Source organism: Crotalus tigris, unplaced genomic scaffold (assembly GCF_016545835.1).
Source record: "Crotalus tigris isolate CLP2741 ecotype Arizona unplaced genomic scaffold, ASM1654583v1 scf7180000017639.5415321, whole genome shotgun sequence".
Taxonomy (NCBI): domain Eukaryota; kingdom Metazoa; phylum Chordata; class Lepidosauria; order Squamata; family Viperidae; genus Crotalus; species Crotalus tigris.
The window spans coordinates 1,888,204-1,993,447 of NW_024096532.1; the positions used below are offsets into that span (position 1 = coordinate 1,888,204).

General features: G+C 41.1%; 2 protein-coding genes across 6 annotated transcripts; one reads left to right on the forward strand and one right to left on the reverse strand.

Moving 5' to 3' along the window:
- Positions 1–28,367: 28,367 nt before the first annotated feature.
- LOC120304481 (protein lev-9-like) lies at positions 28,368–45,893 on the reverse strand. 3 transcript variants are annotated; one of them, XM_039335104.1, is made up of 10 exons: positions 45,798–45,893; positions 45,453–45,566; positions 44,750–44,777; positions 36,220–36,375; positions 33,764–33,949; positions 33,226–33,337; positions 31,992–32,068; positions 31,188–31,367; positions 30,874–31,071; positions 28,368–30,043 (listed from the first exon to the last, which is right to left on the reverse strand). In XM_039335104.1, the coding sequence occupies exons 4-10, from the start codon at positions 36,323–36,325 to the stop codon at positions 29,979–29,981; spliced, it is 924 nt and encodes a 307-aa protein (XP_039191038.1). In that variant the 5' UTR covers positions 36,326–36,375; positions 44,750–44,777; positions 45,453–45,566; positions 45,798–45,893; the 3' UTR covers positions 28,368–29,978. The 3 variants fall into 3 exon arrangements, with proteins under 3 accessions (XP_039191038.1, XP_039191037.1, XP_039191035.1); XM_039335103.1 differs by lacking the exon at positions 45,453–45,566 and having other exon boundaries at positions 45,798–45,890; XM_039335101.1 differs by lacking the exons at positions 45,453–45,566; positions 45,798–45,893 and having other exon boundaries at positions 44,750–45,389.
- A 306-nt stretch (positions 45,894–46,199) lies between these two features.
- PRKCG (protein kinase C gamma) lies at positions 46,200–92,554 on the forward strand. Of its 3 annotated transcripts, XM_039335098.1 has the most exons (18): positions 46,200–46,386; positions 60,962–60,993; positions 67,756–67,838; positions 68,743–68,854; positions 72,287–72,418; positions 75,117–75,273; positions 76,000–76,134; positions 76,459–76,546; positions 77,779–77,808; positions 79,463–79,600; positions 79,758–79,931; positions 80,415–80,506; positions 81,516–81,578; positions 82,436–82,574; positions 87,915–87,995; positions 89,255–89,362; positions 90,815–90,955; positions 91,835–92,554. In XM_039335098.1, the coding sequence occupies exons 1-18, from the start codon at positions 46,220–46,222 to the stop codon at positions 92,084–92,086; spliced, it is 2,124 nt and encodes a 707-aa protein (XP_039191032.1). In that variant the 5' UTR covers positions 46,200–46,219; the 3' UTR covers positions 92,087–92,554. The 3 variants fall into 3 exon arrangements, with proteins under 3 accessions (XP_039191032.1, XP_039191033.1, XP_039191034.1); XM_039335099.1 differs by lacking the exons at positions 46,200–46,386; positions 60,962–60,993 and adding an exon at positions 61,227–61,284; XM_039335100.1 differs by lacking the exons at positions 46,200–46,386; positions 60,962–60,993 and adding an exon at positions 67,360–67,404.
- The last annotated feature ends 12,690 nt before the right edge of the window (positions 92,555–105,244 follow it).

A 105,244-nucleotide genomic window follows, 5' to 3' on the forward strand; every position in this document is an offset into this window, starting at 1 on the left:
ATTTTAAAAAATGGCCTTCAGGGCTTCAAAACCAGCCATTTTGATGCAGGTTGGAACTGTAATTTGGCTGGCTGATTTTTTTGAGTGGAGTAGCTGGGATGGAAGAGAAGAGTTGAGTCTCACATGGACAAAAAAAAAAAAAAAATATTGGAACACACATCTTTCCTGAACTTTGTGATTTTGGCAGGAGAAAAAGGCAGACAGGATAGTTTCACCCCATGGAAAATTTCCCTCATGTGCTGAGGAGTTTCCGCTCTGGAAAGCTGACTGAACACAGCTGTTGTTCCTGAAATGTATTGGGCACAAGGACAAGAGTGAGCAGAATGTGTCTCTGTCTGTATGTGTAAGACACAAATATGGCTTTCAATATAGCACATCTGGAAGTTTGGAGAAGCAGCCTGAGGAATCTATGACCCACCCTCCTGCCAAGTATCTGAAGAACCCTCAGTCTTTAGCTACCCTGGACAAATCAAAGATCTTCCCCAAACCTTCAATCCTGCTACAAAATGCTTATGAAAATAGCTTCATCTCCAAAGCCTCCGAAGGTCATCTCCTCATCTTCCACCATTGTATGAAGGATTCCAACTTCCTGGGCAGCTGCTTCTATTCTAATAGTTTTCTTGGCAGCTGCACCTCAGTCTGAGCTCATATCTATAAATATTTGTATGTCTGCTAGGAATGCATTTTCCTGACGCCGCTGTGACTCACGGCCAGCCATTACCATGCCCCAGGACAGGGCTGGCATCCTGGTTTCCGTGTGTGTGGAAAGTGGAACTTGATCCTCAGGGTTCCCATTGTGAAATATATTAAGTCAATCTTCTGGGCTGCCCTTGGCTTCCCCGACAGCTATTATTAGATATTATTTTGCCTTCCCACACCCTGTTTATTTTAAATATTGATATGTACTGCCTTTCAATAAACACACACATATTTTTTGAATGATGTTTGCAAGGGAAGGCTAAATTGCCACTATGAGAACAAACAAACAAGGAAAGGAGGAGAAAGGAAATAGGACTATCTGTATATAACAGTCTTTTCAAATTTAACAGAATAATAGAGTTGGAAGGGACCTTGGAGGTCTTCTAGTCCAACCCCCTGCTCAAGCAGGAAACTTTATACCATTTCAGACAAACAGCTGTCCAATCTTTTCTTAAAAACCTCCAATGTTGGAGCAACCACAACTTCTGGAGGCAACTCATTCCATTGATTAATTGTTCTAGCTGTCAGGAAATTTCTCCTTAGTTCTAGGTTGCTTCTCTCCTTGATTAGTTTCCATCCGTTGCTTCTTGTTCTGCCTTCAGATGCTCTGAAGAATAGGTTGATTCCTTCTTCTTTGTGGCAGCCCCTGAAATATTGGGACACTGTTATCATATCACCCCGCTCTAGTCCTTCTTTTCATTAAACTAGGCAAACCCAATTCCTGAAACCGTTCTTCATATGTTTTATCCTCCAGTCCCCTAATCATTGTTGCTCTTCTCTGCACTCTTTCTAGAATCTCAACATCTTTTTTACAACCAAAACTGTTTACAGTATTCCAAGAATATTAGTGTTGGCTTGATGTTCTTCAGCCATGCTGGACTTCAGTATCCATCATCCTCCAGACAGCATATTCCTCCATCTTCACTTAGGCTTATTAGAACTGAAATCCAATCTGTATGGACACTATTAGGCCAAATTAATAAATGCATGTAATTTATTTGACATATTTGTTCCCAGTATTAATATATTACTGGGAATAATACATTTTCTCTAAGCAATTTGCAAATTGATCCATAAAATGCATGATGAGGATGATTATGTGCTATCCTGTTGAGGTTGACAGTGGCCATATAAAAACCACAAACTTGCTAATAATTGGATAAATGAGAGTGAAGTTTGAAGTAATTCACTACCAATCCAATAAGAAGCAAAGTGTAGAGGGGGGGAGTTCTAAAAAGCTGTTGAAATGGCCATGATTTTACTATTTTCTGAGCAGTAATTAACGGGGATTAGCTGGATTTTGTGGGAAGTGCATTTTAGAGAAAGGCATACAATGGAGAGATATTGGTTTCCCAACCTTGGCAACTTGCAGCTGGGTGGACTACAACTCCCAGGATTCCTCAGCCAGAATCGCTGTGCTTCAGAATATTGGTGACTGTTCCATTCTAAGCCCTTCTCATTTTCTCTTTCCCAGTCACATGACCCAGAGGTTGCATAGGCAGTTCCTTTCATCCTTCTCAGTCAGCACATACACACAAGCACTACGCAACACAGGAGGAGAACAAAGATACACAAAAAAAATGCAATCCAGGATTAGGAGGAGGAGGAGGAGGAGGAGGAGGAGGAGGAGGAGGAGGAGGAGGAGGAGGAGGAGGAGGAGAAAGAACAAGAAGAAGAAAGAAAAAGAAGATGATACAAATATCTCCCCAGAATCAGTACTGGTAAAGAATTCAAGAAGCCCTGCTCTGCCATTTTCTATACTTTGTTTGGGGGTTGGCAATAAGAGTTAGAATAATTTTCCAATGTGCTGAAGATAAAAATATAATATAATGTATATATAAGAGAATGTGATAATGTATTAGTAGTCCTTGACTTAGGGACATTTGTTTAAGGATAGTTTGAAGTTACAATGGTGCTGAAAACAGTGGCTTATGACCCCATCCTCAAAGTTATGACTAACATACTACCTTGCCACAAAACACATGATCATGATTTAGGGGCTTGGCAATCTTCCCAGCAGGCTTTCAACAAACAAAATAAATGGAGGAAGCCGGATTCACTTAATGACTGTGTGAATCATTTAATGACCATGTGATTCACTTAATGTAAAATGGTCATTAAATTGGTCTGTTCACATGATGACTCAAGTACACTGCATTGTTTAATGTCTGAAATTGTGGTCCTACTTATGGTGATTTTTTTTCCTTAAAGCTGATTTTTAAAATACATCTTAAAAAACAGACCCTCTTCTCCCCATTAAATTTCCAATTTTGAAATCAAGGAATGGACGTAAACATGATACTAGGGCAGGGGTAGGCAACCTTTTATGACTCGTGGACTTCAACTCCCAGAATTCCTGAGCCAGCCATGAGTCATAAAAGAGTCATAAAAGAACCAAGGTTGCCTGCCCATGAACTAGGTGAACTATATCTGAGGTCCAAAAATCCAGACAGCCACTAGACGGCAGCAAAGAATTACAGATGTCTGTATCTCTATGGCAGTGGTTCTCAACCTGTGGGTTGGGACCCCATTTGGGGTCGAACGACCATTTCATGGGGGCCGCCAAACAAGGCTGTCCGCCATTTTTTCCCCCTTTTCCTTAGCTGTGCTACTCCCTTTTATTCTATTGGCTTTTGAAAGCCAATAGAATTAGACTCTATTCAAGAGAATCTATTCTATTGGCTTTCAAAAGCCAATAGGAATTGTCCAAGCTGTCTCTGCCCTGCTGAGCCCGCCAAAAGTCCCATTCTGCAAACGATGCTGCACCAGTTGAGTAGTCCTCGACTTACGACTGGTTGAGTAGTCTTCGACTTACGACTGGTTGGGAGTCACGGCATTAAAAAGGTTGAGAACCACTGCTCTATGGGATTGTTGGTGGTAATTCAAATATTTGTAACCCCAAAATGGTGCCTTTGCCCACATCATTTCAGCTAGGAAGATCTTGTCTATAAAAAGAGAAATGTGGCCCTTGGCTACAAATAAGATCCCTACCCCTGCTCTGGAACATTAGCAATATAGCAACTGTAACAGCCTTTCCAAATCTAAATGTCTATGGAGATTCTCCAGGTCATACTGTAGTTATCCCAAAGATGCTTTTTCAGGAGGCAAGTGGACTTTCTTGTTTTTCTTTGAAAACATTTTGCTTCTCATCCAAGAAGCTTCTTCAGCTCTGAATGGATGGGCTCTGAATGGATGGTGGGGAATGGAAAGATTTATACTCCTTGCAGACAGCTGGTCATTTGCATTCTTTTACCTAGTTGTTAATGCTACCTGGAGGCTTATCTGTGTCATCGGGGTCACCTGAGTGGTACAAATGGGTGTGGAGCCTTCTTGGATCTACTGAAAGGACTGTGTTGCAGACTGGAGATAGATGATGTCGTATTCCTCCCCCTCTGTTGAGAGAGGGATGTTCAGTTTTGACATAGATGGCCTCTTTGAACCCTCTTTCAAACCAGTACAAACAAATTCCCAAATCTGGTTCCCAAATGTAGTTCTTTCTTAACACATTCCATACTCCTAGTAGGAGGGGCACTGTAGCCCCAACTACGGGGAAGATTAGGATTGGGAAGTAGGATGAGGAGACCATATCTTCTGTCCCAAATTACAGCAAAAATAGCATGAAAATGTAATTTATAGTAGTGCTCTAAACCAACAAAGCAATTATTGAGACTTTTCGGCTCAGCTGCAAACTAGCAAACCAACTTCTGCAAATTAAACTAACAGCTAAATTAAAGCCTTGTGAAACAGATGTTCTTCGCTATTTTTGAAGACAAGCTAGCAACTTGCGAGCATAAAATAAATCTTATTATTGGAAATACGGGGATGAGTTCAGCCATAGTGGCATAACTCCCCAAAAATCAACAAGATGCCTGTGGGTTCAGGAGTGGACAGTAGAAAAAAATAGAATTCTTTATAAAATTCTTTATGGGCCAAGTGTGATTGGACACCCAAGGAATTTGTCTCCAGTGCATAAGCTCTCAGTGTCCATACAAGTAATAGTGATAATCATGATAATAAATAACACGAAATACATTCATCGTAAATCGTAAAATACAACACTTCATCATAAATCATAAGATGCAGCACTTAGTGATAGTCATAGAATACTAGCTAAGCAAACAACATAAATCATACTAGGATACTAAAAAACAATATAAATTATATGAGCAACAAAGTTATAGTCATAAGAAGAATATAGGTAGGAAAGATGAGGAGTATCATAGTAATATAGCCTTACTAAGTAGTTTGACAGTATTGTAGGAATTAATTGTTAAGCAGAGTGATGGCATGGGGAAAAAAACTGTCCTTGTGTCTAGTTGTTCTGGTGTGCAATGCCCTATAGTGTCGTCTTGAGGGAAGAAGTTAAAATAGTTTATGTCCAGGGCTCTGTCGATATTTTCACAGCCCTCTTTCTGGCTCATGCAGTATGCTGCTCCTCAATGAAAGGCAGGCTGGTAGCAGCTGTTTTTTCTGCAGTTCAGCTATTTGCTGAAGTCTGTGTCTGTCTTGTTTGGTTGCAGATGCAAACCAGACAGTTATAAAGGTGCAAATGACATATATATAAAATGTAACTGCGTATTTAAAGAAGAGAGAATCTTGATTAGGGTAATGAACATAGAACATAGAATAACCAGATTGAAAGGGACCCTAGAGGTCTTCTAGTCCAACTCCCTGCCAAAGCAGGAGGTCCATATCTTTCTGGACAAATGGCTGTTCAATCTCTTCTTAAAAATTTCCAGTGATGGAGCAGCACAACTTCTGAAGGCAAGCCATTCCACTGATTGTTCTTTCTGTCAAGAAAGTTCTAGATTGGATCTCTCTTTGATAAACTCCATCCGTTACTTCTTAGCTTGCCCTCAGGTGCTTTGGAGAATAAGTTGACCCCTTCTTCTCTGTGACGGCCCCTCAAGTACTATATTGGAACAGCTACCATATCACCCCTAGTTCTTCTCTTTGTTAGACTAGACATATCTATTTCCCTCAATCACTCACCATGTAGTTTAGCCTCCAGACCCCTTATCATCTTTCTTGCTCTTCTCTACGTTCTTTCCTAGGGTCTCAACATCTTTTTTGTATTGTGGTGACCAGAATTGGATGCAGTTGAGGTGGGCTCAAAAGAACCACCGCAAAACAAGATCCACAGCCTTGCTGTAACCCTGAAATTTGAAACAACAAAATGGACTCCCTCCTGTTCACTCTCTGGCATGAGCAATGGTTGCTGATGATATAGTAGCCATGCACCAGTTTGAATAATCTCCGCTGTACAGTGATGCTTTAGAGATAGCCTACTTTAAGAAAGGATGTGGTGTAAGCTAAAACTTAATATTTATTTAATCTCTGGGGCAACTTCTTTAGAATAAGGATAACAGACTAGATTAAAAAATGGTAAACAAAGATAAAGGATGCTTCAAAGAAGAAGACAACAGTTTTGAAGTTAGCATGCAAATGGGGGTCTTGGATTTAACATCTCCAATAAACATTAAAATGGACCTACCAACACAGCTAAATACCATGGTATATAAAAGGACTGTATGGAAGCATAGAAATGATTTTGCAGATGCCACTCAGACTTGGCACTTGTCTGCAACTTTTTAAAGCAACTGAATCTTTTTTCCAGATGCAGGGTTCCATCAAATTAAAGGAAAAGATGTGACTGCTTTAAACAGTTGAAGACCAGCGCTATGTTTCTGCTTTTGCCTGCTCCAAAGCGACTTTTTAAGAATCCAATTAAAAATATTGCACAGTACCAATGCATATCATGAAATCCAGAGCTATTAATAGAAGCAAAAGTCTGTTTCTAACCATGATTCTGCCAAAATGATGAAATGTGCATTGTGTTGTTGTGACACGAGCCCTGCACTTTTGTAGTAGCATCATACAGCATTGTACACAATAAAAGACCAAGTTTGCATTGTACTGTATATTTTGTCACTTATCTCTCTCCTCCTCCCCCTCCTTGCAACCTCCACTCCCTAGAACAGGCATGTCAAACTGCTGGCCCATGGGCCGGATGTGTCACGCCGAAACCGCGCCCACTCCATTGCCAGCAATGGGGAAAAAGTCATGTGACATCGTGAATTTGACACGTCTACCCTAGAATTGCTTGGTCCAGATTGTAAAATCTAGATGACTACTAGATGGGAGTAAAGAGTTTTTATCACTCTTTGCTGCCATCTAGAGGTCACCAGTTTTTGCAGTCCTATATATTTAGTGATATGTTGTCACTAAATTATATTTGTGCATATGCACAATTGTGTGTACATGAATGGAATAGTAGACAAAACTACTGAACATAGAGAATAATGATATTCATGGCATTTTGTTATTCTGATTTAGTTTTAATTAAATTGCATTGCATTTTATTTGTGTCCTAGGCCTGAAAAAAGATATGCGCATTTTATACTATGAGGGGAGAGGCTGCCAAATTCCCAGTTTGTAAACTTTGCTCATGTTTCACTTATAATTTAAAAAAATTCTAGGGATGCTCTATTTTCCAGACATAGCTGTTGTACTTGGGGAATCGTTGTCAGCATGTTTATATTCCACGGCTTCCTTGTTCAAATATTCTCCATGTGGTTTAGTTTATCCTCTCTCTTCATCATTTACTGGCTTCTTAGAAATTTCAGAAGTCGGCAAAACAGATTACGTCTCTAAAATACATATGTTGATAAATGAACCTTTGTGCCCTGCAAATGTTTCACCTTTAATTTATTTTATTTTAAAATAAGGCATCATGAGGTACACAGCTTTTTATCTCACCAGCAGCAGCTGTTGACTGAAATATATTCTTGTCTGCAAACAAGCTCCCTCCCTAGTTTGATTTTTAAATGAGTGGTTTTTATGCCATCCTGATTTTTAAATTAGAAGAGGAAATGAATATTTCATAAGGCAGGCAGTGAAGAGATTACAGTCAGGGTTTACAACAGGCTGGGTTTAGAGGTAAAACTAACCTCTCTCTTGCTTAAACGTGGTTTATTGAATAAATCAAACTGGTGACTTCACGTCACTCATTAAGTCATAAATCATGTTCCATAAAGCACAACAGCTGGTATTACACAACACACTAAACCACAATCAAACCAGCCACATTACAACTTGGTGCAGTATGTGAAGCAGGTGTATATCATTGTAGTCCTCATTTAGTGACCACAATTGGGCCTGGCAACTCAGTTGTTAAGTGAAGCAGTTGCTAAGTGATATGGTGACTCTGCTTGCAATTTTTCTTTAGCTTTTCTTTGCTTTGTGGACCTGCAAAGATTGTAGATATAAGGATTGGTTGCAAAGTTATTTTTTTCATCAGCATTATAACTGAACATTTTCTGTATGAGACGGTCACTTGCTGAGGTTTACCTGTGTAGGAAATCAGCCCCCAGAGAAGAAAATATTAAAAGGGCAGGAAAATATATTTCCTCAAAGGATCTTAAAGAGGCAGAAAAGCATGCCCAGTTTTTCTTAATAGCCCCAAATTTCCCTTCCCCAAGCAGAAACCAGCTCTATAGAAATGCAGATGTAAACCATCAGGAAGGTTGAAGCTAGAAGCTTAGGAAGACAAAGACACCTAAAATCTACATACCCCACCCAAACTCTAAGACAGGACATAATAGGATTAACCCACAGATGCCAAAGGCACACCCAGACTCAAGTCAGAATACATGACACAGGAAATAGCCTCAAACAGGAACAGGAAACAACTCCAAACAAAAGGCTCCAGAGGGTATAAAAACCCACTCCTTACATGTACTCTCTCTCTTTTTTGCCAGAGCCATCTTTCTGTTTAGCTCTCCTCTTCAATAAATTGCAACCTTCTTTCTAAAGCAGTCACCATATTGTTTATCCCCGGCTTGGACTGAACCATGATGAAGACTTTTCTTCTAACACCTGCATGGCTTATGAAAGGATTTGGCTTTCTATAAACAAAGTCAATGAAGGAAGACAGATTCACTTAACATCTGCAGTGATTTGCTTAACAGCTGTGGCACAGGTCATAAAAACAGACACAGCTCAGTTAACAACCACCTTGCTTAGCAACAGAAATTCTGGTCCCAATTGGGATCATCAGTTGAGGGCTATTTGTATTGACCAAACCCTAAAACAGACTTAAGGCTTGAATAACTGCAGGACTGCCTCTCCTGTTATGAACCTGACAGGTTACTTAGAAGCACATTTGAAACTGTCGCTGTTGCCAGAAGCTTGACTACTAGTATGTGCCCTTCTGTTTGTGGAGTGGTCATACTACAGAAAGGGCCTCTCAAAGAGGTGGCTTTGCTCCCTCCCATTACTCAAAGAAGAATATGGCAAAGTGCATCTTTTCACCAAGTTTTTAAGCTGTAAATCAGGGGTCCCCAACCTCTGGCTGCAGACCGGTACCGGTCCATGGCCTCTAAGCAACCAGGCCATATAGGTGGTGGATGAGCAAATGAAGCTTCATCTATGCATGTGCAGGATCTAGGATGCTCACAAAACCATTCCCCCAAATCCGTGGAAGACAATTTTCTTCCAAAACTGATCCTTGATGCCAGAAAGGTTGGGGACCACTGCTGTAAAGGATTTCAGTGATAGAGAACTTATTCAGATTTAATTTGTATTGATTTTAACCGTTCTAAATCATTGTAAACCACCTTGAGTAATTTTACAAACAGAAAAGCATGGATCAATTTTATAATAAAAAGCTAAATAAATATAAAGGAATGATGTCTCATGAAATATTCATCCTGTACATCGGAATGTACTATATTAGGGAGGATAGTGTAGCCTACTCCTTTGACTGCTGTGCCATTTTTCTATTTGCAGAGTGATTTAAAATACACACACACAGAAGCACTGACAGATGTGATTTTTCCATTTATAGTCTGGAATGATGCATTTCATTCTAGCATCTCATATTGCTTGCAATATATAGGCCCCATTCGTAAAGGACTAGGCCTCCTTTCCCTAAGAATTCAGAAATTAGCCATCCTTGCACGAAGTCTTTTAGAAACCAGGTCTAAACTAAAAAAATAAAATAAACGATAACTTTCTACAGTACTGTTCCTTTTGTTCTATCATCCTTCAGATAGGCTGGGAAAGTGTATAACTTCTCCATCTGCTCAAGGGAGACTCAGATGGATCGATAGTTTTGCCTTTCACGATGAGACTAAGTGTCATGTCTAATAGCTGCGAGAATTACAGTTCACTGAAGCAGAAATGAGAACCTACTTAAAGTAGGCTGAGAACAATTTTTTTCAGCTGAGTATTTTCCATGAAATACTAAAGTCGTTTTAAATACGTCGCCGTCCCTTGTATTTTACAAGATTAGAAGAGAGTGTCAGGCCCTATTCTGAATGTCCTGTATTTATTGTGTCATTTTATCCCTCTTTTCCTCAAAGAAGCCCCAAGGGGAGCGAATATTTTCAGAATATTTTCCCTCCCCTGTTTAAGCTTATCTGTGAGATAAACTGATTGTTGGTGACTGAAATGATAGGTTTGAGGGGGGATTTTTAGCTGGTTTTCCCTCATTCTAATCCAACTTTGAATAAACTGGGAGGGTGAAATGCAGCCAGACTCCATGTTTAAAGGCCATCGTCTACCAAATATAGGTAGTCCCCACAGTTCAGCCCAAAATTTCTGTTGCTGAGTAAGACATTTTGCCCGATTTTATGACCTTTTATGACATGTGTTAAGTGAATCACTGCAGTTGTTAATTTTATAACATAGTTGTTAAATGAATCAGGCTTACCATTGACTTGGCTTGTCAGAAGGTTGCAAAAGGAGATCACATGATCCCAGGACACTGTAATCTTCATAAATACGACTTTATTGCCAAGCATTTGAATTTTGATCACATGACCACAGAGATGTCGCAATGGTTGTAAGTGTGAGGACTGATTCTAAGTCATTTTTTTTCAGTGCCATTGTAACTTTGAACCATCACTAAATGAACTGTTGTAAGTCAAATACTTGTTCTCTGGCTGAGAAAGGCGCTTTTGCTTTTCCCCCCTCTTATTTTGGGCCCCCTTGGAGGCATCTAGCTATGAGGTAACCGTTTGAGGTAACTCAGACAAAAAGCACTAACCATGAGCCCTAAGGCTACCTTTACAAGTGGTCCTCAGCTTACAACCATTCATTTAGCGACTGTTCAAAGTTACAGTGGCACTGAAAAAAGTGACTTACAACTGGTCCTTGCACTTACAACCATCGCTGCATCCCCATGGTTACGGGCTCCATATTCAGGCACCGGGCAGCCAGCATGTATTCTGTGAGGGTTGGAGAATCCTGTGGTGATGCGATTGCCACAATAAGCAAAGTTAACGGGGGAAGCTGGATTCGCTTAATGACTACACTTAACAACTGCACTGATTCCTTTAACAACTGAGGCAAAAAAGATAATAAAATCCAGCACAGCTCACTTAACAACAGCCTTATTTAGTAACAGAATTTCTGGCTGCAATTTTGGTTGTAAGTTGAGGGACAACCTGCATTGTCAGGTCACAGTAACAGAATCTTGCAAATCTGAAAGTATCTCTCCCAGTGTGGGTTTCAAATATGTGAACAACTGGTTCTCTGTGTGGATGCAGCTTCCGGAAGTCCATTCTGGGCCTGGGCAACAAAAAATTAGCTACTGGTTCTGCCGAAGTGGTGTGAACCAGCTGAATCTCACCACGGATCTCTCCCCTTCTTTACTTTGCTGAAAACAAGGGAGGGTCCTTTCTGAGATGCTATCGCCACCCCATCTCTATTCTGGACTCAGACTGCTCTCATCGGTCTAAGCTGCAGCTCTTCCTTCTGTCTCCGAAGATCAAACCCGCATATTATTAGACCTTGGAGGCAATTCTGAGGGCTCTTCATCTTAAACTCATTTGGATAAAAATAACAGATGTAGGAATTGTAGCAAAAGTTGGCTATTCAAGTATTTGTGCTGGTTCTAGCGAAGACCAGCTCTTCAGTCTGAGGGAGAGAGAAATGCAACCACAATTGAGCGCAAAATTTCTTAATTTTGTTAAATGAGTCATTTGTAAAATGAGTTTTGCCCTATTTTATGACCTTTCTTGCTACAGCGGTTAAGTGAATCACACTGCAGTTGTTAAGTTAGTAACACGGTTGTTAAGTGAATCTGGTTTCCCATTGACTTTGCTTGTCAGAAGGTCACAAAAGAGGATCATATGATCCCAGGGCACTGCAATTGTCATAAAGATGAACCAGTTGCCAAGCATCCAAATTTTTATCATGTGATCATGGGGATGTTACAACAGTCATAAATGTGAAAAAGAGTCATACGTCATTTTTTTCAGTACCTTTGTAACTTTGAATGGTCACTAAATTAACTGTTGTAAATCGAGGACAACATGTACTTTTTTCCTTTGATTGCAGAGACTCAAATCTGTTTGGAAGACGTCCATAAAGTGAGATGTTTATACGAGCACAACTGATCGGTATGTTTCCTTTGCATATTTTTTTCTTTCACTTCCCCTCCAAATGTATAGAAATCACCGTTATCCTGAGGTACAGATGTGCACAGCTGTAGGATCTCTACTGTTTCCTATTATGAATGTGCCTGCTCCTTTATTAGAAGTGGGGAATGCCACTTGTGGGAATGAAGAAAAAGAAAGCAAGCTAATTTGAACCACTTAGATTTACTAGATCGCTCAAGGGCTTCCAATCTGAAGCCGCAGCCACCTTAATTTGGCTGGGCTGAATTTCCTGAAAGCACAGAAAACATAATTTGATTTCTTCCTCTGCATTCACGTATTTTACTGGGAAATAAAGCTTTATGCCTAGCAGCATCTCCCCCCTCTTTTTCCTCACAGGGGGCAGGTGGGGGAGAGAACTGCTCCTTCCCAGGCTCCTGTCTTATTCTCTAAATTTATGGAGAGAGAAGGAGGGAGGGGGATGGGGAGGGAGAGAGAGAGAGAAAAATATGCTTCTTGGTTTCTGGAGAAATGGGGTGAGGATTGTCTGGCTATGAGCTAAATGGGAGGTTCCCTCCATTTCTAGGATGAATCACTCAGAAGTAATTTCCAAGAGTGCTGCTAATGGATTGCAGAACAGGAAAAGAAAAGGGGGAAAAACAATTTTAGGGCTGGAATCTTGGCCTGAGCTAAGGCAACCAGCTCAGCAGGATGGCATGTCAGCCCAAGGTTGTAGCTGCATACACCACAAAAAGAAAAAAAACAAAAACAATTTCACCTTGAATGGAGGAATAATCTATTTAATGGAAGAGTATTGCAAAAATGTTTTGGCTGGTTAGACTTTGGACTAACCTTCTGAAGTAGATCACTTATTTAAAAACCTTGTAGTGAGGATTCCTGCCATAAGTCAACTTCAGCAAATTTAAAGTCTGTGGAATTCTGGGAATTGAAGTCTACACACCTTAAAAGTGGCTAAGGTTGAAAAACTCTGCCTCCATTATTAAATATCTTCTAGTGCTTTGTAATTTCAAACACAAGGGTTCGGCATAGAAAATTCTAGTGAACAAAATAAGAAAATGACACAATTTAAACGAGAAATTATAAGGATAAGGTTATTTTGTACTAATAACCTCACTTCTTATATTACACCTCCTTCATTCCAGACTATGAAATGGACTCTCTTGTTAAAAAAAATATGCTAAAAAAATTGTTGCTGGCTACACTAATCCAGAAAGCAGCTAAGAAACCATAATGGCCGGATTCACATATTAGAAAGATTAAGTGAAAAACAAACAAAGCATATTATTACTAAGTGCAGTGTGGCAACCCAATCTCTATTTCATAGATGAATGGAATGTCATGACTCAAGATTTCTCCTCCACCTCTTGAAAATTATCTTTTTTTCAGTCGCTACAAGACAAAAATCCTCTCAAACATGTCTAGCCAAGTCATTCTCAGAACATGGTGCCATATCACCACCTGCTGGCTAAGAGCTTCATAATCCATATTTTGGAATTGTGATATGAGCATGCTTGAATTAACATTTTGCACCTAGTTTGAATTTAACTTGTTTTTAGGGTGGCTTTAAAATCATTCTTGAGTTGACAGCACTTTCAGAACAAATAGAAATTTGAGGGCTTTCTACCAACTGTGCACCCTATCTCAAAAGACTTCATGAACCCCAGAGCTGATAATCGTATGTCAGTGACAATATGCGTGTCTCCCTGTTTCTCAGTATATATACACCCAGAACATATTGATCCATTGATGGACCTAGATTGGATCCTGCAACACTGATCCCCAATCCCCGGCCAGTGACAGAGGTATTCAGAAGAAGCTTCACTTTACCTCAACGTAAATAAAGAGGAATTAGTTCAACAGGGAGAGAGAACTACATTTAAATTTGAATCTTCCTTGTGCCAATGAGCTTTATTACTAAGAAAAAAGTTAAACAAAATGTCACCTGTGTACATTGGAGTGGACTAAGATTTTGAAGGCTGGGTGATAAAATGCAGGCATTGGGAAAATAATAAGTAAGGCTTAGCTAAATGCTAAGATTTGCAAAAATTAAAAATGCTTTAAAAGAGGGGTCTTCAAACTTGGCCTTTTATGACTTGTAGACTTCAACTCCCAGAATTCCTCAGCCAATGTGCCTGGCTGAAGAATTCTGGGAGTTGAAGTCCACAAGTCATAAAAGGGCCAAGTTTGAAGACCCCTGCTTTAAAACATCAGAGAACTGCATGTACTAAATGATCCTCAAATGGCATCCTAGGGGAGGTTTTAGTAACAATATAATAGAGTTGGAAGGGACCTTGGAGGTCTGCTGGTCCAACCTCAAGTTCATGCAGAAGACCCTATGCCATTCCAGACAAATGGCTGTCCAATCTCTTCTTGAAAACTCCAGTGATGGAGCACCCACAGTTTCTGAAGGCAACCCATTAATTGTTCTCACTGACAGGAAATATTTCTTTAGTTCTAGATCAGATTTCTCTTTGATAAGTTTCCATCCATTACTTTTGTCTTTCCCTCAGGTTCTTTGGAGAATAGATTGTCCCACTGTTCTTTGTGGCAGCCCCTAGATACTAGAATGTTGCTTTCATGTCATCCTTGCCTTCATTAGACTAGACATACTGAGATTCTGCAACCATTCATCATATATTTTAGCCTCCAGCCTTCTAATCATCTTTGTTGCTCTTTTCTGCACTTTCTAGATAAGTCTCAACATCTTTTTTATATCACAGTGACCAAAACCTGGATACAGTATTCCAAGTGTGGTTTCATTTGTTCATCATAAAGTGTTACTATCACTTCATGTGATCTTGATACTATTCCACTGTTGTAGGACTGCACTGGCTTTTTGGCAGCTGTAGTACAATGCTGGCTCATATTTAAGCGGTTGTCAGGACTCCTAGATCCCGCTCACAGTTACTGCTGTTGAGCCAAGTACCACCTATTCTACATTTGTGCATAAGTGTAAAACCCAATCCCCTCATTTAAATAATTTATGAAGATGTTGAAGAGTACTGGGCCTAGGACAGAACCTTGGGGTAGCCCACTGCATGCTTCCCTCCATGTAGATGCAGTTTCACTGATAGCTACAAGTTGAGTGCAATTTGTCAGCCAGTTACAAATTCATCTGGTAGTGATGCTGTCTATTCCTCATTTTTCTATCTTATCAAGAAGTGGGCTGTGATCTACTTTGTCAGATGCCTTACTGAAGTCCAAGTATACTACTGTATGTCCACAGCATTTTGCTGGTCCACTAATTTAGTCACTTTGTCAAAGAAACACAGTAAGGTTTGTCTGGTATGATCTGTTTTTGACAAACCTCTGTTGGCTTCTAATAATAATAGCTTTGCTCGTTTCTAGGTGTTCGCGGAACCGTTGCTTGGACAGAAGATGAGAGAAACAGGAATGCCTGCCAAATCTTCAAAGCAGCAGCACTGTTTTTCTGCAGATTCCATTCTAGAAAATCATTTTTGCATTCATCCTTTCTAAAGCTCATGTAGATAATCCTGTAAGTCTCCAAATCAGATAGATTGGGCTGCAGTCTTCAGATATGACGCAGGAACATATACAGAGCTAAAAACCAGCCTTTTCCTTCCCAGATCTGCATTGGAATTAATTTTTGAGACTACATTTCCAATGCATAAAGTAGTTTCAGACTTCTCAACGAATAGTCCTGTAGCTCTACTATTAAGCTAGAAATGAGAAAATCAGATTTTTGTGGGAAGTTCCTGACAGATATGAGTTTCTCACCTGGTCCCCTGGGGATGATTCATAGTTACCACTGTTGGCTACTTCCAAGTGTAACTTAAGGTGACCAACTGTCCTCCTTTAGGGAGGACAGTCCTCCTTTTGTAAGTTCTGTCCTCCCTTGAAAAGTGTCCTCCTACATGTCCTCCTTTTTAATATTTGAAAACTAATTTGCAGGGCTTTTTTCCCCCCTCATAGAACACTCAGAACGGCGTTCCGGTACCTTTTTTTGGATGGGTTTTTTTTTTTTCAACTTTTGCATGAATTGTGCTACTCCTGCTATTAGCTTTTGAAAGCCAGTAGGAATTGCTGCTGAGCGCACCAAAACACCCAGCTAGCAAAGTTTGCACATGCAAGTTGTCTGTATTATTGTTGCAATGAATAAAATGTTTCTTTTATTTATGATATTTTTTCTTCAATTTATTTGTGTCCTCCTTTTTATTGTAAAAAAGTTGGTCACCTTACTTTACACACGCATAGGAGACAGCAGAAAAAATAAAAAAAGCATTTGACTGTTGAAGGCTTGTTCGGAATCAGCAGAATCTGGTCCAATGTAATGAACTTGTGTTTACATAGGATAGGAATTATTTTCTCTCCCTGACTCTGCAAAGACAGAGTCTTTGGCCTCATGGTCTGCAGTCACGAATATCATCAATCATCTCAATGCAAATCTATGAATGTAACCATTGTCCAGGCCAAATCTGGTTGTTTATCCAGAGATCCTTCACCTGAGGTCAGACTGGTCCTTTAGGAAACCTTTCCAAAGAGCTATTGGGAAGTAGTTGACCTACTCTTGGGCAATGGAGTCCCACCCCCTCAATTCCCCATTGATTTCATACTTTGTTCCTTTGCTTTGGGCTTGTAAATCATTAATAAGCCCAAGGACAGAACTGGAAACAGCTGCTGAAAAGGCCTCTGTCAGACGTCCTACCTACACCAATTCACTAAGAGCCAAGAGTAAGACTTTTATCAACAGCTAGAATAGCTGCCTTCTGCCAAATAGGAATTCTGTGAACTGTAATCCAGCACATATGGAGAGTACCAGGCCGTAAAGTATTCTTCCAATTATTGCATTACTTAGAACTAACAAGCATCAGGAGACCTTGCCTTTAAATCCTCCTCCTTATCCTGGCTGATTAACTCTTCCAGCTGTAGATGATAGAGAAGGTCAAAAGTAAAATGTCCCCAAATGGTATAGCAAGACCATTTTACTGGCTTGCAAGATGACAAGGCTAAGCAGTACTGATATAAGGAAAGCAGTACAAGAACATGCTGAGTTCTTTGTGTGATAGGAGATGGTTTCCCATTTTTTCCTAATGATATGTCCACCAAAGCATTGGAATGCTTACATTTTCAGGATGTTTTTCTGCATGGGATTGTGACTTATCAAAACTTGTTCTGGGAAACTGTATTTACTTATTGCATAGCCTGGACATGTTGCATTAGATCAGCTCAGCTAATGACCTTCAGATATGCTTGCTATTCCTCCCCTTCTCTTGTGGAATTCAACTGACTTCCTTAAATCCTTCAGGGCTCTGTGTTCTGCAGATCGTTTCCAGCCGTTGTTCTGTCCTCTATTTATCTAGATTGCATGGAAAAGACTATCTTGGCTTACTATCTCCCCAGATATGTCAAGCTGACTCCCATCATAGTTTTCCATGCTGGCTGGGAATTGTGAGTGCATATCAAGGGCAAGAGATTATAAAAACTAGCACTCTTATTTTTTGTACCAATCATTCTCTTATATGCATTTTTTCTCATGCATGGTTTCTGTGGCGTCATCGTTCCACCAAACATCCTTTTTCATATGTTCAGTTATAATTCCACATGCTTAACAGAATAACAGAGTTGGAAAGGACCTTGGAGGTCTTCTAGTCCAACCCCCTGCTCAGGCAGGAAACTCTATATCAGGGGTTCCCAACCAGGGGTGCGAGATGATATTCCAGGGGGTGCGAAAACTTGATTTTTCAAAATTATAGTTATATGCATAATTCGTTGCCATTATTTTGAACTTTTGTAAGAGGCGTGAGAATATATAAGAAATGTTCTAGCAGTGCGGGGTATAGAAACGGTTGGGAACCACATTTTCAGACAAATGGTTGTCCAATCTCTTCTGGAGCATTCACAACTTCTGGGGCAAGTTGTTCCACTGATTAATTGTTCTAACTATCAGGAAATTTGTCCTTAGTTCTAGGTTGCTTCTCTCTTTGATTAGTTTCCATCCATTCTTGTCCTGCCTTTAGGTGCTCTGGAGAATAGCTTGACTCCCTCTTCTTTGTGGCAGCCCCTGAGATATTGGAACACTGCTATAAGGTCACCCCTTGTCCTTCTCTTCATTAAACTAGACATACCCAATTTCAGCAACTTTTCTTCATATGTTTTAGCCTCCAGTAAGGCATTCTGTGACAATTCTTATCATCCTTTTCCAAGCAATTTCAATGCACTTCCTTATCTCACTTTCCATTCATCTGTTGAGAAATTAAACTATCATCCAGTGCTTTTTCATACAGGAGTCATTCTATTGCTATAATTCTTCTACTTTATCTGTCTTCTTTTTTCTTGCCTTTTCTTGCTGTTTTTTTCCCCTCAGATTTCACTCTTGACAATAATAAACCTTAGTCCCTGTTATGTCCTGAGCCTTGCAAACGGGCTCGGGGCGTTTGCAGGCAGTCCCGGGCAGGTGCAAGCTGCCCGGGACAAGACAGGCTGTCGCCAGCGCCTGTGCGCATGCGTGGGTGCTGGCGCGGGAAAAGTAACACATTGACCCGGGAATTGCCTATATAAGAGGCTGGGAGCTTTTGGGCGTTGCTGAAGCCTTCACCTGTAAGCTGAACACAGAATAAAGAAAACCTGAGAACTACAACTGCTTCTCGCATCTGCTTTTCGCCAAGGACTCAACACTGGCGATGAAGGTGGGATGCCTTACATCGTCTGGAAAGGAAGAGGTGTAAGCTTACCCAAGTGAGTCCTGAGCGGCGAAACGGAGTTGACTCGGCAGCTACCTGCCAATCCAGTGCGCATTCGGGGGTAGGCTGGCTGATAGACCCGTCTCCAGAAGATGGCAAAGGTTGGAAGGCTTTCGGAGTTCGACGTCTCACTTCCAGAGTGATGGGACTCCTACGTAGCCAGGGTGGAAAACTACCTCAAGGCGAACCAAGTGAGGGAAGATAGCTTGAAGGCTGCCACTCTGCTTTGTGTCTGCGGCCAAGACGCCTTCGAAATCGCAGAGAATCTTGCAGCACCTGTTCCATTAGAGTCTGTCAGCTACGCAGATCTAAAGAAGCTATTGAAGGAGCACTTCCAGCCTAAGATGTCCGTCATCGCATGGCGCCACACCTTCGAGCAGAGGGATCAATGATCCGGAGAATCGGCCAAAGAATACATCGCCGCATTAAGAAAGGCCGCCAAGCACTGCGAGTTCAAGGACCTCAAAGAACGACTGAGGGATCGATTCGTGTGCGGGCTAAGGCATCGAGAGCTACAACAGAGGCTTTTCGCCAAAGAGGACTTGTCTTTCCAAGATGCCTTGAGAGAGGTCACCGCAGAAGAAGCAGCAGGCGGCGCCATCAAGAACATGCGGCCGATCGGGAACAGTCCAGATGTTGCATCCGTGCACCAAGAGGACGTCCAAGGGAACTCTGAGGAGGATCCGGACAAGGAAGTCGACCGTCTCCACCCCACGAAGGAAGGGAATCAGAAAGGAAGCTCTGCAGCTCCCCTCAAGTGCATCGGCTGTGGAGGTCGCCACAGGAGAACCGACTGCAAGTTCCGCTCCGCAATCTGCCGGGCATGCGGGAAACAAGGACATATTGCAGCTGTGTGTCTGGGCCGATGAAAGGTACAACCTCAGGAAGAACTGCGCCTGAAAGGTACCAGGGTCCCCAGCCAGAATAGGGTAGGTTTTTGCGCTTCGCGAAGAAGCATCTTCAGGACAGGCACACACAAGCCCATCAAGAAAAAGCTGTCACTCAAGGTGAAGCTACAAGGGGTTCCATTAACTATGGAATTAGACACGGGGTCTGCCTTTTCAATTATATCCTTACATACATTTAGGAAGATTTGTTCCGGCAGTGGAACTCAGGCTAAATTAAGGCCTTCTGACATTGTGTTAACAGACTTTCAAAATTTGAGAGTGTGTGTTAAGGGGGAGGCCACCCTTAACGTACAGTATAAGAATTTTGAAGGTCCACTAGACCTATTAGTAGTAGGGGGTGAACGAACGAGTCTCATAGGACTCGATTGGTTTGAAGCCTTGGGGATACACGTCACGGGGCTCAACAGCTTACAAACACTCGACCTACAGGAAGTCTGCAAAGAATTTGCAGATGTCTTCAGCCCCCAGCTGGGCACATTCAAGGGACCCCCTGTGTCCTTAAAACTAGACCCCACTGTCACTCCCATTAGAATTAAAGCAAGAAGGGTCCCTTTTGCTTTAAAGAGTAAAATTGACACTGAGTTAGACAAACTGATCCAACAGGGAATCCTAGAACCTGTTGATTCCAGCCCTTGGGAGACCCCCATTGTTACGCCTCTAAAGGCAAATGGGGACTACAAATGCACTCTTAATAAGGCATTGCAGCAACATGCCTATCCTGTCCCTGTGGTCAGTCATATTCTGGCCTCCCTCAAGGGGGGGGCGCGTTTTTGCAAAGCTTGACCTAGCTCAAGCGTATCAACAGCTGCCTGTTGATGATGATGCTGCTATAGCTCAGACTATTGTGACCCACAGGGGAGCCTTTAAGGTAAAAAGGCTACAGTTTGGAGTGAATGTCGCTCCTGGGATTTTCCAAAGCGTAATGGAAAACACACTACGGGGCATACCGGGGGTTTGCCCCTACTTTGATGATGTCTTAATTGCAGGAGACTCCACACACATTCTAGCTGAAAGGCTAAGGGCTGTTCTGTTAAGGTTCAGGAAAACAGGCCTCAAGCTCAAAAAAGACAAATGCAAAATTGGGGTGCCTTCTACTGAATTTCTGGGATTCAAAATTGATGCTGCTGGGATTCACCCTGCTGAATCCAAACTAACTGCCATTTTAGAAGCACCTAGGCCAAAGTCTAAGGCCGAACTTCAGGCCTTTCTGGGCCTCCTGAATTTCTACAATTCCTTTCTTCCACATAAAGCTAGTGTAGCTGAGCCTCTTCACAGGCTATTAGACAAACAAGCAGTGTGGCAGTGGTCACAAACACATGAGGCTAGTTTCAATGAGGTCAAGGCCTTACTCACTTCTAACAGTGTACTTGCACACTTCAATGAGTCCCTTCCTGTGTGCATCGCTTGTGATGCTTCCCCTTACGGGGTAGGAGCCGTCCTGAGCCACCTCAGGTCTGATGGAACTCAGGTTCCTGTCGCATATTACTCCAGAACACTGTCTTCTGCTGAGCGCAACTATGCTCAGAGAGACAGGGAGGCTCTGGCTGTTGTTGCTGGAATTAAAAAATTCCATGATTTCTTGTATGGCAGGCATTTCACGGTCTTCACTGACCATAAGCCTCTGCTGGGACTGTTTACCACACGTAAACAAACTCCCCAAATCATTTCCCCTAGAATGCTTAGGTGGTCTATTTTTCTGTCTGCATATGATTTTTCCTTACTCCACAAGCCTGGGAAAGAAATGGGCCATGCTGATGGCCTCAGTAGATTGCCCCTGCCAGTAGTAGAAGCTGACCCTGCGCCAGCTGTCAACATTCTATCCATCCAAGCCTTGCCCGAGTCCCCTCTGAATGCCAGGGATGTTGCCGCTGAAACAGGCACAGATCACATACTTTCACGTGTCCTTTCTTGGGTTTTGTCTGGATGGCCTGAGCACTGCCCTAGTCCTGAGTTTCAGAGTTTCTGGTCCAAAAGGAACGAGTTGTCCACTTCTCAGGGTTGTCTGCTTTGGGGAAACAGAGTTGTCATTCCCACCTCAATGAGGACTAGGATCTTAGAGTCCCTCCACGAGGGTCATCCTGGCATTGTTCGCATGAAGGCCCTTGCGCGCAGCCACTTGTGGTGGCCTGGTTTAGATAAGGACATTGAGGCTAAGGTGCATGCATGCCACCTGTGCCAGCGCTCTCGCCCAGAGATGCCCCAAGCTCCTGTGCATAGATGGGAGGATACACAGTCCCCATGGTCTAGGGTGCACATTGACTACGCTGGGCCCTTTCAGGGCCAGTTCTTCTTGGTCCTCGTTGACAGTCATTCAAAATGGCTTGAGGTTGTACCTGTCTCATCCACCACCACTGCAAAGACTATTCAGATACTGAGGGGGATTTTTGCTGCACACGGGCTCCCAGATGTCATCGTGTCTGACAACGGCCCTCAATTTACTTCCTCCGAATTCCAAGCTTTCTTACAGGCTAACATGATTCGTCATGCCACGTCTGCACCCTTCCACCCGTCCACCAACGGTATGGCTGAACGCATGGTCTGCATCACAAAGGATGCCTTGAAAAGACTCACCTATGGGGACTGGCATCACAGGTTGGCTGACTTTCTCCTTTCTTACCGCACCACACCGTCCACTTCTACAGGGAGAAGCCCAGCTGAACTTCGCTGGGGGCGCAAACTTACTACGAAGATTGACCAGTTGCATCCGGACAGACTGCCTTCATCTACCTCACATCCTAGGGCACCTAGACAACTACTTGTGGGTGCCCCGGTTTGGACTCGCAATTACGGGCCTGGTTATACATGGGTCCCCGCTTCTATTTCCAGGGTCACAGGTCCTCTATCCTACGAGGTAGCCCTGGACAACGGTCGTGTCCTGCGTCGGCACATCGACCAACTCCGCCCTAGGCGGGATCTTCCAGATGAGACTCCTGGGTCTTTTCCGGGGGGGGACCCTTTAGAGCAAAGGAAGGGGCACGAGCTGCTGCCCACCTCCAATGATGGAGCCACCAACGGCCCATTCCAAGATTCCGCAAGTGCCCCAAACAGGAATTCTAAGAGCCTATCCAACTACCAGGCATTCACGCCTACTCCAGCCAGGGAGTCACCCCGGGGGTACAATCACTATTCACCTGCACAGCACAGTACTCCAGTCAGGGAGGATACCCGGGAGCATCCCAATAAATCATACCCCGCAAGAGAGCTGGCACATAATCCCCAGAGTTGGCCTGACCTTACCCCAAGTCCTACAGGGGGTCAAACATACAGGGAGGTGGTCGAGGAACCAAGTCCCGACCGCAACACCTCTAGCCCAAATCAGGGAGTAACTGAGTTTTGGGAAGGTACAGAAACCCACACGAGCCCGGACACAGAACGGGGTTTAGGGAATGGACAGCCTCCTGACAGGTCTTGGACGGACCTAGGAGGTTCTACAGAGACGCCCAGCAGTGGCTATCACTTCAAGGGGCCCGAGGGCCTACAGCTAGGCAGGTCAACCAGGTCACAAAGTGACAGAAGCCCTGGCCTGACGAGCCCGGTGGGCGAGCAAGCAGGCCAGGCATTGGGGCACAGTCCTTGGAAGGCACCAAGGCAAAATAAGGAGAACAGGCTCACGTCTCCCTTCAGTCAGGGAACACCTGTTAGAAACCCAGAGCTGAGAAGGTCACAGAGAGCAAGGAAATCTCCTAAGTACTTGGAGGATTACATAACATTGCTGGCTAAACAAAAGCCAGTAAACAGTAGGAGCACTGGGGAGTAAACACTGCATCAAGAAATAATTGTATGTTGGTAGTAGTTTTAGCCCGGGGGAAAGGGGTGTTATGTCCCGAGCCTTGCAAATGGGCTCGGGGCATTTGCAGGCAGTCCCAGGCAGGTGCAAGCTGCCCGGGACCAGACAGGCTGTCGCCAGCGCCTGTGCGCATGCACGGGTGCTGGCGCGGGAAAAGTAACACATTGACCCGGGAATTGCCTATATAAGAGGCTGGGAGCTTTTGGGCGTTGCTGAAGCCTTCACCTGTAAGCTGAACACAGAATAAAGAAAACCTGAGAACTACAACTGCTTCTCGTGTCTGCTTTTCTCCAAGGACTCAACAGTCCCTTACTAAGAATTTCTGATCCTTGCACTCTTCCCTTAGTTTTTCATCATAATCAAATTGATCCTGTTTTTAGCATCATATGGGTAGTCCTTGATTTATGAACTAGAATGGAATGGAATAGAATAGAATAGAATAGAATAGAATAGAATAGAATAGAATAGAATAGAATAGAATAGAAGCTGGAAGGGACCTTGGAGGTCTTCTAGTCCAGCTCCCTGCTCAAGCAGGACAACCTATACCATCTCAGACAGGTGAATGTCTAGCCTCTTCTTAAAAATCTCCAGTGATGGAGCGCCCACAATTTCAGGGGGTAGGATCCATGTATGGTTTTATAACCTTTTTTGCCACAGTTGTTAAGTGAATCACTGCAGTTAAGTGAATTGTAGGGTCATTAAGCAAATGCAGCTCCCCCACTGACTTTGTTTGTCAGATTGGGAAGATCTCAAAGGCTAACCAAATGACTCTGGGAGGCTGCAACTGTCACAAACACATATTGATTGCCAAGCACTTGAATTCTATTCAGGTGGCTGTGGGGATACTGCAGTGGTCATAACAACGAGGACCAATCTTGTCACTTTTTCAGTGCCTTTGTAAATCTGAATGGTTGCTAAACGAATGGCTTTTAATTTGGCTACTTATTCCTTTGCTCTCTATGCCAAAACCTTTTTGTACCTTGGTTTTCAGGTAAGGATGAGGTGGCAGGAGGTGTGTTTGGAAAACCTCTGTAAAATCTTTCTTAACACAATGCCTGTCCATAAATCCTGATCTGCAGCTTTGTCTCCCCAGCTGCTCTACTGTAACGCATTTCCATCTGTTGGTGATTAGGGTCACACTCCAACTCATCCAAGCAGCAATCTGGATGGAAAAGATTGTGGAAAAGAACAGTTCTGGGCAGCAGGCTGCAGTTTATGAAACTTTCCAATCACACTTCCCACCTCCAGTATACAGGTAGTCCTTGACTTATAGCCATTCGTTTAGTGACCATTCAAGGTTACAATGGCACTGAAAAGAGTGACTTATGACCATTTTTCACACTTACAACCATTGCAGCACCTCACAGTCACATCATCAAAATTCGGACGCTCGGCAAGTGACTCATATTTATGATGGCTGCAGTGTCCTGGGATCATGTGATCACTTCCTGCAATCTTCTGATAAGCAAAGTCAATGGGGAAGCCAGATTCACTTAAGGGTTGCTAACTTAACAACTGCAGTGATTCACTTAACAACTATAGCAGGAAAGGTTGTAAAATAGGACAAAACTCACTTAACAACTGTCTCGCTCAGCAACATAAATTTTGGGCTCAATTGTGGCCATAAGTCAAGGACTACTTGTATGCAATTTGCAGAGAAGATGCACGCACTCCTCCTGGATGGAACCTTCTCAATCATGAGGAGTAATCGTAAAGATTAAGATCGCCAAGGTCCCTTCCAATTCTTTTATTCTGTCCTTCTATGAATTCTGGGGAAGTGCAAACTCTCCAGGAGAAAAGTTGTGAGCTTTCTCCCATGTGATAAAGTCTCAACTCTGCTGTGTGAAAACCCAACCAGGAAATCGTAGAGGAATGAAGTGAGAAAGATCCAAACACCGACTGTTCAACTTTCTAGAAATTCATTCTAACCATTATTTATCAGGAACTGGAGAGAAATAAAACCAGAGTTTTCTCAGACAAAGAGGAATATTTAAGCCTATAACAGGGGCAGGCAATCTTGGCTCTTTTATGACTCATGGACTTCAACTCCCAGAATTCTGGGAGTTGAAGTCCACGAGTCATAAAAGAGCCAAGGTTGCCTACCCCTGGCCTATAACATCCCAATTATAGTGAAAAGGATATTCACCCTAATCAAACTCAAGGGAAAAAGTAGTGGATTGTAGGGACTGGGAGACTCAAATGGTGCTGAGAGTCCACCAATGTCGCTTTCAGAATGGGGAATTGCTAGCCACAGAGAGCCATTTTTTGACTGAATCCCAGTGGAAAGCCATAATTTATATTCTGGCCAACTGCAATGAGTAAGCAAGAAGAAAAAAAGGAACTCGTTCTATCAATTACAACACTCACTTCTATTTTTCCTATATTCAAACCTACATGCTATCCATGCAAATTGTGTCAATAAAGTGTTGTTTTTTTTAAAAAAAAAAAAACATATAAAAGCTTGCATGTATGAACTTTCTTTGCTGGGGATAGCTGTCATGTTTTACTTCAAACGTTAGAGGCATCTCCCCGTTTTTTAAAAAATAAAGTAGCAATTAGCAAAACCATTTGTTCAGCCATTGTTTGAAGTTACAATGGCATGGAAAAACATGACTTATGACCTGCCCTCAAATTTATAACTAGTGCAGCATCCCCAGAGTTACGAGATCAAAATTCTGGAACATGGCATGTTTATAATGATTGTACCCTTCCAGGGTCATGTGATCACCATTTGTGACTTTCCCACAAGCTGGCTTCCGATAAGCCAAGTCAATGGGAAATTGGATTTGCTTAATGACCATATGATTCACTTAAGAACTGCAGTGATTTGCTTAAAAGTGGTGGCAAAAATATCAAATCGGACAGGAGTTATTTAACAAGTACCGTAAATGCCGGCGTACAAGGCGACCCGGCGTATAAGACGACCCCCGTCTTTATAGCCGGGCCGCATTCCTAGAACGTCGTCTTATACGCCGGAAACTACCAGTATTTCCGGCGTATAAGACGACTCGGCGTATAAGACGACCCCCGTCTTTGGCGCCGATTTCAGCGCTCGCGGAAGTCGTCTTATACGCCGGCATTTACGGTACCTTGCTTAACAACTGAAATTCTGGTCTTAATTGTGGATGTAAGTCGAGGACTATCTGTATCCAGTACTCAGCTGCTTGATGCACCGTTCAATTTGCTGAGTTTCTATGGAATAATATTGATATGTTATTATGCTCTAAGAGGAAAACTTTAGCAGTAGTAAAATAGACGCTTTGCAGGCAGAAGGGCCAAAGTTCAAATCCTTAGCGAGACTCAGAAATTCAGTATGATTCTATATTAAAAATAATTTGGATTTCATTCTGCAATTTAATAACCAACCATCTCCTATCCATGATTCTGGGCAGCCAACAGTTAAAAACAAATAAAAACAGAGGAAAAAACAACCAAACATATAAACAGCATTATACAGAATGTTCTCATGGCACGGTCTTTGCTTAGCCCAGCAATGTGTTCTGGAGCACTCTGCCTTTCCAAGTTTGCAATATTAGCTTTTTGATAAGTAATGAGATTCCCTGAAAAGCAGGTTGGCAGCCAATCCAATTGATACTGCTGACAGAGGGATGTCTGGTGAACTCCTGGCAAAATATGTTTGGATAGGAAGGGTGAAGACCAGCCTGTGTTTTCCAGGGTAACCTGAACTCCTCCCCTAGGAAGCTCATTAAGCTAACCCAGGGTCTCCAAACTTGGCAACTTTGAGACTTGTGGATTTCAACTCCCAGAATTCCTCATCAAGCCATGGTAGTGATGATGCTCTAAGATGGCCTGCATAGGAGAGTCTTTCATTCATCAGAATGAAATAAGCTTGGGGGCATACGGGGAAATTATCAGTGCATTTGATGCAGCTGCCTCCTATATTATTATAGTATATTGCTGTCAGCCAGAGGTTCAGACTGGATTTGGCATTTTTATCCACCTATCAAGTCCTATCCAAAAACCTGGGATAGGCAGATGTGGATGTTTGATAGTGTTAGAGGAATAATAATAATGATGATAATGACAATAATAGAGTTGGAAGAGACCTTGGAGGTCTTCTGTCTAACCCCATGCTCAGGCAGAAAGCCCTATACCATTTCAGACAAAAACTTCTTAAAAACTTCCAGTGTTGGAGCACCTACAACTTCTGGAGGCAGGTTGTTCCACTGATTAATTGTTCTGTCAGGAAATTTTCCCTTAATTCTAGATTGCTTCTCTCTTTGATTAGTTTCCATCCATTGCTTCTTGTTCTGCCTTCAGGCGCTTTGGAGAATAGCTTGACCCCCTCTTCTTTGTGGCAGCCCCTGAGATATTGGAACACTACTATCATGTCCCCCCTCGTCCTTCTCTTCATTAAAACTAGACATACCCAATTTCAGCAACGTTCCTTATATGTTTTAGCCTCCAGTCCCCTGATCATCTTTGTTTTTCTTCTCTGTACTCTTTCTAGAGTCTCAAGTCTCTTTTTTACATCATTGCAGGATGTAAGGTGTTCCAAGAAAATCTCCCCTTTGCAATTGTCTGGTGGAGAATTTGTCAATGCTGATGGTGCGGTTCTCCCATTTTTCAGAAAAAAAATTACAAGTGGCCCAGGAGAGACATTTCAGCACGCCAACATAACAAGTTATGTTAGCAGGTAGAATCTTTTTCTGGTAGGTCACCTTATGTTAAGGGACACCAGCTCCCCTCAAATAAATTGGCAACCCCTCCATTTTAGGAAATCTAGTACTATAATCTAGTTCACTCAGTTAGCTGGGGAATAAAACGGGAAGAAAGACATAGTCTGTACTGTTTGTCTGTGTATGGGATGTAAATTTACCTCATAAATATACACAACAATGTAGAGTATGTGCACTGTAAATTTAATAAATCAATGAAGCCGCTTTACCTCAGAGGCCCATTCTAGTTTTGGGCCACAAGATCACATTTTTATATAATAAATTCAGTTTATTATATACAAATAGTTCTACAGAAGTATACAGGAAAAATAGTTTCATATAGTTCTTATCCTAGGATCATTTTTTCAGTTGCTTTCTTTTCACCATCCTGTTCTTCAATCTGGACCTCAGGGCCCTGATCATGCTTAGCTAGGGGATAAATGGGAATAATACCAGCCTGGTATTTATACCTTTGATGATGCTACCTAGTCAAGAAATGAAACGTCTACAAGAAAACAACCCAGCTCAGAAAAACATCAAAGACTTGACAGTTCATTTCTGAGCTACAAATAGTCTCTTCTATTAATACCAACTTGCCATAACTTTTCCAATCCTTCAGTGGGATATGTAAGTACCGTATACAGTCATACAGGCCTTGGGAATTAAAGACAAATATTTTACCAGCATGGTATGGAAATTGGCTCCAGCTTGTTTGCTATAGGATCCCTAATCTGGGGTCATGCTTTTTGTTTTGTTCGCTCTTACGCATTTCTCCAAGTTCATTTGGGTTTACTGAACTCAGTGTTCTATAATGAATTCAATTGCAATCAGACTGTTCCTTTTTTTATTTGCTTGCTGCAGTCCCTTGTGCCCAAGAGGAGTATTTTCTAAGCCTAAAGGGTGCTATGGTAGCGCAGTTCCAAAAAGTAGGAACTGCTAGCCAGGGACTTCATAGTTCAAATTTATCTAGCCTCCACTATAGCTCTTAGCAAACAGCTCTTTGCATTGTTTTCCAAGGCAGTTTCTCTCGATCTACTATGGTTTATTTTATTTTATTTATATTTCACCTTTATTATTATTTTTAATAAGCAACTCAAGCTGGAGAACTCATCTAATACTCCTTCTTCCTCCTATTTTCCCCACAACCCCCCCTGTGATGTGAGTTGGGCTGAGAGAAAGAGTGACTGGCCCAAATAATCCAGCCGGCTTTCATGCCTAAGGCGGGACTAGAACTCATAGTCTCCGGGTGATTGGCCCAAAGTCATCCAGCCGGCTTTCATGCCTAAGGCGGGACTAGAACTCACAGTCTCCGAATTTCTATCCTAGTGCCAACTAACCACTAGACCAAAGTGGAAAAAGGAATTTATTCCTCTAGGATTACAATGATATGTGCTTTTACTTGTTGTAGGTTTTAAACAAAACTTCCTTCATATTTAAAATGCTCTCTATTTAGAGGATAGTTTGGATAAGTTTAACCATATGACTTGTGGAAGAAATATTTTTTAAAAGAAGTACAGGAGAAATTGAGTTGTGGTTTGGGATGGCCTGAAAGTATTTTGATGCTTACTTAGTGAGCAACAGTTAAAAATAAATAAAACATACACCTAGCTATTGATTGTCAAGAATGCCAGCTGTAGCATTTACATACACAGGCCTGCCTTCTCTTTTCCCTTTGGTTGACATCTTTTCTTAGTATTGATCTTATTTCCATTTTTCCCCTTGGATTTCTAGGATGTCTGTCAGCTTGAACAAGGAGAAGGAGACAGATCTCATTGCTGAAGGAGTGACTGGTCAGATGTTCAACAAGCACGTATTTCGGATACAACTCTTTTGGGGAAGAGATGGTATTGCAAATAGGTTGGTTCTGGAAGAAGGAGGAGGAGAAATTATAAAAAAAAAGTGGTTGAAAGGCAAGTAGGAACTTTATCTAAGGTAATCCACACATAAACAGAGAGGACCTTTTCCTCAAATATACTCATCATTAGGGAAGGTAGAAGAATGTATGAAATAAAAAGTTAAGTATTTGGTTAACACACTTCTCAATTCAAATTGTTTGAGAGAAACGAACACTTCTAAAGCACAAACCACCAATTAGTTACTGCAATTAATTGTGCAAATGAAGGGTTTTTGTATGCAGACAGTACAAATTTGCCATTGTAAAATTGTGGTTTTTGTGCCTGTTATCTTTGTTGGAATGACAAAAATTGGAAATACTTTAAATTGGTTAATCTAGAACAGTTTCTTAACCCTTGGCAACTTTGTATGACTTCAACTTCCACAATTCCCTAGCCAGCATCCACTGATTATTTTTTAATAAATAAAAATAAATCCAGTCTGAAAAATTGGCTGACTGTGCCACAAATCAAAATAATAACAATAAATAATTAACACTATCAAACCTCCACATCTGCCTATCTCAGATCCTTGGGAAGGACTCAATAGGTGGATAAAAATGCCAAATCCAGTATAAACATCTGGCTGACTATGCAACCAACCATAATAAATAATTAAGGTTCCTTCCAGCCCAATTATTCTATTCTATTCTATTCTATTCTATTCTATTCTATTCTATTCTATTCTATTCTATTCTATTCTATTCTATTCTATTCAACATCCCAGCAAAAAAAGTTAGGAAGCCATAATAATCTTACTATACCGTATTGATTCCCAATACATCTTATTTTTATTTCTCACCATCATAGCAATCAGGCATCTTCAATACGCCATCAAAACAACTGCTTTCAGCTTCAAAACTACAAGTCTTATTCTGACTTCGGCAGAAAAATGTGACTGTTTCACCATGATGAACAAGACCATTTGGGATCTCATAGGCCCAAACTTTACGTCCATGGTAGATTATCCGGCTCCTTTGGGCAATGATGGGACAGCGAGCTAGAACAGGAAAGAAAGAAGTAAAGGGGTCATCTGGAAGGGCAAACAGAAGTCAGAGGTGGAATTTAATGGGAGGTCGATAAAATATTATGGGAGGGAGTGAAAAAGGAAGATACCTCTACAGTAAGGCAGTTGGGACCAGCTTCCATTTTTCAGGCAGATGACTCTGTTAGAACCATCTAGGTAGAAGTCCTTGTGACATAAGTAATAGATTACAGTTCCTACAGGATATTCAGACTGGTGCACAGCCACCAGTGTTGCCTGTGCAACGTTGGTTGGCCGGGAACAGGTAACAGCTGATGAGAAAAAAACAAAGTCTTAAGTAAGTCCGCAAGTTATATGGATGGATTAATTAAAGATCAATGGAAGAGAACTTATATGGAAGTATGGAATGACCTATGAAATGTCTATTTAAATGGAAAGATATGTAGAAGGAGTTATGGCTTAATGGTTAAAAGGGCAATAGCAATAGCACTTATACTACTTTATACTGCCTTACAGCAGTCACTAAACGGTTTATAATATTTCTCCCCACAATCTGGTCCTCATTTTACCAACCTGGGGAGGATGGAAGGCTGAGTCAACTTTAAGCCAGTCAGGATTGAACTCCTGGCTGTAGGCGGTTTGCCTGCAATACTGCATTCTAACCACTGCACCACCATAGCTCTTATAATGAATATATGAATACATGTGAATAAATAGATCTCTCAGTATGAAGATGGATAGAAATTGACAAGTCTTATGTTTTGGTTTACAGGTGGTTGATCCAGGTGTATATGCCTGGTCACCCTTATGTTAAGTTTGTGGTTCAACATATTACTACTATGGCCATGAAATAGAATATTTCTACTTGACCACATTTAAGAAACCTGAAAGAAGTTGTAATTATCTTCCTCTACTGTTGTGTCTTGACAACTTACGATGGCAAGTTGGAGCATTGTCTGACCATTCCTTATTTTCTTGGCATAGGAGTGAATTGGACCCTTGCAGCCAATATCTATATAGCAAGGGGGAAAAAAAAAAGAGAAAGATGGCAATATTAGGGAATAACCATTCATATTTTCAAATACAGGTGATCCTCCACTTACAGCCATTCGTTTAGTGATGATTCAAAGCACTGAAAAAAGTGACTTAGGACCAGTTTTTATACTTACTTAATATTTTAATCTGTATAGTTTTTCATGCTTTAATATTTAAATTATTTTTTACTTGTTTTATAACTGGCGAGCTGCCCAGAGTCACACTGCAGGGGAGATTGGTGGCATAAAATTTAATAAATAAATAATATACATGAATAAAATTATGACCATTGCAGCATCACCAAGGTCAGGTGATCAGAATCCAGGTGCTTGGCAACTGACATGTATCTATGACAGCTGTACTATCCCAGGGTCATGTGATCACCATCTGGGACCTGGCCAATTGACTTCTGATAAGCAAACTCAATGGTGGGAGCCAGATGACCTTAATGACCATAAGATTCACTGAATAACTGCAGTAATTTGCTTAATAACTGGGGCAAAATGTAGGCCATAGTTGTGAGGCCTACTGAGTTGTGAGACTTACTGAGGCAAAACTCATTTAACAACTTTTTCACTTAGTAATGGAAATGTTAGGCTCAACTGTGGTCATAAGGACTACCTGTAGTGCTTTCAGGAAAGGTAGTCAACTAAACAACCACAAAGACAAAGATTTCATATTCTTCAGTGAATTCTACGGTGTGTAGGAATTCTCAAAGGGATGTTAGAAATTGAAATGTAGAAATTGAAACTGAGCAATCATTATTCCTATTTGCTCATAAGATCTGTAGGGTCTTCCTACAAGTTGTAGGAGGACGTGTAAATGGGTTGAGATAGTGAAGAGAAGAGTCCAATTCTATTGTATGCTAATGCAAAAGCTACATATGCTCTGTTGTTCCTAAGTAGGCCAATTAGTTAGACAGTGTTTTTCAACCTCAGCAACTTTTAAGATGAATGGACTTCAACTCCCAGAATTCCTTAGCCAGCATGCTGGCTGGAGGATTCTGGGAATTGAAGTCCAAACATCTTAAAGTTGCTGAGGTTGAGAAACATACTGAGTTAGGAGATGAAGCATATGTGTATTGCTTAGAATTTTAGGATAGCCTTCAGTGAAGAAATGGAGTGCTAGACTCACCCAGGTTTACACCTATAGAGCACTTCCTTTCCTATGGTATAAGGACCATTTTCATGGTATCCATTGTCAATCTCAGGGGGAGGTTTGCAAACATTTGAAATATTAAGAATATCTGGAAAAGAAGAAAACATACTGCAGATCAGGGATGTGTAAAGTCAATTAGGTCAACCATTAATTAGCCTTTTGGTGAAGACATTGATGTAATGGCTGTGCAAATCACCTTGAGGAACAATGAAGAAAAATTGTCAGATAAGATAAATCTGAATTCAAAGCAGAAATTTAATTTGAAAAAACGGGCCAGACCTGACTCTTCCTATTTTTCTTGAGTGTAAAAACAGAAGAAAGACACATTCAGACCTGCAAGAATTTGTTCCTGTTATTTCATAATAAAATTAGTATCAGCATTCATAACTTTGGTTTCCTGATTGGGAAACAGTTGGGGATCAAAGATGGCTTTGGATTGGATAAAGATTTTTAGACAAGACATGACTATGAGATTGGTTGTATTGAGTAATTATTAATAATTAGGAAATAGTACCTTCGCACCGTGCAGTGATACTCCACTTTTTGTCTCCTTGACAACGGCTGATTGACATTTCTTGTCCATCCAGCATTCTATATCCAGATTTGCAGGTCACCGTCATGAAGTCTCCAAACACATGGGATTCCTGGGCCAAGTGTGTCTCAGCATTATCAACTGTCATGGGCCATGGACATCTTAAGGCTTGGATGAACACAGAAAGAACAACATGAGCACAATCAGGAAGGATCTAGGATGGCTGGCTTAGGAATTCTGGGAGTTGAAGTCCATGAGTCATAAAAGAGCCAAGATTGCCTATCCCTGAGGTCACTTAAAGCACCAAGGATGGAAGATTTCTAAGATCTAATGCAGGGATGGGCAAGTATGGCCACTTTATGACCTGTGGATTTAACTCCCAGAATTCTTCAGCTCTAAGGAATTCTGGGAGTTGAAGTCCACAGGTTGTAAAGTGGCCATAGTTGTCCACCCCATCTAATGGATGCTTTGAAAGATAAACATGGGAGATTCCTTGTAAGACAAAACAAAATGTAATGAAAGCAAACACAGAAGGGCCTTTACTCTGGTAGGATGTCCTGCCCTCCTTTCAAAGGGCAAATAATCTGTAACTTACAACTCATTTTTTAACAACTGTTCAAAGTTACAACAGCATTTTAAAAAGTGAGTTGTGGTCACATGAGCAAAATTTGGGCACTTGGCCACCCGCATGTATTTATGACAGTTGCAATGTCCTGGGAGGGGGGTATCATGTGACTGCCATTTGGGACCTTCTGAACCAGCTTCCAACAAGAGTGCTGAAGGAATATAGTTAGTCCTCGACATAATCATTTGTTTAGCGACCATTTGAAGTTACAACAGCACTGAAATAAGTGACTTACGAGCGGCTCAAGGCTAACCCAGCCTTCCATCCTTCCAAGGTTGGTAAAATGAGGACCCAGATTGGGGCAATATGCTGACATTGTAAACCACTCAGAAAGGGCTGTAAGCACTATGGAATGGTATATAAATCTAAGTGCCATTGCTTATAACTAGTCCTCGCACTTATGACCGCTGCAGCATCCTCACGGTTATGTGATCAAAATTCGGGCAATAGGCAACTGAAACTCATTTACAGGGGTTGCAGTGTTCTGGGATCATGTGATTGCCATTTAAGACCTTCCCAGCCTACTTCTGACAGGAAGAGTCCATGAAGAAAGCCAGATTCGCTTAATGGCTGCATGTTTTACTTAACAACTGCAGTGATTTGTTGGCAAAAAAGTCATAAAATTGGGTTCAACTCATTTAACAATGACCTTGCTTAGCAACGGAAATTCTGCTCCAAATTGTAGTCATAACTCGAGGACTAGTTATAATGGGCTGGTTTAGCATAGAATGGGCATTTTACAGCCCGTGGACCACATCCAGCCCTTTGGCTATCCCTGTCCAGCCCACAGCATCAGGGGAGCAGGGCTTAGGGCAGTGGGGCATTAGCAGTGGAGGGCAGGGAATGCTACCACAAGCTGGGCGTTGCCAGGGGCGAGGCAGCAATGGCAGCAGGGTAACAGCAGGGGGTGGGGCAGGGGAGGGGAGAAGACAGGGGAAGAGGAGGTGGCCCTCCAAAACAATCCCAGTTTCTCATGCGGCTTCTTGGGAAAATTAATCGCCAGTTAGAATAAGAATAATAAGAATAATATCACTGGAATTATCTGGGAGATGAATGAAGACCGTAAACCAATATTTCTCAACTTTAGCAACTTTAAGATATTGTGGACTTAATAATAACAATAACAATATAACAACAACAACGATGACGACGATGATGATGGAAAGGACCTTGGAGGTCTAGTCCAACCGCCTGCTCAGGGAGGAAACCCTACACCATTTTGGACAAATGGCTGTCCAGTCTCTTCTTAAAAACTTCTAGTATTGGAGCATTCACCGCTTCTGGAGGTAGGTTGTTCCACTGGTTAATTGTTCTGTCAGGAAGTTTCTCCTTAGTTCTAGGTTGCTTCTCTCCTTGATTAGTTTCCATCTGTTGCTTCTTGTCCTGCCTTCAGGTGCTTTGGAGAATAGCTTGACTCCCTCTTCTTTGTGGCAGCCCCTGAGATACTGGAAGACTACTATCATGTCCCCCCTCGTCCTTCTCTTCATTAACTAGACATACCCAATTCCAGCAACTGTTCCTTATATGTTTTAGCCTCCAGTCCCTTAATCATCTTTGTTGTTCTTCTCTGTACTCTTTCTAGAGTCTCAACATCTTTTTTTACATCGTGGTGACCTAGATGCAGTATTCCAAGTGTGGCCTTACCAAGGCATTGTAAAGTGGTATTAATACTTCAACTCCCAGAATTCATGGCTAGCTGGAGAATTCTAGGAGTTGAAACCAACACGTGTTAAAAGTTGCTAAACTTGAGAAATCCTGCTGCAAACTATTTCAGATTCCTGGGGCCCTAAAAATGATGTCAGTATATATCTACCTGGAGAAATGCAACTCAATCCACATTTACCATCGCACACACACTTTCTGGTTTTTGAACATTGGCGGCGTTCACAGCTCCTCTGACAAACGTGTCCTGTTCGCATTACAAAACTCTTTTTCCGTGAAGGACATTTGGTTTCAGTGATATTCCTTGCTGGAGAAAGTAAAAAGTATAAATGTTTATAAGTAGGTGACCAACTTTTTTACAATGAAAAGGAGGACACAAATACATTGAAGAAAAAAATATCGTAAATAAAAGAAACATTTTATTCATTGCAACAATAATATAGACAACTTGCATGTGCAAATTTTGCCAGCCGGGTGTTCTGGCGCGCTCAGCAGCAATTCCTATTGGCTTTCGAAAGCCAATAGTGGGAGTAGCACAGCTCATGCAAAAGTTGAAAAAAAAAACCCATCAAAAAAAGGTGCCGGAACGCCATTCTGAGCGTTCTATGAGGGAAAAAAAAGCCCTGCAGATTAGTCTTCAAATATCGAAAAGGAGGACATGAAGGAGGACACTTTTTGAGGGAGGACAGAACTTACAAAAGGAGGACTGTCCTCCCTAAAGGAGGACGGTTGGTCACCTTATTATAAGATGCAACTGAAAAAGACTGGGTGTGGGAGTAGGAGAAGCTGAAATCCGAATATATCACACTTGATTTTTTAAAAAATATTTACTTTTTAAAAAAACTGCACAGAAGTTTTATAGCAGCAACAGCAAAATTATGAACAAAACTAGATTTTTAAAAATGGCAATATACACCTGTCTAATGAATAATCTATTTCTAGTTTGGTGCAGTGGTTAAGATGTTGACCTAGTCCTAGACCAGGGGTAGGCAACCTTGGCTTTTTTATGACTCGTGGATTGGCTGGCTCAGGAATTCTGGGAATTGAAGTCCATGAGTCATAAAAGAGCCAAAGTTGCCTACTCCTGTCCTAGACAAAAGGAGACTGGGTGTTCTAGTCCCACTTTAGGCATGAAAGCTGGCTGGTGACTTTGGGCCCATCAATCTCTCTCAATCTAACCCACCTCACAAGGTTGTTGTTGTGAAGAAAATAGGAGGAAGGCATATTGGAATGCTAATTACTTTGAGTTATGTATAAAGTATATATGTGGATGTACATATACATACAAACACACGCATGTGCACACACTCATATCTGTACAGGTAGTCCTCAAGTTAGAACCCTTTGTTTAGCAACCATTTGAAGTTCCAACAGGTCTGAAAAAGTGACTTACAAGTGCTTCTCACACTTACAACTGTTGCAGCATTCCCGTGGTTGCATGATCAAAATTCAGCTTAGCAACTGATAAGATACCAAGCTGATAAGAAACCTCTTAGCAACTGATATCTATTTACAACAGTTGCGGCATCCTAAGATCATGCAATCATCATTTGTGATCTTCCCAGTCAATGGGAGGGGGAGTGGATTCACATAATGACCATGATTCATTTAACAACTGCAGTGATGCACTTAACTGTGGCAAAAAAGTCATAAAATTGGACATGACTTACCTAAGCCATGCTTAAGGGAAATTCCAGTCACAATTGCAGTTATAAGTCAAGGGCTGCCTCTATAAATCTATCTATCTCATAACATTTAAGACTGAAATTACAGTGGAAAAATGGAAGGCCCAGAAGATCTTCTGTGCAGCATAGTAGTCCAAAAGTTGTTCAGATAGAAAAAAAATCTAGATATCTTCCCTTTTCATTGTGAGCTTAAAAAAAAAAGGGAAGAAAGTATCCCATTTGGCATTTTCTAATCTAGATTAGGCATCTGAGAATGATGGGCCTTGTAGTGCAGAGACCAATAGAACAAAAGCTAAATTAGAAAATCTGTCAGGAATTAAGATGTTTGTTAGCGTGACTTTGCCCCCAAATGGGCTTTCTGATGGGAAGCGTGATTTTGCTTTTTCTTTCCATCCTGTGACACATAAGGTAATATCGGTGTTTGGGCTCATTTCCTCTTTGTGTATTTTTTAAATGTCCCTCAGCAGAACCTTTTAAGCTCTGCCTCATTAGCCTGTTGTTGGCTTTGATTCATTCCCCCAGAGCAGATTCCTGCGGATTTTCCAACAAGAAAGATGTCAAGCTGAAACTTAATCTAAACTGAAAACAAAGAAAGCCAAATTCAAACCAAAGTTCGTTTTTTCCCTCACAGTCTAGCAGAAGGCATGAAGGTGTGAACAGAACATGAAGGAACAAAAATTGGATTCCTGCGCGATAAACACTGTTTAAAAGCAAAATGTCATGGATATTGTCTGGAGGGTTGGCTGTATAAACTGAAACAAAAAAATAAACAGCTACAGACTCCTTCCTCACCTGCTGCGTATTTTAATTTTGCTATTGATGATAGGAATTTATTTTAAGATTGTTCACTCATTGAGATGAGTGAATAAATGAATCAATTAAAAAATGATGGGGTGTTAACTCAAGCCCCACCCCAGATTACACCCTTCGATTTACAACCATTTGTTTAGTGACTTTTGTTACAACAGCAACTGAAAAAAGTGACATGACTGTCAGAATTCAGATGCTTGGCAACTGGTTCATATTTATTTATTCATACAGTATTTTTGACGGTTGCAGCGTCCTGGGGTCATGTGATAACCTTTTGCAACCTTCTGACAAGCAAAGTGAATAGGGGAGCCAGATTCACTTAACAACCATGTTACAAACTTAACAACTGCAGTGATTAACTTAACAACTGTAGAAAGAAATGGGGCAAAACTCACTTAGCAACAGAAATTTTGGGCTCAGTTGTGGTCGTTGAGGACTACCTGTAATCATGAATACATCTTTATTTTGAATATTTCTAGACCCTCTTTTCTCAGTAGGTAGGCAATAAATTACATATTCAAAATCTAATACGAAAATGAAGGAAACTTAAAAAAAGAACAGAAATAAACAAATATGCAGATTGAGGGTATATATATTTTTTTAACTCTTTGTGAAGGCTAAAAAGTAGTACAGAGGCCAATAGATGTTTGTAGACTTTCTCCCTCTTCTAATTCAAAAGGAGACTTTGGTCAAATTTTTTCCCTAGTTTTCTTCAGAGAAAAGGAACCGGAAGAGAGATGACAGGAAAAGGCTGTCTGCCCCTAGGTCAAACATATTCTAATTTGGGGAGAAAATTACTTGTCCTGGGCCCCAATTATGGATCTTCCACGAAGAAAGTACAGGTAGTCCTTGACTTACAACCATTCATTTAGTGACTGTTCAAAATTACAATGGCACTGAAAAAAATGGGGTATGACAGGTTCTTGCACTAAATCAGCATCCCCAGGGTCATGTGATCAAAATTCAGGTGCCTTGAAACTGGCATGCATTTATGATGGTTGCACTGTCCCAGGATCACATGATCACCATTTGCGACCTTCCCAGCTGGCTTCTGCCAACTAAAGTCAATGGAGGAAGCCAGATTTCCTTAACAACTACATGATTCATTTACTTACTTAACAGCTGCTTGCTTAACAATGGTAATAATGGACGTAATTATGATCATAAGGGGAAGAACTACTTGAGCAAGGGGTTGGATTAGATGACCTCCAAGGTCCCTTTCAATTATTCTATTCTATTCTATTCTATTCTATTCTATTCTATTCTATTCTATTCATAAAGGAAAAACATATTTCTCCACCTTGCCCCAAGAAGGTCTTAGATATCTCAGAGACATTTCAACTTTGAGGTCTTCCAAGTTGAATAGTAGAGATGTTCAGACACATTGGTACTGAAGATTTTCAAGAAGGTGCTGGGCACATCTTCAGATAGGATGCAATTCACGTCCCCCTTTTTGTTTTTACATAATTCTGATTAGAAAAGTACTTCGAACTAATCAACGTGAGTGAATGACCTATCTTAAGGCAGAAATGCCTAAGGATATTACTGTGGGAGGGGGGAATGGTGTTGTGGAGTTATTTATTAAAATATCAGCAACTAGGAATAACCTAGAGATGATCTATGGGGCTAGGGAATTATTATGAGAGTCTAGTAAACCCCTAAGTAGCCTGATAGCAAGGATGAAATGTGCTGAAGGCTTTTTCTGCTCTGGCAGTTATTAACAGGGATTGAATATAAAGTAGCTGGTAACTGAAAAACAATGGTGGAGGCAAGCAGAAATCAGCAAGAGGGACAAAATAGTGTTACTGGGAAGGAACTGTCCCATTTATTACAACATTTGTAAAGTATAGGAAGTTTTGACTTACGACCATAACTGAGTCCAAAATTTCCATTGCTAAGCAGGACAGTTAAGTGAGTTTTGACCCATTTTATGACCTTTCTTGCCACAGTTGTTAAGGTGTTAAGTTAGTAACACGATTGTTGAGTGAATCTGGCTTTCCCATTGACTCTGCTTCTCAGAAGGTCACAAAAGGGGATCACATGACCCAGGGACATGGCAACTGTCATAAACACACGCCAGTTACCAAGCATCTGAATTTTGATCACGTGACCACAGGGATGCTGCAGTGTCGTTGTAACTTTGAATGGTCACTAAAAGAACGACTGTAAATCGAGGATTACCTGTAGTTTTACCCTTACCTGCCAACTGATGTCTTATGCCTTTTCTTCAAAGCTCAACCGGTCTGAGAAGTGAAACTGGTCCAACATACAGAAGAGTTTTCAAAGCTTTCTGTTTCGGTATTTTAATTTTGGAAATCCTCCTTAATTTGGAGGATAGTCGTATGCGAGGGAAAAAATCAATCCAAAAGCAAATTAGCTTGAGAACTAAGTTTTCTTGCATTTCCAATTAATTTTATTTTAGAATCCCAAGGCCCAGCTGGGCATCTCTCTGTTTTTCTTAGTGTTCCCAAACCGAATATCTAGTTCTCTGTGGTCCTATACAGGTCTTTGTAGTGTTTGGCCACCAGCTTGCTCCAAAATCTTTCGCAATCATTTAATGACATGTATTTTGCAGTGTTGGAGCACTCTTGAAAGATGGTTGATGGATTCACGTATCATATTAAACCATTGTTTAATGAACATTGTGCACCACAACTGGCTAGGTTCATACAATATGCTGCCATAAACCATAGTTTACAAATCAGAATGGTTGGGTGTAACACATTAAAACAAATCACCTTCTGGATTGGCTGGTATGTTTACTCAACCTGCTATTACAGAGATTTAAGTTCCAATCACCGTCCCAGGTTTAAATATCATCCAAGGCAGTGGTGGGATTCAGCCGGTTTGCACCACTTCAGCAAAACCGGTAGCTAATTTTTTTGTTGCCCAGGCCCAGAATGGACTTCCGGAAGCAGCATACACACAGAGAACTGGTTGTTCACATATTTGAATCCCACCACTGACCCAGGGGAAAATATGTGTTGACTTTTGAAAGAGGACTGATAGTTAAATTGGTTTTATTTTTATTTTTCTAGTCTATACTTCCCACTGAACTCTGCAAACTAAGCCATAGTTCATGAGAATTTGTCTCTCTCTGTGTGTGTGCATGTGATGGAAATAAACTTTATCAATGCTTGTTTAAAACCACAGTAGCTCAGATCTGTGTTATTTAACTATCACCCTTGGGTCTGGGTTTGCAATCCCAGATTGCACATATATGAATGTCCCCCTTCTTCATTTGCTTGAGCAAAAGACAGTCAAACCTTTCTCTCCCATGATTGTGAACAGAAGGCACAACTGTTGTTCCTGTGCTTTTAACAGCCTTTTAATATCTAAGAAATTGTCATGGCTATATAAAGCAAAAATCACCTGCCCTTGCGCACAACCTTAATTGTGAAGAAGGTGACAATTCTAATAAGATGCTAATGAGAAGTAACACCCATTTTCAAAAATCCCTGAGATTGCACTTTAAATATATCCTACATGGAAAGGAAGGGTGTGGTGTTAAGAAAGAAAATAGATTTTGTTCATTAAGCATATTTTTTTCTTGCATTTAATTTAGAACAGTGTTTCTCAACCTTGACAATTTTAAGGCATGTGGACTTCAACTCCCAGAATTCTGGGAGTTGAAGTCCACATGCCTTAAAATTGTCAAGGTTGAGAAACACTGATTTAGAAGAATCCAGCTGGAATATACTCAACTTTGAATGATTTTAATAAGCTAAGCTGGGTCAGACCTAATCAAGTCTAGCTGGGAAAATTTCATAACTGTAAATATTAGGACTATACAGGAAAAAGGTCAGTTCCATATTGCTGCCTAAAGTTCTAAATTGACTGTAAAATAACAAGCTCAAACAACAAAAATATGTTTTAATATACAAGAGGAAAGTTGCTTTACTATCCATGGCCACCAGATGGAGAAATATATTCTAAAACTGACAGTTTTATATTAATTTGCAAGAAAAAAAATCCAAGACATTTATGTTCTGTACCTATTTGTTAGTTATTTCTGTCCTTTACCCCCCTTTTTTTTCTCAGAGATTCCATTACTGTGGAATCCAGTGGGCAGTAATGTATTTTGGAGTATTTCTTCATATTTTGCACCTTTATAAAGATTTTAAAGCTTAGTCACTTTGGGAATAAATAAACCAAGCAATGAAACACAATCCAAGTTATTATGTATAATATATTCCAAACAGAGAAAATACAACTACTATTAAACTTTTCTCAGTAATAATATTGATGGAGTGCTATTTTATGCAGTTATGAAACTAGCGAAGCTGAATGCGAGTTCCATTATTTACTTTTTTTAGCCCCACAAATAAACAATAGAACCATATCAATTGCATTACCATATAGCACATTTAAATCTAGACTAAGTAGTTGAAAGGTATTTTCTGTGATGTTGGTGGAAAATGTCATTCACATATAGTATGATTTTATATATATATAAAATCTGAATACACGATTAAGCATGTACTTCCCTAAAATAGACATGCTAGCTTAAATATTTCTGGATCTTTCTCAAATGCATTAAATCTCTGTAGAAAATCAATAATTGTGTAATTATAACATATAATTACACACACATACATGTAAATGTGATTATGGAAAACACCTTGAGTATATCTGTAGACAAATGAATGTGTAGATTTCATACACTGTTAGAAAGCTAAATGAGGCATAAATACCTTCGTTTTAAAAATATTTGCATTTCAGAAATTAACGATTGGATGGACAGAGAGAGAAAACATGTGAAAGTATGCATGTAGAAGTTTATAAGTACAGACTAGCAATATTATTTAGTGCTTAGAATGTGGCATTCAAGATATGAGAAAGTTGAGTAGATAAATGTCACAGCTTAGACCAGTGGTTCTCAATCTTTTTAATGCCGTGACCCCCAACCGGTCGTAAGTCGAGGACTACTCAACTGGTGCAGCACCGTTTGCAGAATGGGACTTTTGGCGGGCTCAGCAGGGCAGAGACAGCCTGGACAATTCCTATTGGCTTTTGAAAGCCAATAGAATTAGACTCTATTCAAGAGAGTCTATTCTATTGGCTTTCAAAAGCCAATAGAATAAAAGGGGGTAGCACAGCTAAGGAAAAGGGAGGGAAAAATGGCGGACTGCATTGTTTGGCGACCCCCATGAAATAGTCGTTCGACCCCAAATGGGGTCCCGACCCACAGGTTGAGAACAACTGGCTTAGACCATTTATCTGGGAAGCCTCAATTTTCTATCTGTAAAATAGCTTGAAAAAGGCTAAGTGTCTTCAGTAGATTTTTCAGAATAAATAATTACATCCCCCGGTAAGATCCTTTTATTCAGGGCAGTTTGCTTTGTGTCTTTGTATCCTAATGCAGGAAAAGTTTTTAAAAAGTATCTCAAGTCTTCAATACAAACATTGCTTTTATTTACCTTATTATATTATTATATATTTATTATTTTATTTATTTCCACCTGAGTGGAAGAAAAGAAACAGATAATTAAACACATGTCCTTAACTTATCTTCTGGCAGAAGGACTCACAATTATTTTTGCTCCTATCTCCTATGCAAATCAATGGAGGACAGTCATATTTTCCATCTGGCTACCTTTTAAACCAGATATGTCCAACCTGCAGCCATAAGCTACATACGGCCCTGGACAGCTAGCAATGCAGCCTCCCAAGATAATAATAACATGCCAAAAAATAAAGGAAGTTTGTTATTTATATACATTAAGCATACTATATATTTTATATGCGGCCCAAGATAATTTCTCTTCACCCAATGAGGCCCAGGCAAGCCAAAAGTTTGGACAACCATGTTTTAAACAACCCAGAAGCTTTTATAGTATCACAGCTGATGCTAGGTGTGCCACTCCATCAATGCACCTTAAAAAATACTTTGGGCTGAATGTGGCTCACTTAGGCTAACAGCTAAGGTAGGATGGGTCAGAGCAGACCCAAGAAGACTAGATGCTGAAAGAATAATCAACCTTACATTCTGCTTTAAGCTATGCTTTGTTCAATTCATGGTCTCTTAAATAAAAAAACCACAGTTGGCTGGCCTCACTAAGCTCACTATGTGGCTGGGTTCATTCGGATACAATAGTGGAAAGCAGCTCCTGTGTTCCTAACCCAGTACTTCGTGTTAAAAATTAGCAATTGTAGACCCCGGAGGAGAGGTATGAAGGAACTCACCTTCTATGTGCTTGGAGCCTTCTGAGATCTGGCAAGAAAGAAGCAGGAGAAGCAGCAGGGAGGCAAACCCAGACATAGTATTATAAGATACAAGAAGTTTCTTGGGAATCCTCAGTGTGGGGGCAGGAGAGGGGGCTGCTTTCAGTGGATGGGACACAGCGATCAGGTCAGTCCCATGTAAGGAAGGGGTGACAGGAAAGGGCTGAAGACCCAAGATTCTTGGGTGCTCTAGGGACTGATCTGAGATTCTCTTCTGAAGGATGAGGAGCAGGACTCAGCCTTACGGGTTGGGACAACTGTATAAAATCCAGCAGGGATTCTCCCGTGGGACTATATATCCATTTCTTCAGCCCTGCGGCCAAAGTTATTCATTAATAAGGCCCTGAGAGCGCCCTGCCAAAGGGCAGGCTGGCTTCCACATTTGTCACCAGGAACTCTGAACTCAAAAACAGGGATCAGGAGATGGGGATGGACCCAGGAGTCCAACTTCTCCATTCATTGGATTCACACCACCACCACCACCACCACCACCTGCCACATCATTCATCCAGGAAGAGGCCCGGGAACTTCCTGACCCTCCTGGTTGATGTTTCTCACAACACCCCATTTCCTTGCTCAAGTCTGTCCTAATTCTGCTTCTTCTGCAACCCCATCCAGGAGATATTCTTTTTTCCCTTCTCAACCACAGTTGCTTTAGACCCACCTATTCACTTGTCTTACAACGTCCCTTGAAGAGATGGGCTTTGTTTTGGGTGGGTGGGTGGCTGGGTAGATAGGTGGGATCTCTTAATAGGAGAAGGCTGGGAACCTGGATTCTCTAAAGAGATATGGTGCAATTAAAAAAGGAATTTAGAAAGGTCTCTCTCTCTCTCTCTCTCTCTCTCTCTCTCTCTCTCTCTCTCTCTCCCTCCCTCCCTCCCTCTGTGTCCTGCTGACTCCTTGGAGAAAGGCACCCGCTATGCTTTCTCTTTAAACTCTAACTCCTCCTTCCCAGCCTCAGCCTCCCCCTCCAAACCTTCCTGAGCAAGAGAGGCAGATCAGTCACAACCTGTTTCTTTCTCGAGCTCCGAGCCTTTCTCTGCTGCTCCATATCTTCCTCCGTTTTCTCCTCTCCCCCTTTCTCTTTTCCTTTCCTTTGCTCCGCTCCCCACTTCCTTGCTCTTCTATCCAATTACTCTCTTCCTCTCCCATCCCTTCCTCGGCATCTCTGGATTTTTCCCCTCCATCCTTTCTGCTATCCCCTTCTTTGCAAACTCTCTCTCCCTCGCCCTCGACCAAGCACCCCTTCATCTTCCGCCCGTCCTCTTTCCCTGCCCTTCATCGACCCACATCTCCCGCTCCCATTTCCCTCCTTTGGGCGGTGGATCTCTCCCTTCCACCCTCCGTCCTCTCCTCCTCCCCTGCCGTCTGTTTCCCCGGCAGCCCTTCGTCTTTTGGGTCAGGGCACCGGGGCTTCCCCCAGGGGGCACCATGGCGCTCCTGAGCTCCCCCACCGAGACCGAGTGCTTAACCAAGCCGCTCTTCTGCCGCAAGGGGGCGCTCCGTCAGAAGGTCATCCACGAGGTGAAGAGCCACAAGTTTACCGCCCGCTTCTTCAAACAGCCCACTTTCTGCAGCCATTGCACAGACTTCATCTGGTGAGAGAAACCTCAGACCCTAACCCCTCCCCCTCCCCATGTGCCTTGACCCCTGTGGACTCTTTTCTACTACCCAGCTCATATGCTACAACCCTGTGATGGTTTGGACGTTATTGCTTTGCCAAAAAGCTGTATTTTTTAAAATTCCCGTCCAGGTGCTGGAAAAGTGCAGAACTGAGCAATAGATGCAGAATTTAGTAGGCTGGCTATACTGTTATTATTTATAGATTTATGTAGTGGCATATATGTGCCTTCCTGTGCAGATCATAAGTTTCTAGTCCTCTTTAAGGAGGTTCAACCTTACTCTAAATCAGAAGAAGATGTGGCTTTTGATTTGAAGAGATGAGATGGCTGTGTGATGTTTTAAAATTTTTGTGACAATCACTTAAAAGCCTGAAGATGCACGATGCAATTTGGTCAGGTCACAGATTTTACTGCTCCTTGCTGGAGAATTTCTAAAATGTCAGCCCAGAAGGATTTTCTTTCTGTCCACGTTGAATTAAACAGTGGTTTCTATGAGTGCTTCCAATTACACAGGTCCTAGCACTCTTAGCCAGAATACGTTGAATGGTGATACCACCTTTCCAGCAACATTTACAAGATTTTCTGTAGGGATAATGGATAATATAGAAAAACATGAGAGATTGACAAGAGGAAAAAACCTCCTTATCTGTGTTGTAAAATTCTATAAGTAAGGCAAGATGTTTACACTTAAGGTACACTTTGCTGATAAGGGAACTTTCTGTGTTAATGTGTTGCCTTTAATGATCTTGTTAAGCCCCACCGAATGGCTTCATGCATGTATGAACTCTTCCTTCCTTCCTTCCTTCCTTCCTTCCTTCCTTCCTTCCTTCCTTCCTTCCTTCCTTCCTTCCTCCCTCCCTCCCTCCCTCCCTCCCTCCCTCCCTCCCTCCTGTCATTCCACTATGTTTTTCTGTAGCTCCATAGATTTTTGAGGTGCAACCTGATAGTTTAAAATCTATAACTCTGCTGCTCTAATTCTACCACTTTGCCTCTTCAGGCTTCTGTTCTTCAAACATAATTCCATATTTCTATTACAGTCCACAATTATTCTTCAAACATAATTCCATATTTCCATTTCTGTTCCAATCCACAATTCTACTTCATTGACTCAATAATCCTATTTAACTGTTCTTTATTCTGATAGTCCTCTAAACCTTGTGATACATTTGGCCCTCTTTCTCTCTTATAATTTGTGGTCCCATGTAATTGTAGTTGATCCCATCCATGATTTCATCTTAAGGACTGAGTTAGGTATGTCCTCGGCTTCAATCAGAGTTCTGCTTTTTGGAAATTTAATTCTGTAACAGACCTGGAAAGTATACCATGCTAGGTTATGATAGACAAGATAATTTGTTTAAGAGGCTTGGCTCTGGATACTAGATATTTCTGATCATTTTTCTGCTCAGAATGCTATCTTCCATTTTATCCCTCCATTTTATCCCACGGTATATATACAGCATATTTCTAGAGCTAATAAGCACATTAAGTAAGGCCATGAGACTGATATGTTTCTAACTTGAGCTACAGATGCATTAACTGCTTTCATGGAGAAGATCATACAGAATCTCAAGAGGCTTTTTGAGAGAGTGTGTGCACCTTATTATTGAAAAAAATCATGCACAATAATACTCCTATATGTATTAAATAGGGAGGTAGAAGATGGGTCCTTCCTTTCTGATGATTTGTATATATTCCATTCCTACATGGCAATTCCAGCATTCAAAGTGGGTGTGACAGATAAAATAAGAAGATTGCAGTATTCAAAGAACAATGTGACCTGATTATACCTCCCTCCACGGGGCATCCCTTGTACAGCATAACTGCACTGGGAAATCAATTCTAGCAAGTAGCATGTCCTTGAATTCTCTCTCGCGCCCCCCCCAACCCCCAGTCTCCAGCAAATAGTGACAACCTTCACATATGTTTTATTTCCTCAGCTGATAATGGATAGAGATCTTGAAATGTAGGAAAAGCCAATAGGTGGGTGCCGTTGTCCATTGTCGGTAAGGTTGGCAGGATAAATCAGAAAGGCTGGATTGGTACCTGCAAGAGAAGGAACACAGGAGTGTGATTCTCACTTAAATGTAAGAAATAGTTATCTAGTTGATAAACCTCCCCATCCTCTCTTCCATCACTTTTCAAAGCAAGGAACATCCTCACTATGATCATCACTTCTCTAGCTCTATCTATTAACTTCAGCAATCCAAAGATCTATTCTTAAATGATATAGCCTGTTTTGTTTGATGCCTCTGAGACCCATCATGATGGTGAGTTCTCTCTCTGAATATGTATTACATATATTTGCTGCCTTGAGTTATTTGTAAAAGTAGTAAAGACAAGATAAAAATTTAAAATAAATTAATTCAAATAGAAAAAAAGCCCAGCAAGGCTTAATATGCTATGTAAACTGAACATGTTCAGTTCAGCAAAGATTGGATTGTGAGGGTTTTTTTGATAGAAAGCTGAAAATGTTTGGCTCTTGCAAACATTGAGACGTTCAGCTAGGCCTGCTGATGACTCCCTCTTATTTCACAGATACCTATAATCATTTTTTTATTTACATGAAAGCAGTATTGGAGGCTAAGAATGTCAGTGGAGAGGGTGTATGTGTGAGGGAGTGAGAGAAGTGTGTATAGTGTGTGTGAGAAAAAGGAGAGAGAGAGAGAGAGAGAGAGAGAGAGAGAGAGAGAGAGAGAGAGAATATAAATATATATAGCTTAACTCTTTTTATTGTAGAAGTTTTTTCCCAGCTAATTTCTCCAGCAACATTTCTCATTTTATGGACGCAAAAAATAGAGACCTTGTCCACTCTATTGGCTGAAGTCATTTTTAGAGCTGAAATGCATTTTTTTTCTCTCCCTTCCCCCATTAAAACTACTATTGTATCCATATTGTTGCTTCATCCAGAACTTATCAGTTCATCGTATGAGTACTTACACATTTTATCTTGCAAAGCCAAAAGCAGCTATGTCCATAGATTGTGTCTGTTTTTGTTTCCCCAACCTAGATCTAAATCTCTCCTTTGGCCTATCAGCTGCCACAATTTACTCAAACTTGCGAACACAGATCCTGTCATAGATCTCTGACATCCTGTCCCGAGTAAACTTCATGCTGCATCTCTTTTCTGTTTCTCTATGCCAGTGTTTCCCAACCGTGGCAACTTGAAGATGTGTGGACTTCAACTCCCAGAATTCCTCAGCCAGCCATGCACACATCTTCAAGTTCCCACAGCTGGAAAACACTGGCACAGAGTTCTGAGGTTCTGTTTTCTGGCCGAATGACATCTGAACAGGGTTCAGTACAGAGTACATTTTATGATGGCTACTTCTGGGATTATTTATGTGACTGGTTCCACAGCTCAGCAAATGACAATGAAGCAGTAATAAAGAGGATTGGCCCAATATGATGAGGAAAAGTTTGGTGGTTCAGGCAAAAGCTTTGAGAGAAAGACAGCTGCACGGCAGGAAGCAGTATTGAGTTAGTGTCAGGCCTTGTTGAACTGGGAAGATCTCAAATGGCCAATCACGTGACTCCCGGACTGTCAACCATCATCAATCCACACTGATTGCCAAATACCTTAATTTTAGTCATAAGATTGTGGGGATTAATTCATGACTCCTTGTAGACAGCATAGAAACAAGTCTTTTTAATGATCAACTCTGCCAACATTTTCATTCTGATTGAAGAGGGACCACTAGGACTTGCTCCTTAAACACCAGTTCTTACCCTCCTATACAGCTATTCCTTAACTTATGATCACAATTGGTACCTAGAACTTCCATTCCTAAGCTAGGCAGTCATTAGGCGAGTCATGCCCAATTTTACGACCTTTTTGCTGGGTTTAGTAAGAAAATCACCGTAGCGAATTATGCATTCATTAAGTGAATCAGGCTTCCACCATTGACTTTGCTTTTTAGAAGCTAACTGGGAAGATCTTAAATGGCCAATCATGTGACTCCGGGACTGTCAACCGTCATCAATCCATGCTGATTGCCAAATACCTTAATTTTAATCATATGATCGTGGGGATGCTGGGAGGATCTTAATTGCAAAGGCTGGTTGTATGTCTCTTTTTTCAGTGCTGTCATAACTTCAGACAGTTGCTAAGATAAGATAAGATAAGATAAGATAAGATAAGATAAGATAACCTTTACTGTCATTTTTTTTTACTATGGGCACAACGGCACACATCAAAAATGAAATTCAGTTGCCTGCTCTCAAAGTGAAACCCATACATGATACACACCTAAACATACTATGTACAACATATGTATAGACCCACACCACTACATATACATAGCAAATAAATATTAAATACTTCCATCTTGAATATATAACGGAAGGAGGAAGCTTGAGTGTTCACATGGTTAATGCTGTGTGGAATGAAACTATGGCTGAATCTGGATGTTCTGCTATGGATAAATGAATGGTTGTAAGTTGAGGTCTACCAGTAACCCAAATTTGGTGCTCAAATGGATCTGTAGTACATATATAAATCCTTTATAGCTTGAAACTCAGGTAAATATAATGAAAAGGGAGGGGATTCTGAAAACCTGAAGCAGAGAAGCAAGCAAGGATGGCTAAGTACTGTAGTCTGCAGTAAAGAAGATACGAAATGTCAGGTTGCAGTCTTCCATACTTTCAGGAAAAGTTGGCGGAATAGATTTGGCGGAAAATAGCACAGCAGTGAACTTTAAAAGAGCGGATTGATAAAGGCATCAGAAAACAAAAACGTTTCAGTTAGCAGCAACTGCACGTAGGAAAAAACCTGGCCAACGTCTTCCAAAAAAGTAGAAGTCTAAGAGGAAATTTACCACTGCTTATACTTATTTAAGGCATGTATACTTTGCTCTTTTGCTGATGAGACGATTAATAGATTAATAGCAGGATAGTTCCTGCCCTTGTCTTGACAAGCCCTGAAAGACATAACAGAAATGGAAAAGGTGGTGGGGAATGAAAAAGGGCCAAAAATCCACTTCTTAATTGCATCAGTTGCTAATAATGACTACTTGTAATATTGTAACTTGTATTATTAGTGTGTTCATCTCACAAACAGCTATAATGGAAACCGGCAAAATTGCTGGTTTCTTTGCTGCTTGGTGACAGAGGGAGACGAATCAGAGCTGAGCGAAAGTGGTTGGCTTCTGAGCAGGGCTGTCGGTCTCTCTGCCTCCCTTTGCGCAGCCTTGCAACATATTCTCACACAGTTAACCATCCTAAAAGATGAAATATGCATGAGGGAATTTGGTTATTGACTTTAAAGTGTATCTGGAAGGGCCTCTATTTTAGAAGTGTACTTTAACACGTAAGCACTGCCTTCAGATTCTGTTAAAATTGTCACGCTTGGCAGCCAAATAAATAGATATCTGTGCATGCTCATCCATCTATTTAAATACGTCTCCCTCCAACTTTTCTTTTTCTTCTTACAAGCTGCTAGAAAAAAATAAATAAACCACAGGCTATTCTTCTAGCTTTAACAGCAGCTTTATTTTCAGATTAAAGCTGGTGAAAAAACATTAAAGGTGGAGAGAAACATTATCACCTTGCTTTAAAGTAAGTTTAGATAATGAAAAACAGGAGCAATGCAAACTACAAACCACATGGGTGCATGAAGGCACGCAGGATGTGCCAGTTTATTTTGGCATCACCTTTTAAAAGCATGCAGACCCAAGCAAAAAATAAGCCTCTAAGTGAGTCAAACATCTGGCTGTTGTACTGATTAGCATGACAAAAAAAGCTGCTCCACCTACTCACACATACAGCCCGAATACTTACCTCTTGCTATTCTAAAAAAGCAAAAGATTTGTACAATCTGAAAAAAAAAGCCAGAGAAAAGAAAAACTTTTCTTCAGCATCTCTTTAGGCTACTGAACAGGTAAATATAAAAGGAAGTTTGAAGGAAGATCTAGTTAAGTTTTAAAATGGTATATCCCTCCCCTCTCAGTAAGTTATAGGCAGCTCCTGAAATCACATCCAGGTAGCAGACTCTTCCTTATGTAAACAAACAAAAACATCTTTTGATTAAATAATTATTCTGTGTCCTTTATCTTTAAAGAACAGAATATACCCTGAATCCCTATGTACAGCTCCGCAGGGGCAGTTTCATCTAAAATGCAGCTGCTAAGGAGAGAATTGGAAATGGGAAATATTCACTCCACTTGAAATGTTATGAATATTTCACATTTACAAAAACCCACATCTTGCAACCACAGGCAGAATAGGAGATAGTATAAAAGCTGTGGATTTTTTTTTAATGGATTGCAATACTGTAGTGCTGCAACTGCAGATTCCTGTTGTTTGCTTTTAAATCAGATTTGCAGTTTGTAAATATACAGAAGCCTTGATTTTTTTAAAAAAGCAATTAATACCAAAATAAATGTATAAATAACACTTCCCTACTCAATAATCTCTTAAGGGAAGCAGTGTACATAGCTATCCCATCATTCTCTTAGTGATTTGCCCATTTATCAATTTCACATCCTGGTTTAACCACATTGTTGAACAAATTGTAGTGGCTTAATTCACTTATGCTTAGACATAAACCATGGATTAGAAACTGCAATAGCGTCTTTTCACATTGTGTTAATCCCAAACCAAATAATTACATTATAGCTCAACTCAGTATGTGAACTAGCCATTCCTTTCCATTGTTTGGCAGACACCGCCATCTGTATGAAACTAGCCTTGGGATAGCTGTTAAGGTGATCTGCCCCATTCTTGGATTTTTTTCCCTGCCAGTCAAATGTCATTTTTCACTCTGTTCTTATTCCTCTAACTCTCATGCCTGAAACCAATAAGTTCAATGTACAATTGCTTAGTTTTGCAATGCTTTAGACCAGTGGTTCTCAACCTTTTTAATGCCGCGACCCCCAACCGGTCGTAAGTCAAGGACTACTCAATCGGTCATAAGTCGAGGACTACTCAACTGGTGCAGCACCATTTGCAGAATGGGACTTTTGGTGGGCTCATCAGGGCAGAGACAGCCTGGACAATTCCTATTGGCTTTTGAAAGCCAACAGAATTAGACTCTATTCAAGAGAGTCTATTCTATTGGCTTTCAAAAGCCAATAGAATAAAAGGGAGTAGCACAGCTAAGGAAAAGGGGAAAAAATGGTGGACTGCGTTGTTTGGCGACCCCCGTGAAATGGTCGTTCGACCCCAAATGGAGTCCCGACCCACAGGTTGAGAACCACTGCTTTAGAAAATTCCCCACTTTGATTTTCTCTGATTATAAAAGTAGTGTATCTGGCATACATGAAGGCTGTGACTGGGTAGAAGAACTTTCATAGCATTAGCCAAAGAGAAAATAGATTTTTGAATGGGAAAACATTGTTAGGAGGGCTGTTTTTAGTGAATAATAAACCAATGGATCATAACCCAGTAATAATGATTTTAAATGTATTACAGCCACCCACCCCAATGGGCAGCTTACAAATACAATACAATAAAATAGTTTAAAACTTGGCAACTTCAAGAGGTATAGACTTCAACTCCAAGAATTCTGGGAGTTGAAGTCCATACATCTGAAAGTTGAAAAAATATTGGAATGTACAACCTTAGAGACATCCCAGACAAAAATAATCAAACACCAACAAACCAACCAAGCCAAGGGCCCTACGAATATTCAACCTTAGGCCTGAGACCAAAGTCAGATCTTGTGCTTTTTGGAAATCTAAGATTGCTGTCTGTATCGGGGCAGGGCATCCTGTCCCCCACATCAGCTGTGACAGAGATTTCCTAGGAAGGAAAGGAGGTTTAATGTAGAACAGCGGTTCTCAACCTGTGGGTCGGGACCCCATTTGGGGTTGAACGACCATTTCACGGGGGTCGCCAAACAACACAGTCCGCCATTTTTTTGCCCTTTTCCTTAGCTGTGCTACTCCCTTTTATTCTATTGGCTTTTGAAAGCCAATAGAATAGACTCTCTTGAATAGAGTCTAAATCTATTGGCTTTCAAAAGCCAATAGGAAATGTCCAGGCTGTCTCTGCCCTGCTGAGCCCGCCAAAAGTCCCATTCTGCAAACGGTGCTGCAAGTTGTTTGCAGCGAAGGCGAGCTGTCTGGAAGTTTCCACCCCTCCCTGCTGATCAACTACTAAAAATGTAAGTAAAAGAGGGCCAGGGGTGGGAGGTGGGAGGCTGGCGGGCGCAGGGAGGGTTGCTGGCACACGTGGGGCCCGGCGGGTGCCTTACCTCCCTTGGGCTGGGCCAGCTGGTGGCCCAGCCGGTGGTCGGCCTGCTCCGTCTCTGCTGCTTGCCAGCTACGCCTTGGCTGGCGCAGGGGGTGGCACCACGCATGCGCGGCGCTCCCGGGCAGGGAAAGTCCTTGACTTACGACCGGATGGGTAGTCCTCGACTTACGACCAGTTGGGTAGTCCTCGACTTAGGACCGGTTGGGGATCACGGCATTAAAAAGGTTGAGAACCACTGATATTTGCTGTGGAATTCTTTATTGTAAAATGTGTGGTGAATAATAGTAGCAATAATTTTTATATAATATGGGCTAAGACAATGTTTCTCAACCTCAGAACATTAAGATGCATGGATTTCAACTTCCCAGAATTTCCATGTTCCCTGGGGAATTCTGGGAGTTGAAGTCCACACATCTTAACATTGCAAAGGTTGAGAAACACTGCCCTAGGGTATCACGCCATTCTAAACTATAAAAACATATCCTGGAGTTTTTAGGAAATTTGCTAACAGGAATGGAAAAGTCAAATCTTTTTTCCACTAAACTTTCCTTCCTTAAGAGAAAATGGGTTTTAAATCTGTCTCCTTCGAAATATTTGTCAAATATGCAGAAATTAGCCTTATTTTAATTGCTCCATTCCATTTTCAGAAGGTCACCGCACAGAATCTGTGGGGGTTCTGGAGATGGACTGGCTGTCCCTGATGAAGTATTTATCTGATTGATCTGATCTGATCTGATCTAGTAGGTAATTTCCAGCAGAAAGTGTTAAGTAATGATATAATAAGAGCACTGACTCATTCAGAGACAAATGAGCAAACTCCTGTAGCATAAGGGCAGTTTTAGCCAATGGGATATAATTATAATTATTTAATTGCTTTACCTCACAGCATAACAGTTATGAGTTTAAATCCTTGCTAGTGATGATTTAATAGGGACCCAAGGAATGGTACTTATTTTGATTCATAGTATAATACATTTTATGTCTTCCCAGAAGTAATTCTCATTTAACTCAATGGAACTTTCTTCCAGGAAAATTCATATAGGATTGCACTTTTAATTAAAAGGAGGGCCAGCTACCTCTCTGTCATAGAAATCTTATCCCCCATGTCTGCAACTTTATTTATTTATGCTGTTTTCCCCATCTCAGTCCAGAAAGAGGCTAAGCAATTTATAGATAGTGAAAAACATAATAAAACAACAGGAGCAAACACTAATAAATTGTGGCAATAATAACCATGATTTATAATCCCATTAATGTATTAGCTCCTACAGACCACCAGTAGCTCCCTAACTCAATCCCAAAAGCCTCCAAACAAATTGGTTTTTATTAGCTTCTGGAAGGCCTTGAAAAATTAGATTATTCTCAGGAGGCTAGCTACATTTATAGGGTTGTTCCTACAGATAAGCTCTTCTCCCACTGCACCTCCTGGTAGGTGGGAATCTTTATGCTGTTGCTCCTTCATAAAAGAATTCTATGCCTTAAATCAGTGTTTGCCAAAGTTGGCAACTTTCAGATGTGTGGACTTCAATCCCCAGAATTCCCCACCCAGCATAGCTTTTTCAGAGAGGAGGGGACATGCTGGGCACTGAAGCCGCATTATAAAGAGTGAATCCAGGAATTTATTGGATAACCCATAGCTGGCTGGGGAATTCTGGGAGCTGAAGTCCACACATCTGAAAGTTGCCAACTTTGGAAAACACTGTCTTAAATCATAAAAAGGCAGACTTTTCAGGACAAATTGGAAAGCCGGAATTCCTGGAGTCACTCTCTATGATGTGGCCAGCATGTCCCCTCCTCCCTGAAAAAGCCGGTGGGAGGCAGCGCACAGCATTAGCAGCTTAGCTGCTGGGGAGGGAGCTTCCCCAGAGCAAATGAACTGGGTTAAATCTGCAAGTCAGAGATTCCCCAATCCTGCTTTAATATTTGCAGACATTTAAGAGCTAAATGTTATGGTGAGATGATGAACAAAATGGACTTGTTGAACGATGACAGTGTCACCCAGCTTCTGAAGCTCTCTATCAGAAGACATCAGGATAAGCACTTATATTATACAGGGAACAGTGTGTCTTTCTTTCAGAGAGCAAGAGGCTTTTTGGAAAATTTATAAAGCTCTAGGAAAATGTAGTGTTACATGGGTACATAGGAAGAATTCATACATGTTTAAGGCTCTGGTGAACCAGGCAAGGGAGCCATGTTATACACACAGGAGAAGAAGCTAGGAGAACTTGCTTTGTGGGCTCAAGACAAACAGCCCATAAGAATTTTGTTCTTGCAGCCTTGCTAAGAGAATCCAAGACTCTGCCATCTAAATTATTTCCAACATGTTTTTAATATTTTATTATTTCTAAACCTGAGTTTCACCTCCTCTGATAGCCCAGATGTTGTCCCTCTAAAGGACATACCATTTAAAGATGCACAAGATACTATGTGAGGTTCTTCATGTGTGGTAATTAAATGCTTGCAACCTCATTCTTCTAGCCAATTCTGTTTGTCTAGTTTTCTTGGTGGAATTATTTCTGTCATAACCTGTTTGGCTCACTTATTCCTTCTGTGCATTTCTAAATATAAATCCAAGTACTGAAATTTAAGATGGGAGAAGCAAGTAAGTACTGTATATTGATAAGTCCATAGGGACAGAGATAGATAGATGGATTTCTCCTTGTGTTTTGACATATTTTTTGCCAATTTATCATCCACCACTCTGCCTCTTTAGGTATTAATTGATCTCACTAGCAAAATATTTTAAAAAACCCAAATTCTAATTGTCAGAGATGGTGACAGGGAGATGAATTTGATTAGCTGATTTCTTATGTAGCTCAGAATTATGGAATCTTTGCTGCACATAACAACATAGGTGTCAGGCGCATTAAGTTCCAGTTAAACTGATTTATTCCTCATGCCCATACACAACAATCTATTCAACTGACAGCTCTAAATTAGTGCTAGATAAGTTAATGGAATTCAAGAGGGGCTGAACTTGGATCACTTGGGGGACCATAATGACTCTAGGCTGATTCCTGTCTTGACTCTGCTCCCAGGCTCTGCTTCTCCTTCTCCTGCTATAGGAAAAGCTACGTTAGATCAGACCAAAAATCTATGGATCCAGCATTCTGTTTCCACAGTGATCAGTGGGTGTGTCTGGGAAATCCAAAAGCAGAGTGTGAAGTCAGTGACTCATCTTCCTGCTGGTGTCCTTCAGCTCCTGTCTCTTAAGAACCATGCCCCATTGACCACGGTGGGATGTCTAACCAAGCATTCATAGCTGCAGCATTAATCACAAAGTATTAAAACTTTTGCTTAGTTGAGGGCATGGAACCCTAGGCAGGTTTTATTACAGGTGAACATGCATTGTCTTATATGGATAAAAGGTATATAAATCTTGATATTTTTTTTTCTCAGAGATTTTGGCATTTCTGAAATCCATCTAGCAGTCTTCCCAAATGGTATTGCACTCCTGCTTGAGCAGGGGGTTGGACTAGAAGACCTCCAAGGTCCCTTTCAACTCTGACATTCCATGTTCTATGATTTTTCTGATAATACAGTATAGGAAATTGCCGTTGTTGGGAATGCAGGGAGCTAATGTCCAATACTTCTGGAGGATAAGATTGGAGAAAGATAGTAATAGTAGTAAAGTTGGAAGGGACCTTGGAGGTCATCTAGTCCAACCCCCTGCTCGGGCAGGAAACCCTACGCTATTTCGGACAAATGGCTGTCCAGTCTCTTCTTAAAAACTTCCAGTGTTGGAGCATTTACTGCTTCTGGAGGCAAGCTGTTCCACTGATTAATTGTTCTCACTGTCAGGAAGTTCTCTCCTTAGTTCTAGGTTGCTTCTCTCCTCGAAATAACAAAAAAAGCTTCTTTCAACATGTAAAAAACAAGAAAAAAGTGAAGGAAATGATTGGTCCATTAGTGGGTGGAAGTGGCAAGAAGGTGACAAGCAACAGGGAGAAAGCAGAACTATTTAACTCATTTTTTGCATCTGTCTTTACACAAAGGGAAAAAACAGACCAACCTATCAAAAATAGTGCCACAAAAAACAAAACAGAAACACAAGTTAAGATAGGCAAGAAAATCGTTAGTGAGCACCTGTCCAGCCTAGATGAGTTCAAATCGCCAGGACCAGACGGATTACACCCCAGAGTTCTCAAGGAACTGGCAGATGTGATATCGGAGCCACTGAACTATATTTTTCAAAGATCCTGGAACACAGGGGAACTACCAGAGGACTGGAAAAGAGCTGATGTAGTTCCCATCCTCAAAAAAGGAAAAAAAATGGATCCAGGAAATTACAGACCTATCAGCCTGACCTCAATACCTGGGAAGATCCTGGAAAAGATAATCAAACAACGAATCAACGAACACCTAGAGGCAAACAAAGTCATTACTAAAAGCCAACATGGGTTTGTCAAAAATAGATCATGCCAGACAAATCTTATTGCATTCTTTGACCAAGTGACAAAATTAGTGGATCAGAGGAATGCTGTGGACATAATTTACTTGGACTTCAGTAAGGCATTTGATAAAGTAGATCACAACCTACTACTTGACAAGATAGAAAAATGTGGGGTAGACAGAACCACCACCAGATGGATCCGTAGCTGGCTGACCGGCCGTACTCAGCGAGTGGTCCTCAATGGAACTGCATCTATATGGAGGGAAGTGTGTAGTGGGGTGCCCCAGGGCTCTGTTCTGGGCCCAGTACTCTTCAACATCTTCATCAACGATTTGGATGAAGGGATAGATGGGGAACTCATCAAATTTGCAGATGACACCAAGCTGGCAGGAATAGCCAACACTCCAGAAGACAGGCTTAAGATACAGAAGGATCTGGACAGACTTGAACACTGGGCACTAACTAACAAAATGAAATTCAATGGTGAAAAAAGCAAGGTTCTACATTTAGGCAAGAAAAACCAAATGCACAAGTACAGCATAGGTGGCACCATGCTCAATAGTAGTAACTGTGAGAGGGACCTCGGAGTCCTAGTAGACAATCACTTAAATATGAGCCAGCAGTGTGCTGCAGCTGCCAAAAAGGCCAACACAGTGCTAGGCTGCATTAACAGAGGGATAGAATCAAGATCACGTGAAGTATTAATACCACTCTTCAATGCCTTGGTAAGGCCACACTTGGAATACTGCATCCAGTTTTGGTCACCACGATGTAAAAAAGATGTTGAGACTCTAGAAAGAGTACAGAGAAGAGCAACAAAGATGATTAGGGGACTGGAGGCTAAAACATATAAGGAACGGTTGCGAGAATTGGGTATGTCTAGTTTAACGAAGAGAAGGACAAGGGGGGACATGATAGCAGTATTCCAATATCTCAGGGGCTGCCATAAAGAAGAGGGAATTAAGCTATTTTCCAAAGCACCTGAAGGCAGGACAAGAAGCAACGGGTGGAAACTAATCAAGGAGAGAAGCAACCTAGAACTAAGGAGAAACTTCCTGACAGTGAGAACAATTAATCAGTGGAACAGCTTGCCTCCAGAAGCAGTAAATGCTCCAACACTGGAAGTTTTTAAGAAGAGACTGGACAGCCATTTGTCCGAAATAGCGTAGGGTTTCCTGCCCGAGCAGGGGGTTGGACTAGATGACCTCCAAGGTCCCTTCCAACTTTACTACTATTACTATTATGTCTGTGGATCTCTTGTATTCTTGCATTGTTGAACAAAACAGATCTTCTCAGAGATCTACAAAGGTCACTTTTTATTTCTGATACATTACCATTAAGGGCTGACTGTTATAAATATACATGGATGCCTGGCACAGAGACGCCTTTTGTATCTAGGAGCATGCAGCTGTAATCAGCTGCTAGTTTGGGCTGAAAGCAAAAATAACATCCCCCCCCCCATGCAGCTGTAAAATAATGGGAAAAAGAAAATTAAAACAGCATTAAAAATTGGACAGAGGAAAAAAAACTGTTTAACTAATTTCTGAGATTATGATGTTGGACATATGCTAATAACAGGCTGTATGTATTATATTTAAAAATATAAAATATCATATATCAGATAGAAAATTTAATCAGCAATAGCCTGAACAAATGATGAACAAATTTTAAGAACAATAAATTGAGTAGTAGTGATAGTGTATGTATTACATCCAAGCCCTTTTTAATAGCCTTTTATGCTTGGAACGTTATACCAATTAAGACACATCAGGTTTCACCAATCATGATGTCTCCAGAGTCTAGCAAAATCTTTTCTATCTTTCTTCTCTTCTACAGCATACATATGCATTTGTTAAGGTCACATTTAAGACATTTGCTAGCTCAGTGCTCTTTAAGCAAGCATCCTACGCTTTGTATAAACTAACCAACTAACTGTTTCTTTTCCTTTTTTTTTTTTCTTTGCTGCAGGGGGATTGGAAAGCAGGGACTTCAGTGCTTAGGTAAGACTTTTCTTTTGACAATGCTCTTGGCATGGTGCTCTTTTTCCCATTAGACCACCACATGGTGTGGAAACACAATCAGGCTTATGGAGCATAGCAGCAGGGTTATTGGAGGGGAAGGAGAGGATGTGGGCGCTGCAGCCACACCCCTTTCTCCTTGAGTCCCAAAAGCATGGGGCCCAGAGAGCATTTGGCCTGCTGTTGTTAACAAGGAGGAGTGTGTTCTGCACATGCTCAGAGGCTCTCCTGGTCAGCTTGGTTGGCTCACAGCTTGCTCTTGATTAAAAGAGGGTTTGTAAGCACGAATTGTAATTTTTGTAAATGACAAGTCTTATTTCGGGGGTTTGCATCTTAACAGATACGAATTACCCGGGGGAAAGGCTGAATAGGTTCTCTTGTTTAAGTGGAAAAGACGACCACAAGCTGTGAGAAGCATAAGAGGCAATGCTTTGGTTAATTCTTGGTTTTTGGACTTCTGGAAGTCGAAGTTTCAGACATCTTAAAAATTATCAAACTAGGGGGTAGGGGTGAGTGGGTCTTGGGGTGTATATTGTATAAAACTTTTCAATAAAAAAAAATTACCAAACTTGAGAAACGCTTGGTGCATATATCAAGCTAAGGTCTTGTTCAGAGATAGCTGGGACTCAGTAGTGCTAGATTCTGAGGGCAAGTGAGAAGAGCAAAGAGTTTGGAGGCAGGGTCAGGCTGCTTCTAATTTCCCTAATTCCCATTTTAATCAAGCAATTTTTGCACACACAGAGAGTCCCCGATCCAGTTTTATTGTTTCTCTGAACTACATTCCTCTGGGTTATTTTAGGACTGTGAAATGTCTCTTTCATTCTTGTATATTTTATATACACATCTCCTACACTGCCTTCATGCCTGACTTTTCTGTCCAAATCTACCTTCATTTTTCCACTCGTCCTGTTGGCTTGTGGTCCCTATGTATTCATGTACATTTGGTCATGTATTCCTGTTTACATTTTGTTATTTATTTATTTGTTTGTTTGTTTGTTTATTTATTTATTTATTTATATTTCATATTTCTAAACTGCCCATCTCCCTGATAGAGAGATATTTTATTCATTTACTGTTCATTTACTTTTTTACTTTTGCATTTAATTTGTTTCATTTATTTCATTCACTCTTTGTTCATTTACATACAGGGGCCATTTTACCCCAGCAAGACTAGCAATTAATATACCCTGCCCAATGAAGGCCTATTGGAGATAATGGGAGTAATTCTCCAGTGTAGCTAGAGAATTTAGGAAAGTTTGATCTTTTGCATATATCGATTGCTGCCCTTCCAGCAATCTGCCTTTAATAAATTTCATGTAGTCCCTTTTCCCTCCAAAAGGCCATTGATAGTAGAATAAATTGTTCAGTTGTGATATACATTTTTTCATGTCTTATTTTCACACTGTGTATAAGGTAACCATCCAGATGCAGTGTGGGTGAATATGTCAATATGTGAATTGGCCTTGCGTGGTGTATCACTAGCTACCTTGTACCTACATTCCCTTGGCAATATGTATGACTACTTCTCCTACTGTACTTCGGTATGACGCCAACACACTGTTTTCTACTTGGCGCCTTTATGTTTTCCTATTCCCGGCTGCCACTGGCTCTTTGCTACTACAGAAATAAATCTCAACAGTTAGAGGAGCCAGAGACTGCATAGTCTGGCTATCTAACAGGGAATAAAACTGGAAGAGGAAGCAGCAGTATAACTAGTTATATATAGAGATTAGTTAGGCATAGAGATTTGGGTACATGCTTGAACATTTGAAACTGGAAAAGTTAGACCAGTGGTTCTCAACCTGTGGGTCGGGACCCCATTTGGGATCGAACGACCAGTTCACGGGGGTCGCCAAACAAGGCTGTCCGCCATTTTTCCCCCCTTTTCTTTGGCCATGACCCTGGCACCTGATGATGTATAAGTGGTTGGGGGTCACCACAAAATGAGGAACTCTATTATGGGGTCGCGGCATTAGAAAGGTTGAGAACCACTGAGTTAGACTCATTTGACTAGTGCTAGAGTAGAAGAATAAGAATAGCGTGAGAAGTGAAATTTGATTGTCAGGAAAAGATCCCAAGACAAGCCCGATATGGACAGAGGTGCCAGCCAAACAAGTAATGGTTAGATTCACGACTTGAATTGAATCGAGCTATAATGTAGTTATTTGGTTTGGTACTAATGCAATGTGAAAAGCTGCTATTATAGTTTCTAACCCGTGATTTATGTGCTATATGTGAATCAAATTACAATAGCTTGTTCAACAGTGTAGTTGAACTTGGGTTTAGCACAATGTGTGAATCCAGCAGTGAAACACTTTGATAATATTGTTCCTAGCAAGGTAGCTATTTTCAGAATTAGGAAATTGCGGATGGTAAATTTCATGTAACATTAAGCAAACATTATTTCTTGTTCATAAAGCTGGTAGGAACTGCGATACAGTGGGGCCTTAGCAGGTCAGCAGATCTCTTTCACTGAAGGTGTTTAAGGAAAGGCTAAATAGTGCTGTAAGCACAGGTTGTTCTCGATTTACAACAGTTCATTTAGTGACCATTTGAAGTTACAATGGCACTAAAAACTGATTTATGACTGTTTTTCATACAACTGTTGCAGCATCTCCATGGTCACATGATCAAAATTGAGATGCATGTGGTAATTGACTCATTTTTGACGGTTGCAGTTTCCCAGGGTTATGTGATCCCTTTTGACAAGCAAAGTTAATGGAGAGGCCAGATTCATTTAACAGCTGTGTTACTAACATAACAACTGCAGTCATTCACTTAACAACTGTGGCAAAAAAAGTCATAAAATGGGGCAAAATTCACTTAACAATTGAAATCTTGTGCTCAGTTGTGGTCATAGGTTGAGGACTACCTGTGTAGGATTCTTCAATTGAGCTGGACTATATGATCTCAAAGCCCCGATTTTATGATAGTATGTTATTTTATATACACCATTTTCCAAGTAGAAAATGGATAACTTATGAAAGGGTCCTAATTTTTAGAATCCCTACAGATGAAAGTGAATCAAAGGTAGTTTCTACCAACATGTATTTTTTTTCTTTTACAGTAATCTTCATGCATTTTTTTTTCTAATTCCTTGAGAAAGACCGGAGGAAGAGAGTCCCTTTCATTATTATCTTTTCCGAGATTTTCCTGCTGAGCTGTTTTTTTTCCCACACGGGGGGGGGTTGGGACAGAAACCTATATATTTTCTATCATAGCAGACAGAGTGAAGTTGTTTAAGAAGTATCTCCCTGCACCGGTTTCTCATGAAAAATTATAGCTTCCCATCTGCATTTCGTAAAAGGAAGGTGGGGGAATGAGTAGGGAATTACATGCACCTCGGAGACACACAGCTAAGGTTTCTTGGTAGCTAAGGCAGAAATCCACTGAAATTGATTTTATTATATATTTTGACTGGGAACGATGAGAACGTTAAAGGAATGTTCCCTCTTTGTGCACAGTTGTTGCACTTGATTCGTGAGATACTGTATGCTGACTCCTCTGCTCTCAACATTGCTAACATCTCCACTTTTGTATATCTAAGGTATATAAAGCAGCTCTGTTTTGTACGTTCAGCATCTTGCATGCAAACAAGTGAGAAAAATCCTCACAAATATTTTTGTATGCTGCCTGTATCACTATATACCTCTGGCGAGGGGCATGCTTATTTTCTCAGGCATGGCATCTTCTGCCTATTTCCTTCTTTGCCCATTGCACTCACGGTGAACATTTTCACTAAGAGTTTCTCTTGTTCCACCTGAGGATTTAGAAAATCTCCATCCTTCAAAATCACATATCTTATTAATGGAGATATTAATGGTCATCTGGCGCTTTGCATGTTCCTCAGGTTTGGGTCCCCTCCTTCTCAACAGGCACTGGGCTGTGTGTAAACTATCTCCTGTTTCCCTGCCCTGAACTGGGATGACATTCTAGAAATCACTTCCTAAATCTGATGGTTGCTAAGAAACCATCCTAGGGCTGTCAGGGAGATCGCTAAGCGACACCCTCTCCTCACTTGCCAATTACATCACACCTGCCAATCAACTGTGGTCCCGTCTCATTCCAAATGTGCTTGGCTCAACTCTGCCATCAGCAGCTGAACACCCAAATGCTTTCCTGCCTCCATTTTGTCTTCCAACTTCCTGGAGAAGATCCATGGTAGCCTCCCTGAGCAAGTCCTCCCTCCCAGCTCTTCTAGACCACCACATTCCCTCCCTCCCACATGACTTGCATATTATGCTTACCTTACAGAGGCTGGAGATAGGGAACTCACATATAGAGGGGTTTCTGCTAGGATCGCTGTTACTATGGCAACCCAGGGTTTACAGAAACGGCTCAGCCAAAGATAGGGATCGGGGATAAAGGGGATAGCTGGTGAGGGGATCCTGATGCTGGCTTGTTTCTAAGGTATTCATACACAAGCTTCATACACAAGAAAGAGCCGTGAGGGTCAGTTTATTTTGCAGCTCTTTAGAAACCCAAACCTTACAATAATGGGACATCACTTGTTCATGGTGACTAAAGTCTCTGATGAGTTGGTTTAGCTATAAATGCACTTGTTTGGGTGTTTGTGTATGTGTGTGTGTGTGTGTGTGTGTATGTAAGTTAGTGAGAACAACAGAGGAACACTGTGATATGGTGAATTATATAATTTACTACAGTTATATCAATAAAGGAGAATATTTGTAGCTCAGAGTTGAAATGGGGGTGGGGTCCTTGGTGTTTCTGAGCTTGGTTGTTTTCTTGCAGATGTTTCATTATCCAAACATCATCATCAGTAACATCATCAGTACTAGTCATCTATTGCTAGTAACATCATCACTAGCACTTATGATATTACCGAGTTTAGGTAATGTAACATCTGCAAGAAAACAACCAAGCTCAGAAAGCACCAAGGACCCCTCCTTACAGTTATATGTTCACACTGCAGAGCAACTCTTGGGTGGCTTACAGTTAAAATCATGAATATAAAAATATTAAAAATAAGCCGCCTCAGCTCAAAGAGACGGACCGGTTGTGAATTTGGAGTGAGAGGTCCATAGCTAAAGATTCCTGCTGTTTTTCAATTAAAGCTTTTAATCTGCCACTGCTTTGCCTCATTTCTGGAACTTTTAGAGGGTCTGGAGCAAATTGTCTTTTTTTGTAAGCTTCTAGTCCTCCCCACCTTTTTTTCTTTTAATATACCACACAAAATCTGTTAAGGGGGGAGGTTTGGGTAACTGCAAAGTGTCTTGATTAGACAGCGAGGAACTCTCCATCTGGAGCCACCCTTTTGCAAACATCTTCTCTCCTCCTGCCTCTAGTTTGGTCCAATCTCTTCCCCCGCTGAGCTGGATACTCAGAGATTGTCCCTGCTTGTTGCCATAGAGACCCTCTTCCAAATCTCAGGCCTAAAGCTGCAGAAGAGATGGGGAGGGGGAGATTGTAGGTGAGAAGAAAGTCACTCTCGCCCCACACCTGCCCTCTTGGATTAGCATCTTGACTTTCCCTCAACAAGTTCCAGTGGCTTGCATTAAGCAGGAGACTCAAGATCAATACTGTAAAATATTTGCTGACTTGCAGACAAACAACTGCAGATGTCGTTTTAAAATGTCATGTCTGGCATGTTGGCTCAGAATTCATGCTTTCTGAGCAATTTGGTATGTTTCTCAGAATGTCTTTAGGCCTTTTAAAAAATTTCATCTACTAAAAGAGTGCCTCACATGCAGCCCTGTATTCTTGGAATACCTTTTAAATTTGATATTTTTTTTTGACACGTAAGCAGAAACTGATGCACTCTCAAGTAGGGCGAGGCTAGAAATTGAAGAACAGGATTTTTACATGTGCACCCAGACCATAGACCAATTTGTCTTGTGAATATAGTACAGACTTAAACTACAATTGGGATCAGAATTTCCATTGCTGAACAAGGTGATTACTAAGTGAATCTTGTTTGATTTTGCAATCTTTTTTTGGTTGCTAAATGAATCACTGCAGATGTTAAGTGAGTCTGGCTTTCCTCACTGAGTTTGCTTGTCAGAAGCTGGTGGTGAAGGTTGCAAATGGTGATCACATGACCCTGGGATGCTGCAATTGTCATAAATACAAGCTGGTTGCCAAGAGTGTTTATGTGATCATGTGACTGTGGGGATGCTGCAATGGTTATAAGTGTGAGGACTGGTTGTAAATTATTTTTTTCAATGCTGTTTTAACTTTGAAGGGTCACTAAATGAGTGGGTGTGAGTCAAGGACTATGAATTATGCCTCAATTTCTTTTTTTATGTTTGGCACATCTTTGCTTAGATTTTGAAAGTATTGCCCCCCCCCTTTACTGTTTCAGTAAAGTCTTAAGGGTGAAAAAAGAACATGTAATATGGAAAGAGCATATATTATGGACGACAAGACTATAAGGTGAAGAGAGCATGGCATATATTTATTGTAAATATTTACAGTTCTATCATCTTCAGTTTTGTATAGCTGAAGAGATTGGAGACTCAATGCCTTCAAAGCAGATAGTAATGAATTAAGATAACACAACCTCACATGTTCCTTTTCTCTGTTGTCAGTTTCTGTTATCTTACCTTAGCATTCTTTTAACAAATAACATTTTTAACTCTAAATTCTTAACAATATATTTTTTTCTGGACTGCCATGTTCTTTCCCATTGTGTCTTTCTTTTATTGATTCCTTTGCCGAATTGCTTTTTCCCACATCAGACCTATATTTTTCATTAAACTTTTTCTTCTGTGTCCCCTTTCTCAGTATGCAGCTTTGTCGTACACAAAAGATGTCATGAATTTGTCACTTTTGAATGTCCAGGAGCTGGGAAAGGGCCCCAGACCGATGTAAGTGTCTTTTTCATTACAGAATTCTGTGTCTTTTGAAAGATAAGTGAGATTGTGGTGAGAAAAAAATATATTTTGGGGACGGTTGGAAACTTGGACAGTGGGTCTCTCCCTCCATTCCAGGTGAATGTCCTGGTTTCCTTGCTATTTATACTGCTGACAGAGGGAATGGATACTTTCAGCAGCTGGCATGGTGCTATTTCTGTTGTCCTTGGCCTGAAATATTAAGGAATAAACTAGAAAAGATGGGAAGATTTGCCGCTTCTCTTTCAGAAGCACAAAATTTGCCAACTTTTGTTCTTGCATAAAATTTGGGGGTATATTCAGCCATTCTGGATGCAAAAGCAGATTTATGCCATACAGATGCAAACATATTTCCATTTATTCTGCTGTGGAGAAAATACACAAGCATGCACACATACATACACACAGAGAGAGTGGCTAGAATAGTGTAATTGTTAGAGTGCAGCTTTTGATGCTATCTGCCATGAACCATTTCATGATATTTTCTGTATTTATATTATTATTAGATTGTTTTTATCCTACTTTTATTACTTTTTTCTAAGTAATTCAAGACAGTGAACATATCTAATACTCCTTCCTCCTCCTGTTTTCTCCACAACAACCCTGTGAGGTGGGCTGGGCTGAGAGAGAAGGACTGGCCTAAAGTCCACCAGCTGGCTTTCATGGCTAAGGCAGAATTAGAATTATCCTGGTTTGTAGGCCAACATCTTAACCACTATACCAAATTGGCTTTTTCTATATGGTGAGAAAAGGGAATATAGGCTTTTTAGAGATGATGGTGGGAATTCAGAGAAACAAAAGTGTTGTTTTCTGGCTGCCACACAATAATGGATATGTGCCTTCACTAATTACATGTGTTTATAAATTTTCTCTTTTGCAGGATCCCCGGAATAAGCATAAGTTCAAAACCCATAGCTATAGCAGTCCCACTTTTTGTGATCATTGTGGCTCACTCCTGTACGGACTAGTGCACCAGGGGATGAAATGCACCTGTGAGTAAGCATTAATTGTTCTCTAGAGTTGTGTGAATTGTTATAAGAAAAAGAATTAAAATGCTGTTACCTAAATAGTAGAAATGATTGTCACAAAACTAAGGGCTGCTGTGGCATGGAAAAAGTCTCCAGTTCTAATATTATATCCCTCCTTAATATACAAGGCAGCCAGATAAATCATATTTTTATTATTAATAGTATGGTTGGTTGCACAATCAGTCAAATGATTAGACTGTATTTTGTATTTTTATTCCTCTATCGAGTCCTTCCCATGGACCTAGGATAGGCAAATATTGTTCAATGGTGTTAAAGTTATTGTCACAGGATGTAAGCTGTTCCAAGTAAAGCTGCCCAAGAAGTGCTCCAGATGTTTTGGGATTGCACCCAAGGTGCCTATGACTATGCTACTGTCTTTGCTTTCTTTTGCCGCAGTCGTCTATTTATGTTTGCAGGTCTTTGTATTTTGTGACCCCCTCCCCATTTATTTCTCTTCTATTATATTGTCTCCATTGCTACTGCAATATCTACTATCCAAACTTTTTCTTTTTTATTGACAATTGTTTAGTCTGGCTTGTTATGTGGCATATGATAGTCTGTTTGAATTTTAAATTCCCAGAGCACCTTAGCTTCTCCATCTACATTTGTTTATTTTGTGGTACCACCAATTCTTGCTTGCAGGCAAATAGTATTTTTTGCAGATATTCCAATGCACCATTGTTGCTACTTAGTCATGCTGTTGTTGGTAGTCAATCTGTGCGATCTTCTTGCAACAGCTAACCAGGCACTGTTTCTTCAGCTTCCTTGAAGAGGTGGCACTTGCTATCTGTTGCTGTCTTCTCAACAATGGCTTTGTTTTTAAGACTTGGTTTTGGGTAGCCATAAGTAGCCACTGTGTTTCTTTCTTTTGTATTGATCAACAGGATGTGTTATTTGCTTTGCCTACTATTATTTTTTAATGTACTAGCCATGTAAGCCTTTGCCCTGCCCTGCCTCTTTTCTATTCTTCATTTAGTCCTTTTTATAGGTCAATTGGATCTCTCTGGTATTTAGTAAGCCTTCGTGGTATACTAACTTTTTCACTGCCCTTCAGATATTCTTCCAATATCAGTAGTAGTTTGTGTGTGTATGTGCATAACAACATACACAATATAATTTAAAGGTGAGAGTCTGCATTCGTCTAAAATACTCTACATAGCATGTGCTAGAAAAACTGGTTGCTTTCAATAATCAGTAGTTCAAGTTTAGTTCAGTGGCTGCTTTATTTATTTATTTAAAGTTAATTCCAACCCTTATTCTTTCATTCTTCTACACTTGATACACACTTTAAAAAGTGATAAAGAAGCATCATTTTCTTCCTACTGTTCCCTTTTGGGCAGCAAAATGAGTTTGTAAAATAGAATATTTTGGTGTGCTACCTCACGGGAGAAAGATTGTAGTTCTTCTCATGTATTGAGCTTATCTGCTTATTGGAAACTTTTTTACATGAACAGAGCTTCTCAGATTTCCTGGAAATATTAAAATGTGACCCTCCATCTACGACTTCAGTAGTAACACTCTGTTGTGAATCTTACTATCGTAGGTTTTTGAAAGTGTAGATGAAGATTAAGCGACTTTAAAATTGTAAGCCTTGTGGAGTTCAGTGACAGCCAAATAACCATTAGCTGGATAGATTACAGTATATATCTGGCATACACAGAAAATCTGATGCAATTTTGTAACTTCATTATAACAAGGCAGCTCTATCAATTCTGGGCTTATAGAAGTAGATTCATCTGAAATTTACACCCACAGGGATGTAGAAACATGAAACTACATACAAAAAGAGATTTTCTGTAACCCATTGCAGTCAGTATTTAGGAATTTGGGAACTATAACTGAGAAGCCATTGCATCAAATATGGGTACCTGAATATAAGTATGTTAAAGGGCAATAATTAGTTTCTTTAATGGAAGATGCAGCCAATATTATGCTTTTACTTTTTCTCAAAGATTTAGAGTGGATCTCTGCAATCAGTTATAGAACAGATGGTGAACAGCCTTCTGCTAATTTGCTGAATCTGACCTATGCTTTTTCCGAGATAGGCTTGCAAACACAGCCAAATGGCTTCTCCATTTCAAGCGTAATATCAGAAAGATGTTTGCATGTAGCAAAGAAGACTGTTATCTCATTAGAAGCATCTTAGTTACTAAATGATTGCAGTGATTAATCTGTTTGTAAAAAAACAAAGTATATATTGTTTGTTATATGATGCAGCCATAAGCTGCAAGCTGGCACTCTCCTAAACGGGACTCCCTCCTCTTGTTGTTAGTCGCGAAGTCAAGACCGACCCATCGTGACCCCATGGACAACGTTCCTCCAGGCCTTCCTGTCCTCTACCATCTTCTGAAATCCATTTAAGCTCACACCTCCTCTATAAATGAATAAAAAAGAAATCTCTCTCTCTCTCTCTCTCTCTCTCTCTTTTTAAAAAAAGATACCTTTCATCTAGGACATTTATAACTTCCTGTAGTAAATTATTTAACTTACAGAAAAAATGTGATTTCATTAATTGAAGGGATATTTTAAAATCAGAAATAGGAATGTGCACAAAGCAGAAATCTGTTTTCATTTGAACTTGGAACAAACAGATCCACTTGAAATAGCCTAGACTGAATGTTTTGTTCTGATGTGTCAACCCTTTGAAGTAGGCAGGGTCAAGAAACACAGAAATTCCAATAATGCTGCTTTATTGTAGTAGAATATATTAACAGAATCTTGAAATCCTATCCTAATAGTTCTCAATCTCAGCAATTCTAAGATGGGTGGACTTCATCTTCCAGAATTCTCCAGCCAGTACAGTTGGAGAATTCTGGGAGTTGAAGTCCACCCATCTTAAAGTTTCTTTGGTTGAAAAATACTAAACATTGTCCTATTCAAGTTTCTCTCTGTCCTTTATTATACTAATAAAATCAAAGTAGGGTTTCTTAATTTCTTTCTTATGCTTTCTTCAAACAATGTAAATCTTCTCCTGGACAGTTGTTTTATACCAAGTTCATACAATTCCTTTATACAATCTTGGAACAAACTCTTAGAACATGCACATTTTACATCAAGCTTACAACATCCAGAAGATTGAATTGATTGGATGTGAAGTTGCTTCCTGTTGTCAAAACTCTAGGAATTCTGAAATATTGTTGAATTTTTGAAATAGGTAAATTTTGTGCTGATTGCTGTTTGGTTCTGACCTCAGAAGGCAAATGCAAAGCTCAGAACACTCAAACTAACCATATTTAAAAGGTTTTGAAAATGAAAATCCTAAAATTTATTTATTAATATTTAGAAAAAATCTTTCAATGTAAGCAATAAATTGAACCTGTGTCAGAGTAGGAAAATCTATTCTCTTTATGCCCATTTGCTTTCAGCTGATTTGCCAACCTTTGTTGCCCCCTGCAGGCTGTGAGATGAATGTGCACAAACGCTGTGTCCATTGTGTTCCCAGTTTGTGTGGCGTTGACCATACAGAGCGCCGTGGACGCCTCCAACTTCATATTGAGACATTTGGGAGCGATGAGATCCGAGTGACTGGTAAGGAAATGGTGGCTTTAAGGTGTAATGGAATTGGACACATGAGTTTACTGACTTATTAATGTCTTATTAGATGTCCTCTACATTTCAATGTTGAAGCTTATATTGGTGGCATCATCAGGAACCAGGCCAGGGGTAGGCAACCTTGGCTCTTTTATGACTCGTGGACTTCAACTTCCAGAATTCCTGAGCCAGCTGGCTCAGGAATTCTGGGAGTTGAAGTCCACGAATCATAAAAGAGCCAAGGTTGCCTACCCCTGAACTAGGCCTTTTTGGGGGTAGTATTCCTAAAAGAATTTACTTTGTTCTTCTGTCTGTTACATTGATTCAATTTACCCAGATTTTTTATTTTTACCCAGCTCAAAGAATTCTAACATTTCTTTAACACTGCTATTAATTGCCTCTTATAATTAAAAGTCAAATAGAAACTTTATAAAAAGAAAGCAAGAAACTGGGACTCCTATTTTGTTTATGAATCAAAACCTCTTCATTGTTCACTTAAGGAATTAGGAGCTTTTGAAAACAGGTATAAATAAGAAAGCTCTCAGGGCCAAGCTAGTTTGGAAAAGATGGGAGAAGGCACGGAAGTGAGAATGCAGTACTGTTTGCCTAACATCATTTCTCTTTTCCAAGTAACAACCGTTTGCAAATTTGGGATGTGTACTCATGAGGGCAAACACACTTTTGCTAATGGCAGTCCTTGGGACAACTTCAGGATTTTGCTAAAATATCCAAGGCAAACAAATTGTTTCTGGGCAATAGTTTCCATTATTTTCCCATCTTTGGATATGCAGAGCTAGCTTTTGAACTTGCAGTTTCTACATAGGTCAGTGGTGGTGAACCTATGGCACCCATGCCAGAGGCGGCACTCAGAGCCCTCTCTGTGGGCATGCGTGCCGACGGCCCAGCCCTGCCTCCCTCCGCAGCCCCCTCCTTCCCAACAGCCCCCCAGAGGAGAATCGCACCCGGGCACGGCCCACACGGAGCAGCACAGCTAAGGACATGGAAGCCGGACAGTGGGGACAAGACTCCGCTGTCATGCCCCGTCGTGTGCAGTTGATGCTGCAAGGTGCGGGCAGAGGGCGTGGCCACCATGGTGCTGCTGGGTCACCTGGGCAATGTGCAGCTGGCCGTGGAGGTGGTAAGTGGCCCTGCAGGTGGGCTGGGGTGGAGTGGGGGCAGGGCGAGGGGCAGAGTGGGCAGGACGGGGGGCAGAGCAGGGGGCAGGGCGGGGGTGGAGCCATTTTTGGGGCACTCAGTCTCTAAAAGGTTCGCCATCACTGACATAGGTTATTAGTTCTTTCTTTGTCTCAAGATAAGATTACTTAGTTTATTAATATTCCATGCTTGTAACTATAATACCTCAAAGGAACTTGACTGATATTTTGAAAAGTCTACCTGGGAGTGACATAGATTTTGGGGGGTTGATGATATTGATCAGGTAGACAAGTATTTTGGGGAAGAAGCCCTAAACATTTCAAATTTCTTTATTTTATTTCTGTAGCTGCCCAGTTCAATCAGGTGATCAACTACCTTCGACTTGGTATTGTACTTAAAAACTACTCTTGATTCTTTAATGCCACAAATTAAAGAATTTTAAAGCATTGATGAATATGCCTTCAGCCAGTGCAAGCTTTAGTCCACGAATAGACTAACTAATCCTTCTTACAAACATTTCTGTGATAAAAAATTCAGCATACAGGGAGCAAAATGAGCTGTAGCAGACATCCACAAATCTGCTTTTTCCCTCCATTTGTTTCAGAGAGGACTACAATGAATTATATAAATACAAGCATGTTTGCTCCCTTTGCATTTTTAAAACATATAGCTAATTCTTTCGCAATTCATTTAGGATCCAAGATTCAGCTTTTTATTTGGTTCTGCTGTTCGATGTAAAATCGCCGTGCACCTTCCTGTGCATATTGCATATCTCTCTCTCTCTCTCTCCCTCCCTCCCTCTCTCCTCAGAGGATTCAATTTAGTAACGGTGGGCTAAAGCTGGACCGGGAAGTCACAAAACCTTCTCTTTTCATTCGAAGAGGGATTAACTTATTGTCATGAAAAATAGATGAAAGTAATGAATAATAAAAATATTAAAGAGTAATGAAAAATAGAGGCAACCCAGGTGACGGGACCGGAGGTTGGAAGGTTCTTCAAAACAGAAGAGGATTGCAGCACCGACAACAAGACAGTCGCGGTTTTGATGGACCGGGCTGAAGGATGGATCTGATTGGGGTGGGGAAGGCTGGGCACCTGGGTTCTATTCCTAGCGGCAAAGCTTGACATTCCCCTCCTCTGCTTGTCACACCTTCCCCTGCACACTTTATCACTGTCTTTCTCCCACATTCTGGAACACCAGCATGTAGGTGGTGACGAGAAAGCCACTGCTGCATTCTCCTTGACAGAAGGGGATTTCCTCACCCACCCCACCATCCCCTTCACTTCCATGCACACACACACACACCCACACACACGCAAACACAGACAAGTTGCTGCCGCAGCAATTTTCCAGGACCCACAGCAGGTGGCCCAGGAAAGATGCCAGAAGTTCCTCCTCCCTCAGCCCACCAGCAAACACAGGAGGTCTGCCTTCCTGCCCACTCACCTTTCCCTCTGGTACAAGGACGCAGTTGGAAGCTAATAATCTTTTTTAGATATCACCCTTTCTATTTCCTTCCCTCCCTCTTTTCCGTACCAGTTGGAGAAGCGCTGAACTTGATCCCGATGGATCCCAACGGTCTCTCCGATCCTTATGTGAAGCTCAAGCTGATTCCTGATCCAAAGAATCTCACAAAGCAAAAGACCAGAACCGTCAGGTCCACTCTTAATCCTATCTGGAATGAAACCTTTGTTTTGTAAGTACAGGCAGGAGAGTCTTCAGGCCTTATTTATCAAATTTAGAAATTGTGGGAGGAGGTGTTTCATGGTGCTGAGCAGCTCTGTGGCTGTGCGCTCCTTTGTGAGCCCCAAGCAAGATGGCAGAATCAGGTCTTTAGACATTTCTGAAAGACCAGGATACTGGAGGCCTGGCTCACCTTTGGGGGAAGAATGTTCTAAAGGGTGGGAGCCACAGCAGAGAAGGCTCTTTTCCTGACAGTCGGAATCCTTTAACTCAGGGGTCTCAAATTTAGCAACTTTAAGACTTGTGGACCTCACCTCCCAGAATTCTCCAGCCAGCCATGCTTTAGCGGGACCAAGTGGGACAGGCTGATATAATGGGGCAAAGATGGTTCTATAGGTAATCTGGCCCTATGCCATGTGGGGCTTCAGAGATCATAGGCAACACTTGAATTGGACCTGGAAACAAATCAGCACCGAGTGCACCTTGCCAGCAGAGGGGTTTCATGCATCATTCTTTGGGCTCCCAAGATTGATTGCGCAGCCTCATTCCATACCAGCTGAAGCTTCCGGATGCTGCTCAAGGGTAGAACTCCTTGCAATAATCCAAGTGGGAGATGACTAGGGCATGAGTGACCGAGTGGAGAGCCTTCTTATCCAGGAAAGAGTACACAACATGAAATAATGAAATTTGTTTACTTCAGGTTTTTTTGATCTCCTTCTTTCCCTTTGTCACTCAACAGCACCCTGCAGCCAGGTGACATGGATCGGCGCCTCTCCATCGAGGTCTGGGACTGGGACCGGACAACCCGCAATGACTTCATGGGTGCCATGTCCTTTGGAGTCTCTGAGCTGTTCAAGGGCCCCCTGGAAGGCTGGTAAGGGGAAATCTGTTGGGTAGGAAAAAGTGGAAGCAATTCAGTGGGGCACCAGTGCTCATATTCTCTCTCTTTCTCCGTCTTGGCGTCTTTTTGGATTTTATCTGTTTGCTTGGTTGGCACCATTCTCTTTCTCTGTCTCTCGCCCTCTTCTCCTTTAATTTAACCCTGCAAATATTTCCCATTTTTGGCTTCCATCCATTCATTCTGTTCCCCTCTCCCTGTTTCCATCCATTTTCTTCCCCATCATCCCTCTTGCTCATTCGCTCCCTCTTTTGTCCACTTCCGCCCTGCCCAATGTCCCTGTCTGCGTTGCTGTCCCAGGTACAAATTGCTCAATCAGGAGGAGGGCGAATATTATAGTGTCCCTGTGGCGGATGCAGAAAACTGTGGGCTGCTGCAGAAATTTGAGGTAACCATGTGGCTCCATGACAATGTTTGGATTGGTACCCCTTACGCTGTATACTGAGCCGTACGCTAGGCTCTGCCACACAACACAGGCAAAACTGCCCTTTCTTATCCTCTGGGAGAGTTTTACGCAGTGCAGTTTGCAAGAAGCTCAATGAAAGATGGGATGGGATGGGTGACCAGCAAGAGCTCTTCCGGTCAGCAGACAAAAATTAGAAGCAACACTCTGTGGTGCAAGGCTCTAAAAAAGAATCTGGTTTTCCAGTAGAGCCACTTGCAATGTTCTTTGTATTTCACTGTTACCCCATAGATGAGGCGCATGACTGAGTGGCTTAATGATGCTGGAGAAGGTCTTTGCTTCAGCGGTTTGAGTCCTAGCACTGCATGATGGGGCAAGCTCCTGTCACTCAGCTCATCTTCTGCCCACCTGGCAGTTCGAAAGCATATATGCGAGTAGATAAATAGGTACCACTTCGGTGGGGAGACGAGCCGGCGCTTCATGCAGAGGGTTAGAATCCTGCTGGAAAGGGACCTTCCCAATTGCCACACCCATTTGCAAGCGAAGTGAGAGTTTGGAGGAGGGAAAGGGCCCCGGATGCTACTGCAGGAAAGCCACTCGTCTTTTTTTCTGGTGTGGAACTAGCTCGCTCCCTGTGGTGCGCTTTGGGAAGTGCATGACCATGGACCGAACAGAGCTAGCAGTCTTAGGTAGCAAAATTACTACTTGGCATTAGCAGTGTAGTCCCCTGGTTAATTTACATTGCCATACGCTAAACAAACCAACCAATCCATAAATGTTACCTTTTAAAGGCAGTTTGGGTCGTGTGTGATACACTCACTGTGTTGTATGTAGCCTTCACAGTTTTAGGATTTACTGTGACAAACACAGATCAGCTCTAATGTGAGGCAAAATGGTCCAGAGAGGGTTTTAGCAGCCCTCTCTAGCTAATTTTTTCTGAGAGAACACAGAGCTGTGTGTTTTATCCTGACCCGAGTCTGCTGAAATGGGATTTATGATCTCATCATTAGCACTGAAATAAGTCTCGATTCTCTTCTCTGGATGGAGAGAAGCATCTTGTCCTTTGCCTTAGACAACTAAATTTCTTGAGATGTCCTATAAATGGTTGTCGGGTGGTCCAGTTTAAGAATGAGCAGAAATTACATTTTTAATGAAGAGGCAGGATAGAACAGAAGTTATTCAGGCAGCTACTTACAGCTTGATGTTTTGTTTTCCAGGCTTGCAACTTCCCTCTGGAACTCTATGAGGTATAAAATTTTCTCCTGTTTCTTTTATTTTGAGACGGGGGGGAAGGATGGATCCTTTCGCTACCACAAAAGCATCCACCAAAGTTCACTACAGGCTTAGTGAAGGAGGGAAATGCAGGACACAAGAGCAGAGAAAGAGCCCACTTGATCCCTCGAATCTACTGATGTTTATCCAATCCTTTTGTTTTTAGGACCAATTATTTTTTTTTTGGCTACTTGCAGTCAATTGCCCATCTTTGATCCTTTCTAGTAGCTGTTGCTATGCTTCCTCTGAACTTGGAAACATATCCTTAGCCAATGTGCTTAACGGTCACAGATATGTCTCTCTTTGGGGGCATTGTTGGCTGAATCTCAGTGTTTAATTCTGGAGAAAAGTCATGTCCTTAGATCTGTCCATAAACTGGAAGGAGGGAAATGGAGGTGGTTAAATACTTTTGAAGCTAAAGTATGAGAGAAGGAAAGATAACACCAGAATCACTGGGATGAATCCACTTATTTGTGGCCTTCCCCGAAAGCAGTTCAGATAGTCCTCATGTTATGACCAAAATTGAGCCCCAAATTTCTGTTGCTAAGCAAGGCAGTTGTTAAGTGGGTTTTGCCCCATTTTACAACTTTGTGTCACAGTTAAATGAATCATGCAGTTGTTAAGCAAATCTGGCTTACCCCTTTGACTTTGCTTGTCAGACACCAGCAGGGAAGATTACAAATGTGATCACATGACCCAGGGGACACTGCAACCGTCATAAATACGAGCCAGTTGCCAAGCGTCTAAATTTTGATAATGTGACCATGGGGATGCTGCAATGGTCATACAGGAAGTCACTTTTTTTTAGTGCTGTTTAACTTCGAATGGTGACTAAGTGAGCAGTTGTAAGTTGAGGATTACCTGCACTTGAATATAAGTCTTCTAGCTTGGAGATTACTGGGTGTTACCACTGGGATTTTCTGCCTTAAAAAACTGGATCTGGAGTCATGGCAAATTTCTCAGTTCACTGTGGATCTGCCCTGATTCTGTAATGATTTCACAGATCCTCTTGTGAAGAAAGTTGATTTGCAACTGCATATGTATCAAAATCACTCCATTGTTCATGGAGATTCTCAGTCATCCAGGTCACAGTTGTCCCACAGGTGCTTTTTCCACGAGGCCACTGGACTTCCTTGTTTTTCTTTGAAGCCGTTTTTGCTTCTCATCTAAGAAGCTTCTTCAGCTCTGACTGGATGGTGGGGAACGGAAGGATTTATACTCCTTGAAGACAGCTGGTCCTTTGCATTCTTTTGGAGAATTATTGAGGTCACTTGGAGCTGAAGAAACTTCTTCTCATCCAGTCAGAGCTGAAGAAGCTTCTTGGATGAGAAGCGAAACATCTTCAAAGAAAAACAAAGAAAGTCCAGCTGCCTCTTGAAAAAAGCACCTTTGGGACACTCCATTCTTCATTCTCACACACTCCCTAATATCTAAGACTTTTACCATATGTACTAAATGTACCTTGTACCAGCTTCCATTTCGAAGGTATGAAAGAGCAGCTGAACCCCCAAGGCACCCTCTTCAAAATGGCAGAGATTGCTGAAGTTTGCACGTAACTCCAGTTGTGATGCCCTTAATTCTGAGATTGCAGAATCTTCATGCCTGCGTTTCTTCATTTTTGCTTTGCAGAAGGTTCGCCATGGTCCTATCCCATCTCCATCTCCAAGCCCCACCGACTCCAAGCGGGGTGGATTCTTCGGCACCAACCGCTTCCACATCTCAGACTTTAATTTCCTCCTGGTTCTGGGCAAAGGAAGTTTTGGCAAGGTGGGTCTGCCACTAGGCAGTGGCTCAGAGGTGCACAGAGAAGGAGGTACAAGGATGCAAGGACTGGGAGTGCCCAAATTGTGGGCCCTTGCCCAGGCAGAATTCCCGTATGTCAGGTGGGAACAAGACCCAAGGCTCGGGGGTTCTTTCCCCACAGGTGATGCTGGCCGAGCGCCGGGCAACGGATGAGCTCTATGCCATCAAGATCCTAAAGAAAGACGTGATAATCCAAGATGATGATGTAGAATGTACTATGGTGGAAAAGCGGGTCTTAGCCATGGGGGAACGTCCACACTTCCTAACTCAGCTGCACTCTACCTTTCAAACCGCGGTAATTCTTATCTTGTCCAGAGTTATTTCATTAAATAAATATTAGCCCTTTAATTAACTAGATCGGGAGTGTCCAACCTTGGCAACTTTTAAGACCTGGTGGACTTCATCTTCCAGAATTCTCCAGCCAGGTATGCTGGTTAGGGAATTGTGGAAGTTAAAGTTCATACGTCTTAAAGTTGCCAAGGATGGACACCCCTGAAATAGACTCTTATGAAAAAAACCACTACTTTTTAGTTAATGAGGGCTTATTTATATAATCAAAGTATGTTTTATTTGGTGAATTGATGAAAGGATGCTAGAGGTTTAAGTCCCATTACATAAAAGGATGGTTAGGGAAATGAGAAAACAAGGTATTGGGGAATTCTGGGAGCTGAAGTCCACGCATATTAAAATGGCTGAGGTTGAGAAACACGGATTTAGGGAATACTTTAATTATTTAGTTTATTCATCAGGGGACGTATTCTGCTTTTTTCCCCTTAAGGACCGACTGTATTTTGTTATGGAGTATGTCAATGGAGGAGATCTAATGTATCACATCCAGCAGGTTGGGAAGTTCAAGGAACCCCATGCTATGTACGTGAGTCTGTTTGGGAACCTGGCTGGGATTGCTTCACATTAATTGTATGTCAACCATCATGCAATCCAAAGAAAAGTTACTCTAAAAAATTAAATGCAGATTTAAAAAACATGATTAGCTCCAGAGGATGGTAAGGCTGGTTATTTGCTCATCTGGTGTAATATCCTAGTCTAGTCCAGCCATCACCAAACAGCAGTATTGTTCCTTATTTTACTTCTCAGATTATAAGAAGTCCTCGACCTATGACTACAATAGATTCTACAATTGTGGTCATAATTCATGACACTTATTAAGCAGGTCATCGTGTCACTGTGCTCAATTTTATGATCTTTTTAATGGCAGTTGTTAAGTGTTACGGGGCAGTTTTTTTTCCAGAAACCAGAAGTAATACTGGTTGAAACACTTAGTTTGATTTTGAGAATCACAGGCATATATATAAAAAAGACAAAAAGAGAACATTCCTTGCAAAAATTTCAGTTTGTACAGTGGTTGAGGTACCAGACTAGAAACCAGGAGATAGTGACTTTTACTTCTGCCTTAGGCACAAAGGCAAGTAGGTGATCTTGGGTCAGTCACTTTCTCATAGCCCTAGGAAGGAGGCACTGGCAAACCACTTCTCACAAATCTTGCCAAGAAAACTGCAGGTCTTGGCCAGGACTCATAAACTGACTTGAAGGCACTCGTAAAGAAATAATTCTCAGCAAGTGATTTCTGTCCTCTGGCAGAAAGAAGGGGGCATCTTCTCTTGCTCTGCCCCCCTGGCAGATGTTTTCCTACCTGGCAGGGCAGCCAGGGCCAGACCTTCATCACTGGGTTAAAAAAACAGATGCTCTGGAAAAGCTGCTCTGAACATCCCAGCACTGACTGCCCTGATTTAGGAAGAGGCTTGGCAATAACCATCCGACACAGCATTGGAAAAATGTCGTAAAACACTCTGAAGATGCTAGCAATGAGCTATTTGCCATCATCTTTCTAGTCTCCATCATTTCCTCTATTCTCCTACAGGTTTTATGCAGCTGAAATTGCAATTGGCCTATTCTTTTTGCATAACAAGGGAATTATTTACAGGTGAGTCCATTCTCCATGCCCACCCAAGGCAGAGGACGAGATGGAGGGATCTTGATTACACCTCTTTGGGGCTAACTACAAAATCCCAATGTTTTTGTAAGAATTGAGAAGATACAGCTCCATTCCTTTCCTTCTCTTCTATGATCTCTCCAGCCTTCTTTTTTTTTTTTCCAACATCAAAATCTGAATACAGGTAGTAGCAATAGTACTTAGACTTATATACCACTTCACAGTGCTTTACAGCCCTCTCTGAGCGGTTTACAGAGTCAGCATATTGCTCCCCAACAGCCTGGGTCCTCTTCATTTTACCTACTTTAGAAGGATGGAAGGCTGTGTCATTCTTGAGCCCGTCAGGATCAAACTCCTGGCAGTGGGCAGAGTCAGCTTAATTCTCAACTTATGACCACAATTGACCCTGGAATTATGGTCGTGAGTTATAGCAGTCATCAAGTGGGTCACCATGCGACAGCGTTGATTTTACAACTCTTTTGCAGAGGTGATTAATTGAACTCCATGATTGTTAAGCGAACATGGGGGTGGTTAACCCGGTTTTCCCAATGGGTGTTTTTTTGTTGGAAACGGGCAAAAAAATGCTGAAAATTGCAGTCATGTGACCATGGGAGGCTGCCAATGGCTGCCAAGTGCCCAAATGTGATCACATGACTGAGGGGGGAGGACTCAGAACTCTGGAACCGGGTCGTAAGTAGATCTGGGAGGTCCATTGTAACTTTGAACAGTCACTAAATGACTGGTTATTAAGTAAGGTCGTCTTGTAACTAGAGATTCTGCAGTCATTGTATAATTGGAGCCCTCTCTTGGACAGACTCTATTCCAATTTTTCATACTACTGTCTCTAGGGATTTGAAACTGGACAATGTCATGTTGGATGCTGATGGCCACATTAAGATCACAGATTTTGGGATGTGTAAAGAAAATATTTTCCCTGGCATCACCACCCGGACCTTTTGCGGAACACCTGACTATATTGCTCCAGAGGTACAGATCTCCATGATTGGCTGCTAGTACTTAAAAACATAATGTACTCAAGTCCCATCTACTTTAATTTGCTATTTCCAGTTAGTTTCTGGGCAGGATGTAAGGCGAGACTCAAAACTACAATGGCTTTATAGCCAAGACACTTAAGGAAGCATCTTCAATTGCAAGTTCCTCATTTTTTGGTTGTAGCTGATTAGTATTTTAACTTAAGTCTTCTTTGCAATTCCTATGTTTAGGGATAATCTCTCTCCTAACAGCAGAGAACTCTCATCTTAAATTCCTTTCTGTGGTCAAGCTAATTGATGGTTTTAGCTGGTTGGATAATTTTGCTTATATTTTTTTTAAAAAAAAAAAACAATTTTTAAAGGTTTAATTTTTTTGATTGTTTTATTTACTATTGGATTTTTAAATAAATCATCTCTCTACAGAGATCAGGGGACTAATCTTAAATTCCTTTCAGTGGTCAGGCTTTTAGGCCATAAGTTTAAATGTCTTAACGATTTAGCTGGTTGGCTAGTTTTAATTGCTTTTATTTGTTTTTAAATCTGTAATAGTTTGGTGTTATTCTATTATTTTACAAAATGCCCTGATCCTAGAAATAAAGTGATAAGTGGCATCCAAATGCAATTAATCCCTTTCTGGACTCTATAAATATTAAAGTCTGTTGCTCTTTAAAATTTCAGGGTTTCAGATTCCTACACCATAAGTTTGCATACATTCACACTCAATATGTCCATTATAGTTAGTGTGTTTTTGCATCTGAAATCTTGTTTTACAATTAAACATATGAATTATTTAAATACAGGGATTCAACCTTGCTTTATCCCCTCTTAGGCACTATGTTCTCCCTAGGCTATTTCACTTTTAAGTTCTGAAATTCTCCTTTGTGTCTAGTTTGGCTCTCAGAATATTTTGGATGGAGTGGGCAGTGAGTGAATGAAAACCCTATTCTTTTATTGCATTTCAATCTTAATTGGTTGAAAAGTCCAGGATCCTAACTGTGTTATGACCATGGTTTTTAGGTTGAATCTCAGCAATGCTTTTTTTACTTCAAGCCACCCTTGAAAAATAAAATGTAATGTGAGGAATAGAATAGCAGGGTTTTATTGGGGTCAACCCCCTTTATGGATTACTGCCTTGTCGTGGTGAAGGGGCTTGCGTAACTCAATGAAGCTATAAGCTATGCCATGCAGGGCCACCCAAGACGGACAGGTTATAGCAGAGAGTTCTGACAAAATGTGATCCACTGGAGAAGGAAATGGCAAACCACTCCAGTATCTTTGCCATGAAAACCCCATGGACAGTACTAAAAGGAAAAAAGATATGACGCTGGAAGATGAGCCCCTCAGGTCGGAAGGTGTCCAATATGCTACTGGGGAAGAGCAGAGGGCTAGTACTAGTAGTGCCAGAAAGAATGAAGCGACTGGGCCAAAGCCAAAAGGACGCTCAGCTGTGGATATATCTGGTGGTGAAAGGAAAGTCCGATGCTGTAAAGATTTTTTCTCCATAGGAACCTGGAATGTAAGATCCATGAATCAAGGCAAGCTAGACGTAGTCAAAAAAGAGATGACAAGACTGAACATCGACATCTTAGGAATCAGCGAACTAAAATGGACAGGAATGGGTGAATTTAACTCAGATGACCATCAGGTATACTACTGTGGGCAAGAATCCCTCAGAAGAAATGGAGTAGCCTTCATAGTCAATAAAAGAATAGGAAAAGCAATACTGGGATACAATCCCCAAAATGACAGAATGATCTCAATTCGAATCCAAGGCAAACCATTCAATATCACAGTAGTCCAAATCTATGCCCCAACCACTGGTGCTGAAGAGGATGAAATTGACTGGTTCTATGAAGCCCTACAGCACCTTATAGAATTAACACCAAAAAATGATGTCCTTATCATCATGGGGGATTGGAATGCTAAGGTAGGAAGCCAAAAGATAACCGGAATAACAGGCAAGTTTGGCCTTGGAGTACAAAATGAAGCAGGGCACAGGCTAATAGAATTTTGTCAAGAGAATACGATGGTCATAACAAACACTCTTTTCCAACAACCCAAGAGACGGCTCTACACATGGACATCACCAGACGGTCAACATAGAAATCAGATTGACTATGTGCTCTGCAGCCAAAGATGGAGAAGCTCTATACAGTCAGTAAAAACAAGACCAGGAGCTGACTGTGGCTCAGATCATGAGCTTCTCGTTGCAAAATTTAGGCTTAAATTGAAAAAAGTAGGGAAAAGCACTAGGCCACTCAGGTATGAACTAAATCATATTTCTGATGAATATACAGTAGAGGTGACAAATAGATTTAAGGAACTGGATCTGATAGACAGAGTGCCTGAAGAACTATGGATGGAAGTTCGCAACATTGTACAAGAGGTAGCAACTAAAACCATCCCAAAGAAAAAGAAATGCAAGAAAGCAAAATGGCTGTCTGAGGAAGCTTTGCAAATAGCTGAGGAAAGAAGGGAAGCGAAAGGCAAAGGAGAAAGAGAAAGATACACCCAATTGAATGCAGAATTCCAGAGAGTAGCTAGAAGAGATAAGAATGCCTTCTTAAATGAACAGTGCAAAGAAATAGAAGAAAACAACAGAATAGGGAGGACCAGAGATCTCTTCAAGAAAATTGGAGATATGAAGGGAACGTTTCATGCAAAGATGGGCATGATAAAGGACCAAAATGGCAGAGACCTAACAGAGGCAGAAGAGATTAAGAAGAGATGGCAAAACTACACAGAAGAACTATACAAGAATGAGCTTAACATCCCAGATAACCACAATGAGATGATCATTGACCTCGAACCAGACATCCTAGAATGTGAAGTGAAATGGGCCTTAGAAAATATGAGCAACAACAAAGCTAGTGGAGGTGACAGTATTCCAGCTGAGCTATTCAAAATCTTAAAAGACGATGCAGTAAAAGTGCTACACTCAATTTGCCAGCAAATTTGGAAAACTCAACAGTGGCCACAGGATTGGAAAAGGTCAGTTTACATTCCAATTCCAAAGAAAGGCAATGCCAAAGAATGTTCAAACTATCGCACCATTGCACTCATTTCACATGCTAGTAAAGTTATGCTTAAAATCCTACAAGCTAGACTCCAGCAGTATGTGGATCGAGAACTACCAGATGTACAGGCAGGATTTCGAAGAGGCAGAGGAACTAGAGATCAAATTGCAACATACGCTGGATCATGGAGAAAGCTAGGGAGTTCCAGAAAAACATCTACTTCTGCTTCATTGACTATGCAAAAGCCTTTGATTGTGTGGATCACAACAAATTGTGGCAAGTTCTTAAAGAGATGGGAGTACCAGACCATCTCATTTGTCTCTTGAGAAACCTATATGCGGGTCAAGAAGCAACAGTGAGAACTGGACACGGAACCACTGATTGGTTCAAAATTGGAAAAGGAGTCCGGCAAGGCTGTATACTGTCGTCCCTGCCTATTTAACTTATATGCAGAGCACATCATGAGAAAGGCAGGGCTAGATGAATCAAAAGTTGGAATTAAGATTGCCGGGAGAAATATCAACAACCTAAGATATGCAGATGATACCACTCTAATGGCAGAAAGTGAAGAGGAACTAAAGAGCCTCTTGATGCGGGTGAAGAAGGAGAGTGCAAAAGTTGCTTGAAACTCAACATTAAGAAAACCAAAATCATGGCATCCGGCCCTCTCAATTCCTGGCAAATAGATGGGGAAGAAATGGAGGTAGTGACAGATTTTATTTTTCTGGGCTCCAAGATCACCTCAGATGGGGACTGCAGCCAAGAAATTAAAAGACGCTTGCTCCTGGGGAGGAAAGCTATGGCAAATCTAGACAGCATACTAAAAAGCAGAGACATCACCCTGCCAACAAAAGTGCGTATAGTCCAGGCCATGGTTTTCCCAGTTGCAATGTATGGCTGTGAAAGTTGGACCATAAGAAAGGCTGAGCACCAAAGAATTGAGGCCTTTGAACTATGGTGCTGGAGAAGACTCCTGCGAGTCCCTTGGACTGCAAGGCGTTCAAACCGGTCAGTCCTAGAAGAGATCAACCCCGACTGCTCTTTAGAAGGCCAGATCCTGAAGTTGAAACTCAAATACTTTGGCCACCTAATGAGAAGGAAGGACTCACTGGAGAAGGGCCTAATGCTGGGAAAGATTGAGGGCAATAGAAGAAGGGAACGACAGAGAATGAGATGGCTGGATGGAGTCACTGAAGCAGTAGGTGTGAATTTAAATGGACTCCAGAAGATGGTAGAAGACAGGAAGACCTGGAGGAACGTTGTCCATGGGGTCGCGATGGGTCGGACACGACTTCGCAATTAACAACAATTAACAACATTGGGGTCAAACTCCATGGAATGTATCTGTCCCATTTAAAAATTACTGTTTTATTTATCAGTTCAAAATGCAACGATCTGTCCCTCAATGTTCTACAGTCTAAGTATTTCATGAGCCACCTGCTTTTGTAATAACAGTACACAACAGTACATATTTTATTCATCAGTGGAAACTTTACTCCAGAATTTCCTACTTACTTCCAATTTACAAACTCAGTTGGGATCGGAATTTCTGCCATAAGTCGTGGTTGTAAGTTGAATCAGACTTGATTTGTATAGTGCAGGGGTAGGCAACCTCGGCTCTTTTATGACTCATGGACTTCAACTCCCAGAATTCCTCAGTCAGCATAGCTGACTCAGGAATTCTGGGAGTTGAAGTCCATGAGTCATAAAAGTGCCGAGATTGCCTACCCCTGGTATAGTGTCATTAAGCAAATTATGGTCATTAAGTGAATCACACAGTCGTTAAGCAAATACAGCTTTCCCAATGGGTGTTTTTGTTGGAAACTGGCAAAATAAAGATCACAAATTGCAATCAGGTGACCGCAGGATGCTGCAACCAATCGTAAATCCAAGCTGGCTGCCAAGTGCCTGAATTGCGATGATATGACTGTGGGGGTAGTAGAACAGTCATAAGTGTGAGTACGGGTCACAAGTCACTTTTTCCAAGGCTATCGTAATTTTAAACAGTTGTTAAACAGCTGTAAGTCAAAGACTATCTGTACTGGCTTACTTATTTTGTTCATTAGTTTATATTAAACACAATTCCTACTTTGCAAACTTGGACAAGACACTATTATTTCAGTTAAATATTTGGTCTCAGTAGAGAGCTATGAATTTTTCTCTTGGATTTTTTGCCTTTTTTATTTATATTTGGCTTGGTTGTAGATGAATGTATCTTTAATTCTTTTAGCTGCTTAGTTGAAGCTGCTCTGATCAAAATGTGAAATGAGATATACCTGAAAGGGCTCAAATTCTTGTTTCTCTCTCTCTCTCTTAAGATTATAGCCTACCAACCCTATGGGAAATCTGTGGACTGGTGGTCCTTTGGTGTTCTTCTGTATGAAATGTTAGCTGGACAGGTACGTTATATGCAAGGATTCTGGTAGGTGTATGCAAGGATTCTTTACCATTGACTCCATGTCAAAAATGTGTTTAAAGATTGATAGCCATGAAGCCATGAGATCAGAAAGCAAAGGCTATTAGGGATTAAACTCAGTAATTACTATCTCCTGGGTGGGGGAACGTGTGCTCCAGAGAATTTTCATCATTTCCAAATGGGGCTGAGATCTTTAAAACAGATTAATTTTGAAAGATATAGATAAGGGACTGATCTCTTAAATAGGGAATTTGTAGGGGGAAAAAATAGGGAATTTGTTGTTCATTGAGTCTCTGATAGTAAACTAGCATTCATTACTGGATTCTAAGGAGCACCAGTCTCATATGAGAAGCTAGGAGTAACGAGGGGAAGAAGATGCTTAGTGATTCTTAGCCCAGTGAAAACCTTAAGAATTGAGACTGAGAAAAAAAGTTTGCATTAAAGCTGAAAGATACGTTTCCACTAAATTTAGTGTTAGGTGGACAATTCTTCATTAATTAATTAATGTCATTTACATAGTTGCCCATCTCACCCAAGTGACTTTGGACAGCTGGTAAAATTAGAACTGAGAACGCCTCCAAACATAACCACCCCCTCAGGGTCCAAGGAGAAATGATTAGCCAGAGCAGCAGAGCCCATCCCCACCCTGACCCAAAGGCCTAGGGCAGGGGTGTCAATCTGCCGGCCCACGGGCCGGATATGTCATGCCAAAACCATGCCCACCCCATTGCCGGCAATGGAAAAAAAGTCGAGATATGTCTCGACACACACGTCATCTGACATTGCAAGTTTGACACCCCTGGCCTGGGGGAACAGCCATTGCGGCCATCTGAATTTCTGGGCTGATGCCGTTCTAATAAGAAGACATTGTTTAATAAAAGATACCTGGAGCATTCATGCGATTTCAGAAATGTAAAATAGAAAAGAGGTAAGATTCTTTCCGTTCTTCCAGAGGCCTTTATTTATTTTGTTCGTCATGCATGGAAGAGGACTACTTTGGTTCTCTATATGAATCCAAGTGCAATTCTGCAACCTTCTTTTTCCCAAAACCTGGAAAGGTGGCTCAAAGATGCAAGAAGTGTTGCTTATCTGTGTTACCTGAAGTAGTTTTGTACATTACTGAGACTTCCAAGTAGGAAAATGTATTTAATGAACCAAACATTTCACACACATGCTATGCTTTCTGGGGGAAAAAGTGGAATAATTTATTGTTTATTTCCCCTGTATTTTCTTGGTCTGCAGCCACCATTTGATGGAGAGGATGAGGATGAGCTCTTCCAATCGATTATGGAACATACAGTATCCTATCCTAAATCTCTTTCACGAGAGGCTGTCTCCATCTGCAAAGGAGTGAGTCTTGATTCAGAACCTAGGCACACCTAGGTGGAAGGGGCTCCTTATCATATTTCCTGAGACAACATGAAAGATTATACCTTGTCATCCTTCCCAGGTAGTCCAGAAAAGAAAAACAACCAGTTCAGCTAATTCTACTTCATTGTAAGGCTACATTATCGGAATCTCACAAGTTTGAAAGTACAGATCTCCTACTGTCTCTTTTCCCATCTGATAAGTTAGGGAGGTTCTTTTCTGGGTCCCTTTCTCTTCCTGTTATGCAGCTGCAGGCAACATCCCCTCTTATCTGATAGTTCCTTAGGCAGCTTCTCTTCTGGCTCCTGTATCCCAAGGTCGTTCTCACATATCATTACATATCTAATGCTACAAGAGACATTTCTAAGATGTACAGTTTTGCAGGGAAGGGCCAGTTGATACAGGATTCCCCTTTGGTTTTGAGATGTATTGAATTTCCATTCAAATACTTCTCAGCATCATGTCCAACACACTGGGCTATATTGAGGAATGCTGAACTGATTGATTGCCTTCTGAAGAAATCTGGCCTTTGACATTTATATTGATTTGTTCCCTGCTTGGTTTTAAAAACCAAAAAGCAATCTGAGCTTACACTGAAGACGGGGGGTAGGGGAAAATCATTATGTTTGGAAACAATTTAAGTATTTATTTCATCTCTTTTTCCCACGGGTGTGCCTCTGCTTCCGTGGGCAGATGTGGGAACCCCTTTTTTGCTTATTTCAGTGTCTCCTCCTGTTTTGCCAAGTGTAAGGGCAAGTATCAGATGCCCAGGCAGTTGGTTCTTTTGGAGCCAGAGACAATAAGCACACCAGTGAATAAAGGGATTTAAAAGTGAATAAAGGGATTTAAACAGATTTAAAAGCATAACATAAAAAGCATACATACCAAGCAAGCTGATACCCAAATCTCTTACAAGCTGCCAGGGACTCCTGAATAATGATAGCAGAGATGTCCTTAGGGTGGCCAATTCCCACAGTATGCAATGCTAAGGTCTGTGCCAAAGCTCCCAGCAAAAAACAAACAAACAAACAAACAAAAAACCCAAAGGTTTTTTTTTTTTTAACCAAAACCTGCCCCCCTGACTTCATGGCCCTGCTAGGGTGATGAGACTGCAGGACCTGACCTTGACTATGTGGCACATCACTCTGGGATGGGAATTAAAAGTCGGAGGCTTTCACTGTAAGAAAAGCTTTGTAGCTTGGTGAAGATTTTCCCTTCCTTTTCCTTTATTTAGTAGCAAAAGTAAAAAAAAACATACAGGTTAGCTCAGAATGAATTCTAAACTAGACTTTTCTTAATATGAAGGATAAATCAAAATATGTCACTCAACTCCTTGAAATAACAGTGGTCTTCTGCATTGCCATTATATCTCCCAATTTGGTACTTTAATTAACGTAAAAATGCAGTGTTAGCAAAGTTCTCTCTGTCCCCTAGTTCTTGACCAAACATCCGCTGAAGCGCCTGGGGTCAGGACCAGAAGGAGAACGGGATATTCGGGAGCATGGATTTTTCCGCTGGATGGACTGGGAGAAACTGGAACAGTTGGAAATTGCTCCACCTTTCACACCCAGGCCCGTGAGTAGCTGTTGGTTGCCGAATGATAGGCTCACCAATTATTCCCCAAGCAGAGCTTGTATTATTTTGTTCTCTGCAATGTTTTCAAGAATAGAAAAATATGAGAGGAATCACAAAGGAAATTTATGCAGGTAGTCCTCAACATATGACCGCAGGTGGGCTCAGAATTTTCATTGCTAAGCAAGGCAGGTGTCAAGTGAAGTTGTACTTTGATTTTATGACCTTTTTTGCCACTATTGTTATGTGAATAACTGCAGTTATTAAGTGAATCCCGGTCATTAAACAAATCCAGCTTTCCTCGTTGACTTTGCTTGTTGGAAGCTGTCTGGGAAGGTTGCAAATGGCAAATTGTATTTGCAAAATATAAATACATGCCAGGTGCCAAATGCTCAGATTTTGATCACATAACCATGTGGAGGCTGCAGTGGTTGTAAGTACGAGGACTGGCTGTAAGTCACTTTTTTCAGTGCCGTTGTAACTTTGAACAATTGCTAAAAAAATAGTTGTAAGTTGAGGAATATATGAGTTCATGTGGTTCTGCACAAAAAACTCTTTGCAGAAACTCGTTTGTTTTTTCCTTCCTCAGAATCTTAAGTGTAAAATTCAGAATGTGTGTTCACCCTTAATTTCATAAATATCATTTAGGTCAGGGATCCTCAATCTTGGCAACGTTAAGACTTGTGGAATTCAACTCCCAGAATTCCTTAGCCAGCAAAGTTTAAAGTTGCCAAGTTTGAGGACCCCTGATTTAGGTAGTCTAAGCAGTAGCTAGTAAATGAGGAAAGAAATGTTTGTATTAACAGACTGAAAAATAACTTTCTCCTCAACTTCTTCCCTCAATATCTCTTCTGTCCTTTTCTTTTTCTACGTCTGCTCTAGTGTGGCCGGAGTGGCGAAAACTTTGACAAGTTCTTTACACGGGCACCACCAGCGCTGACACCCCCAGACCAAATGGTCCTAGCAAGCCTCGATCAGAGTGAATTCCAAGGATTTACTTACATCAACCCTGACTTCGTGCATCCGTCCACGTTGCAGCAGGGAAGCCTCTCCCCAACCAGCATGCCTCTTTCCCCAACCGGCATGCCTCTCTCCCCAGCAGGAATGATCCCTTCTCCTACTTCCCTAGTGTGAGAATGATCCGTAATCACCCTACATCCCCACCTTAAACCTTGGCTGTTGGACTCTGTTCTTAAGAGCACGAGTCCTGGTTGAAACCCAATCCTAACTCTGATCTCCAGAAATATTTTGTTAATTGCATTCTCTGGTGTGTTGCTTCCCTCCTTTCTTCCTTCCTTTCTTTAGGTGCAATCAAACTGATGAGGTTGGGAATGAGAAAGCACACAAACACACATGGGCACAAATTCTCAGACCAGAATTCTCCAACCTTTCCGGCTTTGTGGACCAGCAGGAGCAAGGGGAGAGGGGATGGTTCTGTATGAGTGGGGGGGGGCACACACTCACCCACTGGTCGTGCTGGTGGGGATGCAGGCGCGTTCGCTCCACTTCTGCAGCCTGGTTCCAAATGGCTCAAGGCCTGGTGGTGGGCCATAGCCCAGGGGTTGGGGATCTCTGACTCAGATGCAGACACATGAACACACACACACACACACACACACACTATATATATATATATATATATATATATATATATATATATATATATATATATATATATATATATATATCAGACTACTGATACATATATAGCTACATCAAGGGAAAGAAAGTTTTAGAGCCTGGATAAGAGAGAAATTCTTATTACAATTAACTTTTGGCGGGTCCTGAAATTTGATCAAGGTTGTCCTCTCACATATCAGACTACTGATGCAAGGAATTTTATAAAAATCATTTCTGCCTTGTAATCTTTCCACAGGAGTTCAGCTTCTCTGTGTCTTTTATGATGGTCCTTCAAATGATGTATGTAGGAGACCATGATTTGACTGAAAATAGTGAATGAAAGAGTAGAAGACTGGTTCTAGTAACATCCTTCTAATTTCCCCCAGGTAGTTAGGGCACCAGATGACTCATCTGGTTAGAAATGGTTAAACCATTTACCAATTACCCAGCTAATTTTATGCCATGCATACGTTTTGTAAAGATAAGTGCCAAAGGGTAACGGTATTTGTGAGAGGGGTATTGTGAAATTTAACTTGAAGCTATTCAGACTATACCTTCTGCTCTTATTTCAGGACTGTAAAATGGCTGCCAAGCTTTAGAAAATATTCCGATCAATAATGCAACAAAATGACAGATATATAGTAAAATGTAGTTGTGCAGTGAAAACAGAGATCTAAATATGAAGCGCACATTGAATCACTTAACTCTGCCTGAGATTTGGGCTCTAGAACGGGAATGCTGTGGCATGCATTTATTAAATTAGAGAAATCCACATTTAACAGAACCACCATAAACCTGAATATGTAATTAATGGAGAAAGAGCAATCTCAGAATGCTATATTTATATAGAAAGTGGTGGGGGAAGAGAGCTGACTCTTTAGTTGCTACTATTGTAATATGTAGAGGAGATATTTCTTCACAGGCGTAAAACATTGAGTTTCCTGCACTTTTCCTTCAGATGTGTCAAAACTGTAGTTCCAGAAATACCAATTTTAGCACATTTGCAGGATGCCAAGTTGGAAAACCCCATCTCAGAGGATATCTAGTTTACATTAAGTGATTCTGAGTTACTCCCTTGAAATACTTCTTTAAATTGGGAAGCTATCAAGGAAGAATGACTGCCTTCTCTCTCCATTAATTAATGGTTCAAATTATTTCTGATATTCATTTCAGTTAATATCCATTTGCAAATTATAATCTTCCGCTTCACCTCCATGGTGCTTTTCCTAGTCTTATCTGCTACAGTGGAATATTATAATACTTGATGTATTTGTCTTCTTAAAACCTTGATTCCTTGCACTTCACACATTGTTAGTAAGACTTTCCTTCCCAAAATCCTGTGAAAACTTCACCTCCTAGGCATCGCATCAGTGTTTCTCAACCTTGGCAGCATTAAGATATGAGGACTTCAATTCCTAGAATTCCCCAGTCAACATGGCAGACTAGGGCAGGGGTAGGCAACCTTGGCTCTTTTCTGACTCGTGGACTTCAACTCCCAGAATTCCTGAGCCAACACGGCTCAGCTTGGAAACCTCTCCCTTTCCCCTCAGCATGGCTGGCTCAGGAATTCTGAGAATTGAAGTCCACAAGTCATAAAAGAGCCAAGGTTGCCTATCCCTGGGCTAGGGAATTCTGGAAGTTGAAGTCCATACTTCTTAAAGTTGCCAAAGTTGATAAATGCTGCATCACATTGTATGTGGCACAACCTCCTGGCCCTTTGAGTCTTAATTTCCCCAACATTAACACCTTCCTTTAACATGGTTTCCCCTCACCAACTCAACAGTTGTAAATAAAACCTTGAAAGAGAGCAATGATGGTGGCAAATTTAGTATTAGACTTTGGGTAAAAGATGTGTCTTCTTCCACTGAACAGCATGTTGAGATAAAAACTTTTGTCTTCTCTTTCATGCATTAACTATTATATAATGAATTTATTTATATGTACATAACTGATATATGTACCTTCCATGTTTCCATCTTTCTAAAGGGACATTCATCTCTTCCAAGCTACATCTGACTGTCTTTTTACAGCTTTAAAACTGAGGTATGGTAAACTGAGATCTTACTCTCTATTCTGAAAGCATCACTAATGACTGGAATGTAAACATCCCCTCATGATTCTTCCCAATTACTTCTTTGGTGCAGAAAAAAAAAAAAAAAAACACATCTTGGTATTTATTTAGCTGATGATAGAACTCCACTGGAAAGTAAAATTTTCCTGCCGTAGCCTGTGTCAGCTACTGAATTGTTGTGAGATGGCACATTGAAAGTGCAATGTTTATTCACACTCTTGAAGTGTTTACTCATATGAATTTGTGCTACAGTTGAATGAGAAGTGAATTTAGTTGGCAGATGGGGTGAGGTAAAAGGATGACTTGTTCTGCTGACAGGAGGACATATTTAGGAAAGACGAAATATTGACATGTTAATCCCTCTCGTGCCCAAGAAGCAGTTTCTTGCTGTTTTTTCTCTCCTTTACATTGGCTGAAACTCTTATCACTTGGTAGCAACTTTCACCGTACTGGTCTACAATTTCGTGCCCCCCCTCTTCTTCCTCACTGCTGATTGAGGAAAAATGTTGCAGACCAATAACAACTGAATCTTGGTAGACTTTCATGTTCTCCCTCTGGCAGACAGAACATTTTTAAAATACATAGAAATCCAGTATATTGAGCTAGTGACTGGAAGGGTAGGGAGAATTCCCAAGCTTTATATAATATATCAGTCCTAGAATTACAAAGCAAGATAGATATAGATGGAGATGCCAAAATGTAGAACTGCCAGGGACATTGATGCCTATTTACATCTTAGGCCAATAATGTTACAGGAAAGCAGAGCGATTTGCAGAAGTATCTAATGTAGCCCATAGGGAGAGCAGAAGGTTGTAGAATCCAGAGTTCTGAGTTTATGAGCAGTGAACAAGGTCTATAGAGCCGAGGTGGGAAATATACCATAGCTTCTTTATGACCTGTGGACTTCAATTGGTTGGCTTACTTGCTGGCTCAGGAATTCTGGGTCATAAAGGTCATAAAGGGGCCATAGTTCCTCAGCCTTGCTCTACAGGGTGCCAATTTGTTCTTTCCCAAATATTTCTATAGTTTTTTCCTTCAACCCTAACAATGTATAAGTCTTCCATCGGTTTCCTGCCTCATTTTTTTTTCTCTGCTAATTACTCTGCTTCCCCCCACTACCACCAATTTGGGGATAATCAGACACCCACGATTCCTACCTTCTCTTTGGCTTGTGATTCTCTGTAGCCAGTATCATAAGAATGGACTCACCTATGCATTTCAACATAAAAGATATTTATCCAATCCTCAGCTTGTGTTTGTTTTTCTGTCGATTAGCTTGGGTACAGATTTTGGGTGGTGGCTGATAATGGGATTCCTGACATGCATTTTGAAATGTGCTTCCTAGATGGAAAAACCCCTTAAATTCAGAGAACATTACTTTTAAGCAATGGCTTTAGTTGGATAATTTTAGACTGCATACCTAAAGGGCTTGCAGGAATTCTGCTCTTTGGATGGCAACAGTAATTTTTCTTGGCTGCCAATGCTTGCAGTAGAACATTTAAGCATAGAGCTTCTACAAGCTGCCTCTGCACTGTTCCCAAATCAGAGCCCGACCTCTGGGACGCCATAATGTCTCTGCTTCGCAGCTGGGCCCATTTATTTCCAGCTCAGAAGTCATGCCTCCAAATTCACAGTGAGTTTAGTTTTCCAGCTGAAGCGTTACAGCTCTGCAGAGTTGGTGGGTAGGTAGTTTTTTTCATTGGCAGGAGCTCTGAGAAAAGAATGAGGCCGTGGCACCTTTCCTGACTATGGCAGTGGATTTTGACAAGTAAACACACTGTATATGCAGAGGGGCATTAGCTGGGTAGTTTTTATTGTCATTACTGTTTTAACTCCACTGGTCACCTGGAAGAAGATGGTTGGCTTGCTGCAGTAGAGAGTTGGTCTCTGACAGAAGGCCACCTGAAGAGACTAGAAGCATTTGAAATGTGGATTTACAGGTGGCTGTTACGTATAAGCTGGGTTGACAAGATCAGAAATGAGGAGATACTAAGCTGCCTGGGAAAGCCAAGAGAAATCCTCAAAACAATTAAAAAACAAAAGTTGGAATACTTCAGACATGTGATGCGACACCCAGAAAAATATGGCATACTCCATTTAATCCTCCAGGGAAAGATTGAAAGCAAACGAGGTCCAGGCAGAAGAAGAATATCATGGCTTCAAAATCTAAGGGACTTTCGTATGGCTGCTGATAAAAACAGGATCACCAACATGATCGCCAACGTCTGATAACGGATATGGCACAAGAAGAAGAAGTGTTTGGCAACTTTAAGATGTGTGGACTTCAAGTCCCAGAATTCATGCTGGCTGGGGAATTCTGGGAGTTGAAGTCCACCCAACATTGCCTTACAAGTAGTCTTTGATTTATGACCACAATAGAGCCCAGAATTTATGTTGCCAAGTGAGACAGTTAAGTGAGCTTTGTCCCATTTTACAAATTTTCTTGTCACTGCAGTTGTTAAATTAGTAACATGGTTGTTAAGTGAATCTGGCTTCCCCCACTGACTTTGCTTGTCAGAAGGTCTCAAAAGGTGATGACATGACCCCCAGGACACTGTAACCATCATAAATATAAACCAGTTTTCAGGCATCCGATTTTTGATCATGTATCATGGCAATGCTGCAGTGGTCATGTGAAACAGCCATAAGTCTCTTTTTTCAGTGCTGTTGTAACTTTGATTTATCACATAATGAATGGTGGTAAATCAAGGACCACCTGTATTTTTCTTAAAAGTTTCTGCTTTTAAAATGGAAGCTACTCACAGCCTAAGCAAATGGCTGTAAGTCGAGGATTACCTGCATTGGATTTTCATGGCTGCTGGTGGGGGAGACAATTATATTTTGGAAATTATATCTTGGAAGTCTTGGAAATGATTCTAACAGAGTGATGAACCACCATCTTCATAGAAGCTGAACAAAAATACATAGTTCGCATCAGGAATGGAATTCTTTCCTACCTAGGACAGATGTAATTATGACTTATGAACACTAAAGGGCACTGCAGGATAAAAAGCAGTATTTCCTCCCCCCCCCCTTTTTTTTTTTTGAAGGGGAAGAATTAATGCCTTCTGGGTCTTTCCACCTCTGGAAAGATCAGCTTTCAGAACATCTGTGTAACAGAACAAATAGGTGAGGATTTTCCTCAATTCTGGAAAGACTGGATTTCTAGCATTTGTACGAAGTATGTAACCGTACCTGGTACAAGAATAGCAGAGGGAGAGAACATAGCTCTTTTCAAAAATTGTTCTCAAACATTATATATTTATGTATTGTGGATTCTGATCTTGGCTTGGAAGGGTCAGGACACTGAAGAAGGCAAAACAACAAACACAGTGGACAAAAAGAGCTCAGGAAGATTTATGATCCTAGGTTATGTTGGCCACCATGTGCTCTATTGTGCTGGGAGATGTTGAACCAGTGTGTGAAGATTTGAGATTCAAGTATGCCCATAACTCCCATCTCTTTACAATTTTAGCATTTGATGCTGTTCATCCTCTGAATCTTTCCACCGTAGCCATAACTAAGAGTAAAGTTGAGAAGAGAAACAAGAGAGTTGTAGAGTTCTGTAGAATTGTGTTGTTGGGCCTCTTCACCCAACCAGGTTGCTTATCCTTTGATGAGGCAATATGAAAATTTTCACCCAGTGTGCAGATTTTTGCAAACTATTTGGACAGGTATTTGGGAATACAATTATACGTTGCGTCACTGTGTGAAAAGTGAGCCAACTATATGTGGTCACCAAATTCTTAAGGTAGCCTCTGAAACTGCCTTTTAACCACAATAGCTGGAAATTGTTGGCCCCATGTCATGTCATTTTTAGGCAGGGAATATGGGAGAATTGTAATGTAACTTCTAGTATAGATTTTACAAAGTCCCCGAAGTCCCCCTCTCTAAAAAAGAAAGGGAAAAAAAAACATTGATCCCCTTCTATGTAAAATGATCAATTGTAGCTAGTCCCTGACTTATAACTATAATTGAGATGTAATTACAGTCAGGATTACTGTCATTAAGTGGGTCACCATGTGACCAATTCTGATTTTATGACCTTTTTTCTAGTGGTTGTAAAGCCAATGCTGCAGTTGTTAAGCCATAATTACTAAGCAAGCGCCATGGTTGCTAAGATAATCAATGGGTATTTTTTGCTGGAAACTGGAAGTAAATCCTGGAAAACAGGAAAAAATGTCAAAAACATGGATACATGACTGCAGGACACTGTGAATGTCTGTAAAGATTAGCCAGTTGCCAAGCACCCACAATGTGATCACATGGAAATGTGTGTGCCATATGTGCCAACAGAACTTCAAAATCGAGTTGTGGGTACCTTTGGGGGGGGGGCAGGGTGAACAATTGGTCATTAAGCAAGGACTACCTGGAACCAGATGGTGCAGATTCCCCTTTACTGCCTGTTCCAATAGAGACTGGGTAATAAACTCTCTTGAATGTTTTACTTTGGATTTTTGCACTAAACAGAGATGGGCTTGATAGCCTCAGTAGGACCCTTCCATTTCTATCATTTTATGCTCCTGTCTATCCTACATCATTACCACAGATACAGTAGATAGTATCTTCCTCCCCAGAAATGTTTATTGCAAATACCAGATATAAAAATATTGGCAGTTTCTGCTATATGCAGTGTTTTGTTATATGAAAAAAGGATGTTTTGCTACAAGCAAATTTTAAATTTCTGGACTAAATATAACTATAGGGATTGTACTATTGCTTCCAGAAGCGAGAACTTGGAAAATGTTTGGCATATTTCCAAAAAGAAGTAACATGGCTGCAGTTTTATGCTGAGTTTCAGGGAAAATGTGATAGAATCTGCTAGAGAAGGGGAAAGAGAATGGTGAGTCGATAAAGAAAACATATCTGAGTCTTGGGAACAGAGAAACTGAAAGAAAGAAACTCAAAACAACACCTTGATTGGGTTAAGTAGAAAGTAGGGATACAACAGACTTTCAAGATTTGGTTACAATACCTTAAGGTTCCAATCTATTCCTACATTATACAACTTTAATGGAGCCTGCCCATCATAGTCATAAGTCATGATGGTTATAAAGCAGGTGACCCATGTGACCCAATTTTACAACCTTTTTTTGCAGCATTTGTTAAGTGAACATGGCAGTCGTAAACTGAACCAATGGTTCGCTAGGGGTTGGTTTTGCCCAAATCTGGAAGCACTGCAAATGGATTGTAAATGCAGTCCGGTTACTGAGAAGATCACGTTGTCATGTGACCCTAAGGCAGTGGTTCTCAACCTGTGGGTCGGGACCCCATTTGGGGTCGAACGACCATTTCACGGGGGTCACCAAACCACTATGTCCACCATTTTTTTCCCTTTTCCCTAGCTGTCCTACTCCCTCTTATTGGTGGCCACACCCACTTGGGGGTCACCACAACATGGGGAACTGTATTATGGGGTCACGGCATTAGAAAGGTTGAGAACCACTGCCCTAAGGCATGGAGGCAGTCATTGGAATTTCAGAACTGGGTCTTAGGTATCCCCAGGGAGGACTGTCATAACGTTGAATGGTTGCTAAGCGACCAGTTGTAAGTTGAGGACTATATTTCCTGATCCTGCCTACTCAATGAGCTGACAGAAAAAAAAGCTCTGTTAAACTATTTTTTAAATTCAGTGAAAAATGCTTAGGAACATACTATATGGTTACACTATATTATTACTGACACCCACACTGTATATATGTATGTGTGTTTGTGTGTATCTGAATCATAAATCATAGTTAATACAAAGACAGTTCACCAGAGCAAATGGCTTTGTAGTTAAACTGTAGTTAGATACAACATTCGTCAGAACTGATCCTGAATATAGGAGACTGATTTTCTGCTATGTAAATGTATATTTATGTGTGTTTGCATGTATCTTATTTTGCATTCTGACTGAGGCATGCTCCATATGTAATGGTTGCCCTCCTTCCTCCCTTTCAATAACCTCTCTATTATTGCCCGGGGTTTCTGTGGCTACTTTCATCCAGATGTTCAGGCTGAAGAGGTAAAAGAGAGGAATGTTTCTCTGTCTGTGACGTCACTCTATCTGCAGTGGTTCAGCATTCACATTCTAGTCACCAACTGCTAGAGCTACAGAAAGACAGCTGGGTATCCTTGTGTCTTCTTTCATTTCCCTAGGGGAAAAACTCCTTAAAGATGGAAGTGTGTAAGTAATTGCAGGAGAAGAGATTTCCTGTTTTCCAAGGAAAGTCATGACAGGGAGGAAAAGGACTATAACTGAATAAAATCCACAGTTTTGGGGATACTGTTAGCCCTGCTATATAGACCAGACTAAGAAATCAACTCCACAGGAAGATTAAAATGACTTTTATTATGATTGTCTATGGCAGTGTTGTCAGATTTGGCTACTTTAAGATGTATAGATTTCAACTCCCAGAATTCCCCAGAATGGGACTGTTTAATAGCCAGTTTGGTGTAGTGGTTAAGGCACTAAGCTAGAAAGTTGGCCACCATGAGTTTAAGTCCCCCCTTAGCCATGAAAGCCAGCTGGGTGGCTTTGGGCCTATCACTCTCTCAGCCTACCCACCTCACTGGGTTGTTGCTGTGGAGAAAATATGAAAAAGAAGTTGTATCTGATGTGTTTGCCTTGAATTATTTGTAAAAAATAATAAAGGCGGGAAACAAACAAATTGGGACATAAGGTATGGCCTTATAGCTCACAGTGGCCCATGGTAAGTTTTATCAGAATATTCCCATAGCAATCCCTGAATCTCAAGATCCAAATGTTTCTTCTGAGACCATTGTTCTCTGTAGATACCAGAAGGGCAGGAAGTAACCTGACATCTATTACATTATTAGTTGTGAATATATATATATGCATCATTCTCCACCCCCTTTTGGGAATAAATGAGAGCATCTTGTTGTCTTCAGGCATGTATCTCTCACTATTCCTTTGGAGGAGATCCTTCCAGTATCTACTGTCTATTATTAGTTTGAGTTAGTGATTTCCATCCTTGGCAATGTTAAGACTTATGGACTTCAACTCCCAGAATTCCAGGCTGGCTGGGGAATTCTGGGAGTTGAAGTCCACAAGTCTTAACTTTGTCAAGTTGGCCAATCCTGCTTTGAGTCTTGTGTTTTGATTCCATATTTATGCTAGAAAAACACTAAACTTACATTCAAAATCAGCCTGAACAACAGGAGATAAACACAAACAAGCTTCAACATGGAAGAGCAGAGGTTGGATCTGAGACCTGCCTTGGAGACTTAAGTATTATGTATGTAAATTAGGCCTGGTTCCACCAATAATTTGTCAAATTAATTCTTTTTCTAATGAAAAAATAGTTAAGTAGACTGTAGTAATGCATCTAAGAACAAGATGTATTATTTAAACAAAGATAACAACACCATGAGTTACATCCGTGCCAATAAGACTGGATGCTCTCAAAGTTTGCTATGTTATAAACTGTAAAATTTGAAATAGAATTGATCTTCCTTATCATTCTAATACCACAAATTCAGGATTCAGCTTTAAATAATACAATTTAATTAAAGTCAGATTGAAACCTTGAGAAATGTAATGGTTTTGGAAGACTGACAGAAAAAAAATCTTCCATATTAAGCTGGATGGTGTTGCTTAATAAAAAGAGGTTTGAAAATTTGGTCCTTGTTTACCTCAAAAAATTGAAAAGAGAAGGAAAAAAACACTTCCAAGTATGAGTGTTTGGAAAGAACCGTTATCTTTATTTGACTCCCATCCCTGCTCTTTTTAATATTGTTGATAGGATACATATCTAATTTAAGCAAAGCCTTTATTAATTAAGAGACGTCAGTTGAAATCCTAATTTGTTTGGTAAAAACTGGATAGTTGCTACCCATTTTTTTGCCCAGAGTCATGAATACATGCACCAGCATGGGACAAATTTTCCCAAGCTCAAACTACAACAAATAAATAGAAATTAAGTTGTTTACTGGGTTTTTAAATCTCAGGGCTTTCAATACAGTTGGTTTTAATATATGAATGAAAGTTTCTCCATTCTGCCTGGAGAAGCTAGTTGTCTACTAAGCTGGACTGCAATCCTGTTGGGGCTGTAGCTTTGTCTGTGCACGCAAGCCCAGTCCCTACCAGATACACTTCAAATTTTCCTCCCTACTCTGTCTGAATAACCCAGATTTTCCAGGCAATGCAGGAAAAAACATGACACATTAGCTAGAATATATGGGACAATTTAACAACCTCCTGAACCTAAGATACAGAACTCTCTCCCCCCTCCTGACTCCCCCCCTCAAAGTTTTGGATTTAAATAATGGATTCTCCCTGTGTGCAAAGGAAAATGTTCCAGGAAATCAAGGTGATGAGAATAGTGTGGGCCTTCACCAGCCTGAATGACTAATACAGTAGTCCTTGACTTACAACAGTTTGTTTAGTGATTGGTCAGAATTACCGTAGCATTAATAAAGATGATTTCCCATCAGTCATTGTAACAACCTGATGTTCATGTGAACAAAATCTGGGTGCTTGGCAACCGGCATGTATTTATGATGGCTGTAGCACCATTGGAAGGTCATGTGATCACCATTTGCAACCTTCCCAGCTGGCTTTCAACCAACAAAGGAAGAGAAGGGGAAATGGATTCATTTTAACTGCATGATTCATTTAACAATTGCAGACATTTATAAGAACTGTGGCAAAAAAAAGTTGTGAAATTGGGTGTGACTTGCTTAACAACTGCCCTGCTTAGCAACAGAAATACTGGACCCAACTGTAGTCATAAGTCAAGGACTACTGTAGGGGTGGGCTGATCCCATGACTGTGACAATGATGAGGGCATTAAACTTCATCTGAAGCAAAACAAGCTATAGCTTATGGCTTGTTTAATGGGGGAAATGCTTCTTTAACAGCCAATCTACTAAGGATAACTTAAGGATAACTGCCTCCGGTATGGATTAGAAGTGAGATGAAGGGAATGTCACGAAGATCTGGCAGAAAGAATTTGTTCACACCCAGAATATATCTAAGTGGGAAAAGTGGGGTCTCTGATAAATTGGTAGAAAAAAAAAAGATAGTCCCCGGGATCCAAAATTAAACTTATCAGCCACAATTTGTAGCAGCCTCTTTGAAAGCCATTAGGCTGTTTAATCACCGATAAATCTACCAAATACATTTCTCCCTATTTTAATCTCCCTCACTTCCTGATTTTTGCAAGTCAAGCTGTGATCAAATGCACAAGAATTTGCACTAAATTAGTAGTCCTGTTCCTAATTGTTTGGATGGGTTGTTCTAGTTTCACACTGAGCATTGGCACCGCTCCCAGCGTGGTGCCACACCCCCATAACCCCATACCGTCATGGATGGGAAGCAGCTGAATTGATTCTCCTCAGCTCAGCTGCACTGCAGCTCCAATAGCAAAATTTCATTTTTGCAGCATTGGAGTTCCTTTGAACCCCTGCCAGTCCCCCCCTTCCGGCTCTTTGGCTTTCTCCCCCCCCCACCTCGCCCGTTCCCTCCCCAAAGCTGCTAAGCTGCCATTGTGGTCTACTGTCCTGGCCTTGGGCTTTGGAACAGCTTTGCAAATAGTGACCTGTTTTTTAAAACGCTTGTTGTTGCTTTTCTGCTGTAAACTGGGTGTGAGGCTGGGGAGAGGGGCACCCGTTTTGGCATTGCTCTGTTTGGCCAGCTGGAGGAAATGCTGGCCAGCCACTGGCTTATTCTGGCTTCAAGGAAGTAGCCTTACAGTTGCCACTTAAACAATCTTCCGTTTGCAGACCAGATTATTTGTATCTTTAAACCTGAATAGGAAGGTGGATGATTTCACATTGCTGCATCCTTAAAAAAGCAAGGGGAAACTGTCCCTGGGGGAATGCCCGCTCAAGCTCCCCTTTTAGGGGAATCCAGGTTAAAGGGAAAGCTGGCGGTTGCTTAGAAACAGGACCCAGAGCTTGTCTTTTTGTGGCGAGTTGTTTCCTTGCTGTGCAAAACTCTGCAGAGACCAAAAAGAGAGATCAGGGCACTGTTTACATCCCAGCATGTAACTGGAGAGGCCCAGAGCAGAACCAGAATAACTGAGGAGAGAGTCGTAAGTGTTGCTGTAGGACCCTTGCCATGGGACGCCCTGTCCCAGGGCTGAGATGCTGACAAGGAGGAATAGAAGCCTTGCTCTCTGTGTAAAGTCAGCTGGAGAAAGCCCACATGTAATTTTGTGCCTTGGCATCCCCCCCCCCCCCCCGCTTATACTCTCTTCTCACAAGACTGCAGAATTTTTCTTTTCACTCCCCAACCTCTGGGCCTCTGCTAAGCCTCAGCCCTAAATAATGAAGAAAAATTCTTTTTAAAGGGCTTGTTTGTATTACATTTCACATAGATTAGTTTAAATGGTCTTATAATGACTTGGAGATACAACTAATCGATTCAAAAACCACTTTTAAAAGACTGCATCATCTAAATTAATATGCCATGGAAATTATGCAGGGATGCCAGCATATTATATTGGGTGTACTATAATAATATATCATCTGAACACCATCATCATTGACAAAATCACCATCAGTCAATTGCAAAAGGCAGCTTTGCATGGAACAGTTTACATTCTGTGATGATACTTTTAAATATCATCAAACAAGAATATTTGCCTGTCCCC

Excerpts from the sequence above, each read along its gene's own strand:
- LOC120304481 (XM_039335101.1), bottom strand. The coding sequence starts at position 44,825 with ATGTCTGGGTTTGCCTCCCTGCTGCTTCTCCTGCTTCTTTCTTGCCAG. Across the intron at positions 36,376-44,749 it reads AGGCTCCAAGCACATAGAAG|CAAGGAATATCACTGAAACC; the intron begins GTGAGTTCCTTC and ends TACTTTCTCCAG. Across the intron at positions 33,950-36,219 it reads ATTGAGTTGCATTTCTCCAG|CCTTAAGATGTCCATGGCCC; the intron begins GTAGATATATAC and ends TGTTCATCCAAG.
- PRKCG (XM_039335098.1), top strand. The coding sequence starts at position 46,220 with ATGGCGCTCCTGAGCTCCCCCACCGAGACCGAGTGCTTAACCAAGCCG. Across the intron at positions 75,274-75,999 it reads TGGAATGAAACCTTTGTTTT|CACCCTGCAGCCAGGTGACA; the intron begins GTAAGTACAGGC and ends GTCACTCAACAG. Across the intron at positions 76,547-77,778 it reads GGCTGCTGCAGAAATTTGAG|GCTTGCAACTTCCCTCTGGA; the intron begins GTAACCATGTGG and ends TTTGTTTTCCAG.